The 144,179-nt window shown below is 43.7% G+C and overlaps 1 protein-coding gene and 1 pseudogene across 5 annotated transcripts; both read left to right on the top strand.

The window, feature by feature from the left end:
• The first annotated feature begins 27,392 nt into the window (after positions 1-27,392).
• Positions 27,393-127,372, top strand: OWL1 (DNAJ heat shock N-terminal domain-containing protein). 5 transcript variants are annotated; one of them, XM_086528247.1, is made up of 15 exons: positions 27,477-27,613; positions 28,564-28,661; positions 29,277-29,554; positions 29,659-29,856; positions 29,932-30,046; positions 30,896-30,982; positions 31,065-31,153; positions 31,237-31,321; positions 31,393-31,446; positions 91,687-91,767; positions 91,861-91,938; positions 92,405-92,644; positions 92,817-92,924; positions 126,340-126,393; positions 126,514-127,372. In XM_086528247.1, exons 3-15 carry the CDS (start codon positions 29,277-29,279, stop codon positions 126,601-126,603), a joined length of 1,557 nt encoding a protein of 518 aa, XP_086384373.1. In that variant the 5' UTR covers positions 27,477-27,613; positions 28,564-28,661; the 3' UTR covers positions 126,604-127,372. The 5 variants fall into 5 exon arrangements, with proteins under 5 accessions (XP_086384369.1, XP_086384370.1, XP_086384372.1 ...); XM_086528243.1 differs by lacking the exon at positions 28,564-28,661 and having other exon boundaries at positions 27,393-27,613; XM_086528244.1 differs by lacking the exon at positions 28,564-28,661 and having other exon boundaries at positions 27,394-27,613; positions 126,751-127,372.
• LOC147441849 (uncharacterized) lies at positions 50,312-53,263 on the top strand (annotated as a pseudogene).
• Positions 127,373-144,179: the final 16,807 nt, after the last annotated feature.

Genomic DNA, 144,179 nt, shown 5'->3' with positions numbered 1-144,179 from the left:
ATCAACAGGAACATAGCTCTAACAGGTTCATCAAACTTGACACCTTGAGCTGACAACTGACTGTAGATGGTGTTGAATTCATTCAGATGATTGGACACAGGTGTCCCTTCTTTCATCTTCAAGTCAACAAGCTTCTTAAGCCAGTATACTTGTGAAGCTGCACTCTGCTTCTCATAAAGATCACTCAGCTTTAACCATGCTTGATAAGCTGACATCTCGTCTGCTACATTGAAGTAAACGCTTTCTGCCAAAGTCAGCATAATGGTAGAAAGTGCCAATTCATCCATTTCGCTCCATTCATCTTCGTCCATATCTTCTGGTTTTATTCCCTTGAGCTTTATAGGCTTTATCTGCTTCTTTTGTACCAACGCATGCCAAATCTGCTGCTTCCACAATGGGAAATTGGTTCCATCCAGCTTCTTGATATTGTAAAGAGCAGTGTCCTGTGATCCAGCCATACCTACGCTTCACAGTAGTTTACTTTTCTGGGAAAAATTCGGTAGAGTTTCCCTTGTAAACTGACCTCTGAACCAATATCAACCTGTCAAATGAACCAAGAAAGCTTCAGATTTTGTAGAAATTTTGGCAGAGTCTCCTTTGTAAAATGGATCTGGTGTACTAAAAACAGACCAAAAAACAGCTCAAAAAACACTGTCTCTCTGACCCTGTAAGCTACGGGTAAACCTGTCTTGCACCTGTACTGTCTCTCACTATCCTTTCACTGTCCTATAAGCATAGACTGCGACAATGCCTCAACGGCAGTAAAGCAAAGATGCAATCCCAACTATCTAACTCACAGTCAATACATCCTAGCTGCCTATCTAAGGGTGCTCGAGGGATCGCTCCAAGACCTGTATCACCGAAAGGATCTCAACATTCGAGAATCCCCCAGCTCAATAAAACCTCACTCGACCCTCAACAAAGGCTGCAGTAAATCTGACAGTGCATAGACTTCCCACAAAGTCATACATCCACAAATTTCCCACTGTATGGTGTAACCGCTGCGGCGGTTGTTTGCTGCGTGACTCACAGCCAGCAAACCCTCAACAGACATACATCATCTCTGACAATACATCCCATGTGGAAGTACCTGCAATGTCAGGATGAAATCTGGAATATCAAGCAGCAAACACAAGCTACCTGATGAACTAGTGGATGTCGCCTACAGTCTGTGTTTAGATGCGCCCGTGTCGTATGTGACACGCCTCCAAGAACTGTAAGCCGTCCTTCGATGTGTAGAGAGTCACAAATCAACACTTTGGGAGTGTCTATATCCTCAGCACCTGCAGTCGTAGGCCGAAAACCCCAAATTTGCAGAGTCGGATCTGCACCCGCTGAGACCACGTAGTCGAAAATGGCCTACGCAGACCTTTGTCGAAGCCGAACAGTGGCCGAGATGACCTCAGAATGAAATTCTGAGAACACCAAGCCCTTTGGGCTTGCCCACAGGATTTGGGGCCGTGTCTTCGCCTGTCCAATTTCACTCCAATCTGAGTTGGTGACTCTAGCCTCCTACAATGCTGCCCCAAGCCTCGATCTGAGCTCTGATACCAGTTGAAGGAGTACGAGCGGAAGTGCGACGCGAGAGAGAGTGCGAGAAGAAGAGCACGACGATATGGTGAACTCGCTCTACTGTAATGTGTAGAGCATAGTGAGTTCTTATTAGGTTTTTACAAAAGAATATGTGTACATACCTGGCGGCCCGCCCACTTACATGGGCGACCACATTGGGCTTTATACCCCAACAGCCACCACATCCCATCAAAGCTTCATCTTCCAGACTGCAAGTTGCCCGATCTTGGTCGCTTTCAGACTTCAAGCCTGCAAACTCAGGTTGCCGAAACATGGAAAAACCATCTGGCCGTTCATCTCCGCAAATTACACCCGACCTCAACTGCCAATAGCTCGGTCACCACAGCTCCGTTTGACGAGTCGTGAGATCCGTTCAAGCCCACATGATGCACACGACCTCTGGGATCCCTAGCGGGGCTCAAAAACCTCCAGATGGCATGCTTACTGTTGCGATCAAAGTGCCCCATAACTGGCCCCCTTGAAACCTTCAACCATCCATATCTTTCCCATTCGGGCTCCAATTGGCAATCCAAGAAGACTGGCATGCTCCATAGCTTGAGCACTTCAACCCTATCTACTCACTTTAGCTCTAGCCACCTGTGATTGTTTTCCCTATCTATCACAGATCTGCAATACATTCCAAACTGAAACTTTGATATCTTTCACCCTATAGCTCCGTTTGAGTAGCCATGTGGACCGGCTTCTAAAGCAACTTGAACACTAAATTTCAAAGTACCAACTTAACATCCCATATATCTTTACTTGTCAATCCAATTGGCCCTTTTTGGATCCCTTATGGCCCGAAAAACTGCATCAACCATACATTTCAACCACCGCATGCCTGCCCAGGGCCTTTGCACATGCCTTAGCACTTGGTCATGCACCTGTCTACAGTCTCAACAATTCTTGGCACCACTTCTAGGCTCGATCGATTTTGGTTGCACCATCATTGCCCAACCCCATTGTCGAACATTCATGTTCGACCAAAAAGCACACTCATTGAACTTGAAAACTGCCACATCAAACTGATAACCAAAAGCACTCACAAACCACAAACATATGTACAAGATATATACAAAAAGTGTTATCAAAGACAAACTGAGCCACGACATGGGAATTTACCTCCTTAATTGCCTTGGCCTCAACCCACCTAGTGAGATAGTCAATGGCTACCACAATGTATTTCTTAGCACTTGTAGATTTAGGAAGTGGATTGACGGATCCAAACCCCACTTCTCGAAATCATTTTGAGCAATGATGGCCGGCCCCCTATGACTCAACCAATTGTCTTTCACTCATGGTTTGGCACTCGTGGTAGGTTTTGCATCAATAATGTACATCTCGTACTATGGAAGACCACAGAAAACCTACTCTCAAGACTCAAAATAGTACTCGGTCCTTACCCTGATGTCCTCTCTCTTCATGGGATTGCTCCAACACCCCTCCAACACCAAGCTAATCTCTTCCTTGTAGAGTACCCTCTTTAGAACACCATCTCGACCATAGGTCATCATGTCTTTATCTACTAATATAAACTTGCAAGCCTTCTGTAGTATCCTTCTTCTTTGCAATTTGGATAGACCCTCTCAACATTGCCCCATACTCTGAAAATCTTCTATCTCCTTCCATGATTCCCTACCCGTGTAAGCGGTTGGGGCCACATATAAGCTTGCAGCATGTACCTGCACCTTGCTACTTGCTAGATGGTCCGCCTCCTGATTTTGCTCTCTCTTGACATGCTTAAAGTGGACCCCTTCAAAGAACTTCAACAACTTCTTAATGGAATAAAACCAATGCTTTAAAGAATCCCGCTTTACCTGCCATTGACCTAGCAATTGCTCGATGACCAACATTGCATCTCCTTTCACCACCAACCTGGAAATGCCAAACTCCATGCATTGCTTCATACCTAGATGGAGGGTGAGGTATTCTGCTTCATTATTGGTGTGGACGTCCTCTAAATCATAGGACTTTGAGAAGATTACTTTGCCCCATGGATCCAGTATCACTACACCAATACCTGCTTTTTGCCTCACCCTTCTATATGCACTATCAAACCACATGGTAAATGCTCCCTCCAGATCTGGCTCCTCTTTGGATTCATCTCACACCACCCTTGGATAAACCGGCAAATCAACGACCTTGCTAACCAAGATGTCAACTAGGTGAGACGGACTAGTGTGGTTGATCTTAAACTCAAACTCAAATTTTTGCAGCTCCAATACCCTGCATCATGATCCTCTTCCCTGGCTTTAAATGTAGCAGCACTTCAAGCGTCAGATTGTTAGCACGTCAATACATAGAACTCACACCATAAGATACACTTTGAACTTTCTGCAAGCAAAACTAGTGCCATCACCCATTGCTTCTCTTTGGTGTGTGTCGCCTCTCCAGGACTTATCACCCTACTTTTGAAGTGAACAGGCTTATAGCTTCTCCCTACCTTCTACAGTAGTATTGCTCCAATAGCCACGATACCCACCATCATCTAGAAACATAACTTTAACTTGGACAGGTGCTCCACTCTAGATATGTAGAAACCTTTATCATCCATGAATACCCTAATAAACCTACTCAAGTAAGGAACGAACACCCTATTCATCCAATCCTGAAAAATAGCATATGCATTCACCAACCCAAATGGCATCCTACGATAGGCAACACCCCCTTGGAGAGAGAAATTCGTCTTCAGATGGGGTTCCAACACAATCCCTATTTAAAAGTACCCTAAAAACTCGTCCATAATCAAGTATCTTGCATGGTCGGCTACTTGATTTAGAATCTCATCCTGAAATGGCAAGGGATAATGGTTTCTCTTTGTAACCTTGTTCAATGGTTTGTAGTCGGCACACACCCTCCACTTCCCATTCTTTTTAGGGGTGATAACCATTGGAGAAACCCACTCCGACTCTTTTACAAGGTATATAAAACAAGCATCCAATAGCTGATTTATCTCCTTCCAAAGGGCCTCTTTTTGAATCTCTCATGGCCTCCTCAACCTCTGCGCCTTCGGCTTGTACCCCTCCTTGATAACTATCTTGTGCTCAACACCCTTTGCTCCTCGCAAATCCTTGTACTCCATCGCAAACAAATTCAAAAAGGAGGCACACATTGGACATAGCTTTCCTTCTCTTGCTTGGTCAAATCTTCACTTAACATACTGGCTACTTCCTCTGCACATTTGCCATGAACCTACGGTTGCATCTGCTTTTTTGCATGAGAGCCCTCTACGGTGACACCAAACAAGTTGGCATCTATCTTTAACATATCATCCTCGCTTTCCTCCTCCTTGGTATCACTGTAGCCTTCATCATAAGCTGTCTCAGTCTCTTACTCGTAGCTCATTGTGTCATCTTCGTCATCCTACACCACCATAGGATGAAAACGGCTCTCCTTGGTCTTCAAATCCAGTACTACCTATCTCCCTCTCTCTTTGTCAGGTGAGGTAAACACCGTGCTCTCCCAATCTTGTTTAGCACCTATTGCAAGCAGCCACTGCCTACCCAAGATGATAGGGTAAGCATTATCACCTTCTTTCATCACAAAGAAATCAACTAGGCACACAATGCCCATCACCTTCACTCTCACGTCATGAGCGACACCCAAACATCTAGCCTTAGCATGGTTGGCCATCCTCATGCGCACATTTGACTTGGCTAGTGCTTTAGCACCTATTTCTCACATAACAACTTCCATCATAACACAAACTTGTGCCCCACCCTCTATATAGGCATGCACTTGCATCCTCTTCTCAATGATCTTGTCCACAAGAGGAAGGACATTAGCTGGGCTACCCCCCTTTGGGCCATGTTTTGCACCTTATGCACATTGCCCTTAGCTCTTGGCAATCTTGTGCTAACACTCATGGACCACTGCCTCCTCAACTTGGAATTCAATGCCAATAACCGACCAAAAGTTATATAAGCTTTTTGTCTCTGCACATCACTTACCAGGTCATACTCGTGTAATATGCATCCCAACTGGAAGTCTGTCTGCTTGATTTTGCAACACCTTCTCTTTTTGCTAGTTTTCGGCTGCTCTCTGCCTTCGTACACCTTCTGCTTGCCCTTACAAGCTCTAGTCTCTTCCTCTCTCTATTTCCCATTTAGCTCCTACCCTTTTATTGGCCAAAACCTCAACCTCCTGCTTATCTACTCCGATGATATTCACCCTAGGGGCTTTATCACCATCTGGTGAAGCTAGTTGCCCCGAATTCAACTGCCTACTCTCTTTGGCCATTAAATTGTGGTTGGCCTCTCCCTTTACCAAATAGCGGGTACATACTGATAGTCGTTTTTTGGCTCTTCGTAATTGCCATAGTGAGCTACCTCACCCTGTCAAAATCACTCGAACACTATGGTTATCCTCACCCTTTCACAGAACATAGGCGTGTGTGGGTTAAGGAATTTTCCCCATATCTCCTTAAAACCCTCAACTAGCTAGTAATTTGGGCTAGTTGAGCAAAAAAAAATAAATAAATAAAAATTATATATATTTTGGCCCATTTGTGTGTAAATATTGCATTGTATATAGGGCCTAAATATAAGAAATTTTCATAATTATTTTAGTATTTATTTAAATATTTCTACCTAGGTGTGCGTTATTTACTATGTACATTGACTCATCATTACCACAAATTTTCTTTACCATTTTGCATACTCTTAATTCCATATAAATACATTTCTATGCAAGCTTCTCTTATTTTTGGTGTGAATCCACTTCAAGAAAAAACCTCAAAAATTACCTTCCACCATCAGTCATTGCCTTTCACTAAATTCCTATTTCCTACAAGTACTCTTTCTTACCTCATGTAAATAAATATACATCCATAAAACAAATGAGGGCCCTCCTCATTTGATTCTCTATATTTTCATATATTTATTTTTTATATATATAGCCCACACTATTGCAAATTCCATGAATTGTTTATATATACTAGCTTGTTTTTTTCTCCATCATATCCATATACTATATTTACGCATAATCCACAACCATGCATATTTTCAAACCCCTAAGAATCAATTAGGTCATGCTCTAATGCAAGGAGGGGCTCACACTTGGAGCCATATGGAAATTCAACAAAAGGGGGGCCACTGAAGACTTTTTTGTGAAGAAAAAATAAGCATTTTGGTGGGATTTTTTATATCCATCTCCACTCCAAATTTGAAGTGGTGGTTAGAAAACAAAATGTGGACCAAGAGTTGAATAATCACCTCAAACAATTTTATATTTTTTGGAGCTACCATCGGTGAGGTATGATTTTTTGATTGGACCCCAGTACGTCTACCCATTTTTCTCACAAGTAGCCCATAGTTTTCTCTCACCTCTTTCCACACTTCTACACACACACACACACACACACTCATTCCTCTCAATCCCTCACTCAAACTTGTACCTTCCAGGGTTTCTCTCACCCTCTTCACCATTAACCTCCTCTCTTACTTCCTAGCTCTCATATGAGCTCTACATGTACATACACCATCTCTATGCCTCTCTCTGTTACTTCCAAAGTACAATTCCATATTATCCCTTCTCTATATACATAAAATTCAACATGTAAACCATGTTTAATCTCTGTAAATTGAGAGATCTCATCAACCGAGTTGCCATTTTCTTTGCGATAATCAACCTTGGCAGCCGTGGCATAAAGAAGAAGAAGAAGAGGATCGATAGTCATTTTGAAAACCTACACAAGTAAGTTCAAAACTTCTTCAAGCTTCACCATGACAAGGATTTCCTCACTTCATTCAACCATCTTATTTCAACCATCCGCCTCATTCTACCCATTGTAAATATATCATTAACTTTTTAGTAATTACTAACACTAACGACTAACATATTAACACAAAATAGCCATTGACCTAACCATAAAAGACACCTCACCTCAAGACATATGCATAGTAACTTCTCTCTCTCTCTCTCTCTCTCTCTCTCTCTCTCTCTCTCTCTCACCTTATCTACCATCAATAATGCTCTCTTTTGAGCCCACATCCATGACTCAAGCAGACAAGGAAGGCCCGCAATGTTTTGATATTAAAAAAAAATCATAATCCTGATTTGTTAGCTTGTAAATTAAGATTTTCAAATAATATTATTGAGGGTCTCCAACCTATAAATAGGCCCCTCTCTTTCTATAAACAACCGGCAATATCTCACATAGCACCCCAACACTCTTTGCGTGAGGAGAGACTTAGGCGTAGCAACCACTTTGTGAGCTTCACTCTTGGTGTGAGAGAAGCTTTCAAGCTATACATTGCAAGTGAGAGAGCGTGAGTTCAAAATCTCAAAACCACTATTGTATATGTTCCTCCATCATCAATAATTTGAGGTTTGGTGCATCAAAGGCGTGATTCGACATTCAAATCTTCGTCCTTCCATTCGTGCGATATGGTTTAGTGAATTCAAGATGACTTGTGTAATTTGAGTTTCTATCTTTTGATCTTGTTTTAGAATGCGTTTTAGTGTGTTTTCATTGTGCCAATTTTGTGTCCATTGTAAGAGGGTATTGTGGTGAGAGGTCTCCCACACCCTAAGACAGTGTGTGTGTGTGTGTTGGCAATGTTTAGCATTCACTTAGCATTGAGTTCGTTTTGTACAAACTCTGATAGCATCATAACGAACCATCTCCATTTGCAAGTCACAAATAAGGTATTACACAAGATCCATTCCTCTCTCTCTTCCCTTTGCTCTAGATCTCTCTGGTCCATTTTGTGTGTGTCTTGGTGTGAGGTTGCTTGTGTGTGTTTCTTGGTGCATCTTCTTGGTTGTGACAAAATCTCTCTTGCGTCCTAGTTCGCATACCATAACTAGGTGGTGCCCCTATCTTGTTTGGGTTTGGCTGGGGGTTTGTTGTTGTGTTGTGCTTGTGATTGCCCCAGCCCCAATTGAGCAGCACGGGAGCCTTGAGGGTGTTTATAGGTCACCTCTCTTGTTGCCCGTCTCGGACCGCCTCAATTTTGGTGCCCCCACTGAGGATGATCTTGTGTCTATTGTTGTTAAATATTGCATGAATGTTTAGCTTTTAGCATAATCAAGCAAATTGCATGAATCGAGAGAATTTGTATGATCCATTCATTCCCATTGCAAGGCAAAATGTATACATCATTGTTAGTACTAAGTTGCAATTTTAAGGTGTAATTCGTAGAATTGTAGGTACCCTTAGGTTGGCCGAGATAAACGCTTAAGTAAATCCTTTTAGTTTGCCTCTCATTAGGTACGACCTTAGTTTGAACGTCTATATTTTTGTTTTGTTTTAAAACACTAGGTCATGCATAGACCATGGATAATGGCCCAAGAATAGAGGTTTTCCCTTCCATTCCACTCCACACATTAGAATAAACGTTGTAATTAGTAGAAAGATCCATTTTCAACAACGTATGGTGTTCATGTTTGGTGCCCAAAAAGTAGGAGAAATTCTTGCATCACCAAACCCTGTCATCCTGCCTCTTGTTGACTATCATAGGTCATTTGATATGCATATTTTTATTTTGTTGTAGAATAGATTGCAATTTAGAAAACATTATTGTGTAAATCTTTTTCACGTGTTGTGACTTTGAAATTGATTCAATGGAGGCCCAACGCCAAATGTCCGGATATCCTCTTTTCTTTGGAGAGCCTGAGAGGATGCAAAATTATTTTTAGTGAATTTTAAGATGTCTTGCCATATCAAGAGGATAGTAACTGATCAAGAACATGTAGAAATGTTTTGAGGTGGTCCTTAGGAAAGATGCTAGCACTTAGTTTAACTCTTTGCTTGAGGAAGTTAAGGGGAATTACACGAAAGTTGTGAATAATTTCAAGAGATACTTCTTTGATCCCCAAAACACTTAAAACCTATGACAAGACATTGTTTCTCACAAACAAAAAGACTTAGATGACTACTACATGTATAAACAAGAGTTTCTACTTCTTTGGGTTGTATGGGTGAGAAATGTTGCTAACCCTGGTGATGGTGCAGAGTTCCTAAAGAAGGAGAGGTTCATAGCCGGTCTCTTTCCCACACTCAAGATAAAAGTTGAGGCAGATGCACCTGCTATCTTTGATGCAGCTGAAACTAGGGCTGTTGAGAAGTATAGAAAACTCAAGTGCCTAAGGGGAGAGGTTCCGATAGAGAGTCCTATACCAAGAATTAACATCTAGAGAGATTCCTGAGATAATAGCGGAGGTAATTGAAAAGTTAAATGAATCCCTAAAAAACTTGCCAATCCACCTTGCACAAGCTGTAGTTCCCAAGGGACAAACAAAGAAAGCAAAGGAGCGAGAGCCACGACCTAGACGACTTCTGCAATGTTGGAATTGCGAAGAGTCTAGACATGGGATGTATAATTGTCCTTGGCCCAGTGGGGAGAATTACCCAATGATGAATGCAAGTGAAGGAACTAGTCAGCAACCACGGCTTCTACAAAGGCCAAATGGAGCAAGACCACCTCCACGAGGAGTGGAAGGAGTTCCACCTTTGCCAGATCCAAATGTTCATGTGGTAGAGGTGACAAATTCCAATGAGGTGGACATGGAAGAAAATGGCATTAAGTGTGGCCGTGGAAAAGGTAAGGAGAAAGAAGGAGTCACATCACAAAGTGATCATGGACGAGAAAAGAAGGCAAAGGAGACCAAGGAAACCAAGAGGACTCGACGTCTTATCAACCTCCAAGACTTCCCTCTTGGACACGGTATGGCTCCGTACAACTTGTTGGAAGACATGAGAGGTAAGGTCCTGTTATTTCATGGCCTCAATTTCTTGCATTCTGTCCACAGGTTAGGAGGGATTTAACAAGGGCAGTTAGCACTAGGAGAAAGGTAAAAGAGAGCGTGCCTATTGTAAAAATTGCACAAGGTGAAATGAATGAGGATATTACACCTGTGCTAGATTGTTACATCAAATGAAGATTGGTTAGGAAAGGTCTAGTGGATGGATGTGCACAAATTTGCATCATGATAGAAGGACTCATACAAAGACTAGGCATGCACATCCGTGAGACACCTGAAATCAAAGTGAAAATGGCAAACAATAGCAAGGCTAGGTGCGTAGGCATTTGTAAAAATGTATTTGTGGAGGCCTTTGGCACTAAGAAGGCAGTGGATTTTTACGTTATGTCGACCAAGGAAAGTGGCTATCCATTTATCCTAGGAAGACCATGGCTAATGAACATGCGAGCTTTGCAGGATTGGGAAAGTGGAAAGTTGATTTGTAGGAATGACAATCATAAGAAGGTTGTCTTTGACATGAAGGAGCAACGTCAAGAGGAGCTCCATGAAGAATCATCGTAAAGTGAGATGGAGGAAGACTCGACTAATAACGCTTCAAAAGAAGAAGGTAGCGGTAGCACTACGAAGGAGGATTCTTCCATTGAAGTCATGGGGGTAAGGTTTAAGCCAAGCAACCAAGAAAACTCTTACCCAGGCTTGGAGGAGGTAGGTCCTCAAGAGAACCAAAATGTGAAAGATGAAGGAATGTTAGAAGGTATGTTGTCTACCACATTTACAAAGGATGAAAGAGAGGAGTTCAAATGTGTGCTAAGGAAGTTTCCTAAGCTTTTGGCTAAAGACTACACCAACGTGTGTAGAGTAGGTGATGTTCAACACAAGATCGAGCTAAAGCCAGAGGCCACACCTAAAGCTCAAAAGCTACGAAGGCTAGGAGTCATGAAGGAGCAAGTTTTACTTAAGGAGGTAAGAAAGCTTCTAGCAACACGTTTCATTTATCCAGTGGAGAATTCAGAGTGGGTCTCTCCCGTTGTTGTCACTCCCAAGAAAAATGGCAAGTGAAGGGTGTGTGGATTACTGTCCACTGAATGAGGCAACAAAAAGAGATCACTTTCCCCTCCCATTTCAGGATGAGATACTAAATGAGGTAGCTGGTCATGAGAAGTACACTGTGTGTGATGGCTACTCGGGGTACTTTCAAATAGGTATCGCATTGGAATTGAGGCATCACTCCTTGGGGTTGTTATGCTTTCGGAGTCATGCCATTTGGCTTGACAAATGCTCCTGCAACTTTTCAACGCTTCATGAACATGGTGTTTCAAGCATTCTTTGGAAAGTCCATTAGGGTTTTTATTGATGATTTTTGCATTTATAGCTCAAAATTATTACATCTACAAAGGGTGGAAGAAGGTTTGAAGAAACTCTATGACATGGGAGGTCAACTCAACCACGACAAATGCCACAAAGATGAGGATAGAGTGATCTTGCTTGGTCACTAGGTTTCCTACAAAGGCATCAAAGTGGATCCTTCAAAGGCAAAGGCTCTTATTGAGCTACCATCACCCAAGAGTCTTAAGGAGGTCATGTCATTCATTCAAAAGGTGAAGTATATGTCACGCTTCATTCACTTAGCCTCGGAGTTACTTCACCCTTGCAGAAATTGACACAACAAGTCGAGTTTGTTCGGTCTGATGAGCTTGAAGAATGTTTGTGTAACATCAAAATGATTATATCAGAACTGCCAACACTTAAGCCTCCTTGTTGGGAGTCATTCTTTGTTAGCTCTAGTGTTGGGAAAGAAACAATTGGTGTTGTTGTGCTACAACAAGATCCCCACAGTACCAGGATGAGACCCATCTTTTTTGCTAGTGGGTCATGAATGCTTTGGAGAGAGGCTACACGGAGGCAGAACTCATGATGCTTTCTCTCATGTTTGTGGTGAGGAAGTTTAGATCCTACTTGCTACCGAAACCTTTTGTAATTCTCACTGCTGAAAATTTGTTCCCTTGGGTGTCATCTCCAATGAATCTTAGTACTAGGATCTCAAAGTGGATTACGGAGTTGCAAGAGTTCCAATACTCTTTCAAGGTAGAAGATAGTGTGTGTGCACAATTGGCAGGGATTCTCACTTATAAGGTACATGCATGAGAAGGAGATTAAGGTGCCTGAAATAAAGACCCTACCATTGCCACCACCAAAAAGTATTCCTAATGCTTTTACATTGTTCTTTGATGGAGCTTTTCGACAAGTCACGGAAAAAGCAGGGGGAGGGCTAGTGTTGCTCAAACCAAGTGGAGAGGTGGTCATGAAAGAGAAGGTCAATCTACCAGGTTCAACTAGCAACAATAAAGCAGAATACGACACACTACTTCATGGTTTGAAGATGTGCATTAGTCAAGGTATACAATGTCTCATGGTAAAAGGGGATGCACTTCTCATTGTGAAGCAAATCTTAGGCATTTGGGCATGCAAGAATGAAAGCCTAAGGACAAAGGTTCATGCCATTCGTAGGTTGTTTAATCAGTTTGAAGAAGTGCAACTATATCATATTCCTAGGAAACAAAATGAGGATGCTGATTTACTTGCACAACAAGCAGTTACATGTGTTGAGAAAGAAGTGCAGGTCATCATGGTGGCAACAGTTGTCAAGGAACCAAGATACTAGGGATTGGAGTCATTGGCTCCCATTATTGGCTACATTTTGGAGGGCGAGTTTCCACAATACTTCACAAAAGCTCATAAGAGGAGACTCATGAAGAAGACAAGTTTCTATCTCTTTCTAGAAGGATCCCTCTATCAAAGATGGAAGGATCAAGTGTGGCAGAAGAGTACCAACTATCAAGGAAATTCCAACCATTCTAAAAGGTTTGCATGAGGAAGCATGTGGTGGTCATTTTACCCAAGAGTTAACTATGAAGAAGATTTTGCTTGCGGGGTATGTTTGGCCAAGCCTGCATGTGGATGTCCAACATTGGTGTAAAAGCTCTCACAACTGTCAAGTAAATGGAAATAGAAGATTGGTCCATGGTCCCAAGGCAAATAGTGCTTGCAAATGGACCCTTCAAAAAGTGGGGCATTGATGCTATGGGTCCTTTGCCTACAACGAAAAATAGTAAACTCTACATTCTAATGGCTGTAGATTACATGACTAGGTGGGTGGAGGCTCAAAGTGTGGCAAGGCTAAATGGAAAAACAATGAGCAGGTTTGTCTACACTAATATTTGTTGTAGATTTGACACACCTCTAGAGATTGTTTCGGATAATGGTCCAGGGTTCAAGAAGGGTTTACTCACAGAAGTTTGTGAAGAGCTTCACATTCTACATTGTCATAGCACACCCTACTATCCACAATCAAATGGTTTGGTGGAGAAGGCTAATGGTGTCATTGCAGGCATCATTAGGAAGATGGTGCAAAACAAGACGAAGTTATGGGATGACTTCTTGGATGGTGCCTTGTGGGCATATCGAACCACATATAGGGAAGCCACGGAGTTTACACCATTTCACTTGGTCTATGGTCAAGAGGCTTTGCAACCTATCGAACTCAACATCCCAACAATACGGCTTCATGGCAGAGGTGCACAAGATGATCAAGAGGTATGGATGGATCAACTTCTTACACTAGTGGAGCTTGAGTGGAAAAGAGAAGCAGCTTACGAGTGCTACAAAAGAAAAGCTACACAAGCAAAAGGAGAGGCTTGACAAGAAACTCAAGGACAAAGGCATCAAGGAAGGAGAGCTCGTGCTAAGGTATGACAATCGTTTTGATGCTAAGTTTGAAACTAGATGGCAAGGGCCATACATAGTCAAGAAGGCTTTCAATTCAAGTTACTATCAGTTTATGGACTTGATGGTAAAAAGCACTCCGGAAGGTAAACGGGTATCGCCTGAAGTCCTATTTGAGTCGCCTTCTACCAAAGGATCTACCAAAGAACTGTAAAAGAGAAACTTTCTCATGTAACTTTTGTTGCATGAAGCATGAGTGTAACTCGAGCCAAAATGCCAAGGGGCCAAACAATGAAAATCTTGTCAAGGACTCAAAAACACTCTCTTTAGAAATGATGCTTTATGATGGTACATGAATATACCATCATCTTGGGGGGGGGGGGGGGGGGGGGGGGGGGGGGGGGGGGCGCTAATGATAGTCGTTTTTCGGCTCTTTATAATTGCCATAGTGAGCTACCTCACCCTATCAAAATCACTCAAACACTATGGTTATCTTCACCCTTTCACTCTACATAGGTGTGTGTGAGTTAAGGACTTATTCCCATATCTCCTTAAAACCCTCAACTAGCTAGTAATTTGGTCTAGTTGAGCCAAAATAATTAAATAAATTCAAAAAATAAACTATATTATGATCCATTTGCGTGTAAATATTGCATTGTATATAGGGCTTAAATATAAAGAATTTTCATAATTATTTTGGTATTTATTAAAATATTTCTACCTTGGTGTGCGTTATTTGCCTATGTATGCTATGTACATTGACTCACCATTACAACAAATTTTCTTACCATTTTTCATACTTTTAATTCCATATAAATATATTTTCATGCAAGCTTCTTTTATTTTTGGGGGTGAATCCACTCCAAGGAAAAACCTCAAAAATACCTTCCACCATCAGTCATTGCCTTTCATTAAATTCTTATTTCCTACAGGTACTCTTTTTTACCTCATGTAAATAAATATACATCAATAAAACAAATAAGAGCCCTCCTTATTTGATTCTCTATATTTTTATATATTTATTATATATATATATAGCCCACACTATTATAGATTCCATGAATTGTTTATATATACTAGCTTGTTTTTTTTTCCATCATATCCATATACTATATTTATGCATAATCCACAACCATGCATATTTTTAAAATCCCTAAGAATCAATTAGGTCATGCTCTAATGCAAGGAGGGGCTCACCCTTGGAGCCATATGCAAATTCAACAAAAAGGGGGCCACTGAAGACTTTTTTGTGAAGAAAAATAGGCATTTTAGTGGGATTTTTTATATTCATCTCCACTCCGAATTTGAAGCGATGGTTAGAAGACAAAATTTGGACCAAGAGCTGAATAATCACCTCAAAAAAAATCATACTTTTTGGAACTACCCTCGGTGAGGTATGATTTTTTGATTGGACCCCAGTCTGTCCACTTTTCTCACAAGTAGCCCATATTCTTCTCTCACCCCTTCTACACACACACACTCATTCCTCACAATCCTCACTCAAACTTGCACCTTCCATGGTTTCTCTCACATTCTTCACCATTAACCTCCCCTCTTACTTCCATAGCTCTCATATGAGCTCTACATGTACATACACCATCTCTATGCCTCCTCTCTCTATTACTTCCAAAGTACAATTCCATATTACCCCTTCTCTATATACATAAAATTCATCATGTAAACCATGCTTAACCTCTGCAAATTGAGAGATCTCATCAACCGAATTTCCATTTTCTTCGCGATAATCAACCTCGGTGGCGCTGGCATAAAGAAGAGAAGAAGAGGATCGATAGTAATGTTGAGAACATGCACAAGTAAGTCCAAAACTTCTTCAAGCTTCAACATCACAAAGATTTTCTCACTTCATTCAACCATCTTACTTCAACCATCCACCACATTCTACCCATTGTAAATATATCAATAACTTTCTAGTAATTACTAACACTAACCACTAACATATTAACACAAAATAGACATTGACCTAACCATAAAAGACACCTCACCTCAAGACATATGCATAGTAACTCTCTCTCTCTCTCTCTCTCTCTCTCTCTCTCTCTCTCTCCTTCCTTCCTTAAAACTCTACTTTCACCTTATCTACCATCAATAATGCTCTCTTTTGAGCCCACATCCATGACTCAAGCAGACAAAGAAGGCCCGCAATGTTTTGATATGAAAAAAAAAAATCTTGATTTGTTAGCTTATAAATTAATATTTCCAAATAATCTTAATGAGGGTCTCCAACCTATAAATAGGCCCCTCTCCTTCTTGTAAAACAACTGGCAATATCTCACATAGCACCCCAACACTCTATGCGAGAAGAGAGACTTAGGCGTAGCAACCACTTTGTGAGATTCACTCTTGGTGTGAGAGAAGCTTTCAAGCTACACATTGCAAGTGAGAGAGTGTGTGTTCAAAATCTCAAAACCACTATTGTATATATTCCTCCATCATCAATAATGTGAGGTTTGGTGCATCAAAGGCGTGATTCGACATTCAAATCTTCGTCCTTCCACTCATGCGATACGATTTAGTGAATTCAAGGTGACTTGTGTATTTTGAGTTTCTATCGTTTGATATTGTTTTAGAAAGTGTTTTAGCGTGTTTTCATTGCCAATTTTGTGTCCATTGTAAGAGGGTATTGTGGTGAGAGGTCTCCCACATCCTAAGACAGTGTTTGTGTGTTGGCAATGTTTAGCATTCACTAAGCATTGAGTTAGTTTTGTACAAGCTCTCTGATAGCATCATAACGAACCATCTCCATTTGCAAATCACAAATAAGGTATTACGCAAGATCCATTCCTCTCTCTCTTCCCTTTGCTCTAGCTCTCTCTGGTCCATTTTGTGTGTGTCTTGGTGTGAGGTTGCTTGTGTGTTTTATGGTGCATCTTCTTGGTTGTGACAAAATCTCTCTTGCATCCGAGTTCGCATACCATAACTAGGTGGTGCCCCTATTTTGTTTGGGTTTGGTTGTGGGTTTTTTGTTGTGTTGTGCTTGTGGTTGCCCCAGCCCCAATTGAGCAGCACGGGAGCCTTGAGGGGTGTTTAGAGGTCTCCTCTCTTGTTACCCGCCCCGGACCGCCTCAATACCACCTCTTTCTTTCTACGGAGGAGAGCAATCCGGCGCATAATTTTCCTCTTCTTCACAATTGTAACACCTGCCAGGCAACGGCCTCGCCCTGCCTCTTTCTCCTCTTCGTTGTCCTCTATCCATCACACTTAGCCGCAATTCTTGCATCTGCTTGGAAAGTCCTGTACGGTTCACACCCAACTATGTGGCACGACTGCTACACCTTCGTTCCCATGGTTCTCTTCATGGACAACCTCTCTAGGTTCCTGAGGTTGGGTAGGAACCACCGCTTCATAACCTAACATGCCATGCTCGATCTTCTTTTTTAATTTCCAACTCTTTGCCTTTGCAATTGCCTCTACGCCATTGTAATTTTTTGGGCTTTCAAAGTCCACCTTTTCCCTCAATTTAGGATGCAAGCTCGCCATGAATTTATCCAGTTTGAAGTAGTCTCCATTAGCCAACTGCATGGTTGCCACTAACTCTGCCCAACATGCTTCAAAATGATCCAAAAACAAACTCAATTCTTCACTTACATCCTGTTTGAGCACCTTCAGTTTCACATCCATCTTGACTAGGGATGCCTTCTTGCAAAAATCATGTAGAAAATATGTTCGAGCTGGCCAAGCATGCATCGGCTCACCTTCGAATGCTTCGTACCATACCTTAGCTTTACCACACATCATCGACAAAAAAGTGTATATCTTGCTGTCCTCGTTTGGCGTACACATTGACAGCATATACAACTCAAAGTCTACAATCCACTTATCTGGATTCTCTTCACCTATGAAAATTGGCCCATAGCTTTGCATCGCCATGTCCACCAATGCAAAAAATTGTGCATTCTCATCGAATTGGGAGCAATCAGTTTGTTCCTCTATGGGGGGCATTAGAGGATGGAGAGGGGGAATGGGGAACACACCCAAAACACAAATATATGCCTTTCGAGAGCTCAAGGAATTCACATCACCCCTATCCTCTTAGAAACACCTTTAAAAGATACAATTCTCACTAGAAGACCACCAACTACACACCTCTCAACACACACATGCTTACCAAGACCATCACTCAACTTGCACACGCCACCAATGCTCGTTTCATCACTTCCAACACACACCACCACTCCGCCCTTTTTTAGAAACTTGAACCTCATTGGACCCCTTGGATGCTTTATTTGGAAATTTTTACAATGTTTGAAGCCTTCGGACCAGCTTCCCTCTCCCACTATCACACTTTCATCACCCCAAGGGGGGGGGCACTAGCACTGGTGTTAGTGTTCCAAAGCTTGCTCTCATTAAAAAGTCGGGGGCCTGGGGGTCCATGTGAACCCACACGCATACGGCCCTGCCACGTCAGACTAGGATTAGCTAGGTCCATGCGAAATAAGATCAAATATACCAGCTTCCCTACCCTTGATCCCACAGCTTGGACTTCCCTCAAGACCCCACGTCCTTTTGTCGTGAGGACAAGTATAAATGAGCAAGGACAACTCTACGTATACTCGAACCATGACTCGTCGATTTCAACCCACATTCCGATGACCTTTGGGTTGTAGGTTTCATGGCCATCGAGTTGTAGGTTTCATGGTCATCAAGATCCCCATCCTCATTGCAAAAAGGGTGAAGCTTGGTCAGGTAGAACCTAGGACAATCAAGGAAAAACTTAGATAAACAAGGACAACTCTCAGTATACTTGAACCACGGAGTAAGGAAACCCGAGGAGGAGAAATCACCCTATAGTGGGGATACTGGGGAGACCAAGAATGTGGGCTTGTCTTGTGCTGAAGGAGGTGGTTCCTGCGGTGACGTAGATGAATGGGCAGAGGGAGGACCAAAGGGCATGTTGAGAAGAAGCTCCTCAGAGAAGATAAAAGAACGATTGTAGATAAATAATGTGGGTACCTAGATTGATGATCTTGTAAGCTTTTATGCCAATAGGGTCATCATAGCCAACAAAAATGTGGCAGCTACTCTGAGGTGCCAACTTGGAGGGCAGATGTGTGTCAAAGGAAAAAGCAGGGCAATAGAAGATACGTAAGTGACTGAGAGTGGTGGGGTGCCGAACCAACAAGCATAGGGTGTGTCACCTTGAAGTGTAGAGTTGTAACTATGATTTTGACGATAACAAGCTGTAGAAATTGCTTCTTCCCAGTATCCAGGAGACAACTATGCTTGAGCGAGCATGGCGCAAGCGGCATTAAGCAAAGTAAAGATTTTATGCTTAGCTATGCCATTTTGTTGCAAGTGGTTAGGGATGTTGAACTCATGGAGTATGCCACTTGTGTGACAAATATCACGAAAAGCATTTGAAGTATACTCACCACATTGGTTGGAGCAAAATTGTTGAATGAGCCATCCACCAATGTGATTCTCAACTTTAGTTTTATAGTGACAAAAGTGATAGAGTTAGAGGATTTTTCTGGTAGAAAATAAATAAAAGTGTAGAGAGAATAATCATCTATAAAGGTGAGAAAATATCTATGACGTGTGAGAGATTGGACAAGAAGAGGACCATAGAGATCTGAGTGAACAAGAGCAAGGGGATGTGAAGTGCGAGATAAAGACTTAGGGAAGGATTTGTGAGTAGATTTACTAATGAGGCAACCTTCTTAGAGGCTAATGGATGTCAATTGTTGGGAAGACCAAGAGAAAATTACCGATTCTTCATTTGATGGAGAGCGTGTTGAGAAATGTGGCCAAGCCGATAGTGCCACTTAAGGGTTTCCTCTTGCATAGCAGTGTTAGCTATAGTGACAAAAGCATAAGCCGAGGTAGATGAATTGCCAAGAGGGTACTATGATGGGTGGCACCAATTTTAAGAAACCATATATCAGCATAGGTAGAGGGGGCATTTATGAAAGTAGCATATAGTTGCATGGGTGTATGGGGCAGCATGAGAAGAGGTTGGCTAGTGCCATCATTGTGTGAGAGCTTAGTATAATGAGCTTGGGCTCCAGGGTATGGGTTGAAGTTGCCCGCATTGAACCTTTGGTGGACAAAGCTTGGGAGAAGTCCTCTACTCCCTCGTTTTCTGATGATAATATTTCTCTAGATGTCTATATTTGTGAAAAAAGTTGCATTGAAAGTGAGCACGAGGATTTCTCTTACTGCCATGATGTTGTCATCGATAACCACCATGATTGAAGCTTGAATGCTGGTAGGGAGGGTGCTTTGAAGGAGCCTTGGCGGTTGGAGGTATTGCCACGAGACTTGGTTGGCTTTATGGTGGTGGCAAGTGCCATTGGTTGGGCTCCCGTAGATTGACCATAGAGAGCCTCTTCTTGATTGATTTTGGTCACCAAGAGTTGCAAGCTGCAGGTCCACACTCAAGGCTTGTGTGGTAATTAATGCCCGCCAAGAGGATAGAAGGGGTGCCAACAAAATCTGGTTTGTAATGTCTCAGGGACGACCAATCTCAAGATAATGACTTCATAAAGAAGAGCCTTCCAAGCATCCACAAAGTTGGCAATGATTTGTCCTTCTCGCATGTTGGTGTTCGCCAATCTCTTGATCAGGGAGACTTGCTAACTAAGTTAATATGCTCATATATCTTCAGACAGAAAGACCATATAGCTTATGGTGATTTCAGAGACCGCACCATTTGCACTCGTCAATCTCCATAATGGAGGATGATCTCCATGTCGGCACTGCTATCTTTTTTCGTCCACTCTGTTGGCAAAGACTTGGAGTTGGAGTGGAGATAACATCCCATAGTTGAAGCTCCTTGAGGTAGAGCTCCATCTTCAACTTATAGACTCGATAGTGGTTACCATTAAGCTTGTCTATGGTGTGATACCTAGCTTTAAGAGAAGGGGTGGAAGAGCTCACTGCCATCTTGCAAGGTTCCAAATGCCTTGGAAGAGACGAGCGAGCAGCAAGATGAATGTCGCTAAGAGGGACTAAGGATCTAGTTGCTTGCAAGCTTGAGTGAGTTGTTAAGCTAATAGGAGCTCTGATACCATGTATGAAATACTGAAGAAGCACTAGTATTGATCTTAAGTTAATTACTAATGCACACAATAAATAGAAAAGAATACTCATTTGAATGTATTTAAGCTAGATTGCACACTAATATATTGAATTGATACAAGACCTCCTTATATACATGAATGGGAGTTCATTGTGTGTGGTATGACTAGAGCTAACTAGAGCTAAAATGTAGGAGGTAGCTGGCTACTAATTTAGTGGCGATTGATGAAGTTATGCTGAACTCACCAAGGCTAAGTATCAAAAGGTTGCTCGAGGGGAGCTTAAACACAAAGATAGATGATTTGCATTGGACATTGAAAATTCTTTCTTCAAGGTCATGAAAATCATCATTGGCAAGGTTTTAGGCTCCATATGGGTTCGTCTTTGAAAGGGAAAATTGTAAGGGAAAGAGTTATGTGCGAGTGACGTACAAGGAAATACTAGCATTGAGCAGGAGCTCAAATCACAACTTGACTATCATGATTTTGAAACCTTGTGCACATCTTGTGATTACAAAGCCAAGCTTAAGTGCAATTTCTTTGCAATGATTCGACAGGTAGGACATCCCACATTCTTCATTACAATATCGTGTGGAGCAAAGGTGGAAACCTCTACATAAATGTCTCGCAGTGATCAACCCGTAAATAAAACCGAGTGATTTCCAGACTAGTGTTGCTTTCATTCGCTCTTTAGTGTGTCATACAATATAATATCTAACTTTACCAAATGATTCTTATATTAAAGTGATCACTTAATATGGGAAGATAAAAGGGGAACAAGAGTTAGGATATATATATGTGCTTCTAGACCTATCTCAATAGGGGACCAAAAGGAGAAATGATTGCATCTCAATAGGGGTCCCACTCTACCAAAGAGCAATACCTCAACAAGGGACCAAGAGGAGAGATGGTTACATCTCAATAGGGGTCCAAAAGGAGGTAGTCTATCAAAGAGCAATGTGCATCTAACGAAGTTAAAAGACCTTAGGGTTAGCTTCATTAAAGACCTCCAAAAGTTAGTGTTAAAAAGTCCTTTGATCTTATGTAAGCTAGGGCTAACCTCGAGGTGGGAATCGCACCCAAGCATGAGGTGCTAAGATGCTTAAAGTGGTTGTGGAAACCTTGCCCAAAATTTGAGGTGATTTTTATGCTTAAATGACTAAGGTTTTTGAAATGTTAAATTCAAATATAAATTCTCAAGAGGCATGAACGTCCATGCTTGATTGACTAAGGTTTGAAGTATTCAATTCAAAACTAATGACTTAAGAAGCATAAAAGACACATACTTGCGTGATTGATTAAGTCCTTGAAGTATTTAATTTAACCAAATGACTTAATAAGCAAAAGACACGTAATCAAATAATCCTCCACATGTGGCCCTAATGATGTGCTTGAATGCTATTGATTACGTTTTAAAGGGGTCCAATGAAAATTTAGATACATAAAAATAAATAATTAAGTTCTTTCTCTCAAAGAGAAAAAAGACGACACATGTCCATATGAAATAATAAAATAATACGAGAGAGAGAGAGAGAGAGAGAGAGAGAGAGAGAGAGAGAGAGGTATACTGCCCCCCCCCCCCCCAACACACACACACGCGCACATTCTCTCATTGTGTGGAGTGCAAAATGCAAGAGCTCCATCTCCTTCTCCAAGCTTGTTGAGAAGTGGAGAGCCTACACCAACACTCTTGGCTATGGAATGCAAATCCAACCAAGAGCCATGTGCTTAAGCTTGCCATCTTCTTCATCTTCATTGCTATGCTAAGCAAGAAGAGTGATGATAAGTGAGGAACTATTTCTTTCTTGTATGGAATGATTCTTCTTCCTCTTCCCTACCGTCATTCCCCGCTAGCTCTCTCCACCTTCGAAGGTGTTTGAGGCCTTGTGACTGAGGCTTGGGATAGTTAATGCTTTTTGCAAAGTTTATGTTGAGCTGTGATTCATGAAACTTTCCATCTTCATAGCATCACCAAGGTCACAAGGAACACAAAGATTGTATTGTAACAAAGTCTCTCTTGATGGGAGAATCTATAATACAAACGCCTTTTGGAAGGGGGACCGACTCCAAGTAAATCCGGTCCTCATCTATTGTCATGTTCTCTAATACTCTCTCTCTTGCAAAAGTATTGTTCATGCCAAGTTAATTAAGTACTATTTTTATGTTGCTACCATCAATTAAGTTCACCCTCCAAGTTCTCAAAGTAATCTCACAAAAATGCTCACTCTAATTTTCTTAATTCCGCTATTCTCAAAGTTCATAGGCCATTTACATTACATAGTGTGTTTTGACCCTACCACAAAAGCTTGCTACTATGATCATAGGTTCAAAGATTTGAAGAAAGAGCTCAACTCCAAAATACTCGGTGAAATTGTTGACTTCTTTTTTGTGTCTAAATTCCAACATAGAGGAAGCCAACATGACCACGGGTCACTCTGGATCAAGAACGCACCACAATTTGGTGTGGCTGAAGATCGAGATCTCACCTTTGTTGATACGTACATCTCCACTGGCAAATATGAACTACTGGACAAGCTAAAAAATGTTCAAACCCAAGACATGCAAAACCCATAGAAAAGCTTGTCGCTTTGGATTTCCTCATCCACCTGCTAGACAAGCAATTGTACTTCATCCAATTGAGGCAAGTGAGTCAAAAAAGAATATACTTCTTGCAAACAAAAAGAAACTTGATAAAGAACTTGTAAGCCTTGGCCATGAACCAACATTGATATTTGATGAATGGTTGAACTCTTTATCTATGGATGCAAAATCATATCTTGAGACAGTTTCGTAACACTCATAAAACCACACTTTTTTCTTAAATGACATCTAAAGGGCATACAAATATTTTCAATAAATCATTGTGTACCTTATGGGATGGCAATATTGATACCAATATATTTTTGATGCTCATGGAGCTGCAACGTATTGCACATCCTACATGACAAAACATGGCTCAACAACAAGTAAGACAATAAAAAAAGTCATCGACAACTACAAGAAAAATTGTTTGCCCACCTTAGAGCGACTTAGAAATTTGGAAATGCCTTGATCAATGGCCAATAAACCTCATCCCAACAAGAAGTGTATATTGCACTCTCCTTGCCATTGGATAGTGCTAGTAGAGAGTTTGTTTTCATAAATGCAAACTTCCAATCTCAAAGGACATTGCAACTAAAAAGACGGGCCACTTTAGAGACACTTGATCCTAATGACACATAAATTTTCTTTAATGATCTTGTCACTAAATACACCAAAAGACCACCACATTTAGTGTATCTGTGATTGACCGAATTTGCAAGCCAATTTAGCAATTCACATGGTGCACAATGCAAGCGAAAAAAGCCTCGTGTGATTAGATATGCGACATTTAAATTTGCACAAGTAGACAACTTAATCATTATTCATGCTCAAAAAAGTGCCATCACAAATCAATGTCCTCATCAACTTTGAGGAATATAATATTCTTTTTAAATAGAATTTATGAATGCATGCATGATGCATAAGTAATGTAAGACCAGGGAGACAACTACATGCTCTTTACCACCTAACGAGACCCTATATAGGCCCTTGGCCATGCTATTTTGAGGACCCCAATTTAACGCATGTATGTCCTAGCCCCCTTGGTTTGACCAGTCCTACCTTAGGTATGGCATTATGCAACATGGAGAGATAAATTTGAGTTCAACATTTACACAATTATTGAAAATAAGAAAAAGTTCACACAACTAGACCTCACAACGCAATATTGCACCACCATCAAGACTTCTTGGAATCCCAAGCGAAGTGTATCACACACTTGTGATGAGCTTAAACACAAAACAAAGATAACTTCACGACGATATCATGACCAAAAAAAGAATACAATCAGACATTCCTATCCACCTTTTTTGATGGGTGGTGCTGCTACTGGAAATAAATTCACACTACGTGCCATTGTGCAAGGTTTGGTTTGGCACTCTAACACGACACTACATAGGCAAAGCGGCCTATAATGTTGGCGGCATGACCATTCATTCAGCTTTGCAGTTGCCATTGATGCTCAATGACAACATTGCTCTCTCTAATGAGACCCTAATCAATCTCTCACAAATGTATATGAATCTAGTTGTTTTTTACGAGGACTCTTTGACAGGGAATATGTCGCTTCATATTATAGATACACGGCTTTGAGCTATCAAGCATAATCACACCTAACCATTTGGTGGGCTAGATGTAAATTTTTGCAGGGATCTTTGCCAAGCAAGCCCTTCGCGTGATCGCTGGATATTCAATGACCCAGAAAATGCGCTTGATATTCTAACGCCTTCATCTTGGAACTCTCACATAAAACGTTGTGAACTCATGACATCCATGTGCCAATCAAATGAAGTATTCATAGAGACCTTGAATCAAATCAGAGTTGCACGGCAAACTGAACACAACTTGTCATTCATCAACACCACACTCACAAACAAGAGCTTCGACATTGTAACAACTCCCCATCCTTTTTTCACCAACACATTAAAGAACCATCATAACAAAAAGGTTTTTGAGATGCTCCATACAAGTGCATATGTCATCAAACTGCACAAGACATGCTCAAGAAACCTTCTCATTCCAAGCAACTCACAACTAACTGTAGGACTTGCCACAATTCTTGAGCTAAAGCTAAGGATGATAGCTGAAATATGCTATGGGAATATCAACATTTTTGATGGTCTAGTAACCAGGGAAGATAGAATTCTCTAAACAATATACCACAATGGACATTCCCAAGTGGCATGGATAGATTTCTTTGACAAAATAATTGGAGGGAAACAAAGAACTCAAAATAACATCTACTTAATAGCCACATTGGATACCCACAACAAAAGAGTTCCAACTCCAAAAAATCAACTCAACATAGTCTCTAGGAAGCAACTACCAATACAACTTGCCAATGCATGCACAATCCATAGATCGAAGGTTTAACTATGACCTCTCTAGCATTTGTCCCTATTGGCATATGAGCCCACGACCTAGTCTACACTGCATTATTATATATCAAGGATCCTGCAAATTTGCACATTCTAGGCCCGATTCTCAACACCCATATTTGGAATGACGTTATAGTACTCAGGGAGCTCGAATGTCTACGAACGTCTGCAAGATGGGAGCACTTAAATAAGCAACTCAATCTTCTAGAGGATAACCATTACATGATTCAATCATTGAATGCGATCTTTGTCCAAAAACACATCGGCCACATAAAAAATGATATCAACTTCACCTCATCACAACATTCCTTTGTTTGCAAGACACAAAACAACAAAATGAAAGAAACTTGCTTGGACCAAACTTTCAACACATACATCATCACAATGGGTACGGTCTATCAATGAACTTGCATCAAGTTGGACAAGAAATATTTTTTGTCATTGCCAAGGATTGAGATAATAGAAGTCTTCTTCTCCTTGCCCACCAACAATAACATCCACATCGTGACTGTCTACAAATCACCCAAGGCATCGATACAATCATTGCTTGCGCAATTGCAAAACCTTGTAAAGGCCATCGATAGCAACATTCTAAGCATTATCATTGGGGACTTCAACGTTCACATTGACCAAACAAATAACCAATACAAAAAAATTCACGATCTCCTCCTAAAAAATAGCTACACCCAGATAATTCAACACACAACAACTATCTACAATTCAATCCTTAACCATATTTGGGTGAGAAACTCAAAACTGATTGTTATTAGCGCCACAAAAGTTTGCTTTTGGTCAGATCACTCATCAACATACACACTACCTAAAAGGGGTCTCAGGCCCTTCGTCTCCCTCCCCCCCCCCCAAACCACAAAAAGAAAATAAAATCAACACTCGATCCTCCATCCCAACCACCAATAACCCAACCCACCTTACGATGTACGCACAAGAAAGCAGTTTTTAAGCTTCGAACCCTCTTCACACTACTCTTGTAACTCTCTTCTCGACCCAATGACAAAGTCCTGAGATGTTCCCATTCATTCTTAAGGTTTGGATTTGGTTATGTTTCTCTTATGGCTTACAAGTGTGTTTCAATGGGCAAGCCTGTCAACGGGTGCTAGCTCAATCGGTAGAGTCATAGCCTATGTGCCTAAGGTCTTAAGTTCAAACCCCCCTTGGCGACCTGAAGACATGACCTAAGTCCTTAGGGACTCATATGCGGGTGTGTGTGTGTGTGTGTGATGGGATGCCTCTCTCCCTACTTGTGAGACCGATGTGCATAGGGGGTGTGCGTGTTTTTCAAAGTTCTTGTACTCTCTAAAAAAAATAAAATAAAAATGGGCCGGCCTGGTAATTTTTTCACTTCTTGTTGTGGGGCATGCATCAATCACCCCACAAGGTTTCAGCGAGGCATTACTGGGGGGTCTTAGTTTCACGTAAAGAGTTTTACTGCACCCAGGGGTTTTGGCAGCAGGCAAGGTGGCCATGGACGAGGAGAAGCCGGATGGGGAGTTGTACGCTCTGCTACACCTCTCGCCGGAGGCATCAGACGAGGAAATACGCCGCGCTTACCGCCAGTGGGCGCAGGTTTATCACCCCGACAAACACCAGACCCCCCAGGTGCCTGCTCTATTGCAACACGTTGCATTCCCATGTAAACTTAAAGTGTATTACAGGGCTGTGTGCTACTACGGAAAGCAGGTAGCTCACCATACTCGAGTGACATGTTTAGATTATTGTGTCTTTTAAATTGATCGTGCCCATATTGGCTTGCGGAGTTTGGTTGAAGGTTTTGCAGAAGATGACAGTTCAGTTTGTGAATTACGGTAACCATCTTTCTTTGTGCCATTTTGCAACTTGAAAGAGGAAATTAGCTTCTAATAGGTAGAATGCAACTCATAATTACCCGCACCAGTTGGCTGAGGAGGAACACAAGATGAGCTGCAGCTCAACTAGTACCTTCTTCCTTTGTCAATTTATGGATGTCCCTCGAAACTTGAGGGAGGAAAATCTGTGTTGGGAAAAGAACAACTCATAACTGCTGGCAGCAATTGCCAAGGAATACATTCGCTGTCAAATATGAAATGCTTTATAGTATTGTTCAAATATTTATATGCAAGCATTTGGCTGATCACTCCTAAGCTTACCCAGAGTGGCTTGAACAATGTTGCATGTATGGCTTGAACATATTTAATCTATTGTGTACGGTTCACCAAGGAAAGAATGTGGGTAATGTTGCCATTATTTACTAGCCTCGTCTAGCCTAGCAGAGCTTAGAACAGCAGCTGAGTTCTACACAGTAGCAGGATAGACATTGCAGGGTCGAGCCAGTTGTAGAGTTGGAGTAGTTGGCAGAGGCCGAGACAGACAAAGGCAGCCAGGTAGACAGCGAGAGGTGCATCCTGTTCTTGTTTATAGGAGGGTGGCGAATTAGTTTCAGATATGGGAGCAGCCTGCTGACAGACTACTAGATGTGAGTGAGTTAGTAAAGCAGTGAGAGGCTCCACTAGTCAGCCGGCTCAGCAGTTTTGAGGTGCCGAGGTCCCACTCACAATTGGTGTTCTTTTCAGGGGACAGCAGGAGGTAGTGGAGGCACTGGAGTCTACTTTGCAGGAGGGGGCCCTTCTCCGGTCTTCAAAGTGGTGCTACCTTGAAGACATTTTTGGAGGTTTGTAGCAGAGGTTTTAACTTTTGGATTGGTACTAGCGGTAGGTTTTCTGTCTAAGAGGCGGTCTTTGATGCTTTAGACTTTTCTACATCTGCTAGGCCATCTGCCGGAATGTTTGGTTGGAACTTGGCGGCATGTACTAGCCACTGGCTTTTGTTCCCTTTTCTCAGTACAATAGTTCCCTATCTTCATTTCAGCCATCGCTCTATGATTGTATCCTCTATTTTATAAATCCGTATTATTGGTGGTTTCCCCTTATTGCTTGTGATTCTTCAACATCCCAGGTTTTTCCACAGTATCTAATGAATTGGTTGTATTTGGGCTGTCAGTAATATGATGGGTCTGAAGCTCCTTTTCTGTAGAAAGTGTTGCTCGTTACATTGGCGGTTTCCCCTTACTACTTGCGATTCTTGAACATCCCAGGGGTTTTCCACAGTATCTAATGAATTGGTTGTATTTGGGCTGTCAGTAATATGATGGGTCTGAAGCTCCTTTTCTGTAGAAAGGGTTGCTCGTTACATTAGAAAAAGATAAAGCTGTCCACACCTTCTTTGAATGCCTTGTGCTCTCTAATGGATCTTTGGATTTTTGTGCGATGTTGTTTATTGTCTGCAGATGCAAGGGATTGCTACAGAAAGTTTTCAAAAAATTCGAGAGGCATATGAGGTACTAAGTGATGAGAGGAAGCGAAAGATATATGATTTATATGGTACGGAGGGTCTAAATTCTGGAATGGAGCTTGGCCCAAAGGTGAAATCTGTTGATGAGTTTTTGAAAGAGTTTGAGAAGTTGAAGAAGCATAGACAGGAGCACAAGAAGTTAGACCAGGTCCACCAGTCTGGCTCGTTGGTCGTTAACATTGCTCTTGCTGAGAATGGTCCAGTTCTCAGAGGGTAATTAAAAAATAACTTTGTATTTCTTTTGTATATATGCTAATATATATGGCTTGATGTGTAAAGTATCTTTTGATCTGAATGGACTTATTGCTAATGCTTAGGATGACCTCCGCCACAGAGCTCCAAGCCCGTATCTCAAGGAAAAGCAGCTTGGTCCTTGGTGGGAACATCAGCATTGGTCAAGAATTGGGTGGGGGCACACTTTCCGCCTTATTCAGACACCAAATATCTTCTGATGCAGATGTAGAAATTCTTGCAATGGCTGGTTTGCAGTCACTAGTCAGCATCCAAACTTCAAGGTATTTTGTTGATCAGTGCCTGGTATTTGGGCATACCTTGATTCTTGCATCTTAGCTGTTTTGGTTCCTTTACAGGCGGCTATCCTCACATGCAACTGGTGGAATTGGTCTATCGCTGTCTTTGATAAATCGAACAGTCAATCTGACGAATAGTTGGACTCGTCAATTGTCTGACACTACAGAAGGCAGTGTACGATAACTAAGCACATTCTGTCTGAGATTTATGAGAAGTAAAGGAATTTTTAAGCACAGCAATGATAGCAAAGCACTCTTGTTTTCTTTCTGATCTAGCGTGCTTCTAGATAGCTTACTTTACAATGACCTTTGAAAGAAAACAAGAGTGGTTCTGGATGGCTGCTGGCTTTGTACTTTTTTAAAAGTGGCCTGGACTGGCAAGGGAAGCAAGAAACAGTATTCATTGAAGCACTTTGCATGCATAAATTTTTTCCTTGTTTGTAACAGAGCCCTTTTCTATGATATTCGACCTTTTCAAGTCGGATTCAGCAATGCAAACTTCTAGTTAGTGTTTGCCTTGGTTTTGTGGCTTGAATGTGGCTGCATTTAGCTTGCTTTCTTGAGCACTGCGTCTTTTAACAAGGTCTTATTAGCCGCACTATTACTTCATATCAGGCATGCCATAACTGTTGTGAATGTTAAAAAGATTATGCAGTGGTGCTGCTCGCATACTGCTTCGTTCAACGAATCTAAACTACATATTTTACCATGTCCATATTCTTGAATTTAAGTATGAAGATTTGCTACGGTCTTTTTGATAACTTTACAGACAATTTGAGCCGCAGCAAAGAAGATATTGTGCTTTTTGCTTTCTGACTAGCTTTTGCATTACATGATCTTCTGTAGGTTTTGTAATGGGCTTATTGTGTTTGATGTCTGGTCCTTATTCTACAGGGTATAAGCTGGGTGTGAAACATAAGCAATTTTGTTTTTTTTTGTTCTTCCATGATGCTGGACTATTGTGAGTGCTGGAGCTATTTCCGCAAAAGTTGAAGAAGTCAGATGTTGGTTTATGCGTTCACAGATACAACTTGTGATAGGACCGGAGACAGGAGTCTCTGTGGCTTTGCAGAGACATGGTGAAAGAGATCTAGGCTCTACCGAGTTGAAGGTGTGCATTGATTTAATGTGAATACTTCTTATTCATTTAAACTTGATTGTGCTGTCAAGCATGAGACTTTTTCTTGAACAAGGTTGGTCCTTCTGGGTTTGGCATTATGGCCCAGTATCATCACGAATTTTCAGGACATTCCCAAGGACGACTTACTGGAAGGCTAGGAAGGTATGCTGCTCACCATCTGGAAATGTATACGAATCTTTTTGAGCGAATTAGAGTAGAAACACTAAGTGCCTGAGTTTCCTCAGTACTGCAGTTGAGGTGGAGATTGGAGGAGAAAGAAGAATTTCCAGTCAAAGTGCCTTGGCTATGTTTTGTACCATAGGCATTCATGTATGGATCGACTTTCTCTAAGTTTTATTGCAGCTAAATTTAAACAGATTTGACACAATATTACCTTCCAGGGAATCTCCTACAAATTCAGGTTCTCTCGTGGTGGGCAAAAATTCTCAGTGCCGGTAGGTGATCCTCTACATGGCTTGTAACATGGTACAATCTCATCAAGCGTACTGCTCATTTAGAACGACAAATTAATCTAGCCTTTGCTCACTGATTAAATAGTGATTAACCTCTTGGCACTACTTTATGAGGGGGAAGGAGTTTTGTACCCCATCTTTCTTATTGGCAGTTTATGAGGGCGCGTCTATTTTTGCCAGGTCAAGGGTGCAGGGTGTCAGTTGGGCAACGCGGTAGGGTTCCTATGTAGGGATGCCTCTCTCTCTCTCTCTCTCTCTCTCTGGTCTCATAGCTCATTTTGGACTTTCGAAGACGTTAATATAACATTTCATTTCATTTCATTTCTCTCTCCCCCTCCCCTGTCCAGCAGTCTGCGTTCCAATTTTCCGTTCCTGGTAACTATGTCCTTTCCATGTTTCATGTTTCCTCTCTCTCTCTCTCTCTCTCTCTCTCTCTCTCTCTCTCTCATCCAGCCTTCAGACTGTATCTCCCACCCTTCTGCCCTCGTGCTGTTTGTGCCCCCACCCTGCCCAGCCCTGCTGACTGCCCGCCCTTCCCCTGCCTCAGCCCGGTTGCCCAGCAGTTGCCCCAACCTGCTTGCTGACCTTTCAGACACCTATAAAGGTGGCGCGCACGCGCGCGCACACACACACACTCTCACAAACTGATGACGTGGCATGACCAACTAATGGACAACTACCAAGGGGCCAAAGGGGACACCTAATAACTTACATGTAAGAGGCTACCTCAAGCGCTCCTCATTGCATGTGGGCTGATGCTGCTCAAGTCCCCCCCTTAGTTGCTCCCAAGATCGAAGCAAGCTCAACGTTAAGAGGTCCTTCCATCTCCTGCTCAGGCCAACTTTGCGCATCTCTGTGAAAATTCAACGAGTGGAGGGGCTCCAAGGGCCACCTGTCTGTGGAACTCAGCCTCGAATTCGGTGCAGCAAGAGCTCCTTCCAGGGCTCCTCACCTAGAAGACGACCTCTGACAATGAGTTTTCGAAGGAGGGCTCTACTATGTCGTGTAGGATCAATGATCCCCAGCCCTCCCTAAGAGCAAGGTAGGGTGATGACCTACCAGGAGACTTTGGCCCGAGCCGACTGCGTGTCTCCCTGTCCACAAAAAGTTCCTGATCAACCTCTCTAGCTGGATGATGCAAGAACTGGAGAAAATCGAGCAGGAAGTGATGTACCACATGGAGGCCATGAGCAACTGGTTGGCCACAATAGCCCTGCCTGCAAGAGATAACTGTGCCAAGCTCCAATGAAGTAGTTTCCTCCTGATGGCTAGATGGAGGGGAGCAGTCTGTTGCTCTGATGACAAGTCCAGGCCAATCTGGCAGCCTAAGTAGCGAACTGGCATATCTAGAGGTATCCAACGAAAGCCCTCTCGAGGCGACCAATTGGGCATGGGAGCATCACCAATCCAAGAGACCTCCAAGTGGCTGAATTGTGGATTGTCCCTTGGCAGCGGAGCATGGGAGGGACCAGGCGATGGAGCAGAGAGACTAGCGGCCCGGGGGGGGGGGGGGGCTGGCGGGGGTGAAGCTGAGGTGGAAGGGGCTTCCGTCCGCTCATCCTGCTGTAGAGGCCTGAGGGTTTCCTGTACACTGCTGCTTGCTTGGTGCAGGCCGACCACTAGGGGTGCTAGAATGGCGTGCTTGTCCCTGACGACGACAGTCACGAACTTGCTACCAGCCCTCATCTGCATGAGCACGTGTCGGAGTAGAGGTTTCCGCATGTGCTCCCTGCGTCTTTGCTTGCTGAGCTTGGCCAGCCTTGGTAGGCTGGGTTTGTGCTGAGGGTCAGGTCCTCTTGTGTGGACAGGCCTTCACAAGATAGCCCATCTGTCTGCAAATGAAACACTGATTCGATAGCCCTAAACACTCCACGCTCTGGCGGAGCCATCTACCACTCACTTGAGGTAGTAGAACTACCTTCGAGAGGGTGTGGGTGTTTCGAATAAGAACATGTACCTAGATATGTCTGCTGCCCTGGTAGCAATTGAAGCTGCCGTACGAGGTGTCTCCATAATGGTTTCCATCTCATAACCTATCTTGGTCTACTTCCTCGACAAGAACATCGGTAGCCAGATCAAAACCATGGCGCCACTGTCGAAAATGAGCCTTGATTGCTGGGATGTCTCAAACTCGATCTAGTGTCACAAAGTGATGACGTGGCGGACAGCAGAAACCCTAATTTCTGCCAGAAACCCTAAAATTCCTGCAAACCCTAATTTTTGCCAAAAACCCTAAATTCCGGAAATCGCGGAGGCGGATTATTATTATTATTATTTTTTTTTTGGAAAATGATGAGCGACGCGAATTTTGCTTTTGCTTTTTTTTAATAAAAAAAAAGAAAAGACTCTCTAAGAGAGAGAGAGAACTGATGCTTTTGATTTTAAAAGCTTTTGGGGCTCTGCTTTTGGGCATCCCTTGTAACCTTTAAATTAGTGGTGAGGGCCTCACTTCTCAGAGCATCTGGACGCAGAGTCTGAGAGTGAAACCCTAACCGCTCTCTTGTACTTTGATGATTGATTAATACAAAAAGAAATACCGAAAGGGGCGCCAATCTTTGGGGCCAATATCTCTAGGCACGGAACTCTGCCGGGCCAGTGCAAATCTATTGTGATCTGTGAATTGTTTTGAAGTGGTTATTTGGTGCTGTCGCGGTTGATTCTTGACTTGGAGTGTCCCAGTTTGTTACAGTGGTATCAGAGCACGGCCGATTTCTCTTCTACGGGAAATCCGATCCCCGAATTTTTTTCCGCGGCACCTATGGCTTCAGGCAATGATCAGTCGACTCCCTCTGCATCTGGAGATGCGGGCCGGGATCACAACGAAGATTCAGGCAGAGAGTATGGCCCGCCTTGGCCTACTTAGGCGGAGCGGCGAGAGATAGAGCGTCGCGAGTTGATCAGCGATACAACAAAGATGATGCTCAATTTTGCCAAGGACCCGAAGATGGCAAAATATATGAACCAGACCTCTTTGAAAGAGGTACAGATGGAGTGGCAGAGAACCACAACACCACTCCCGAAACCCGCTCTCAAGAAACCTTCTGCCTCCAAGAAATATACGGAGAAGGAACTGGAGAACGTGGTTGATGCACGGATTGCTCAGCTTTTTGACACGCAAAAGAAAGCCAAAAAGCACGGCAAAAAGCAGAAGAAAGGCACTTGACTTCCCGGGATATTTAGGTCGTCGGTCGACATTTGACAAGGCAAAGAAATTGAAGAAGCGCGTCAAGTTTGAAGACCTACCCAGTTCTTCTTCTTCTTCTTCTGACAGTTCTTCTAGGTCCTCGGATTCGAGCGAAGAAGACAGAAAAGGTAAAAAGCGAAGCAAGAAGCAACGCTTTGGAAAGGGCAAGAGAAAGGCAAAGAAGGCTAAATCTCGCCCAGAGACTCACAGTTCTACTGAGGACTCGTCTACAGACAGCTCAGGTTCCGATGACGGAAAGTTTTATGCGAACAAGAAGAATTTTTACAAAGCCAACCAGTATGACTTTCTCGAAGATAAAAGCAAGAAAGTCCGAGAGTTTAAGGAAGGTGGCCACTCGATCAAGTTTGATACTTTTCAGGATACTCAGATGCTTCGAAGGCTTTGTCTTTTATACAACAGTTTGACATCGCTTTCGCGGGAGGACGCTATTCAGAGCACTCCAAGATTCGGAGAGCTGCCTCTTACTATGAGGGGAATGCTCGTACTTGGTGGTCCACGCTTCTATTAAGCAAGACTGTGCCAGTTACATGGCTGAAATTCAAGAGGCTTTTTATTTCTTCTTGGTTGACTCAAGAGTTTGAGCGAGATATACGAGCTGCTTGGAACCATCTCCGGATGACCAAGAGCGATACAGTGAATTCTTATTGTGAAAGATTCTGGAGCTCTTTTCTACCCGCCTCTTCATTCAAGAAGATCTCGTTCAGAGAACAGATTGAGCGGTTTACCTTGGGTCTACCTACAGAGATCCGAGATCACTGCTTGGAACAGAAGTTAGCTTCTATTCAGGAGTTGATGAGTCATGCGAAGCGGGGCTTTGCCATTCACTCTGGCAGTCTGACCTACCCCACAGATGAGGCCATGACACAACGAGCCAAACAGACTTCTGGGAATGAAAGTAGAATGAAAAAGAGCAACCCAGAGAAAAAAAAAGGATGCACGACCCAAGCTTACTCCTGAGGAGACAGCTCGCTTCATCAGAGAGGGGAAGTGCTTTGGATGCGGGGAGCATGGACATATTTCCGCAAAGTGCCCTGATAAGGCACAGAAAGAACATAATGATAAAGACGACGACAGGTCTGAGAGTTCGAGAGCAGCTGAGGAATGTGGCAGAAAAGGCAGATAGAAAAGCAGAACTGGTACCACATGGCGTGGGACTTGCACCGAATCAAATGAATGAAAGTACAAACTTTGCCGCTTTTTTTCGGGGCAAAGCGAAGGATCAGGAAGCTCTTTTGAAGGAGCCAAGGCCAACTTCTTTTCACTTGGAATTGGCGGCTCGATTTGGAACTACGCCCGACAGACTGACGCCACAGGCGGAGGTAGTTCGACTGGCACTCGGATGGGATGTTGCCATTACACCGAGCATTGGCAAACTTCGTTTGCAAAGACAGGGGTGTTCAGGGCATGCGAGTGACGTTCTACTCGGGATCCCTTGGTACCACAAGAACTACGCCGTGGTTGACTACCGGGCCGAGAAAGCGACTTTGATAAATGAAGGGCTTAGAGATTGTACTTGATGAGCTTCAGTTTTCTTACTCATCCTTTTGGGAGAACTGAACGATGGATAAAAATTGAATATGTTTTGACCTGAAGAAAAGAACGCCAAGATTTTTTTTTTCTCCACGCTCATGCTGATTGCTTTTGAGAGGGCCTGACGATCATACCATTGATCTGATATCTGGAAGCACGCCACCGAATCGGCCACCTTATCGTGTGAGCCGAGTACAGAATGAAAAGATTATGAACTCAGTGAAAGACCTCTTGGAAAAGGGTCTTGTCCAGCCTAGTACTTCACCGTATTGCTCTCCAGTGTTGTTGGTTTTGAAGAAAGACGGATCTTGGAGAATGTGTATCGATTATAGCACTCTCAACGAAATTACCATCAAGAACAGATTTCCGATTCCTAGGATCGATGATATACTCGACAGGTTACAGGGATCCTCGTGCTTTAGCAGGATTGACTTGAAGAGTGGATATCATCAGATCAAGATAGCACCAGGAGATGTCTACAAGACAGCTTTTCGGACGGCTTTTGGGTTATTTGAGTTTTTGGTGATGCCTTTTGGCTTAACCAATGCTCCTGCGACATTTAACCGGATGATGGACAGGATTTTTCGAGAGTACAGGCTATTTGTTGGCACTTTCTTTGACGACATCATTGTTTTCTCCAAGAATGAGGCAGAACACAGAGATCATCTGCTTCAAGTCTTTCAGGCATTACGAGATCACACGTTAGTGATTAATGCAAAGAAAAGTGAATTTTTCCTACTAGAGATACACTTTTTGGGACACATTGTGTCAGCAGCAGGAGTGCGAATGGACCCGGCCAAGATAGAGACTATCCGTGATTGGCCCGATTTGAGGAATGTCCATGAAGTTAGAAGCTTCTTGGGACTGTGTTCGTACTACAGGCGGTTCATACGAAAGTTTGCAGAGGTTGCTTCCCCTTTGCATATCTTGACACAAAAAGGAGTACCTTTTTCGTGGGGACCCCCAGAGGTGACTGCCTTTCAGACGTTGAAAGAGAAATTGACTACGGGACCTATTTTGACTTTGCCGGACTTGCAGAAGTCATTAGAAGTATATTGTGATGCTTGTGGTCGTAGTCTGGGTGCGGTCTTGATGTAAGAAGGCCATGTCATAGCTTACGAGAGCCGTTTGTTCTCTAGGCCGCAGATGACAGCACAGATCTATGGGAAAGAGCTTTTGGCGGTTATCCATGCTCTTACTCAGTGGCGGAATTACCTACTCGGAGCGGATTTTACTGTCTTTACAGACCATCAGAGTTTGCGCTTCTTCTTGTCACAGAAGCAGCTTTCGGAAAAGCAGATGCGGTGGGTGAACATCTTGTCACAGTTCCACTTCCAGATTGTCCATGTGCAGGGACAGAAGAATGTGGTGGCAGATGCTTTGTCTCGAAAACCGTTGGTTCTGGCTATTTCCGCGATACATCATAGGAGCTTCGAGGATATGGTCGATCAGTGTGCCACAGATACAGATTTTGCAGATATTTTCACACGGATACGGGATGGGGAGACAATAGCTGGATACTCCCTTCGGGAAGGCTACTTGATGAAAAATACTATGTTGTGCGTTACACAGCCGTTGAGGGAAAAGGTTATGACTGATTGCCATTGTCCACCTTTTACAGGTCACCGCGGCATTGCTACCACCATGAAAGAGATAGAGAGAGATTTCTTTTGGCGGAGACTGAAGAAGGATGTGGAAGAGTTTGTGCGCAGTTGCTTGGTATGCCAGAAGGTCAAGTTTGACAGGCATAAGGCACAGGGATTGTTACAGCCTTTACCCATACCCACCCGCCCCTGGGAAAATATTGAAATGGATTTCATTTTTTTTGATCTCCCGAGAATATAGAATGATCACAATGATTTTCCGATTACATGGCACGTCTGAGACGATTCTCTCCGACATAGACCCCAGATTTATGAGTTGGTTTTGGAAGGCAATTTGGGAGAACATTGGTACGTAGTTGTAGTTCTCGTCATCGTTCCACTTGCAGACTGACGGGCAATCTGAGATTGCCAATTCAGTGATTTTAGATTTATTGAAGTCTTGTATCTCGCATCAGAAGACTCAATGGGAAAAGAACTTACCTTTGGTGGAATTTGCCTACAATAACACGATACACTCTTCGACGGGGAAGATGCCATGTGAGATTGTTGAAACTGCTGCGAAGGTTCCATCCTTCCTGAGCACGAAAGATTAGAAATTTGAAGCGGATGTATATTCGCGAGATTTGGATACAGCTTTTGCCAAGGTTCGCGAGACTTTGCAGGAGTCTCAAGAACGACAGAAAAAGGCAGCGGATCGCCATCGTCGCGACTGGAAACTGAAGGAGGATGATTGGGTGCTCTTACTTTTGAGAAGGCACGCCTAAGAAAGAAACAGGGAAAGGAGAGGCTTTTTCCAAAGCTTAGTATGTGATACTACGGACCTTTCCAGATTACTGACAAGATAAATGATGTCTCCTTCCGATTGAAACTGCCAGATACTTGGAGGATTCACAATGCATTACATGTGAGTCTCTTGAACCCTGTTAAGGGTGATGTGCTTGATGATGGGGAGCCTGATGAGCAACCCGAAGTGGAAGAAAACGAGGAGATCCTTGTTCATGAACAGATTTTGGCACATAACGATACGAAGAAAGGTAAAGTCTGAAGGCGGTTCTTGGTTAAGTTCAAGAACTTTCCTTGATTTGATGCGAAGTGGATGGAGGAGGAGGACCTAGCAGATACTCCTCGGATTGTGAAACTTTACCTCGATGTTTTGGTTTAGCATAGTCTACTCCAAACGGAACCCAAAAACTCAGCTTGGCCGAAGATCTGGTGCAGTGGGATGCACAAGAGGGGAGTTACTCCGCTCCTTTGTCAACAGATGCCTCGATTTTGATACTAAAGTCATTGATGTCTCTTTGAGCTTCAGGGATACTGAGAGCTGACAGTATTCTGCTGGATGACTTTATGAAATGGAATTCCTGATTATGATACTAATTTGTTCTTGACTTCTTGTGAGTGCAGGAACTGATAGACGAAATGACTGCAGCATTTTGGTCTACTTGATCTCGAATAGACATGGTTGCAATAGGGGTTAGTCAATCGGACATCGATGAGGTCCCGATTGGACCTAGATGTGATTGCTAGCTACATTGCCGATAAATCATGGTCTAAGATCCGAATGAATGTTGAATGTCATGTGATGTCGTGTGATGTGACTGTCGATTTTGTACATGTGCTAGATGTGTGTTCCTAGTACGTAGGTACTAATAGTCAGTGTCTGCTAAGACGGTTTATGGCTTTTGTCGGTTTTGCAGGCGTAATCGCGGTCGATTACAATGCTTTCAAGAGGGGGGTATGTCACAAAGTGATGACGTGGCGGACAGTAGAAACCCTAATTTCTGCCAGAAACCCTAAAATTCCTGCAAACCCTAATTTTTGCCAAAAACCCTAAATTCCGGAAATCGCGGAGGCAGATTTTTTTTTTTTGGGAAAATGATGAGCGACGCGAATTTTGCTTTTGCTTTTTTTTTATAAAAAAAAAAGAAAAGACTCTCTAAGAGAGAGAGAGAGAACTGATGCTTTTGATTTTAAAAGCTTTTGGGCATCCCTTGTAACCTTTAAATTAGTGGTGAGGGCCTCACTTCTCAGAGCATCTGGACGCAGAGTCTGTGAGTGAAACCCTAACCGCTCTCTTGTACTTTGATGATTGATTAATACAAAAAGAAATACCGAAAGGGGCGCCAATCTTTGGGGCCAATATCTGTAGGCACGGAACTCCGCCGGGCCAGTGCAAATCTATTGTGATCTGTGAATTGTTTTGAAGTGGTTATTTGGTGCTGTCGCGGTTGATTCTTGACTTGGAGTGTCCAAGTTTGTTACATCTAGTGGTAGCCGTGCCTGAGGAGCTGAACGCCAATGATCTTTCTCACCTTCGATAAAAGGCGAGTCTAGAGGAGGTTGTGCACCTCCCCTCTGCTAGGTCGGGTGCCGATTATCTTGTAGATAATAGTGGTGGTGTGAAGGCGCTCCACCGCTACTTGTAAGCTCGCTTGCTCTGTTGCCGAAAGACGGCATAATGTGGTTCTGCGATGTCGGGCGAAGGGGCTTCAGTTGAGTCCCTCTGGGGCGGAGCAGAGTCTTCCATCTGTGTCTGCTGCTGAAGACGGCGTAATGTGGAGGTGTGGCGAAGGACACTCAAGGATAGGGAAAGGGAGAGGGGCCAAAACAAAGAAAAACCAAAAAACGAATAGGGAAGGGGTGAAAGAGACGGGAGGAGAGGAAGCGTGATGGGATTTTTTTTTTTTTTGGGGGGGGGGGGGGGGGGGGGGGGGGGGCTTGGGAGCAACGGGAGCTAGCTAGGGATGGCACGAAAGGGCAGACTGGGAGGGAGACAATGTGCGGGAGGGGAGGGTGTCACAAACTGCTTACGTGTCAAAGCCCTGAAGAATGGAGTCAACTTGTAGATGTCGGCCGAGGGGCCTAAACCCTAAGAAGAACAAGTAACAGAAGAAGAAGTCCTACCAACTTATGGGGACCCCGTTCGATGGGGCCCCAAATGACAAAGGATAAAAATAAACCAGGACCTGCGCACACACAGAAAATGATGACGTGGCAGAATTCCGAAAATTGCACTGACAGGATGACGTGGCAGGTTGTATGGATTTTCGCGTTTTGCACTGGCTAATGACGTGGCAGACTGTACGGATTTCCGTGATTTAGGCTGGCAGCTTTTTGGCTTTGCTTTTGGACCAGATGCTTTTAAGTTTGAAGGCTTTTTACTGTAAACTGTTTTTTAGGCCAAGGGCCTTTAAATATGAGGTTAGGGCTCATTCTTTGGCATGCTTCCTAGAGAAGGTGCAGAGTCTGGAGTACCGGCTTGTACTGAGTTGATGCAATATAAAGAAATACCGAAAGGGGCGCCAAGGTTTGGGGCCAATACTCTCTGGGGTGGAATTCCGCCACTCTGTGTTGCATGTCGTCTCTCTCTCTCTCTCTCTCTCAGTCGCCTCCGGAGAGTTGCCTCCACGTGGCGGCACTGAGAACTCTCCATTGCCTCTTTGGGATCTTCTAGCGGATGGGTGATACTCAACCCTTGAAGATTTAACCTCCAAGCGGATGAGGTAACTCTTCCCTTGTGGTTTTTGAACGCACTACACCCAAAGGTTATCCTAAGGGTATTAAACGCGTTACGCCCTGTACCCGGGCTAAAGGTAGGGATCTTCCACCGGATGGGGTGATTCCCAACCCGTGAAGATCCAGCTTCCAGGCAGATGAGGTAACTCACCCCTTGTGGCTTTTGAATGCACTACACCCGATGTTTGTCCTATGGGTATTGAACGCATTACGCCTTGTGCCTGGGCTAAAGGTAAGTCTCTTGAGGACTTCAGAAGGGTGGGGTAACTCACCTTTTGGAAGTTGGCGAAGAGGTCCGTAGGGGGGGGAGGGGGGTTTCGACATCTCGGGCCCACCCCACGGGGTGCTTGGGAGAGAGGTGTAAAAGCCTTTATGCCCCCAGACCTGGGTTAGAGGCGCTCCCCCTTAGGGCCACAAGGAGGGGGGGGGGGGGGGGGGGGGGGGGGGAGACAGGAGTGGTGGCTCTTGTCACATAAAATATGGAAGCGTAAACTGACGTTTAATTGCACTTCAAATACTCAAGAGAATTAGAGGGAGCGAGAAAACTTGACACTTCATTGGGGACGAGAAGATGGGCTGGCCTCCCCCCCCATAAAGAGAATATCTTTATTACTAAGGGAGAATCTTTACAAGCACAGGAACGGGGCATACGCCCGTCCTCTATTCTTTCTTCTGTTCTGTTCTGACTACTGACTGAGAAAGTGTTTCCACTTTCTTACTGCTTAGGGGATTTCCCCTCTTCTGCGAGACTGGTTGGAAGCTCTCGAAAAGAGAGTCTATCTTTTGAAATAGCTCATCGGAAGCTCTCACAGAGGAGAGTCCATCTTCCGTTATGTGTTGCCTTCATGCTCATTCCTTCATGCATAGAACACAAAAGAGAAACAAGCAAAATGCACACGCACATGCTTGCTGTAATTTTCTGCACATAACCTGAAATTCTTACCTGTGCGCACCCCTACGCCGAAACAGAGGTCTTCTTCGCGATGGAATCGCGCCAAACTTGATGTAGACTTAGGATAAGGAGAGAGAAGAGGATTTCTATGGCTGATCTGCTGAAAACAGCCCTAATCGAGGTGATTAGGGGCTGAAAACAGAGAATTACAGCAGCGGCACTCTGCTAAGAGAGCGTCTACGGCAGCTTCTCGCGATGAAACTTCACCAGAAGGTGTCTATGACTGTGAGATCCCTTGTTCTTGACAATGGGAGCACAAGGCTGCCACATATGTCGCAAGGGGCTGCTCTCAAGCTTCAATGGAGGGCTCCACCGCGTAGAGCACGCTCACATTAGGGGGGGTAGGTGCACTGCCAGCCCTGAAAATGGGGGAGGGGGGGCTCCTAAATAGCCATCAGGGAGAGGGGGCGCTAGGAAGAGAGAGAGGGTGAGAGAGAGTTAGTTTGCATTGGTAAGTGTGCCACTTGGCACACTTACTTTAAAAACTTAAAAACCTTTCAACTTTTGACTTTAAAAACTTCTAGCTCATTAATTAAAAATGTGCAACTAACTAACAACTGCTACCAATGATTCTTTGATGAGAACACCAAAGGTCTGTCGGCGCAATGCCGCACCGGCACTGCACCGCCTTTACCTGTTCACACTTGTCCGGCCGCCCGCCCGGGCACGGACCGTTAAATTTAATTTCATGAAATTTACCCTAAGGCTTTATTAGCTTTATTAGCCTTAGGGTCACTGTTCTAAGGACCCCATCTCATTCATGTGCTTGTACTGACGCGCGTATTTTTCTGAGCCTAAAATCTGAGGCTACTGCTTACCCCTTTCTGAAGACCCGATTTCCCAATCACTAGGGCTTCAGGGTAATTTCTGCTAAGGTCCCTCTGAGGTGTTCTAGCCCGCATTTAGGCTCACCTGAGGCCTTAGAACTGCTAGGTCTATTCTGGTGTGCACACAACTAATTAGATAATTCTTTTCTCGTAAATAAATTAATTATTTACAAAGTCTGACTGAGTTACATCCCTCTTGGTTCTAAACAGTTGACCTCAACTGTAGAGCGTCAACATAACTGTGCAAGATGTCAGGGTAGTCCTTGAGATCGGACTCAGTCATCCACTTTGCATCTAAAGGAGTGTAATTCTTGAACTTGACTAAATACTTTCGATGTAGACTCCCCGACTTGAGTTGTCTCTCCGAGTGGTGTATTATCTGTTCAGGTTGAAGGATTTCCTCAGTCTCTTCGACTTCTGGAGGATCTTCTTGTACTGGCGCCACTGGAGGAGGTCCAACATATGGTCGGAGGAGACTGACATGAAAAGCATTGTGGATGCGCCAGTGAGAAGGCAAATCCAATCTGAAAGTCACATCATTGACTTTATCTGTAATTTTGAAAGGGCCGTAGAATCTATGGGAAAGTTTGACAACTTTCCCTTTGCCGACCCGCTTTTTCAATCTAGCTTTCTCAAACCGAAGCAGGACATATTGTCCTTTTTCAAGATTGAGATTCCTTCTGTGCTTGTCTGCTTTTCTCTTCTGTTGCTCTTGAGTACGAAGAATCGCTTGCTTTACTTTGATGGGCAATATCAATATTGCGCACAAATTCATCTGCGGCGAAGATGTTTTCTTTGGTCACCATAATAGGAAGTAAGAGTGGCTTCCCGTAAATAATTTCGAAGGGGGCTTTACCAGTTGAGGAATGTATGGTATTATTATACGCAAACTCAATTATTGGTAAGTACTGTTCCCATTCGGATTGTCGTTCCGAAACATAGCACTTGAGGAGATCTAAAACAGTGGCATTAGCGATTTCGCTTTGACCATCTGTTTGAGGGTGATAAGCTGATGAAAAATCAAGCTTAGTTCCCAAGTTTTCAAACAATGCCTACCAAAATAGACTAGTCATGCGGGGATCTCTGTCGCTCACAATAGTCTTTGGCAATCCATGGTGTTTAAAAATCTGAGCTAGAAATATTCTAGCCATGTGATCAGCTTTGATCGTCTTCTTTACTGGAAGGAAATGTGCTTGCTTACTGAACCTGTCTACTATAGTCCAGATTGCATCATTTCCATTCTTGGATCTAGGAAGATCCGTAATAAAATCCATAGCAATACTTTCCCATGGCGTGTTAGGCACAGGGAGCGGCTGAAGTTTGCCATAAACTTTATGTCTGTCATATTTCACTTTTTGGCATACTAAACACTCACGTACATGTTTTTCAATGTCCGCACGGAGTGTTGGCCAAAAGAAATACCTTTCGAGGGCACTAGTGGTGGAAGCAATTCCCCGATGCCCGGCATAAGGAGAATTATGTGCTTCATCCATCACCTTTTGTCGTAAAGGCTGAGCTATGCATATTGCTTGTTGACGATAGAGTGTATTATCCCTGATAGAATAAGGTGGCTTTGAGTGACCAGCTTGAAGATCTGCCCAAATTGTGGTGAAGTCTGGATCTTGAGGATACATCTCGCTGAGAGATTCTAGTTCCTCATGATAAATTGTTGTGAGTGCATTGATCTTTGGACGCCTGGAGAGAGCATCTGCAACTGCATTCTTTGTTCCAGAAGTGTGTAAAATCTGAAAATGAAACATTGAAAGAAAGTTGGCCCATCTCATCTGCTTTTCTGATAACGTTCTCCGTGTGAGAAAGTAGCGAAGACTTTGATGATCTGTCTTGATAATAAAATCAGCTCCTAATAGATAGTGTTTCCAAATGGAAAGAGCATGAATTATTGCCAGTAGCTCTTTTTCGTATATGGAGGCATGCAACTCTGCATCTTTAAGGCGCCGACTTTCATAGGCTATCGCGTGACCCTCTTGGTTCAAAACTGCTCCTACACAATCTCCAGATGCATCGCAGTATACCTCGAAAGGTTTGCGAAGATCAGGGACGGTGAGAACAGGTCCGTGACTGAGTAGATTCTTAAGCTTTTCGAAAGCTTGTTTTTGTCCAGACCCCCAATGGAATGGAATCCGCTTCTTTGTCAGGTCATGGAGGGGACCTGCTATCGCGACAAAAGCTCGAATGAAACGCCGATAATAAGAACAGAGGCCAAGGAAACTTCGTACATCATGTACTGTAGTTGGCGTAGGCCATTCTACAACTGCTTGAATCTTTTCACGGTCCATTCTCACCTGGTTGTGAGATACTATATGGCCCAAATAGTGGATTTCTTTTAAAAAGAACTCACTCTTCTTAGCATTCACAAATAATTTGTGTTTGCGTAATTCTTCAAACACTAAGGCGAGATGCTTACAGTGTTCGTCTTCCGTTTCTGAGAAGATTAAGACGTCATCAAAGAAAACGCCAGTAAAACTTCTATATGAGTGGAAGATTCTATCCATCATTCTGTTGAATGTAGCTGGTGCATTAGTGAGTCCAAAAGGCATCACTAAGAATTCATACAACCCGAAGGTTGTTCTAAATGAAGTCTTATGCACATCCTGAGGAGCTATGCGGATTTGATGATAACCGCTCTTCAAGTCTATACGACTAAAGTCTCTTGCTCCTTGTAACTTATCAAGAATGTCGTCAATCCGAGGGATTGGAAATCGATTCTTGATTGTGATCTTGTTTAGAGATCTATAGTCTATGCACATGCGGAATGTGCCATCCTTTTTCTGTACTAGCAAGACAGGTGAACAATATGGAGAAGTACTAGGCCTTATTAAGCCCTTCTCCAAAAGTTCGTTAACCTGCTTGAGAATTTCCTCTTGCTGCATTAGACTAACTTGATAAGGGGGCTGATTTGGAGGAGAACTTCCTGGGATCAAATCAATGGTATGATCCTCAGGTCGCGAAGGTGGGAGTTCATTTGGAAGTTCATCTGCAAAACAATCTTTATATCTTTCTATTAACTTAAGTCTTTTTTGCTCTAAAGAGGAAGAAAGTTGTGAAACAGACACATCTCTCTCTCTTGCAAAAATCAAGTACGCTGAAACACACTTTTTCATTTCTTTCTTGATGGCAATGTGGTTGGCGATAGGAATACGCCAATCACCTGCATCTGCAAGTACAAGATACTCCTTTCCTTTGTGAGCAAAAGATAAGGTTTTCTGAACATAGTCAGGAATGGGATGCATCTTGTAGTGCCAAGGCATTCCCAAGATAACATCGCATCCTTCAAGTGAAGCTAGTAAGAAAGACTCTTGATCCTTGTAGTCGTCGACCTTTAGATTCAACTTCCCTATGATTGGAGTAGAGTTTGAGTTCTGCCCTTTGAAAGCTGATTGCGCTTGAATAGAGACTCCAAAACGATTGGGCTGCAAGTTCAGGTCGTCAGCTAGCTGAGTAGAGATGAAGTTGTCTGTACTACCAGGGTCAAACAAAATAAGAGCCCGCTGGTTGTTGATACTACCCCATGCTTTGAGAAGAGCTCTTTCTTTTCCATCCTTGGTTGTATTTCCCTGTACATCTGGGACTGCATTGGAGGAGGGTGGTTGTGAAGGTTTGGTTGGACAATCATCCTTCATATGACCAACTTGTCCGCATTTGAAGCATCTTCCTTCACTAATGTAGGTTCGCAACTCAGCAGGAGAGAGATATCTCCCTTTCTTGGGCTGATTTGGCTTTGCTTCTGCTTCGGAGGCGGTTCTTTTCTTCTTTTGAGAAGAAGTAGAAGAGGTAGGCTGCTCATGGAGAGCCTTCTGCTTGGCATGGTAAGTGCTTTGCTCCATCTTCCTTGGAGTACCCTTGTCATGTATTCCATCAGCTATGCGGGCTGATTCCATAAGTATCTGCAAGTTACCTCGAGGGTAAAGCTTCATAGCCTTTTGCAAGGCTTCATGCAAACCTGCTTCAAACTTGCGCATCTTCTCCGAATCATCAATCTTCTTGAAAGGAGTGACTTTCAAGAGAACGTCCCAAAACCTATCCACATAGCGTGGAACAGTTTCGTTCTCTGACTGTGAAAGTCGATCCCATTCTTTGTTTACCTCTTCCTCATAGTCTGGAGGAAGGAACTGTGCGTAGAATTCCTTCTTGAAAGCGGTCCAATCTTGGGGTTTGCGATCTTCCAGGATAAGGGTTAACCACCAATTGCTGGCGGTGCCTTTCAGGTACAAACTAACATGGCGAAGCTTGGATCTTTCTTTAAAATTCCCTTCAGCACATGCAACTTCAAATTGGCGGATGAAAGCCAAAGCTTTGTCATTATCACGCCGTCCATTGTAGGTGTCGAATTTCACATCTTTATCTCCCGACTTGAATGTTTTCTGCCTATGGTGCTTCTTCTTATGGTGCTCCTTCTTTCTATGCTTAGACTCCTTGGGGACAGGAGTCCTTTCCCTTGAATGTACTTCTTGCTGCGACGGATCGTCGAAAAACATGTCTTCTGGAGAAACTATGTCTTCCAGATCCTTCATGAAAGAGAACTGAGGGGAATCAGGGGGATCCTGCTCTTGAACTTTTGGGATTAAACCGCACATGACGTTCTGGAGATTTCTTCTGCCTCTCGTGCATGCGGGAAGTTCCAATCAAAGGATCTTTTCTTGGTTGTGGCGCCTTTGGGTTCTGCGGAATTTCTCCCGACCCCATCGGCATTTTCTCCTTCCCTTTTTCAAGAGTATGGAGAATCTTTTGGACTTCTGGATGGGAGAGAGCTTTCTGCAACTCTTCCACCTGCTGTTGAAGGAGAGATAACTCTATCTCGCGTCCTCCCATTTCTGCAGTCTGCCAAGAGTCGTCAATCCCTTCAGGAAGAGAGAGAAGACCTTGCTCTGATACCACTGTCACATAAAATACGGAAGCGTAAACTGACGTTTAATTGCACTTCAAATACTCAAGAGAATTAGAGGGAGCGAGAAAACTTGACACTTCATTGGGGACCAGAAGATGGGCTGGCCCCCCCCCCCCCATAAAGAGAATATCTTTATTACTAAGGGAGAATCTTTACAAGCACAGGAACGGGGCATACGCCCGTCCTCTATTCTTTCTTCTGTTCTGTTCTGACTACTGACTGAGAAAGTGTTTCCACTTTCTTACTGCTTAGGGGATTTCCCCTCTTCTGCGAGACTGGTTGGAAGCTCTCGAAAAGAGAGTCTATCTTCCGAAACAGCTCATCGGAAGCTCTCACAGAGGAGAGTCCATCTTCCGTTATGTGTTGCCTTCATGCTCATTCCTTCATGCATAGAACACAAAAGAGAAACAAGCAAAATGCACACGCACATGCTTGCTGTAATTTTCTGCACATAACCTGAAATTCTTACCTGTGCGCACCCCTACGCCGAAACAGAGGTATTCTTCGCGATGGAATCGCGCCAAACTTGATGTAGACTCAGGATAAGGAGAGAGAAGAGGATTTCTATGTCTGATCTGCTGAAAACAGCCCTAATCGAGGTGATTAGGGGCTGAAAACAGAGAATTACAGCAGCCGCACTCTGCTAAGAGAGCGTCTACGGCAGCTTCTCGCGATGAAACTTCACCAGAAGGTGTCTATGACTGTGAGATCCCTTGTTCTTGACAATGGGAGCACAAGGCTGCCACATATGTCGCAAGGGGCTGCTCTCAAGCTTCAATGGAGGGCTCCACCGCGTAGAGCACGCTCACATTAGGGGGGGTAGGTGCACTGCCAGCCCTGAAAATGGGGGAGGGGGGGCTCCTAAATAGCCATCAGGGAGAGGGGGCGCTAGGAAGAGAGAGAGGGTGAGAGAGAGTTAGTTTGCATTGGTAAGTGTGCCACTTGGCACACTTACTTTAAAAACTTAAAAACCCTTAAACTTTTGACTTTAAAAACTTCTAGCTCATTAATTAAAAATGTGCAACTAACTAACAACTGCTACCAATGATTCTTTTATGAGAACACAAAAGGTCTGTCGGCGCAATGCCGCACCGGCACTGCACCGCCTTTACCTGTTCACACTTGTCCGGCCGCCCGCCCGGGCACGGACCGTTAAATTTAATTTCACGAAATTTACCCTAAGGCTTTATTAGCTTTATTAGCCTTAGGGTCACTGTTCTAAGGACCCCATCTCATTCATGTGCTTGTACTGATGCGCGTATTTTTCTGAGCCTAAAATCTGAGGCTACTGCTTACCCCTTTCTGAAGACCCGATTTCCCAATCACTAGGGCTTCAGGGTAATTTCTGCTAAGGTCCCTCTGAGGTGTTCTAGCCCGCATTTAGGCTCACCTGAGGCCTTAGAACTGCTAGGTCTATTCTGGTGTGCACACAACTAATTAGATAATTCTTTTCTCGTAAATAAATTAATTATTTACAAAGTCTGACTTAGTTACAGCTCTCCTCGACATGCGAAGGGATGAGTCTCGAGCAGTACCCCCAATCGAGTGCGAAAGGGGGGTGTGTCGTGAATCATAAAAATTAAAAGGACTCACTTCATGGTGAGATCCAAACTCCACTTTTCGAAGTGCGGAAGTGGGGTATGTTGTGTAAACCTCCCCTTTGCCGGCCATACAAGGGGATGAGGGGAAATAATTGGCGCCCACCTTGCACCACGAGGGGATGGGAAGCAAGTGGTCTCTCTCCCAGCCCCCGCAAGAGAGAGTATTCAGGGGCCCTTAATGAAAAGTACAACCATATATATAAACGCTCTTGCTTTCTAGCGCTCATTCTTTCAAATTCTCCAAATTTCTCAACTATTCTCAAAGCTATCTATACTCTCAAAGCTTACTATACTCTCAAAGCGATGACAAACTTGTGTTCAGTGAGTGCTATGAGCACACTGCACACCTCTACTGAAAGGAACGAACTCCAGCGGCAAACACGAACATTGCCTATTGGGAGGAACGAACCTCAGAGGCAATCAGGTGGGGTACCTGGGAGGCACGAACCCTGGGAACAATCAGGTGAGTCAGCTATTACCTTGCGAAGCACCTCGAGCAGAGGGATTGGACCCTCTACGCCTGGGGTGGATAGACCACCCCGCAGGGTGGGGGATTTTACCTTGCGAAGCACCTCAAGCAGGGGGATCGAATCACTGCATTGGGTGGGGGAATTTACCTTAGCCTCCGTTGAGGCTGCCTCGAGTGGGGGGATTGGACCCCCCACGCTTGCCACCCCGCGAGGCCCGAGCCAGTGACATCAGGCGAATGGAAACAGTGTGCATGACACATCTGACACTGGCATCGTTGAAACGTGGAGTAGCCTTTGGTGAATTCGGGTTAGCATGTGTATGGGGAGTGGACAATCATAGCGTCCGCAACTTTTGGAGGCAGTTGGAGATTGCGAGAGTGGGAGCTAGTGTGATCAAAGTTAGAAAAGTTACTAGCTTGCAATGCAGGAGTGTACGCTTTGATCTCTATACCCACTCTCTTAGCGCAGCTGAAGCGCTCGTAGGTAAGCTAGATGTAGAACAGCGCTTCAACAGATGGAGATGCAGACTGTCGAGACCGTACGGAGACCTGGCCCGTAGACCAAGTTCCACCTCTGCCACCGGGGAGCAGTCCGTCAACCACGTTAAGGTAACCACCTTCAACGTTAACGGACTCGGAAACAAAAGGAGCGAGCTTGGATCATTGATGGGAACCGAGAAATGGAACATTGTCGGGTTGCAAGAAACCCGAATGTTCCAAGGATGTTGCCCCCGGGGACGTGGTCTTCAATGCCCTAGGCATCGCAAAACCAAGAGAACGTGGAATGGCGTCTCTAGTCGCAATTGAGCTCAGGCCCTTTGAGCTCAACTTCTCTTCCCCAAATCAAATTTTCATACAATTTTTTCCCAAAGGTTCAGGGGCTTGGATTCATGGAAATGTGTACATTCCGCAGCGCCAGTTGGGCGAAGCCAGGACAGTCGCTTTGAAGACCCTCGCCCAAACGTTGGGGGCCATCTCGAACAAAAACCTACCGGTAATCGTTGGAGGTGACTTCAACATGAAGACCGGGGCACTGAAGAAGTGGCTACTGAGATGCGGAAGAGGATTCGAGAGCTCAAATGTTCGATGCTCCAATCTCACGTACCATTCCAGGTGAAAGTCGGACATCGATCACTTTATCGTGAACAAGTCCGCCGCGAGACAACTTCTCAACAATACAGTACAAAGGGGGATAGACTTGTCAGACCATTGGCCACTAGTGTGCCACCTACATTCTGTGGATTCGGGAGTAGCAGCCAAAGCTACTTTGCCGTCCGTACCCAAATTGGACGCATGTAAGATGGATGTGAATTGCAGGTTGTTCCTCGATGACAATCGATGGAGTACTCTGCTGCACCTCGAGCATGAGGATGGACGTGCGACCCAACAATGCTATGACAAGTTTGTTTCTGTTGCTACATCAATTGCCAAAGAGGCAGGAGCTCTTTCCACGAAGCCCCTGCCGAGGCCAAGGTCAGGTTGTCGACTCGAACCTCGGGCTTGGAGACTCATTAATGTGCGCTGGAAAGCCTGGAATATGGTGAGGAACTAGTCTGCGAACACTAGGGCTGGCCGACAAGCGGTTAGGGAGTACAAGGCAATAGGGATCCTTTGAGCGCTTTGTGGAAAAAGGGAATGAGCTCCTGAGAGAGGGTCAAATGAAGAAATTCTTTACCCACCTCAAGAAAATAGTTGGGAAGGGGCAAGGAACTATTGCCAATCAACCTTTGAACGCAAATGGGGAGCTAGTAATGGAACTAGAGAGGCAATTACAAGTATGGGAGGGTCACTACTCCAAGGTATTTGCCGATACGGACGGTACCAACAAGGATCCGCTTGCATGGTATGACAAATATGTGCGCATCTGGCATGGTATGCCTGAAGTATGTGACCCGTTGAACTGGTATGAAGTACGGGAGGCCTGTCGGCGGTTGAAGAGGCACAAGGGGGCGGGTGGCGATGGTTTACCACCCGAATTCTTTAAGCTGCTCGTGAAAGATAAGGAGCTTAGGTTAGATCCGCGTAAGCCACAATCGGAGATGGGCAAGGCATACTTGCACATGATTGAGGGCATTTACGACACCGGAGACATCCTGGCCGGCGCTAGCGACGCAGTGATTGTGTCAATCCCCAAGAAGGGCGATTTGACCAACATTGATAACTATCGCGGGATCGCGTTAATCTCCGTTGCCATAAAAGTCGTCCTCATTACGGTCGTGATTAGGCGGATCACTAAGATACTTGAACAGAGAAACTTCTTCAATCCCGGCCAAGCAGGATTTCGTATTAATGAGGAATGCATAGGGCAAGTCACATGTATGAAGGAGATCGTGAAACTCCGTCATAAGGATGGGAAACCAACCTATGCGACCTACATTGATTTCAAGAAGGTGTATGACACAGTACCGCACGAGGCGTTGTTCCTAAAGCTCGCTGCGGCTGGCCTGCAAGGTCGAGCACTTAGATTTCTCCAAGCGCTACTACAGGTCCACCTTCGTTAAAGTCCGACACATGGAACAACTATCGGATTCGATTCCGGTGCAGCGGGGAGTCCGCCAAGGATGCTCGGGATCGCCCTGTCTATTCAATATATACATTAACGATATTTTAGACGCAGATGGGGAAACATGGGGCCTGGAAGTACCTAACCTCAAGAGAATTAAAGGACTCCTTTTTGCTGACGACCTGGTTCTACTTGCTGACTCTCCTGAAAGCCTACAAACGAGCCTTGACAAGGTAAGTGAATGGGCAAAGACCTGGGGCATGCCCTTTGGAATTGACAAATGCATGGTCACGGTGTTCCACGGAGACTTGCAAGATCTCTCTATGAGGATCTTTATTCTAGGTGGTGAGATGGTTGCAGTGGGTGAAACGTACAAGTACCTTGTCATCAACGTAGGCTCGACCTTTTTAATTGAACGCATCGTCAAGCAACGAGCGGACAAGGGGAGGAAAAGTCTATTCGCATGTCAGCACCTACTAGCGAACCGAGCCATCCCTATATGGTCTCGACTAACTGTTTTTAAGGCGTGCGTATATCCAGTGATTTGTTATGGCGCAGAAATTATGGGGGACCCACGATCAACGTGTCCTTCACTCTCTGCAGCGCCTCGTCGCCACCGGGATGCGAATGTTACTCGGAAAGGGAGCAAGGTCAACCTTTGTAGGGACGGCAACACTCTATCATAAGTTTAACATACCACCCGTACCTGCCTTTTGTGGGGGACAACGAGCAAGGGCTTTTGACAAGTACCTCTCGGTTTCATCTACCTAGATAGGCTCCTTGGTAATCGAGAAGCCTAAGAACCAACTGTTTCAGAAGTGGACTTGGACGACAAGAACCCAGAACTGGATGAATAAGTATATCCCAGCGGCTGACTTTAGCTCAGTTCGCTACCACGCATGGGACAAGTGGGACGAGAGGCATTCGTGCCTTGCGTTGGAGCCAGACTTTTCATGGGGGAAGAGCCAGAGGACAAGGAACCAGAGTAGCAACGAGAGGTAGAAGAAATTGAAAAGATTCTGATACTTGAGCAAGTCCTAGCACACAAGGAAAGGGAAGGGTAAGCTAGTCTAGAAATACTTGGTCAAGCTTTCTCTCGATGTGTAGTAAATGCAGGTGGACAACTTGGGCAGATATTGCTTAGATATTAGAGCTCTACCTTGAGCAAGGTGGTTCAGAACGTACTGTAGGTGGCGAATATGTACGTGTTGTACGTTGTTCAGTACAAGAAAATTTTTATGTACGTAAAAGTACTTACAAGAAAAATTTTTGTACGTAAAAACACTTATTCTTGTAAAAAAACCTCAATTTACTAAACTTTCTAGGAGATTTCCAATGAAAACAAGAGAGAAGGTAACAACTTTTAGAAACATTTAAAGACATGTTTTACAAGACAAACCACTTACTGCGTAACTACTGCAAGTGACTTCAAAGATAAGACGACATTGATGATTGAACAGGAATATCCAAGCTCAAATGAGATCTGAAATATGAGTGAACACACCAATGCTAAAAACATCACAGTACCATAGGTGATAGCCTACATGGCCCAGGCTATAACAAAAGTGTAACAAACTTGGACACTCAAAGTCAAGATTCTACCGCAACACAGCAGAGATTCACTTCAAAACAGTTCACAGTTCACAATTGATTCGACACGGCCCGGCGGAGTTCCGTGCCTAGAGGTATTGGCCCCAAAGACTGGCACCCCTTTCGGTATTTCTTTAATTTGTGCTCAAAGTACAAGGGAGTGGGAGGGTCTCACTCTCAGACTCTGCGTCCAGATGCTCTGTAGAGTGGGAGCCCTGCCGACACTTATAAAGGTCTACAAGGGATGCTAAAAGCAGAGCCCCAAAAGCTGCCATATTTTTAAAAGCATTAAAAATTAAGCAAGCTTCAAAAGCTTTTACATTGCGTAGGTCTTTTCCTTGCTTTTTTTTTCCATGCACATCAGCTAGCGTAAGATCCGTACAGTTGCCGCTTTTTCTGCGCAATTTGCGGAGACTGCCGTACAGTCCTGCCATGTCAGCAGCTTGCGAGAAGTTCGAAATACTGCCATGTCATTGCCCCTTTCACGGTGTCACAAAGTGATGACGTGGCGACGGGCAGCTGAACCCTAATTTCAGGCTGAAACCCTAAAATCCCTGCAAACCCTAATTTGCAGGAAACCCTAATTTCTGGCTGAAACCCTAATTTCAGCAAACCCTAAAAACTGCCGGGATGCTGACGTCGCAGCTGGTACGGAATTCCGGAATTTGCGCCGCAAATTGCGCTGACAGCTTTTGGGCGTTGCTTTTTACTCTACGCAAGAGAAAAAGAAGAGAATGCTTTTTTTTAATAAAAAAAGAGAGCTTGAGAGAGAAGAGCTTTTGAGCTCTTATGCTTTTAACTGGAAAGCTTTTGGGGCTCTGCTTTTGGGCATCCCTTGTACTTTTAAATATGTGGAGAGGCTTCACTTCTCAGAGCATCTGGACGTAGAGTCCGAGAGTGAAACCCTAGCCACTGTCTTGTACTTTGATCTGATTAATATAAAAAGAAATACCGAAAGGGGCGCTAGTCTTTGGGGCCAATATCTCTAGGCACGGAACTCCGCCGGGCCAGTGCAAATCTATTGTGATCTGTGAATTGTTTGAAGTGGTTATTTGGTGCTATCGCGGTTGATTCTTGACTTGGGACTGTCCAAGTCTGTTACAGTGGTATTAGAGCACGACCGATTTCTCTTCTATGGGAAATCCAATCCTCTAATTTTTTTTCCGCGGCACCTATGGCTTCATGCAATGATCAGTCGACTCCCTCTGCATCTGGAGATGTGGGCAGGGATCACAACGAAGATTCCGGCACGGAGTATGGCCCGCCTAGGCCTACTCCAGCGGAGCAGCGAGAGATGGAGCGTCGAAAATTGATTGATGATGCAACAAGATGATGCTCAATTTTGCCAAGGACCCGAAGATGGCAAAATATATGAACCAGACCTCTTTGGAAGAGGTACAGACGGAGTGGTAGAGAACCACAACACCACTCTCGAAACCCGCTCTCAAGAAACCTTCTGCCTCTAAGAAATATACGGAGAAATATACGGAGAAGGAACTGGAGAACGTGGTTGATGCATGGACTGCTAAGCTTTTCGACGTGCAAAAGAAGGACAAAAAGCACGGAAAAAGCAGAAGAAAGGCACTGACTTCCCGGGATATTTTGGTCGTCTGTCGACATTCGACAAGGCAAAGAAACCGAAGAAGCGCGTCAAGTTTGAAGGCGTACCCAGTTCTGCTTCTACTTCTTCTTACAGTTCTTCTAGCTCTTCAGACTCGAGCGAAGAAGACAAGAAAAGCAAAAAGTGAAGCAAGAAACAACGCTTCGGAAAGGGCAAGAAAAAGGCAAGGAAGTCTAAGTCTTGCCCAGTGAGTGACACTTCTACAGAGGACTCGTCTACGGACAATTCAGACTCTGACAACGGAAACTTTTATGCGAACAAGAAGAATTTTTACGAAGCCAACCAGTATGACTTTCTCGAAGATAAAAGCAAGAAAGTCCGAGAGTTTCAGGAAGGTGGCCAAGCACTTAAGTTTGATACTTTTTCGGGATACTCCGATGCTTCGAAGGCTTTGTCTTTTATACAACAGTTTGACATCGCTTTCGCGGGAGGACGCTATTCAGAGCACTCCAAGATTTGGAGAGCTGCCTCTTATTTTAAGGGGAATGCTCGCACTTGGTGGTCCACGCTTCTATTAAGCAAGATTGTGCCAGTTACATGGCTGAAATTCAAGAGGCTTTTATTCCTTCTTGGTTGACTCAAGAGTTTGAGCGAGATATACGAGCTGCTTGGAACCATCTCCGGATGACCAAGAGCGATACAGTGAATTCTTACTGTGAAAGATTCTGGAGCTCTTTTCCACCCGCCTCTTCATTCAAGAAGATCTCGTTCAGAGAACAGATTGAGCGGTTTACCTTGGGTCTACCTACAGAGACCCGAGACCACTGCTTGGTACAGAAGTCAGCTTCTATTCAGGAGTTGATGAGTCATGCGAAGCGGGGCTTTGCAATTCACTCTGGCAGTCTAACCTACCCCACAGATGAGGTCACGACACAACGAATGGGATAGACTTCTGGGAATGAAAGTAGAAAAAGAAAGAGCAACCCAGAGCAAAAGGATGCACGACCCAGGCTTACTCCTCAGGAGCGGACTCGCTTCATCAGGGAGGGGAAGTGCTTTGGATGCGGGGAAACTGGACATATCTCCGCGAAGTGCCCTAAAAAGGCACAGAAAGAACAAAATGACAAGGACGACGAAAGGCCTGAGAGTTCGAGAGCAGCTGAGGACCGTGTACGAAAAGGCAAGATGAAAACAGGAATGGTTCCAGATTGTGTGGGTACTAATCCCGACACCAAGGATGAGAGTACAGAACTTTGCCGAGCTTGGGGCAAAGCGAGAGACCAAGAGGCCTTGATTGTCTTTGATGGAGGAGCCAAGGCCAACTTCATTTCACAAGAATTGGCGGCGCGGCTCTAGATTACTCCCGATCGGATGGGACCACTTGCAGAGGTAGTTCTAGCGGCACCCGGTAGGGACGTAGCCATTACACCTGTCATTGGCAAACTTCTGTTGCATTGTCAGGGGTATTTGGGACATGAGGACTTCTTCATAATGCCTTTGGAGGGTTGTGATGTTCTCTTAGGGATTCCCTGGTATCACAAGAAGAACGCCGTTGTCGATTATCGGGCGAGAAAAGCAACTTTGACTATAGAAAAGGGCAGAACAATTGTACTTGATATTAAACTGAAGGGCGAGTCTGTCCCTATTGTATCAACTTCGGCCATTTCAAAATTAATGAAATCCAGTCTGTTTGTTTACTCGATCTTTATGAAAGAGTTGAGTGATGATTATAGGACAAATATGTCTAAACTTGATAAAGAACGCCAAGATTTTCTACACTCTTACGCCGATTGCTTCTCAGAAGGCCTGCCAGGAGAGTTACCACCTGCTTGTGCTGAAGATCATACCATCGATGTGATACCTGGTAGTACACCACCGAACCGGCCACCCTACCGTGTGAGCCGAGCACAAAATGAAGAGATTATGAACCAAGTGAAAGACCTCTTGGAAAAGGGTCTTGTCCAGCCTAGTACTTCACCGTATTGCTCTCCAGTGTTGTTGGTTTTGAAGAAAGACAGATCTTGGAGAATGTGCATCGATTATAGAGCTCTCAACTAAATCACCTTCAAGAACAGATTTCCGATTCCTAGGATCGATGATATACTCGACAGGTTACAGGGATCCTCGTGCTTTAGCAGGATCGACTTGAAGAGTGGATATCATTAGATTAGGATAGCGCCAGGAGACGTCTACAAGACATCTTTTCGAACGACTTTTGGGTTATTTGAGTTTTTGGTGATGCCTTTTGGCTTAACCAATGCTCCTGCGACATTTAACCTGATGATGGATTGGATTTTTCGAGAGTACAGGCTATTTGTTGGCACTTTCTTTGACGACATCATTGTTTTCTCTAAGAATGAGGCAGAACACAGAGATCATTTGCTTCAGGTCTTTCAGGCATTACGAGATCACAAGTTAGTGATTAATGCAAAGAAAAGTGAATTTTTCCTACCAGAGATACACTTTTTGGGACACATTCTGTCAGTAGAGCAGGAGTGCAAATGGATCCAGCCAAGATAGAGACTATCTGTGATTGGCCCGACTTGAGGAATGTCCATGAAGTTAGAAGCTTCTTGGGACTGTGTTCGTACTACAGGCGGTTCATACGAAAGTTTGCAGAGGTTGCTTCCCCTTTGCATATCTTGACACAGAAAGGAGTACCTTTTTCGTGGGGACCCACAAAGGTGACTGCCTTTCAGACATTGAAAGAGAAATTGACTACGGGACCAATTTTGACTTTGCCGGACTTTCAAAAGTCATTTGAAGTATATTGTGATGCTTGTGGTCGTAGTCTGGGTGCGGTCTTGATGCAAGAAGGCCACGTCATAGCTTACGAGAGCCGTTTGTTCTCTAGGCCGGAGATGACAGCACAGATCTATGAGAAAGAGCTCTTGGCGGTTATCCATGCTCTTACTCAGTGGCGGCATTACCTACTCGGAGCGGATTTTACTGTCTTTACAGACCATCAGAGTTTGCGCTACTTCTTGTCACAGAAGCAGCTTTCGGAAAAGCAGATGCGGTGGGCGAACATCTTGTCACAGTTCCACTTCCAGATTGTCCATGTGCAGGGACGGAAGAATGTGGTGGCAGATGTTTTGTCTCGAAAACCGTTGGTTTTGGCTATTTCCGCGATACATCATAGGAGCTTCGAGGATATGGTCGATCAGTATCCACAGATACAGATTTTGCAGATATTTTCACACGGATACGGGATGGGGAGACAATAGCTATATACTCCCTTCGGGAAGGCTACTTGATGAAAAAGACTATGTTGTGCGTTACACAGCCGTTGAGGGAAAAGGTTATGACTGAATGCCACTGTCCACCTTTTACGGGTCACCGCGGCATTGCTACCACCATGAAAGGGGTAGAGAGATACTTCTCTTGGCCGAGACTCAAGAAGGATGTGGAAGAGTTTGTGCGAAGTTGCTTGGTATGCCAAAAGGTCAAGTTTGGCATTCATAAGGCACAGGGATTTTTAGAGCCTTTACCCATACCCACCCGCCCCTGGGAAAGTATAGCGATGGATTTCATTTTTGATCTCCCGAGAACACAGAGTGGTCACGATGGTATCTGGACTGTTATTGACAGATTTAGCAAACAGGCTCATTTCATTCCAGTGAAGAAAACAGTCAAGCCGGATCATTTAGCGAGACTGTTTGTGGCCCAGATTTTCAGATTACATGGCATGCCTGAGACGATTGTCTCCGACAGAGACCCCAGATTTACGAGTTTGTTTTGGAAGGCAATTTGGGAGAACATTGGCACGCGGTTGCAGTTCTCGTCATCGTTCCACCCGCAGACTGACGGGCAATCCGAGATTGCCAATTCAGTGGTTCTAGATTTATTGAAGTCTTATATCTCAGATCAGAAGACTCAATGGGAAAGATATTTACCTTTGGTGGAATTTGTCTACAATAACATGATACATTCTTCGACGAGAAGGCGCCATTTGAGATTGTTGAAGGTGTTGCGAAGGTTCCACCCTTCCTGAGCACGAAAGATAAGATCTTTGAAGCGGATGAATATACGCGAGATCTGGATACGGTTTTGCCAAGGTTAGCGAGAGTTTGCAGAAGTCTCAAGAACGACAGAAAAAGGCAGCGGATCACTATCGTCGCGACATGAAATTGAAGGAGGATGATTGGGTGCTCTTACGTTTTGAGAAGGCACGCCTACGAAAGGAAAAGGGAAAGGAGAGGCTTTTTCCAAAGCTTAGTATGCGATACTACGGCCCTTTCCAGATTACTGAAAAGATAAATGATGTCTCCTTCCGATTGAAACTGCCAGATACTTGGAGGATTCACAATGCATTTCATGTGAGTCTCTTGAAACCTTTTAAAGGTGATGTGCCTGATGATGGGGAGCCTGATGAGCAACCCGAAGTGGAAGAAAACGAGGAGATCCTTGCACTGTAACAGGGAACGGGGGAAACACAGCCCAAACGTTCCGAAACGGCGTTCCGGACGAGTCCCGTTCCCGAAACGGAGATGGGAACGGAACGTCGTTCCGGAACGGGGTGTAACCGGAACGGTGTTCCGGAATGGGCGGAACATTAGGCGGAATGGCGAAACGCAGGGTGGAACGGGCAAACGTAGGCATTTGGGGAAAAAAAGTGGGCTTTTGGGGGCAGATTTGGGGTTGTTCGGGGAACATATTTGGTGCAGTTTGAGGGCAGGTTAGGGGGCAGATTTGGGGGCAGTTTTGGGGTTGTTTAGGAGTTTATCTGGGACTAAGCTAAATGGAGGTACTTCAATCCTTTCTCTAGGTGGACCGTTCCAGCCCCGGTCCGTTCAAGCTCCCCCTCCTCCTCCCCATTCCCGTCCGTTCCAGACCCTCCCGTTCCCATTCCTTGTTCCCGTTCCGGGTAACTATGGATCCTTGTTCCTGAACAGATTTTGGCACATAAGGATATGAAGAATAAGGGTAAAGTTCGAAGGCGGTTCTTGGTTAAGTTCAAGAATTATCTTGCACTTGATGCGAAGTGGATAGAGGAGGAGGACCTAGCAGATACTCCTCAGATTGTGAAACTTTACCTCGATGCTTTTGGTTTAGCATAGTCTACTCCAAATGGAACCCAGAATTCAGCTTGGCCGGAGATCTGGTGCAGTGGGATGCACAAGAGGGGAGTCACTCCACTCCTTTGTCAACAGATACCTTGATTTAGATACTAGAGTCACTGATGTCTCTTTGAGCTTCAGGGATATTGAGACCTAACAGTATTCTGCTGTATGACTTTATAAAATGGAATTCCTGATTATGATACTGATTTGTTCATGACTTCTTGTGAGCCAGCCTCCAGGAACTGATAGCCGAAATGACTGCAGCATTTTGGTCTGATTGATCTCGAATAGACATGGTTACAATAGGGGTTAGTCAATCGGACATTGATGAGGTCCCGATTGGACCTAGATGTGATTGCTAGCTACATTGCCGATAAATCATGGTCTAAGATCCGAATGAATGTTGAATGGCCTCTGATGTCGTGTGATGTGACTGTCGATTTTGTACATGTGCTAGATGTGTTGTCCTAGTACGTAGGTACTAACAGTCAGTGTCTGCTAAGACAGTTTATGGCTTTTGTCGGTTTTGCAGGCGTAATCGTGGTCGATTACAATGCTTTCAAGAGGGGGGTATGTCACAAAGTGATGACGTGGCGACGGGCAGCTGAACCCTAATTTCAGGCTGAAACCCTAAAATCCCTGCAAACCCTAAAATCTGCCAGAAACCCTAATTTGCAGGAAACCCTAATTTCTGGCTGAAACCCTTATTTCAGCAAACCCTAAAAATTGCCGGGATGCTGATGTGGTAGCTAGTACGGAATTCCGGAATTTGCGCCGCAAATTGCGCTGACAGCTTTTGGGCGTTGCTTTTTACTCTACGCAAGAGAAAAAGAAGAGAATGCTTTTTTTTAATAAAAAAAGAGAGCTTGAGAGAGGAGCTTTTGAGCTCTTATGCTTTTAATTGGAAAGCTTTTGGGGCTCTGCTTTTGGGCATCCCTTGTACTTTTAAATATGTGGAGAGGGCTTCACTTCTCAGAGCATCTGGACGCAGAGTCTGAGAGTGAAACCCTAGCCACTCTCTTGTACTTTGATCTGATTAATATAAAAAGAAATACCGAAAGGGGCGCCAGTCTTTGGGGCCAATATCTCTAGGCACGGAACTCCGCCGGGCGAGTGCAAATCTATTGTGATCTGTGAATTGTTTGAAGTGGTTATTTGGTGTTGTCGCAGTTGATTCTTGACTTGGAGTGTTCAAGTCTGTTACACACGGGGCTGCAAGAGAGTGTGTGTGTCACCATGCCACGTCACCAGTTTGTGAGAAAAGGCTCATCATAGAGCGTACAAATGTCATTAATGAAACCATCCTACTGTAAAAGTAAGTCTATATAGTAGTAGAGAGTACTCAATAGCTAGCTAGCCCATGTGATGGCCCCATTCTAAAAAATCATCATGAGGTGCAAATGAAGACTCCGTTGAAGAGAGCGAGTCCCCATCCGTTAGGACATTGCCCTCTTCGTCGTACTCTGGCTGGCATCACGGACACCTTTGCCTGATGTAGATCATCCTGTCTCTGACCAACATCATCCTCTATTGCATTTGTTGAAGCCTCAATGAGACGAACAACCTCGTTTGCTCTTTCCAAGAAGAACGAACAGGAAGCTTCCTTTTTGCAAATGCTCTTCCTTCGAGCACTCTCTGGGTCTGGAGCATGCTCACACAGAGGAATATCCAAAGCCGGTGCGTGTGACCTTGTCAACACCGATCAACACTCTCCAACTCCCTGTGAAGTGCTCATTTTTGATCTGCAGCTCCACCTCCTCCATAGCACTTGGATCTGCCACCATCTTCACGTGTGTTGGGTCTGCCTGTTGAAAATCGAGGAAACATTATTGCGTATTTACTAAGGACTCAAAGGTTGAGTGTATCATGATTCAATCATTCATATGAAAAGTAAAAGTGGACCTGCTTGGGTGTTCCCAAAGCGTGGTAGGCTCGCACAAGCCTCATATTTACTCGGCAATAGACTACTAACTTCTCTAGTTGAGAAGTGCCGAGACGATTGCGGATCTTTGTATGTATCATGGAATAAGCGCTCTAGTTGCACTCGCATGCACCAAGCGAGCAATCCTATAGCAATGAGAATTGAGATTTCACACTTGGTTCAATATATGACAATAGTAAGTACAAATACTACAAGTCTCAAGATTTTCAATTGCTTGTGAAAGTACTCGTAGAGCCAGATGTGTAAGCATTGGAAGACCTTGTCCTCTATAATTTTGCCACCAGGTAAGAGGAAACTTGGTAGCCTCTGGCCTTAACACCACAACTCTAGCAAAGTGATTGTTCATGAAACTGATCATCTCTGCATCGATCTCCAGTTGCTCGTCAATGTCGTACATCATCCTTGAGCTTCAAGAGACTCCTCTCATGGAAAAGCTTTGGCGTCTTCTAGAAAGGATGAAGCCATCGCATGAATTGGACAACTCATAAAGGTCCATCGCCTTTGTACAATGGCCAAGATGTCATTCCGATTGAAAATTTCAGCAATGAAACAAAGTTCAATTGGGTCAAGCCGCAAATTGAAATGACAACAAAAGACTTGCAATGAAATCAATAATCAATTTCAAAGGACAAGTACTTACTAGTTTTGTGTCAAAGACTTGCACTGTGTGATGTGTTTCTTCATCTCCATGTAGAGATGATAGACTAAGCCCAATGTAGAGCCCTCCATGTGTGTAGCACATACACTGGTTGCAATGCCACTGTCAAACTCTGAACCTGTGTCCAAAAGGACTCATCAAGCACCTGTCGCTGTATGTATTTAGTGGGCTCCGTCTTCGAGTGGTGCATCAGTCTCCACTTCGGGTCCACGACTGTCTGAAGAAGAGGATCCTCAATTTGAAGTCTTTGTAACACTAAATACATACAAGCAAACCTGGTCTTCGAGGGCTGCACCATGTCGAGTGTACTGTGGCTCCTGAAGATATCTAAAGACCGATGTTTTTTGCGGAAAAAGGTGGTCATGTTAGTGGCATCCATAACAATAGGAAATACCCAAAGGAACTTGTTTATATCCTCCATGAGTAAGTGAAGACAATGCGCAAGGCATGGAGTCCAAGAAATCTGAGGGTAAGCTGCCTCGACCATTTCACCCATAAGCTTACAATTTGAGGCATTGTCAGTCACAAATTGTACGAGATTCTCTGGTGCAATCTCCTGAATAGCTTTCTTGATGTGCCCAAAGATAAACTCACGTGTGACGCCTTCCCTGCATCCTCTGTGCGTAAGAAGTATGTGCCAAGACAAGACGACACAAGAATATTAATGATGTGCCACCTACGAACATCACTCTAGCCATGTTATATGATGTACCACCCAAACTGCTCCCAACCTCCCTTGACCAGGACCAAGGCCTTATCTATTAAAGCCTTGTGCTAAATAAGCAGTGTAGTACGCATCTTGCCATACTCCACCCCTGACCATGAATCTGTGCCGACATCAGCTATAGCCCTAACCATCTTTTTCCATCGTTCAGTCCTGAAAACATTGAAGGAGATGTTGCAGTTAATGAGAGTGCGAGCAATGTCCACGTTAGCAACCTTTTGACGCTCCTTGACCCAAGAAAGAGAGTTCACACGTGAAGGCAAGGTGCTTTGCCTACGTGCATGCATATCGGTTTCATCCTCCTCCTCCTGCACAACTTGAGCCCTCTTCCTACTAGAACCAGCAGTGGGTTGCTCCTCTTGAACCTCGGAAGATAACCTCCAAAGTCCCCAATAAGAGCATGATGAAGAGCATTTTGTGTGTGCTGTCCACCTTTTTTTTTTTTTTTTTTTTGGTGTTGTTACTTTTGGATAGTTTTGTGCAATCAGCTTGTCCCCAATATCTTGTGGTACCTTTTTGCACCCTCCACAATTATTGGTCGGGCCAATGCTTGTCAAGTGCTTGACGACACGAGAAATTGTACTCGTGAGCTGAAAATTGCAGTACTTGCATTGCCATTGTCAAGTGCCGAAACGCGCTTGGCTTTGAGTGTTGATATTGTAGATGACATTGGTGTGCTCCTTCGAGTACGGGTTGCATGGCTTAGGCATGATGACTTTGTTGCAAGCAATGTGAGAGAGAGAGAGAGAGAGAGAGAGAGAGAGAGAGAGAGAGAGAGAGAGAGAGAGAGAGAACTCGGAGAAGAGACAGAGAGAAGATAGAGAGAGAGAGAGAATTCACATGCGTAAGGAGTTTTGCTATTTCTCTACAGTCTCATGTTCAACACTTAATGATAATTGGCAAAAAATTGCTCGCCGAACTTGTGCGAAAGCCCTAAGCCACACCGAGTAAAAAAACTGCCTCATACGGATTCATCCGACCGTTTGGATCTGTATTGAATAGCCGTACGGTATGGAATGGATTCGTACGTACGTTTTAAAAGAACCTTAATCTTGAGGCTTTTGGTATAGTTGCGACTATTTCAAAAGTGCGCATCGAATGAAGGGGTTCAATCTGGTAGTGTATGTTGGACAAGAGTGGAGACACGCCATTTCTCTGTCACAAATTTGCCAAGATGAGATATAGTCAACCAATTTGTCTTCTACATTTTGGGGGTGTTGGTTGGCTGATAGTAGTTTGCCAAGTGACTTAATATGAGGTGTGCATAGATTGTTTATCATGATATGTGATGTTATGGTTGGAATTCCTAAAAAATGTTTGAGTCATGTACTCCTACAATGTGTAAGTGTTTGAATATATGTGTGAGATAAAATGTCTGCAACATTTTATCTCGATTCACCGATGAGGTGTTACTCATGAAGATACAAGATTTAGTACATCAAGATATTTGTTAGAGATCAACGAGATTTGGATGTGATGGTTGAATGAGTCAGAGTGATCACGATTCATATATGAGATCTTGACGAGGATAATGATGTGAATTTGATTGTGATTGTTCAGTGACTAGTCTTCTTTGTGCTAGTGCATGAGTTTGCATAAGAGTGAGTGTCTACTCAGCTGGTTTGTTGTTTACTGTTTGTTTTGTAGGCATAATCGAGGGCCATTACTCCTCTCTTATTGGGGAGAGAGGCGCACTGTCACAGGCTTGGACACTCCAAGCGAGAAATCAAAAGCAACACAGGAACAAAAACTGCAAAATCAATGGACGTTACGAGAGAGAGAGAGAGAGAGAGAGAGAGAGAGAGAGAGAGAGAGAGAGAGAGAGAGAGAGAGAGAGAGAGAGAGAGAGAGAGAGAGAGAGAGAGGACACGACACGATGGAGTTTCGCACCCAGAAGCACTGGCCCAAAGACTGGCGCCCCTTTCGGTATTTCTTTATTATTGCTCACAACAAAAGTACAACTCCAGAGGGTCCTCTGCTCTCAGACTCTGCGCCGAGATGCTTTGCAGAGCTCATGAGGGCCAAGGGCTCTTTTAAACTTACGAGGGTTACCCAATAGCAAAGGGTTACTCTCTGCTCTCAGACTCTGCACCGAGATGCTTTGCAGAGTGAGGGCCAAGGGCTCTTTTAAACTTACGATGTCTTCTACAAAGACATCAGTCATTGATTGTGATGTGCAGTGGAAGTGAATGATGGTGTAAGCTTAGGATGAGTGAATAGTGAGTGCTCTAGGTTCCTTTTACTTTAGAGGAAGGGAGAGCCTTCCTTGCTTAGAGAGAGAATGTGCAATGACCAAAACAAGGAGTGGAAAACTGTGAGTGCAAAGTGCTAGAGAGATAGAGAGAAGAGACGACACCAGATGGGGTCCCAAACCCCCCTCCAAGGGCCCCCCTCTGTATTGCTCGAGGGGTATTTGCTTTAGATTGCACAAGTCTGGTACAATGCTTCTAGATGCTGTGGAACTTGACGACGATGGGGACGATCATGTCGACGAGAACGACGACAAAGACTGAGGGCTGAAAATGAAAAACTCTAGGCTGAAGGCTGGTTGAAAACTGAGTGCTGTCCAAGGGCTGAATTCTGCAATTATGCCGGCGACGATGAGGCTCTGCAAAACGCAGGTGGCTGAAATCTGAAAAGGCTGGCTAAATCTGATGGCGACGGTAGATTCCGGCGAGGATTTGGTACGGGCAAGGTGCTACACCCCGAAGCTAAGGGCTGATCTGCTGAAGGAAAGCGCTAGGGGCTGAAACTGGAAACACTAAGGATCTTGCTAGCAAAAACGCTAGATCTGCTGGTTGCTTGAGAAAACGCCAGGGATGCTGGGTCTTGAGGGGCACTTCTTGTCTGTGCTCCTTGGTCTTCTTCACGCCGATCTTTTCACGAATGTCTTGATCTACTAAATCTTGTTACCATCAAGTTCATATCTTTCATTCCACATTTTAATCAAGCAAACCATGCCCATGACCATCCCCACGATACAATACATCCACATAGCATGCAGTTCACAAAATCACTCCCGTAGTTCACACTGAACACCTTGTTTTCAATCATTCAATCTAGCCATCTCATTCCGTCCAAAAGTCTTGATGCACTTAGATCATTGTGCTGCCATGTCATCCTTCCGAAACTCTTGATGCACTCACACCAGCATCAGTCATCTCATCCAGATAGACATCTTGATGCACTAGAATCTCATTCAGTTCACATTCATTTCTCATTCACTTAGCCATCACATCTAGATCTCACCAATCTCTAATAGATGTCTAGATGTACTAAGTTCAAATCATTCATCAGACAAAATGCTACAGACATTTCATCTTTCTCTACATGTCTCTAACAATACACACATGAAAGAGCACATGTTTTCAATTCATTCAAAGAAATTTCCAATTCAGTGCACACAGTTCATAAAGTTATTCCGCAAAATACTGTCAGCCGTCAATACCCTGAAATCTCAAAGAGAAATTAGTGACTTTATTCAATCTAGGCAATCTGTGACAAAGGAGTGGAGTGGCTCCCTCTTGTGCAGTCCGCACCGCACCAAATTCAACCTGCTGATTCATCGATAGATTTTGGCATAGACACTGCTAATAGCCCAAAAGCTTCAAGGTATAACTCTCTTTGAAGAGAATTTGTGAGGTTCTCCTCCTCCATTCACTTTGCATTGTGTCACGAGGAGGGGCACCACGTGCCAACGGAAAAGAACAGACTGAACAACTTTAAGCAGTTCAAATAACAACTGAACTGAAAGAGATGCACGACCCACGAGACACGGAGCGGCGGAGTACCACCGCAAGAGAGCACTCGCCCCAAACCTTGGGGCCCCTTTCGGTATTTCTTTATATTGCTTCAACTCAGTACAAGCCGGTACTTCACGCTCTGCACCTTCACCCAGAAGCGTGCCAAAGTATTAGCCCTTTGCACATATTTAAAGGCCCTTGGCCTATGAAAAGCAGTTACATGAAGCTTCGAACACAAAAGCATCTAGTCCAGAAAGCTGGTGTTGAAAAGCTGCCCAACGCAAAACACGAAAATCCGTACACTTGCCACGTCAGCAAGTGTCACTGCAAAACACGGAAGTCCGTACGGTTTGCTATGTCAGCAGCCATCGCAAAATTTGGGCGTCCATACAGTTTGCCACATCTTTAGCTATTACACTAGTCTTTTTGCGCGCGTGCATGTGTGTGTGTGGGTCTTGTTTTATCTTTAGTATCCTTGGCTGGCCCCCATCGGAAGGGGTCCCGTAAGTTGGTGTGAACTCTTCTTTAAAAGTAGGCCACTCAGGAATACTTTGCACGTTGGTAAAACTTCTTGTGCTGCTTGTGTTTCTCCTACTGCTTCTCCTTAGCGTTTAGGTCTCGATCGGGATTGGCAGGTTGGCTCCATTCTTCAGTGGCTTGACACAACTGTAGTTTGTGACACATCGAGGGCTAAAAAATACCCAATACCCTTCACCAAATTATCCGGTGTACCTAGCTTACCTTTCTTTTCTTTTTTCGTGCTGTGCCCTGGGACCTATTGGAAGCCCTGCTGGCATGCCTGTCCTTGGCACCTCAATCTTGTTAGATTTACACCACTTTGCTACTTCACCTAGGTCTAGGGCACTTCCTTGTATGGCTAGTGTTTCCGGGCTGGCCATCCATAGCATAGGTTGTACCTTGTCTGGCTGCCCACTTGAGTTGGGCACTCATATATATGGGGCCAAGGGGGTACACATTTCATTATCATTTGATCATTGTACGGGTCTTCTGCTTTGGTAGTCATGGGGGGCTGATCGCCCCCTCTTCCACACATATCGTTTTGTGTTTTCTCTCTCTCTCTCTCTCTCTCTCTCTCTCTCTCTCTTCCGCACACGCACACTCACATGGTATCAGAGCTCAGGCTTTTCATGTTCATGGGCGCACCTTCCGCATCAGGTTCTCCTCCTCCCAAGATCAGCGTTTTTGCAACCAGCCAGCGATCTGTACAGGAGGGGGTGGCGCCATCTTCTGGACATCATTTCTCGCGACGGAATGCACATGAACCCTGCAGATCTGCTGTTTTCTCCACTAGCGCTAGGGTCTGGGACCGGTTTCCTCGCCGGAAAACCCTCCTCTACCACCTGCGTTTTCAGGACAGCAGGGCAGTGTTTTTGCAAGAGAGGGGAAGCGCTAGCCACACCCATCTGGATCTTGCCTCCTACCGGGCTTGGCATCCGATGCCATGCCGGCGAGATTCCTCTTCATTTCCCTCAGATTTCAGCCATATACACCTGCTGTTTTTTTCTCCGTTTTCAGCCCACGTGGGGTTGTGACATTGATTCCCCACCCTCCCAGGTCTGCACCGCTCCGAACCACGCCGGGAGCGTACGAGCATGCTGAAAATTGCTGGACAGCAGCGCTTTCATCACCTCTCAGTTGCGTTTTTGGGTGCACAACAGCAGGCACATGGTTTGAGTTTTTCATAGAGGATGAAGTTACCCCTTGCTAGGACACCATCCGGTGGTGGTCCATGCGGTCTCTCTGTGACTGCTGCAGTACACGGTATCTTTGACATCGGCTTGATCATCTACGGGCGTACGATCCTTGAGAGATCCATTTATTCCAGCCATCATTCGGCGGTTGTGCACTCCAAAGGGGGTGGTGACTTGTGATTTGCTATGAACACACCTATGCACTCATGGGAGGAGTTCACACAAGATATGGACATGCTCATGGCATATGGGATTCCGACATTCCCAGAGAAGACACCACCATCTTGGGTGGACAGACACTTACCACTTGACCTCGATACGTCTGATCACTTGCTTACGCAGGAGCATCTACATGGACTTAGGAAGAGTATCTTGGATCTCTTCTTGGATAGGTTCATTGCTTGGATCTACAACATGGAGTGGGACTTCAGCGCTTTGGACTCTCTTGGAGAGTTTACCCACGAGATGTGGGAGATCAAGCATCATTACGCGACTACATCCAGAGTCACCTGGAGCTTGGCTTGGATGGTAGTGTAGTTGCTCTTCTACACTCCTGATCATTTGGATTGCTACCTTCAGAGTTTCTTACACGTGCCGACAGCTTGGTCTGACCACACCTCTTCTCAGAGGCCCTTCACAGCGCAGACTGTTGAGTCTAGCTTTCCCCTCATCTTGGATTACCCTACCTACTGACAGGACACCATCCGGTGGTGGTCCGTGTGGTCTCCCCGCGATTGCTGCAGCTTACGATAGCTTCTACAATGCAGACTGTTTAGTTTGGCTTTCCTTGTTTCGGAGGACGTTTACGGTGCAAATTGCTACATCTGGCCTTCCTGGAGTTTTACACAACCTAGCCACTTGGCCACACTGGGTTACAGGTTCATGCATTGGCAGGCTTCTGATCATTCTCATGACGGATCCTAGGCTTCTCCATTTTCTCTAGACGGTTTGACTACAGACATGAGAGATCCTATTGGGCAGGACACTTGCAGGCCTATTGGCACTTCTTTTACGACAAGGAGTTGTTTTCACACTCTGTTCGGGACCTTCACGCAACATCTTCACCGTGCATCGGCGGAGCACAGCAGTTTGCTACCCTGTTGGTGACGACACTTTACGACAAGGAGTTGTTTTCACACTCTGTTCGGGACCTTCACGCAATATCTTCACCCTGTATCAGCGGAGTACAGCAGTTTGCTACACTGCTGGTGACGACACTTGACCATGGAGATCTCTCGGAGGTTGGGACACCCCAGACTGTTTCTACACTCATGGAGTATCTGTCATTGGACATTGGAGCAGACATCTTCATCATTTGCCTCACATCTCCGGCTTTACGCGGTTTCATTGGACATTGCAGCAGACATCTTCATCATTTGCCTCACATCTTCGGCTTCACCCTACATCGGCGGAGTACAACAATTTGCTACATTGTTGGTGCCGACACTTTACCATGGAGATCTCTCGGAGGTTGGGACACCCCAGATTGTTTCTACACTCATGGAGTATCTTTCATTGGACATTGCAGCAGACATCTTCATCATTTGCCTCACATCTTCGGCTTCACGTGGTTTGTTCAGCATCAGGTGCTCAGAGGGGGTGTTAGATTTACACCACCTGCTGCTTCACATAGGTCTAGGGCACTTCCTTGTACTGCTAGTGTCTCTAGGCTAGCCACCCATAGCATAGGTTGTACCTTGTCCAGCTGCCCGAGTTTGGGCCGGCCGTCCACTTGAGTTGGGACGTCCACCTTGGACACTCATATATATGGGGCGAGGGGGGTACACATTTCATTATCATCTGATCATTGTACGGGTCTTCTACTCTGATATTCATGGGGGACTGATCACCCCCTCTTCCACACATAGCGTTTTGTGTTGTCTTCTCTCTCTCTCTCTCTCTCTCTCTCTCTCTCTCTCTCTCTCTCTCTCGCTTCCCCACACGCGCACTCTCACAAATCTCGATCTATGGAATTCTCTGATCTACCAATTGATTCTCTTTCCTTTCTTTCCTTGTGCCCTAGGACCTGTGGGTAGCCTCGCTAGCCTCCTCTGTCCATTGGCACGTCAGTCTCAATCGTTGGAACCCTGAGGAGACACACTATCATCTGATCCCTGCTCTTCTCCGACTTGCATATGGTTCTCTTATTTCGTAAGAACCCTCGGATGCGCTACCATTTGATTTTCTTATTTCCCCGGAATCCTCTGATGAGCTATCATCCGGTTCCCTTGATTCATTCTCTTCATTTGAAGACTCTTGCCCTGTTGAGGTGGATACTATCTTGTTTGTAGGATAAGTCAATGAGCCGGTATGCATTTCAATCTTTGCTTAGCATGTCCCATAAGTCTCTGAATAGAGTTAGACTTCTGTTCTAGAAAATACTCTCGAATTTCTTTTGGCAATCCACAACAAAACTGCTCAATCTGGTCCCTCAAGGTAATCTTCCGAAACGAAGACACTGGCAAATAAGTATCCCAAAATCTTTTACAGTAGTCATCCAATGTATTTTTCTTAGTCATTTGCAAATGATGCCAAGCCGTGATGACATCTCTTTCATATTCGTCTCATATCCAAGTCAACATGAAAATCTTCTTGAATTTCACCAAGTTTGTGCAATTCCTTTCAAGTAAGATGCCGCACTTCGCACCTTGGAGTGTTCCATGAACCAACCTCCCAAGAAGGTGACGTCAAACTGTTGTTTAAACTCAAGGGCTCGATGGGTGTCCTGGTAGCCTAAAAACATCTCAAACCAAACGGCCTCACCCCTTCCTTGAATTCCTTGGTCTTCTTGCTCATCTGTTCACTGTCGGAAGAGGACGAGCTCTCCTCCTCTGAAGTGCTAGATGGCCTCCCATGCTTGCTAGACTTTTTCAGAAATCTACTTTTCTTACTTTTCTTGTTTTTCTCTGCTTCTTCCGCCTTTCCTCATCCTCACTAGAACTAGAGGACGACGAATTGTTGGAATTCTCTGAAAACGAAGAAAAATATCAGTCATCCTCGAAACGAGCACACTTCTTGGATCTGCTTGCCACCTCAAAACTCAATTTCTTGACCAAATAAGTAGGGAAAATCCACTGATTTTCTCTTCTTCTGAGACTGCTTCAAGCCTTTCATTATCTGGCTCATCTTTTTTTCAAGAGCTTTGTCCAGCTCTTTTTGCGAGTACAGCTTCTACTTTCCAACATTCGCCTGCCCTTTCAACTTTCTTCCCGACCTGAGAGGAGAATCAATGGCCTCACACCATCTCGACTGAATCCCATCAATCAAGTAACTGTTCAGGTGTTTCACAAATTTCGGGTCTCTGGAGTGCTTGATAATTTTTTTCACACACGTGTCAACCTACACTTGACATTTGTACTTCGCTCTGGCAAACTACCTTGGCGAAAATTTACCCAATTCATTATTCTTTTATTCAGTTCCCGCGCTGGGTTTAAACTTTTCTCCGCCTTCCCATTGAGGGGTGTTATCTCTGTCAGATTCTACGCGAGAACCTGTCACAAATTGGTGATGTGTCAAATGTGGGGCAGCAGAGGACACACCCATGTCACCAGCGTGTGACTACTATCTATCCTTTTTGTTGATTTCTTTTTTATTATTTATTTCCTTTCAATTTTTGGAAACACCCCTCGGGAAATCTAACTGCCGTGCATTGCATAGCTAGTGTGGAACTGTTTAGAGGGAGTCCAGGCCTGAGGGCAAGAGAGCACTAAGGTTGGACAAGGACTATGGTTAGCCAAAGTGGGGTCATTGACTAGCCAAAGTGGAATCCTTTGCTACAGAGGCTACATTCCAGTTCTTGGTGCGGCTGTAGTGTCCAAAGAGGGTTGGATGACCTAGAAAGATACAATGGTAGCATCTCCTAAAATTTAGGGAACTGCTATTTTGGGACCTGAAAATGTGTTCGCGTCATTACCTCGGGAATGACAAGGGGAGCATTTTATTACTCTGTTGTGAAGTCAACTGGGTAACTGGTCGGGAGATTTTTAGGTGGCAACCCCGAAACGGGAAATGGCTTGTAAATGTGCCAAGTGGCACATTTCTGTGCACTTTCCTCATGCATGAAGAGGGGGCGCTGATTTTAGAGAGGGGAGGGGCTCATTTTCAGGCTGTCATAGGTTGAGAGCTTCAATGGAGTGCTTCCTTTCCCTCTTATGTACAGTGCGGTGCCAAAAGTGATGCCCTGCACGCTACGCACTGCCCTCTCTCTCCCCTATGGCAGTATGTTATGCCCGTCTAGTGGGCTTTTCAATTGACCAATGTACAATTGTGTGGGTTCATGCACGATTGCCGAGGCAAGAGCCTCTTGCACAGGTACTGGATTAGCTAGCGGCTAATCCCCCGCAGGTACAGGTGATTCGAAGAGGTTTCACGTGCGAAATCTCGTCCGATTCAAAGGGCAAGTAGCCCTACAGGTGCGGGAGGTCAAGGACTTGCTACGGATGCTACCGGCACGCAAAACGGAGCCCGAAACAGTGAATTACAGCCTGCTGGGTATTTTTTGCAGGTTTAGGGTTTTGGCCCTAAACGGACCCTAATACCCCTAGGAGGTTCGGGGACGCAAGGGGACCGTTGTACAAGTGATGTGGCGCATTTTCGGGGCAGAAAACAGAGAATTCAGTGTGCTGCAGATTCTCGCTAGGTTTTGCAAAGTGTCTGTATGCGTCGGGAAAGTCATCCAATGCGTAGGAATACTGACTGTGAAGGGTCCTAGTACAGTTATGTTGCCGAAATCAAGCAAGAACAGTTGAAATTCAGCCAAGATTGTGCGGGGCAGCTTGTAGGGAACCACAACTTTTATTCCTTCTGTTAAAGAATAAAGAAATACCGAAAGGGGCGCCTAATTTAGGGGCCAGTCGGGTGTCGGTCTTCTCATACAGGTGCAATCTAGCAGCCTGTATCCCTTTCCCCTTTGTTGTGTCTTGAAAGTACAGGTAAAGTGGGCGACAAATTAAATGGGTGAAAGCAAATAAGGTTGAAGTCTAAGGTGTACCGCCCTTTTTGGATTGAACAGGCCGGTTTCATGGTTCCATCGTTGGGATTAAATCACTTTTTCCCATAGAAGTGAGCCTTGGTCAGTTTGGCCTTGAAGACACAGGGGATCATAGACCAGACACAGGAAATTGCAATTATGGCTGACAGACTAGATGATGGACTGAAGAGGTTTCCTCTTCGCAGGGTCAACAGACACATGAAGTAGGATAGTCTTCAAGACCACCATAGACGGATGATGATATATTCAGGACCCAGTTGGCTACTGCTGTGGCTATGTTCACACAAGTAATGCAGAACCCGAGGTTTTTAGCCTTTCTGCAACCTCCTCTTTCGTCTCAACAAGTTGGGTCATTGGATCATATTCAAAAGCCTGTTAAGGCTCAAGCACAGGTGATTCATAGTGTAGAGTCAATGGAAACACCTGTACACTTGTCGGAGAACATGCAGTCTCCACAACCTGTGCCTAAGGTGCAAGAACAGGTGGATGAAATGCCAGTCTTTCAAGCTGTACCAGTTCAGCCAGCCACCTTTCAGCAGCCTATAGCTGGTTCTAATGGCCATGGAAGCAACCTACAGGCTATGCAACAAGTCTTCCCACCACCTTCAGTACACCCTGGCTATTTGGAGGTGGATCGGTATTCCAGAGCATGGCTGGTCATGCATCTGGAAATCAGTTTTACACGCCAGGAACAGTGTTCGGGGGTGCTCAAACAATGATGCCTAACCCCATGTATGGTGCCACGGGCATGCTACTAGGGTTTCAAAGCACTCAGGGTCAATTTGGGATGCCACAGGCAAATTTTGGTATGGCTGGAATAATAAATCAACAGCCAAATATGGCATTTCCAGGTGGTCAAGGAACATAGATGAACCCTAACAGTGTTCCCATGTTTCAGTCGCTTCCATATGACAACTTAACGCCGCTGGAGAGGCCAACTCCGTACAAAGAAGGTGGCAAAGGTGTGACATTTACGACCTTTACAGGTTTGATGACAGGAAGAAGGCTCTCTCATTCCTCCAGCAGTTTGACAAGGCCTATGCAGGGGGAACTTTACAGAGGCTTGAAAGGTCCGCAAGGCAGCCACTTTCTTGACAGGGAATGCGAGACAATGGTGGACAACTTTATTGCTTCAAGGGCAAGCTCCGTCCACATGGATTTACTTCAAGTAGATTTTTGCAGCAACATGGTTATCTGATGACTTTGAAGCAGATGTCATGACAGAATGGCACCAGCTTAATGCTGCCACTTGCAAGAATCTGGATGACTACAATCGGAAGTTTTTGGAAAGCTCTACTTCCAGTAACTTCCTATAGGTTTGTGCCATTGACAGAACAGATTGAAAAATACTGTTGTGGCCTACGCAAAGGTGGCCTATCCAAAGGATTGAGAAAGTACTCCACGAAGACCAAAGTCACTACTTTGATGCAGCTCATCGAGGTAGCAAACACTGGCAATGGTTTGCTCAAGGGAGAAGATTGTGAATTTAATACTGGCGTCAAGGAAGGATCAGCCAAGAAAAATTCAGCGAAGAAGTACGTTCCCAATGAGGTTTCTAAAGGGACTCAGGAGCCAGCCAACGCAGGGAAAGGCAAAGCTACGACTGAATCAGAAAAGGAACCAGCAAAGAAATGGAAAAGATGTTTTCCTCGCAAGTCGAAGGAGCAAAAGAAGATCCTGAGGTTAGAGAACAAATGCTTTATCTGTGAGCAGCCTGGCCACATTGCTTACAATTGTCCTCAAAAGAAAAGGCCAGCTGAGGAGGACAGGAAAGGAAAGAGGCCCATGGCTGGTCTAGTGCCTGATTTGGTGGGCGACAAACCAAATTCAGATGCAAGTGAGCTTTGCAGAGCATGGGGAAAGGTCAGGGATCAAACAGTCCTTATCTTCTTTGATCCAGGTGCCAAAGCCAACTTCATTTCCCCATAATTGGCTTCAAAGTTGGGAATCAGATCTGAAGAGATGGGATATACAGCAGAGGCATGTGTGGCATGTCCTGGCCATACAGAGGCTGTGACACCCATCATCGTAAAGTTGCGCCTACATATCCAATCCTATGTAGATGCTGAAGAATTTTATATCATGCCACTGGACGGATGTGATGTGTTGCTAGGTATTCCTTGGTTGTTTTGTCTACAGGGAATCATGGATGCCTACAACAAAAAGATCAATGTACAGAGCAGGGGAAAGACTCACATTTTGGATGTAAAGCTTAAAGGGGAGTCTATTCCCATTGTATCAGCTTCTGCTATTACTTCTGTAATGAAAAAGCATCTTTCTGCGTACTTGGTTTTTGCACGTGAAGTGTCAGATTGTGATGAATCAAATTTATCTGTGTTAGATAAAGAAAGGTCAATGTTTTTACAACAGTATAGTGACTGTTTTTCCGATTCATTACCGTCTCAATTACCGCCAGAGAGACCCGAGGACCATGCGATAGATTTGATGCCAGGCAGTAGCCCACCAAATAAGCCTCCGTATAGGGTTAGTGCGGCTCAACAGAAAGAGAGAATGAGCCAAGTACAGGAGCTGTTAGCAGAAGGGGCTGATTCAGCCCAGTTCATCTCCATTCTGTTCTCCAGTGTTGTTGGTGCAAAATTAGGATGGCTCATGGCGTATGTGCATCGACTACCGTGCACTGAACAAGAATACCATCAAGAATAGGTTCCCTATACCTAGAATTGATGATATTCTAGACAAATTAGAAGGAGGAGCTATGTTTAGCAAGAGAGATCTAAAGAGTGGGTACCATCAGATCCGCATTAGATCAGAGGATGTGCACAAGACTGCTTTTAGAACAACGTTTGGTCTTTACGAATTCCTAGTGATGCCCTTTGGTCTTACAAATGCTCCTGCTACGTTCAATAGGATGATGGACACAATTTTCCGTCCACACCAGCAGTTTGTTGGTACATTCTTTGATGACATGATAGTCTACTCAAAGAACGAAGAGGAGCATAGGCATCACTTGGCCATTGTGTTCAAAGAGCTACACAGCCATAGGTTGCTCATCAATGCAAAGAATAGTGAATTTTTTCTGGAAGAGATTCACTTTCTGGGACACATTGTCTCAAAGGATGGTGAATGGATCTTGCAAAAGTTGAAGCGATCAAGTCATGGCCAGATTTGAAGACGGTGCACGATTTTCGAAGCTTCTTGGGACTATGCTCCTATTACAGAAGGTTTATCCGAAATTTCGCTGAGATTGCTTCACCTTTACATGCTCTTCAAAAGAAGGCAGTCACCTTTAGATGGACACAGAAAGAGATTTCAACTTTTAATCTCTTAAAGGAAAAGATGACTTCAGATCCAGTCATTGTGTTGCCAGATCTTAGGAAGTAATTTGTGGGCCAGTGTGACGCCTGTGGTAGTAGCATTTGTGCAGTCCTAATGCAAGATGGCAGGGTAGTAGCCTATGAGAGTAGAATCTTGCAAGGGTTAGAAAAGACTATGCAAGTCTATGAAAAAGAACTGCAGGCCGTGATTCATGCGCTCTTTAAGTTGGAAACACTACTTGCTAGGTGCAGATTTCGTTGTCCAAACGGATCATCGGACCTTGCGATACTTCTTGACATAGGCAAAGTTATTAGAAAAGCATATGCGATGGGCAAATATTTTGTCCATGTTCCATTTTCAGATTGTGCATGCGGAAGGCAAGAAGAACGTTGTGGCTAATGCCTTGTCAAGGAAGCCACAAATTTCAGCTGTGTCAATTCCTTACCATCATGAACTTGATGATAGGAGGGAACAATATGCAAATGATGAAGATTTTGAAAGGGTATTTTTGCAGGTTTAGGGTTTTGGCCCTAAACGGACCCTTATACCCCCAGGAGGTTCGGGGACGCAAGGGGACCGCTGTACAGGTGATCTGGAGCATTTTCGGGGCAGAAAACAGAGAATTCAGTGTGCTGCAGATTCTCGCCAGGTTTTGCAAAGTGTCTGTATCCGTCGGGATAGTCATCCAATGCGTGGGAATATTGACTGTGAAGGGTCCTAGTACAGTTATGCTGCTGAAATCAAGCCAGAACAGTTGAAATTCAGCCACGATTGTGCGGGGCAGCTTGTAGGGAATCACAACTTTTATTCCCTCTGTTAAAGAATAAAGAAATACCGAAAGAAGCGCCTAATTTAGGGGCCAGTCTGGTGTCGGTCTCCTCATACAGGTGCAATCTAGGAGCCTGTATCCCTTGCCCCTTTGTTGTGTCTTGAAAGTACAGGTAAAGTGGGCGACAAATTAAATGGGTGAAAGCAAATAAGGTTTAAGTCTAAGGTCTACCGCCCTTTTTGGATTGAACAAGCCGGTTTCACCCACACACCTCGGCTCGCAGCAAACCTGCGAAGACAAGGCCGACGTGGCAGTGTTCGGTCCTCCGTGATTTAAGGCGGAAAATGCACTGACAGGGCTGACGTGGCTGGCTGTACGGAACCCGCTTTTCACGTTGCAGATAGTACGGAATTCCAGCTTTTCTCTACGCAATTCCTACGCAAGGCTTTGGAGAGAGAGAGAGAGAGAGAGAGAGACCTTTTTGTTTTGATAATTGCTTTATTTTAATCTTATGTGTAAAGATGGCAGCTTTTGGGGCTCTTCTTTTGGCATCCCTTATAAACCTTTAAATAAGTGGTTGGGCTCCCACTCTGCAAAGCATCTGGAGGTAGAGTCTGAGAGTGAGAACCCTCCCACTCCCTTGTACTATGAGCACAGATTAATACAAAAGGAAATACTGAAAGGGGCGCCAGTCTTTGGGGCCAATATCTCTAGGCACGGAACTCTGTCGGGCCATGTGGAATCAATTGTGAACTGTGAAATGTTTTGACGTGAATCTCTGCTGTGTCGCAGTAGAATCTTGACTTGGAGTGTCCAAGTTTGTTACAGTAGTATTAGAGCTTGTCACAAATTGGTAACGTGTCAAATGTGGGACAGTAGAAGACACACCAAGACACCCCGACTGGCAGCAAACTCGCGGAGACAAGGCTTACGTGGCAGTGTTTGGTCCTCCGTGATTTGCGGCAGAAAATCTGTTGAGAGGGTTGACGTGGCTAGCTGTATGGATCCCGCTTTTCACACTGATGACAATACGGAATTCCAGCTTTTCTCTACGCAATTCCTACGCAAGGCTTGGAGAGACTTTTTTTTTTTTGATAATTGCTTTATTTTAAGCTTTGTGTAAAGATGGCAGCTTTTGGGGCTCTGCTTTTGGCATCCCTTTTAAACCTTTAAATAAGTGGTTAGGCTCTTACTCTGCAGAGCATTTGGACGCAGAATCTGAGAGTGAGAACCCTCCCACTCCCTTGTACTTTGAGCACAGATTAATACAAAAAGAAATACCAAAAGGCGCGCCAATCTTTGGGGCCAATATCTCTAGGCACGGAACTCTGCCTGGCCGTGTCGAATCAATTGTGAACTGTGAACTGTTTTGAAGTGAATCTCAGCTGTGTCGCGGTAGAATCTTGACTTGGAGTGTCCAAGTTTGTTACAGTGGTATCAGAGCGCGGCTGATTTCTCTTCTACCGGAAAATTCGATTCTTTTCTCGTGACACTTATGGATTCAAACAGAGATCAGTCGACTTCCTCTGCATCTGGGGATGTGGGAAGAGATCACAAAGAAGATTCTCACGAGGAGTACGGCCCGCATCGGCCTACTCAGGCGGAGATTGAAGAGATGGAGCATCGACAATTGGTTGACGATTCGACAAAGATGATGATCAATCTTGCGAAGGATCCCAAATTTGCAAAATTTTTGACTCAAACATCCTTTGACGAAGTGCACTCTCAGTGGCGAAAGGCCACATAACCACCATTTAAACCGGCACTCAAGAAACCTCCTACTCCGAGGATGTTTATAGAGCCAGAATTGGAAGAGGTGGTTGATACACAAATTACCCAGCTTTTTGACGCGAACAACAAAGCCAAAAAGCACGACAAAAAGCAGAAGAAAAGAACTGACTTCGCGGGTTATTTGGGCCGTCAATCTACTTTTGCCTCGGCAAGAAAGCAGAAGAAGCATGTCAGATTTGAAGGAGTATCCAGTTCTTCTTCTTCTTCTTCTTCTTCTTACAGTTCTTCTAGCTCTTTTGACTCGAGCGAAGCAGTTAGGAAAGGGAAAAAGCGAAGCAAAAAGCAAAGCTTCGGAAAGGGCAAGAAAAAGGCAAAGAAGCCTAAGTTTCGCCCAGTTTGTGACTGTTCTACAGAGGACTCGTCTTCGGATAGTTCGGACTTAGATGATCATAGATTTTATGCAAAGAAGAAGAATTTCTATAAAGCCAACCAGTATGACTTTCTGGAGGATAAAAGCAAGAAAGTTCGAGAATTTAAAGAAGGTGGACAGTCAATTCAATTTGACACTTTTTTTGGATTTCGAGATGCTTCGAGGGATTTGGCCTTCATACAATAGTTTGATATAGCTTTCTTTGGAAGGCATTACTCAGAGCGCTCCGAGATTCGGAGGGCTACCTCTTACTGCAAGGGAAATGCTCGAGCATGGTGGTCCACTCTTCTATTGAACAAGAAAGCGCCTGTTAAATGGCTGAAATTCAAAAGGCTTTTTATTTCTTCTTGGTTGACTGGGGAGTACGAACGCGACATACGAACTGCTTGGGACCATCTCCGGATAACCAAGAAAGATACTTGGGACGCATATTTCGAGAGATTTTGGAGCTCTTTTCTACCCGCTTCTTCATTTAAGAAGATCTCGTCTAAAGAACAGATTGAGCGGTTTAGCTACGGACTTCCTACAGAGGTCCGAGATCACTAATGAGAGCAAAAGTCAGATTCTATTTTAAAACTGATGAGTCATGCGAAGCGGGGCTTTGCCATACACTCGGGCAGTTTGACTTACCCCCACATATGAGATCATGATGCAAGAAACCGAATAGACTTCTAAAAATGAAAGTAGAAAGAAGAAGAGCCCCCAAGATAAGAAAGATAAGGATGCACGACCCTGGCTCACTCCTTGGGAGAGAGCCAACTACATCAAAGAGGGGAAGTGTTTTGGATGCGGGGAACAAGGACACATCTCCACGAAGTTCCCTAAAAAGGCACAGAAAGAACAAGATGAAGAAAGGCCAGAGAGTTCGAAAGCAACTGAGAAACGTGGACGAAAAGGCAAGATGAAAGCAGGACTGGTTCCAGATTGCATGGGTACTGACCCCATAGTCACATGGGGACAGGGACAGGTCTCGGGGACGTGACGGGTCCTGGGGATGGGGATGTGGCAAAACAGGGGACGGTTCAGGGGAAGCGTGTTAAAAAACACTTGGTCTATACTAGACAACACTAAGATCACAAGATTGCAAAGAACAAGTAGGGTTTGCACTCATAAATACCAAAATATAACATGCGGTAAGAATGCGGCGAGCACGCGCCGCACATGTTTACGTGATGATCAATCATCATACTCAAAGGGAAAAAAGTAACAATGTACAAGTGAAGAGTGGATGAGTAGAGTCTAGTGGGAAACATTGGCATACAACTCAAGACTCTGAAAAGCTTTAAAAAAAGGTTTGGGGTCCCCTGTCCGCGTCCCGCTTGCATGTGTCACCCGGGACTCGCATCCCGGGAGGCTACCCCTCTGCGTCCCATGTGAGGGACCCGTCTGCATCGCGTCCCCATGTCCCATCCCGCGTCTCCGCGTCCCCCGTTCTGTCCCTACCAAAAAGGGCCACATCCTCGGGTCCCTTGTTTCTACGACTCACCCAAGTATGATTTATGAGAGTACAGAGCTTGGGGCAAAGTGAAAGATCAAGAAGCCCTGATTTTCTTTGATAGAGGAGCGAAGGCCAACTTCATTTCACCTAAATTTGCGGCTCGGATAGGACCACAAGCAGAGGTAGTTCTAGCGACACCCGGCAGGGACGTGGCCATTACACCCGTCATTGGCAAACTTCAGTTGCATTGTCAGGGGTATTTGGGGCACGAGGACTTCTACATAATGCCCTTGGAAGGTTGTGATGTTCTCTTGGGAGTCCCTTGGTACCATAAGAACAACGTCGTGGTCGATTATTGGGCGAAGAAAGCGACACTAACTACTGAAAAGGGCCGAACCATTGTACTTGATGTGAAACTTAAGGGTGAGTTTGTCCCTATTGTATCGGCTTCGGCCATTTCAAAAGATCATCATACTTTACGCTACTTCTTGTCACAGAAGCACCTATTGGAAAAGCAAATGCAGTGGGCAAACATCTTGTCACAGTTTCACTTCCAGATTGTCCATGTGCAGGGACATAAGAATTTGGTGGCAGATGCTTTGTCCCGGAAGCCGTTGGTTCTGGCTATTTCCTCGATACATCATAGGAGCTTCGAGGTTATGGTCGACCAATATGCCACAGATACAGATTTTATAGCTATTTTCACTTGGATATGGAATGGGGAAGTAGTAGCGGGATATTCCATTCGGGATGGCTACTTGATGAAGAAATCGATGTTGTGCGTTACACAGCCGTTGAGGGAAAAGGTTTTAACTGAATGCCACTGTCCACCATTTACGGGTCACCGCGGCATTGCTACCACCTTGAAAGGTGTGGAGAGATACTTATTTTGGCCAAGACTCAAGAAGGACGTGGACGATTTTGTACGCAGTTGCTTGGTATGCCAGAAGGTCAAGTTTGAAAGGCGTAAAGCACAGGGATTGTTACAGCCTTTACCCATACCCACCCGCCCCTGGGAAAGTATTGCAATGGATTTCATTTTTGATCTCTCGAGAACACAGAGTGAGCACGATGGTATCTGGACTGTTATTGACAGATTTAGCAAGCAAGCTCATTTCATTCCAGTGAAGAAAACAGTGAAACCGGATCACTTAGCAAGGCTGTTTGTTGCCCAAATCTTCAGATTACATGGCATGCTTGAGACAATTGTCTCCGAAAGAGACCCCAGATTCACGAGTTTGTTTTGGAAGGCGACTTGCGAGAACATTGGCACGCGGTTGCAGTTCTCGTCATCTTCCACCTGCAGACAGATGGGCGATTGGAGAGTGCAAATTCAGTCGTATTGGATTTATTGAAGTCTTACATCTCGGATCAGAAGACTCAATGGGAAAAGTATTTGCCTTTGGTGGAATTTGCCTACTCTAACATGATTCACTCTTCGACGGGGAAGGCGCCATTTGAGATTATGGAAGGTGCTACGAAGGTTTCACCCTTCCTAAGCACGAAAGATAAGATTTTTGAAGCTGACCAGTACACACGGGACTTGGACACTGCTTTTGCCAAGGTCCGGGAGGCTTTGCAGAAATCGCAATAAAGACAGAAAAAGGTAGCAGATCGACATCGACGCGATTTGAAATTAAAGGAGAACGATTGGGTGCTCTTACGTCTTGAGAAGGCACGCCTAAGAAAGAAAAAGGGAAAGGAGCGGCTTTTTATAAAGCTTAGCATGAGATACTATGGACCTTTCTAGATTTTCGAAAAGATAAACTTTAGACTGAAGTTGCTCGATACTTGGAGGATTCACAATGCTTTTTATGTGAGTCTCCTGAAGCCTTTTAAAGGCGATGCGCCCGATGATGGGGAGCCAGATGAGCAACCCGAAGTGAAGGAAAACGAGGAGATACTCGTTCCAGAACAGATATTAGCACATAAAGATAGAAAGATAAAAGGTAAAGTGATAAGGCGGTTCTTGGTTAAATTCAAGAACTATCCCGTATTGGATGCGAAGTGGATGGAGGAGGAGGACCTGGCAGATACTCCTCAGCTTGTGAACCTTTACCTTGAAGCATTTGGTTTAGCATAGTCTATTCCGATAGAACCCCGAACTCAGCTTGGGCGGAATTGGGTGCAGTGGGTATGTACAAGAGGGGAGTCACCCCACTCCTTTGTCAACACCTCAAATAGACATGGTTGCAATAAGGATTAGTTAATCGGGCATCTATGAGGTCCCGAGTGGATCTAGATGCGATGCTAAATACGTTACCGATTAATCATGGTCTGAGATCCGAATAAATTTTGAATATGATTTGTCTTGTGATGTCCTGTGATGTGACTGTCGATTGTACATGTGCTAAATGTGTTTTCCTAGTGCGTCGGTACTAACAGTCAGTGTCTGCTAAGACAATTTATGGCCTCTGTCTGTTTTGCAGGCATAATCGAGGGCGATTACAATGCTTTCAAGAGGAGGGTAATATAAAGCTTTTTCTCTCATAAGACCTGAAATATTACCTGGAGATGTTGCTTGTGTCGTCTAGTGAATTACAATAGATGATTATATCATCAAAGAACACTCCAGTAAAGGTTCGGTGAGGCCTGAATAGCTTCTCCATCAAGCGGTTAAATGTGGTTGGTGCATTGCTCAAGCCAAAAGGCATGACAATGTATTCCTAAAAACCAAACGTAGTGTGAAATGCGGTCTTTACAATGTCTTGATCAACTATCCTTATATTTGATGGTAGCCACTTTTTAGGTCAATCCTACTGAAGTAGGTTGACCCTTGTAGCTCATCAAATAGGTCTTCTACCCATGGAACGGGAAACCTATTCTTGATAGTGATCCTATTTAGTGCTTTATAGTCGACACACATACGATATGTGTCGTCTTTATTTTGCACTAGTAGGATCATTTGATGCCACCTTCCTTTTTTGAGTCTGTAGATGATCACTATGCAAATCATGTAATCTCCATCTCCATCTCAAAATCTAATGTCACAAATTGGTGACGTGTCAAATGTGGGGCAGCAGAGGACACACCCACACACCTCGGGTGGCAGTAAACCCGGGAAGACAGGGCTGACGTGGCAGTGTACGGTCCTCTGGGATTTGCGGCGGAAAATCCGCTGACAGGACTGACGTGGCTGGCTGTACGGATCTCGCTTTTCACGTTGCAGACAATACGGAACTCAAGCTTTTCTCTACGCAGTTCCTAGTACCTACACAAGGCTTGGAGAGAGAGAGAGAGAGAGAGAGAGAGAGAGAGAGAGAGAGAGAGAGAGAGAGAGAGAGAGAGAGAGAGAGAGAGAGAGAGAGCTTTTTTTATTATAAAATTGCTTTATTTTAAGCTTATGTGTAAAGATGGCAGCTTTTGGGGCTTTGCTTTTGGCATCCCTTGTAAACCTTTAAATAAGTTGTTGGGCTCTCACTCTGCAGAGCATCTGGACGTAGAGTCTGAGAGTGAGAACCCTCCCACTCCCTTGTACTTTGAGCATAGATTAATACAAAAAGAAACACCGAAAGGGGCGCCAGTCTTTGGGGCCAGTATCTCTAGGCACGGAACTCCGCCTGGCCGTGTCGTATCAATTGTGAACTATGAACTGTTTTGAAGTGAATCTCTGCTGTGTCGCGATAGAATCTTGACTTGGACTCGTAAGGTAGGATCAACACGTACGTCCGAATCCATACCGTACCGTACGGGTGATCTGTACGGATCCGTACCGTACGGATCGATTTGTACGGTGCTGTTTAAAATAAAATAAAAATTCTGCCCCTTTTCCAGCGTGAGGGTTTCGCTAGGCCCAAGCGACCAATTTTTGGGGCTTATTTTTAAGGCGCTTGCATTGAGCAGTAACAAATTGCAGAGAACTAGTAACCAGTCACACTGCAAAGAAATTTGCAGAGAAATAGTGTGCACGTAAAGCCTCTCTCTCTCTCTCTCTCTCTCTCTCTTCTCCAAGTTCTTGCAGGCTCCGGGGCTCCCTCTCTCTCTCTCTCTCTCTATCTCTTTCTCTCACTCGTGTCACGTGTCTGTCTAATTGTTTGCGACAGATTCATCATGCCTAAGCAATGCAACCCGTACTGGAAGGAGCATACCAATGTCATCCGCATTATCAACACTCCAGGCCAAGCGGGTTCCGGCACTCGACAATGGCAATGCAAGTACTGTAATTTTGAGCTCACGAGTACAATTTCTCATGTCGTCAAGCATCTGACAGGCATTGGCACGACCAACAATTGTGTTGGGTGCAAAAAGGTTCCACAGGATATTAGGGACAAGCTGATTGCGGAGAATTTTCTGGAAGTACCAACACCAAAAAAAAAATACAGGTAGCCAACGCACACAGGATGCTCTTCATGATACTCTTATTGGGGATTTTGGTGGTTCATCTTCCGAGGTTCAAGAGGATCATCCCATTGCTGGTTCTAGTTGAAAGAGGGCTCGAGTTGTTCAGGAGGAGGAAGATCGAGGTGATATGGATGCACGTAGGCAAAGCACCTTGCCTTCGTGTGTGAACTCTCTTTCTTGGGTGAAGGAGCGTCAAAAGGTGGCTGAGATGGAGATTGCGCGTACTCTCATTGAGTGCAACATCTCCTTCAATGTTTTGAGGACTGAGCAATGGAAGAGGATGGTCCGGGCTATAGCTGATGTTGGTCACATAGATTCATGGTCAGGGGTGGAGTATAAGAAGATGCGCACTACAATGCTTGATGAGCAGAAGGCTTTGATAGATAAGGCTTTTGTCCCGGTCAAGGCCGGTTGGCAGCAGTTTGGGTGCACCATCATATCAGATGGCTGGAGTGACGTTCGTAGGCGGCACATCATTAATGTTCTTGTGTCGTCTTGTCTTGGCACATACTTCTTGCGTGTTGTGGATGCAGGGAAGGCCGGAGAGCGCATCAGTGGTGAGTTTATCTTTGGGCACATCAAGAAAGCTATAGATGAGGTTGGGAAGGATAATGTGGTACAGGTTGTGACTGACAATGCCTCAAATTGTAAACTTATGGGTGAAATGGTCGAGGCAGCTTACCCTCGGATTTCTTGGACTCCATGTGCTGCGCATTGTCTTGACTTACTTATGGAGGATATAGGCAAGTTGCCTTGGGTATTGCCTATTGTTACAAATGCCACTAAGATGACCACCTTTTTCCGCAAGAAACATCAAGCTTTAGCTATCTTCATGAGCCACAATACACTTGATATGGTGCGACCCTCAAAGACCAGATTTGCTTATATGTATTTAGTGCTACAGAGACTCTTCAAATTGAGGGATCCACTTCTCTAGACAGTCGTGGACCCGAAGTGGAGATTGATGCATCACTCGCAGACAGAGCCCACTAAATACATACAGGGACGGGTGCTCAATGAGTCCTTTTGGACACAGGTTCAGAGTTTGACAGTGGCATTGCAGCCAATGTATGTGCTTCTTCGAGTCACCACAGACATGGAGGGCTCTACATTGGGCCTAGTCTATCATCTCTTCATGGAGATGAAGAGACACCTTACAGAGTGCGTGTCTCTGACACAGAGCTGGTAAGTGCTTGTCTTTTGAAATCTTCTAGTAGACTTGTTGTCATTTGAATTTGCCAATTCAACTTTGTTTTATTGCTGAAAATTTCAGCCGAGATGACATCGTGGCCATTGTAGAAAGGAGATGGACTTTCATGAGTCGTCCCATTCACGGGATGGATGCATTGCTTTATCCTTTCTACAAGACGCCTGAGCTTTTCCATGAGAGGACTCTCTTAAAGCTCAAGGATGATTACATCAATATGATGTACGACATTGACAATCAGCTAGAGATTGATGCAGAGATGATCAGCTTCATGAACAATCTAGGACCATCCTTTGCTAGAGCTGTGGTGTTGAGGCCAGAGGCTACCAAGTTTCCTCTTACATGGTGGCAGAATTATGGGAGACAAGGTCTTCCAACGCTTACACATCTGGCTTTACGAGTACTTTCACAGGTAATTGAGAATCTTGAGACTTACAGTTTTTGTACAATGTACTTAGTACTTACTATTGCCATATATTAAATCTCAATGCTCATTCTTGTAGGATTGCACGGCTGGTGTATGCGAGCGCAACTGGAGCGCTTATTCTTTGATACATACGAAGATCGGCAATCGTCTCAACACTTCTCAACTAGAGAAGTTAGTCTATTGCCGAGCAAATATGAGGCTTGTGTGAGCCTACCGCGCTTTGGGAACACCCAAGCAGGTCTACTATTAATTTTCACATGAATGATTGAGTCATGAATCATGATACACTCGGCCATTGAGTACTTAGTACATACTAAATAATATTTCCTCTGTTTTCATTTTTCAACAGGCAGACCCAACCAAGGTGAAGATGGTGCGGATCCTTGTGCTATAGAGGAGGTGGAGGTGTAGATTAGAAATGAGCAGGAGATTATTCGGCTGCTTCACAGGGAGTTGGAGAGTGTTGATCGGCGTGTGACGAGGTCACGTGCACGAGCTTTGGCTATTCCTCTATGTGAGCATGATCCAGACCCAGATAGTGCTCGAAGAGAGAGCATTCGTAAAGGGAAGCTACCTATTCGTTCTTCTCGGAAACGGGCAAACGAGGCTGTTCGTCTCATTGAGGCTTCGACAAAGGCAGTAGAGGATGATCTACATGCGGCACAGATGTCCATGATGGCAGAGCTAGAGTACGATGAAGAGGTCAATGTCTTGACGGATGGGGACTTGGTCTCTTCAACAGAGTCTTCATCTGCATCTGATGATGACTTTTGAGAATGGGGCCATCACATGGATGATGGGCTAGCTTTGAGCTAGCTATTTAGTGCTTTCTACTACTATATAGACAGACTTTTTGAGTAGGATGCTTTCATTTATGATGGCTGATGAGCCTTTTGTTATGGAGTGGGCCTTGTAGGCTATCACCTGTGGTACTTTGTCATTTGATGTTTTCAGCATTGGTGTGTTCATTTTTATTTCAGATCTCATTTGACTCTTGAGCCTTGATGTTCTTGTTCAATTATCAATGTCGTCTTAACTTTTAAGTCTCTTGCAGTAGTTACACAGTATGTGGTTGTTTTGGAAAACATGTCTTTGAATGTCTCTATAAGTTGTTGGCTTCTCTCTTGATTTATATTAGAAAAGTCCTAGAAAATGTAGTATTCTGTGGTTTTTTTACAAGAGTACGTATTTTTACGTACATAAAATTTTTTCCTGTACGGAACAACGTACAGTACGTACATATACGCTACGTATAGTACGTTTGGTACCACGTGTCCAAGCTTGTTGCAGTGGTATCAGAGCGCGGCTAATTTCTCTTCTACTGGGAAATACGATCCTTTTCTCGCGACACTTATGGATTCAAACAGAGATCAGTCGACTTCCTCTGCATTTGGGTATCACCTGCCACGTCAGCATGTCAGCGCGATTTACGGAAATCTCTTTCGGAGCTCAAGCTTCTGTCTTTTAGGGTTTTGGGCCCCATGGTGGGTGCGTCATAATTTCTTTCAGTTGGTCGGTTCAGTCTCTCGTCTGCTCGACCATTTCTCTTCCAGTTGGGCATGCCATGTCATCACTTTGTGATACGCGCAGGGGGAAGGGGGGGGGGGGGGGGGGGGAGCGATGACATGGCATGACTTTACCAACCGGATGGGCAGAGCTTTGGCCTAGTACAGGCCCAGGAGGGACAAAGGACCCATCTCAAAAACCGATTGCCCATGCATCGGGGCAGGAATTGTGCTGTACAGCGTGCCTCGTTTTCTAATTGATGATGTGGTAGGGTCGTATGGAAGCTGGGATTGCTTTTTCAGACAATTATGAAAGCAATTGACTTATGGGCATTTGATTTTAGCTAGCAAAGCTTTTTGGTGCGTGTTAGAGCTTTTGCTTTTGAGTTTCAATGCCTTTGTAAGTGAGCCTTGGGAGCCCACTCTTGCAGATCCCCGGAAGTTGTACTCCACGACTTATTTATAAAAAGTACCAAAAGGGGCCCCTAACTTGGGGGCTAATGCATCTGGGCAGTGGGTAGAGAACTATGCTCTACTGTGTCTTGACTGCAGTTGTTTAGATATCTAAGTGTTGTCAGTTTTCAAGTTCCCACGCGTGTTTGCTGTTGGTTCACCGCCTTGCCAGTGGATTGTTGGTTACACTAGATCCATCCCCTGTCTACATCTGTATAGGGAACAAAAGGATCTGCCAAAATCAAGGGGATTCCGTGCAAGAGCTAAGCTAGCTTTGACCCTGTGACAACTTTTTGCCAAGGGAAAGACAGTCACAATTCTGGGAATAGTCATCATCTTGGTAGTGCAAAAGATGTGCAACTGACATTATGTATCCCACCACCTTGCATGCCAAATAGGAGACCTTCAATGTGACCACTGGACTGTGAATGGAGCTAAGAGTATCCATTGAGTGGTTGTCCCATCTGAATTTATAACGAAGAGGGAAGTCACCTCCAGTGAGCAATATCGAAAATGCTCTGAATGCAGATGCTGGTGACCAAGCGGATTTTCCCGCAAAAGGAGTAGCTTATCAGAGTCTCGAATCTAGACGGCTGAGTATCACCAGCCCCGTGATGCCACCGATACGGTCCACCAATAATGTGTTTCCTCCCTGTAACAAGCAGATGCTCACACTTATCCTATACATATGTTGAGCAAAGAGTTTGGCAATCCTTCACCAGGTGACCCATCGTATCACATTTAAGGTACTGGTTTGATCTGCCCATAACCACGATTCTCTGAGAGTGTAACTCAAAGGTAACACTCTCCGGAAACTCCATGACAGGGGTAATAGCATCCTTGATAGATGGCACAGATGTCTCAAGCTACACTGAACACATGAAAGGTATGCCAAAGATCACTGCCATCTGCCTCGTTTGTTTTCCATTGTTACCTAATGAATATATCACCTTCTTCAAGCCTTTTGCAGATGTTAATGATACAAGTCAACCCCCTCCCGCGCTTGCCACGCCCACACACACACACACACACACACACACGCGCACACGCCCACATGCACACACACACACACATTTTTTTTTTGTAAATCTGCTTTGATTAATTTACAAGTGGGAAACCTCACACACACACACACACTTTTTTTTTTGTTAAATCTGCTTTGATTAATTTACAAGTGGGAAACCTCAAAGCGAGGAAAACCCATGAAAAGAAGGGATACAAAACAAACAAAAACACACACACACACACACACACACACACACACACACACACACACACACACACACACACACACACACACACACACCCGCACGCACGCACGCACGAAATGAAGCCACCACAAAACAAAACAGCTTCCTGTGCATTTGCATTTGACATGCTTGTTTTTAAGTGTACATTTGATCATGGACGCTGATGAGAATGCTTTTCTTTGAGGACTATGGATAGTTTTTGTTTAATAACATCAGTTTTGTTTCTGGCTAAAGTCACCAAACAAAGATTTTTGATTAATTTCTATCCAGAGAGTAAACATTTTGAAGATGTCGCACAGATACTGTTAACACCGGCTCTCAACCCGTTGATTGCTACCGGCGCATTGCTCCTTCCAACCTCAATTTACGTCTTACTGAAAGTATGTTTCCTTGCCAAAAAGTTTATAAAATCTGTTCCTCACTTCTCAGATATAACAACTTCTAAGGTGTCTCATTGGTGGTTGCTGAAACAGAGCTATGTAATAAAGCCTTACTTTTTGCGAAGAAAAGAGGTGAAAAGAAGGGAGAGAAGAAGCTCATCTGCTGCTCAGGTTTGTTCTTAAATGGAAATATTTAGTGTTTTTAGTGTGGTTGTAGTTTACTTGACATACTATGTTTTCAAAGCGCTAATTGATACATACGTCTGTATAATTTTCTCGAAACTAGGTTGCATAGTTGGCTTCATTGTATGTTCTAGTGGCAATGTTGAATTTGCATTTCCAATTGGCACTTGAAATTTGGATTTTAGCATGGCATGCCATCAAAGTGCAGAGCGCCATGCTCATTAGCACTGATGGCATGGTGATGTTGTGTCTTAAGGTCTGTTTGGTTTAGCTTATGCCTGCCTTTTGATTCTCGTGCTCTGTACTGGGATTGAAGGATCTGTCTAAAGAGATTCTCTTTGTCCCTCTAAAATGTGTGATTTTAAAGTGCAGCTACTTTGGTTAATGGATGTTTCAACCCTTAGGTGCCACTGGGAGCTTAATTTGCAACAGCTAATCAGTGTCACTGCTGCAGATTCGTGAAGCAAGAGCAAAGGCCAGTAAAGCTCAGCTGCTTTTGAAAAATGTGGCAGACAGGAAACGGGACAGGCAGCTTAAAAACGGAGGATTGGTTATAAAACAGGCAATCTATGGAAGTGCGCATGATTTAGAAAGCAATTTTGATGTGTCACTTGAGGAAGAGGATAATGTCCCACCACCAGTACTTGATGTCACAACTACTTTGAATTTTCTTGTGGAAAATGAACAGCTTCAGGTTCATCATAACTTTGTTATCTTTCTCTTGGAGAAATGACTTAGGATTATTTCTCAATGTACTTTGCACTTGTTTTCATTTAACCGCACTTTTACTAGCCTGGTCAATATGCTTAGTAGCTTTTGCTCTTTGACATTGTCATTTTGTTGATGATATGGTTTCATCCTTGCAGCTGCATGATGGTGTGAAGAAGTCAGGTCTTATCGGTTTTTGTGACCCATGCCCTGGTGAAAGAAAAAAGTTGAAGGTGATCTATACATTTCGAAACCAACAATTTGAGGTCTCTCTCTCTCTCTCTCTCTCTCTCTCTGACGTTAAAATTCTCTTCTTCTCGGGTGTGTGTGTGTGGGTGTGCTAATAAGAAGAGGAAAATGGTATAACCTTTCTATCACCCAAGTGTGGTAGATTGGTTATGCCATTTCCCTCTTGAATAACAGGTCTCGAGTTCAATTCTCCTCGTCGGATAGATCTTTAAGGTCTCTTGGGATAGTTTCCTACGACGTTAAAATTCTCTTCTTCTTCTTCTTCTCTCTCTCTCTCTCTCTCTCTCTAAGGAAAAGGACAAAAAAAAGAGACTGGTATTACGTGAAGGCAAAATGTCAATTACAAAATATGGCTGAAGTGAGATTTCAAGGTACAGCCAAAGGTGAAAAAACCACTGGAAAACAAAAACCATGGAACAGGACGAGGGTAAAAGATACGTGTAAATGAGGCTGAGATAGAAAGCGATCTGGGGAGCTTCTGACTAACCAATGGCCAAACCACCTGGACAACATAAAGCTGAATCCACCATCCACACCATGAAGAGCAGCTTGTAACAAAGATCTTGTGGAGCATAGAGATGAGAAGCCTTGAACCATCCCAACAGGACTCTGGGGACCTGCAAAAACACAGCATTCGGCAGGACAAGCTGAAGCCGAGGAAACCTGCCAGCCACCAGGCACCATCAACATCATAAGGGTATGTCGCCACCAAGCTGTGAAACCACCAACCCAAAAAACAGGGGAAGACAAAAAACAGGCACACAAACAAGCAAACATTGTCTCCATATTGATTAAGTTTGATTAGCATTGTGTCATGGTTAATACTCATGAATGCTACTAACATCAATCCACCCTAGCCTAATCCTGTTGTATCAGAGCCTCATGATCGCTAATTCCATTTTTTAGTCTTATTAATCCTAGGCACTTTTCATCTCTCTGCTAGATCAAGTGGTGCTCCCTTCTCTCGCCAGTTGATTGGAATCATACCATCTATGCATTTGCATTTAGTTTAATGAGACTCTCTTAAGTGAGCTTGGTGATTGGGCATGTACTCCTGTGGTGCCACTACCCTTCATTATGGCTTGATTGATGAGATTCTAAAATCATGGTGAACAGTTCCGTATTCTAGGCAGAGGGTGAGCATCAAATCAGTTCGCACTTCAAGGGACGTGCACTCATTCATGTTTGAAATTGAAGACTCCTAGCCAATTTTGGTAATGGGCAAATTTTAAGGTCAACTTGCCAAACTAGGCACCACCAACTTGGCTACCCATCCCTCTCAGAGTGCCTGTGGCAGACAACACGAGCTTCATCTTGATTCGAGCTCAACGCAAGAGTCCTTCAGTAGCTCAAGGCGAATAATGCCATAGCTCCAGCTCTGCAGGACAACCTCACACCAGCCCGATTCAGCCAAAACAAAGGCGCTGCAATCTCGCTCAGAACCGTGTGCCCTTCTGAAGCTCACACACACTGCACAATGCAAATCTTAGCTTGTCATCAACATTGAACTTCATCCTTGCCCCTAGTCGAACCCCAGCAGCCTGCAAATCAATTCGATTAAGCCTTTCAGCACCTGATTTCTGTGCATTTTCAAAACAGGCCGAATCTGCCTTAGAGGGCAGCTCTGTCTTGTGCGCTTCACTATCAAGCGTCATACTCAGAGAGTATGCTGGCCTAGGGCTGAGCAAGAGCCACACAAGAAGGGGCTCTGTTTGGAGCTACACATCAAGCACATCGAACCTGTTTGCAATTGGCATTTTTTCTTCTACAGTTAGAGCCATTAATAAGTCGATTTACCATAATTGATTTATTTAAGGCCTGGAGTTCTTCTAATTCAGATTATAATTTTTCAGAGAAGGGACTCAACTTTGTAATCTGTCATAGACTGTTGACGTGTCAAGCCACTGAAGAATGGAGCCAACCTGCAGATCCGGTCGAGGAGCCTGAACTCTAAGAAGAAGCAATAGAGCCCAAGTCACTAGAAGTAAAGCTGGCACATATACACACTCAAACTCCCTTGCGTAAAAAAGATGATGGCAGCTGTATGGACGTCTCACAATTTGTGTTGGCATGCTGACGTGGCACTGTACAACGCTCGTAATTTGCGCTGACATGCTGGGAGCTCTACGGATTTTCGCAAAACGTGCTGGTAGCTTTTGGCGCTAGTGATTTTGGGACCAGATGCTTCTGAGTTTGAAGCTTTTCATGTAATTGCTTTTCATAGGCCAAGGGCCTTTAAATATGTGCCATGGGCTCATTTGTTGGCACGCTTCCAGGTGAAGGTGCAGAGCATGGAGTACCGGCTTGTATTGAGTTGAAGCAATATAAAGAAATACCGAAAGGGGCGCCAAGGTTTGGGGCAAGTGCTCTCTTGGGGTGGAACTCTGCCACTCCGCGTCTCGTGTATCGTGCATTTCTTTCAATTCAGTTATTATTTAGAGCGCTTAAAGTTGTTTAGTTTGTTCTTTTCCGTTGGCACGTGGTGCCCGTCCCGTTACAATGGTATCAGAGCTTCAGGGGTGTGCTTTTCTGAAAGCGTACCGGTCCTACCAAAGAGCAGACATGACAAGATAGCGCTTCCAAGTTTTACAGGATATTCTATGAAAGAACCTTTGTGTCCTGACCTCGGACTTATTAGTCACTCCCACCCTTCATCGCGCATTGGGCGCGCTCCCGTCTTCATCGCTCTGTCTTACAGGGCATAAGGCGTAAGGAATTCAAGATCACTTGCACGAGAAGGATCATTTTTTTTTATAAAGCCATCGTTTTTCTCAGAGGCAGTGTCAAGAAGTGGTGGATGTCTATAGCTTCCAATTTGCTCACTCCAAGGACTTTGCAAGCTTTCAACAAAATTTTTGTCTGAAGTCACATGCCTTCAGACATCTTTCTTTGGAGTGCAGCTTCTGGCAGAGTGGGTTATCCTGAAATGCTTGCCACACAAAACCTAGCAGATTACAATTTGAAATTTTTGGACATCTCGTAACATGTGTCTCTTCTCCAGTTGATAACCTTGGAGGTCCAGTGTGATTGCTATGTCTTGGGACTACCATCACCGCCGCAGGAACACTGCTTATCAAGGCATGTTTTGACTATTCAAGAGCTTATGGACTATGCTGCGGTCGGCTACAATCTTATGGAAGAAATTTAACCCTAATTTTGATGCAAGTTTTAAGACGTAAGCCCTGTCGACTTTCGAGCTCGATGGATGTCGAGAATGCTTGAATTAGGAGTTTTTTGAATTTTGTTTGAGAACTTGTTTGGTGATCTTGTTTGGAACTTGTTTGAAATGGAAGGTTTCTGTTTTGAACCTGCCTTGGTGCCGATTTGAACTGTTTGACTCTGGTTTTGATATTGGTTTCAATGCTTGGTTATTTACTCCCGGGTGTAGTAGTGAGAAATGCTGTTTTGGTATTGTCTGAACCTCGAAATGGCGCAGATGAGATGTGTGGGGAGCGTTTCAATGTATGCTGAAAAACCTCCGAACGACGTAGACGAGATGTTGGGGAGCGTTTGGTTGTATGCTTGAACCTCCAAACGACGCAGGCTGCGGTCTTGGGGGGGGGGGGGGCTGGTTGTAAAAGGCCTCTATATCTCCCGGCCCGGACCTTTTTAGGTTATTTGCGGGAGAAGTGAGGGAGTCGTTGAACAACTAATGGCCCGGACCAGGAGTGCGGGGGGAGTGTTCATCGCAAGGCAGTTTAGAACGTATTGTACGTGGCGTATATGTACGTACTGTACGTTGTTTCGTACATAAAAAAACTTTATGTACGTAAAAATACATACTCTTGTAAAAAAACCCGCAATTTACTAAATTTTCTAGGAAATTTCCAATAAAAAACAAGAAAGAAGGCAACAAGTTATAGAGACATTCAAAGACATGTTTTACAAGACAACCACATACTGAGTAACTACTGCAAGGGACTTCAAAGTTAAGACGACATTGATGAAGCCTACAAGGCCCAGGCTATAACAAAAGGCTCATCATAGAGCGTACAAATGTCATTAATGAAACCATCCTACTTAAAAAGTAAGTCTATATAGTAGCAGAGAGCACTCAATAGCTAGCTAGCCCATGGAATGGCCCCATCCTCAAAAATCATCATCAGATGCAGATGAAGACTCCGTTAGTAGCAGAGAGTACTCAATAGCTAGCTAGCCCATGGAATGGCCCCATCCTCAAAAATCATCATCAGATGCAGATGAAGACTCCGTTGAAGAGAGCAAGTCCCCATCTGTTAGGACATTGCCCTCTTCATCGTACTGTGGCTCTGCCATCATGGACACCTCTGCCTGATGTAGATCATCCTGTCTCTGACCAACATCATCCTCTACTGCATCTGTCAAAGCCTCAATGAGATAAACAACCTCGTTTGCCCGTTTCCGAGAAGAACAAAGAGGAAGCTTCCCTTTATGAATGCTCTTCCTTCGAGCACTCTCTGGGTTTGGAGCATGCTTACGTAGAGAAATAGCCAAAGCCTGTGCGCGTGACCTCATCACACACTGATCAACACTCTCGAACTTCCTATGAAGCAACCGAATAATCTCCACCTGCTCATTTTTTATCTGTAGCTCCACCTCGTCCATAGCACTTGGATTTGCCACCATCTTCACGCGTGGTGGGTCTGCTTGTTGAAAACCGAGAAAACATTATTTAGTATTTACTAAGTACTCAAGGGTTGAGTGTATCATGATTCAATCATTCATGTGAAAAGTAAAAGTGGACCTGCTTGGGTGTTTCCAAAGTGTGTTAGGCTCGCACAAGCCTCATATTTGCTCTGTAATAGACTACTAAGTTCTCTAGTTGAGAAGTGCTGAGACGATTGCGGATCTTTGTATGTATCAAGGATTAAGCGCTCCAATTGCCCTCGCATGCACCAACCGAGCAATCCTATAGCCATGAGCATTGAGATTTCACACTTGGTTCAATATATGGCAATGGTAAGTACAAATACTACAAGTCTCAAGATTTTCAATTGCTTGTGAAAGTACTCGTAAAGCCAGATGTGTAAGTGTTGGAAGACCTAGTCCTCCATAATTCTGCCACCATGAAAGAGGAAACTTGGTAGCCTCTGGTCTCAACACCACAGCTCTAGCAAAGGGTGGTCCTAGATTGTTCTCTAGCTGCTTGTCAATGTCATACATCATATTGATCAAATCATCCTTGAGCTTCAAGAGACTCCTCTCATGGAAAAGCTCTGGCGTCTTGTAGAAAGGATGAAGCAATGCAGCTGTTATGAACGTGTTTAGAGCTAGAAGAGAGCAAGAGAAGGCGCTCACAGTGTACAAGAACTTGGGACTTGATTATAAGCTTAATCTACAAGACCTAATACTTGATTAAGAGAACATGATACAAGACTTGGATTACATGACTCGAGTACAAGACAAGGCTTGATTGCAAGGACAAGACTTGAACATAATACAAGAGCTAGAAGTGGGGTTTCCTCATAGGAGCCTGACAACTAGTGTTGGCAAGACTGAAGGGCTTGTACCCCAAGACCCCTATTTATACTAATGTTTGAGGAGGTTACTAGAGGAGGTTAGAACTTTCTAGGTTCTTCTTGAGGAGGTGAGAATCTTCTAGACTAGAAACTTCTAGATTCTTCCGAAATCTTCTCCAAGCTTCTAGAAACTTGTAGGAGCTTCTAGATTCTTCCAAAATCTTCTCCAAGCTTCTAGAAACTTCTAGAAGCTTCCCAAATGGGCTAGATTCTTGTGTCCATGACATTAACCCCCCCTCTAGCGAAGAGTTCCACGAGGAGCAATGGTATCACCGCAAATTTGAAATGACCACAAAAGATTTGCAATGAAATCAATAATCAATTCCAAAAGACAAGTTCTTACTAGTCCTGTATCAAAGACTTGCACTCTGTAATATGTCTCTTCATCAGCATCCTCTCTCACCGGTTCTCATCCAAAATTCTCACCGCAAAAGCATCAGCACAATATATTGCGGATATGGTGAGCCACATGGCATCAAGGCATATCGCCTCTTATGGTTCGACAACAATAACGAAAACTGCCGAAAATCAATAGCATGCTCCATCTATCAGAGAACGCCCACACACACACTCGCCAACGCTTGCCTTGGATTCCCATCACCTAGCGCCACCAGTTTGCATGGCCACACACTCTCCTCAGCACTCCCAAACACTATCTAAAGGCCACACACACTCAACATTTTCAGCCCACAATCTCAGCCCACTCTATGCTTCACGAGCGCCCAGATCCACGACTGTCTGAAGAAGTGGATCCCAATTTGAAGAGTCTCCGTAACACTAAATACATATAAGCAAACCTGGTCTTCGAGGGCCGCACCATGTCAAGTGTACTATGGCTCTTGAAGATAGCTAAAGCCTGATGTTTAAGGTGGTCATCTTAGTGGCATCTGTAACAATAGGCAATACTCATGGCAACTTGCCTATATTCTCTATGAGTAAGTCAAGACAATGCACAAGACATGCAGTCCAAGAAATCCGAGGGTAAGCTGTCACAAACTAGTGACGTGGCTGCCTTGTATGCAGGGAAAGATTGCATTGCTGACGTTGCAGGCAGCAGGGAAAATAGCCGGAAAATGTGCAGACATGAGAACGCGGCGCGTTTCACGCTGGATTGCACGGCAGATTTTTTCGCTTTTTTGCGCTGGGAAAAGCAATATGAAGCTCTACGTAATTTTTGGGGCAGCTTTTGAACTTTGCTTTAATTTTCAAGTAAGTCTTATGAGACAAATTGCTTTATTTTTAAAAAGTTGGCAGCTTTTGGGGCTCTGCTTTTGGCATCCCTTGTAAACAAATAAATAAGTGGTTTCGGCTCCCACTCTGAAGAGCATCTGGACACAGAGTTTGAGAGTGAGACCCAACCACTCTTGTACTTTGAACTCAGATTAATACAAAAAGAAATACCGAAAGGGGCGCGAGTCTTTGGGGCCAATATCTCTAGGCACAGAACTCCGTCGGCGAGTGTAAATCAATTGTGAACTGTGAATTGTTTTGAAGTGGTTATTTGGTGCTGTCACAGTTGATTCTTGACTTGGAGTGTCCAAGTCTGTTACAGTGGTATCAGAGCACGGTCGATTTCTCTTCTAGGGAAAATCCGATCCCAGTTTTTTTTTTTTGCGCGGCACCTATCGCTTCACGCAAGGATCAGTCGACTCCCTCTCCATCCGGAGATGCGGGAAGGGATCACAACGAAGATTCAGACAAGGAGTATGGCCCGCCTCAGCCTACTTAGGCAGAGCGACGAGAGATGGAGCGTTGTCAATTGATCGGCGATGCAATAAAGATGATGCTCAATTTTGCGAAGGACCCAAAATTTGCAAAATATATGAGCGAGACTTCTTTTCAGGAAGTGCACGAGCAGTGACAGAAAACCACAACACCACCCCCGAAACTTGCTCTTAAGAAACCTTTTGCTCACAAGAAATACTCAGAGAAGGAATTAGAAGAGGTGAGTGATGCATGGATTGCTCAGCTTTTTGACGCGCAAAACAAAGCTAAAAAGCACGGCAAAAAGTAGAAGAAAGGCACTGACTTCCTGGGTTATTTGGGTCATCATTCGACATTTGAAAAGGCAAAGAAACAGAAGAAGCGTGTTCGATTTGAAGAAGTACCCAGTTCTTCTTCTTCTTCTTCTTTTGACAGTTCTTCTAGCTCATTTGACTCGAGCGAAGAAGACCTCAAAGGCAAAAAATGAAGCAAGAAACAACGCTTCGGAAAGGGCAAGAAAAGGGCAAAGAAGTCTAAATCTCGCCCAGTGAGTGACAGTTCTACAGAGGACTTGTCTATAGACCGTTCAGACTCTGACGACGGCAACTTTTATGCAAAGAAGAAGAATTTTTATAAAGCCAACCAATATGACTTTCTGGAAGATAAAAGCAAGAAAGTTTGAGAGTTTAAGGAAGGTGGACAGTCAATTAAATTTGACACGTTTTCAGGATATAGAGATGCTTCGAAGGTTTTGTCTTTTGTATAGCAGTTTGTCATCGCTTTCGCGGGAGGATGCTACTCAGAGCACTCTAAGATTCGGAGAGCTGCCTCTTATTTTAAGGGGAATGCTCGAACTTGGTGGTCCACGCTTCTTTTAAACAAAACTGCGCCAGTTAAATGACTGAAATTTAAGAAGCTTTTTATTTCTTCTTGGTTGATTCGAGAGTATGAATGTGATATAAGAGCTGCTCGGAACCATCTTCGGATGACCAAGAAAGATACAGTGGACGCTTATTGCGAGAGATTCTAGAGCTCTTTTCTACCCGCCTCTTCATTCAAGAAGATCTCATTTAGAGAACAGATTGAGCGGTTTACCTTGGGTCTACCTACAGAGATTCGACATCACTGCTTGGAGCAGAAGTCAGCTTCTATTCAGGAGTTGACGAGTCATGCGAAACGGGGTTTTTCCATTCACTCTGGCAGTCTAACCTACCCCACCGATGAGGTCATGACATAACGAGCCGAAGAGACTTCAGCAAATGAAAGTAGAAAGAGAAAGAGCAACCCAGAAAAGAAGGATGCACGACCCAAGCTTACTCCTCAGGAGAGAGCTCTCTTCATCAGGGTGGGGAAGTGCTTTGGATGCGAGGAAATTGGACATATCTCCGTGAAGTGCCCTAAGAAGGCACAGAGAGAACAGAATGACAAGGACGACGAAAGGCCTCACAGTTCGAGAGCAGCTAAGGAACGTGGAAGAAAAGGCAAGATGAAAACAGGACTGGTTCCAGATTGTGTGGGTACCGATCCCAACACAATGGACGAGAGTACAACACTTTGCCGAGCTTGGGGCAAAGTGAAAGACCAAGAAGCCCTGATCTTCTTTGATGGAGGAGCCAAGGCCAACTTCATTTCACTGGAATTGGCGGTGCGGCTCGAGATCACTTCCGATCGGATGGGACCACTTGTAGAGGTAGTTCTAGCGGCACCTGGCAGGGATGTAGCCGTTACACCTGTCATTGGCAAACTTCGGTTGCATTGTCAGGGGTATTTGGGGCATGAGGACTTTTACATAATGCCTTTGGAAGGTTGTGATGTTCTCTTGGGAATTCCGTGGTACCACAAGAACAACGCCGTGGTCGACTATCGGGCGAGGAAAGCGACATTGACTACAGAGAAGGGCAGAACCATTGTACTTCACATTAAACTGAAGGGCGAGTCTGTCCCTATTGTATCGGGCTTCGACCATTTCTAAATTAATGAAATCGAGTTTGTTTGTTTACTCGATCTTTATGAAAGAATTGAGTAATGAGGATAGGACAAATATGTCTAAACTTGATAAAGAACTCCAAGATTTTCTCCACTCTCACGTCGATTGCTTCTCAGAGGGACTACCAGGCGAGTTACCACCTGCTCGTCCTGAAGATCATACCATCGATGTGATACCTGGTAGTACACCACCGAACCGGCCACCCTACCGTGTGAGCCGAGCACAGAATGAAGAGATTATGAACCAAGTGAAAGACCTCTTGGAAAAGGGTCTTGTCCAGCCTAGTACTTCACCGTATTGCTCTCCAGTGTTGTTGGTTTTGAAGAAAGACAGATCTTGGAGAATGTGCATCGATTATAGAGCTCTCAACTAAATCACCTTCAAGAACAGATTTCCGATTCCTAGGATCGATGATATACTCGACAGGTTACAGGGATCCTCGTGCTTTAGCAGGATCGACTTGAAGAGTGGATATCATTAGATTAGGATAGCGCCGAGAGACGTCTACAAGACATCATTTCGAACGACTTTTGGGTTATTTGAGTTTTTGGTGATGCCTTTTGGCTTAACCAATGCTCCTGCGACATTTAACCGGATGATGGACATGATTTTTCGAGAGTACAGGCTATTTGTTGGCACTTTCTTTGATGATATCATTGTTTTCTCCAAGGATGAGGCAGAACACTGAGATCATTTGCTTCAGGTCTTTCAGGCATTACGAGATCACAAGTTAGTGATTAATGCAAAGAAAAGTGAATTTTTCCTACCGGAGATACGTTTTTTGGGACACATTGTCTCAGCAGCGGGAGTGCAAATGGATCGGCCAAGATAGAGAGTATCCGTGATTGGCCCGATTTGAAGAATATCCATGAAGTTAGAAGCTTCCTGGGACTTTGTTCGTACTACAGGCGGTTCACTCGAAAGTTTGCAGAGGTTTCTTCCTCTTTGCATATCTTGACACAAAAAGGAGTCACTTTCTCTTGGGGACCCATAGAGGTGACTGCCTTTCAGACTTTGAAAGAGAAATTGACTACGGGACCAGTTTTGACTGAGTCAGACTTGCAGAAGTCTTTTGAAGTATATTGTGATGCTTGTGGTCGTAGTTTGGGTGGAGTCTTAATGCAAGAAGGCAATGTCATTTGTAATAGACTTGGACACTCCAAGTCAAGAATCTACCGCGACAGCACCAAATAACCACTTCAAAATAGTTCACAGTACACAATTGAATTCGACATTGGCTCGACAGAGTTCCGTGCCTAGAGATATTGGCTCAAAGACTCGCGCCCCTTTCGGTATTTCTTTTTATATTATCCGAGTTCAAAGTACAAGAGTGCGGGCAGGCGCTCACACTCAGACTCTGTGTCCAGATGCTCTGAGTTGTGAGAGGCCTGCTCACATATTTAAAGTTACAAGGGTTGCTAAAAGCAGAGCCCCAAAAGCTAAAATCAAAAGCTTCAAGTAAAAGCTTTGAAAATAAAGCAAAAGTTCTTCCTCTCTCTTTCTTTTAATAAATAAAGCAGAGAGGCTTTCTCTTTCTCTTGCTCTTGCTAAAATAAAGCAAAGAGGGTTCTCTCTCTCTTTCTTAGCAATTTGCATAGAAAAAGCAACGCCAAAAAGTTGCCCAGCTTTCCGTAAATCACGCTTATGTCCGTACAACAGGCCACGTGTCAGCCCGCCACGTCAACAAAGCAGGGTTAGGGTTAGGGTTAGGACATAATTAGGGTTTTTGATTTTAGGGTTAGGGTTTCAATAGAATTAGGGTTTCGGGCAGCCACGTCATCACTTTCTGACATACCCCCCTCTTGAAAGCATTGTAATCGCCTTCGATTATGCCTGCAAAACAGACAGAGGCCATAAACCGTCTTAGCAGACACTGACTGTTAGTACCTACGCACTAGGAACACACATCTAGCACATGTACCAATCGATAGTCACATCACACGACATCACATGACATTCAACATTCATTCGGATCTTAGACCATGATTTATCGGCAATGTAGCTAGCAATCGCATCTAGATCCAGTTGGGACCTCATAGATGCCCAATTGACTAACCCCTATTGCAACCATGTCTATTTGAGATCGTTTAGACCGAAATGCTGCAGTCATTTCGTCTATCAGTTCCTGCACTTAAAAACAAGTCAAGAACAAGTCAGTTTCATATTTTCCGGAATTCCATTTCATAAAGTCATCCAGCAGAATACTGTCAGCTCTCAGTATCTCTGAAGCTCAAAGAGACATCAGTGACTCTAGTATTCAAAAATTCGAGGCATCTGTTGACAAAGGAGCGGAGTAACTCCCCTCTTGTGCATCCCACTGCACCAGATCTTCGGCCAAGCTGAATTCGGGGTTCCATTTGGAGTAGACTATGCTAAACCAAAAGCTTCAAGGTAAAGTTCCAATTCGGGTTGTTCATCAACATGCACATCGCCTTCAAAAGGCTTCAAGAGACTCACATTTAAAAAAAATTGTGAATCCTCTAAGTATTCTGGCAGCTTCAATCCAAAGGAGATATCATTTATCTTTTCGGAAAACCTGGAAAGGTCCACACTATGTCATGCTAAGCTTACAAAGAAGTCGCTCCTTTCCCTTTTGTTTTCTTCCTTGGTTGTGTCTTCCCATAATGTAAGAGGACCCGATTCTTCTCCTTCAATTTCAAATCGCGACAATGGCGATCTGCTGCCTTTTTCTGTCTTTCCTGAAATTGCTGCAAAGCCTTCCGGACCAAGTCCCTCGTGAACTGGTCGGCTTCAAAGAAAAATCTTATCTTTCGCGCTAAGGAAGGGTAGAACCTTCATAGCAAATTCAAAAATCTCAAATGGCATCTTCCCCATCAAAGATTTAAACGTGTTTCTGTAGGCATATTCCACCAAAGGTAAAAACCTTTCCCAAGTAGTCTTTTAATCCAACCAAGAAGACTTCAACAAAGCCAGTACCACTGAATTGGTGGAACGAGAACTGCAACCGCGTGCCTATGTTCTCCCAAATAGCCGTCCAAAACAAACTCATGAACCTGGGGTCCTGTCGGAGACAATCGTCTCAGGCATGCCATGTAATCTAAAGACGCGGGCAATAAACAATCGTGTCCACGCTGTGTTCTCGGGAGATGAAATCCATTGCAATACTTTCCCAGGGCGGGTGGGTATGGGTAAAAATGCTGTAACAATCCATGTGCTTTATGCCTGTCAAACTTGACCTTCGGTAGAACCTTTTCCCTTCAACGACTGTGTAACGCACAACATGGTTTTCTTCATCAAGTAGCCATCCCGAATGGAATAATCCGCTACTATCTCCCCTTTCTGTATTCAATTGAATACATCTACAAAATTTGTTCTGTGGCGTACTAACCGACCATATCCTTGAAGTTTCTATGATGTATCGCGGAAATAGCCAGAACCAACGGCTTTTGGGACAAAGTATTTGCCACCAATTTCTTCTGTCCCTGCACATGGACAATCCGGAAGTAAATCGTGACAAGATGTTTGCCCAACGCATCTGCTTTTTCCGATAGTTGCTTCTGTGACAAGAAGGAGCGTAAACTCGCATCATCTGTGAAAACCGTAAAATTGGCTCCGAGTAGGTAATGTCGCCACTGAATAAGAGCATGGATAGCCGCCAAAAGCTCTTTCTCACAAATCTGTGCTGTCAATTCTGGCCTTGAGAACAATCGGCTCTCGTAGGCAATGACATTGGCCTTCTTGCATTAAGAACGCATCCAGACTACGACCACAAGTATCACAATATACTATAAACAACTTCTGCAAGTCCGACAAAGTCAAAACGGGTCCTGTAGTCAATTTCTCTTTCAAAGTCTGAAAGGCAGTCACCTCTGTGGGTCCCCACGAGAAAGGGACTCCTATCTGTGTGAAGATATGCAAAGGGGAAGCAACCTCTGCAAACTTTCGAATGAACCGCCTATAGTACGAACACAATCCCAAGAAGCTTTTAACTTCATGGACATTCTTAAAATTGGGCCAATCACGGATAGTCTCTATCTTGGCTGGATCCATCTGCACTCTTTCTGCTGACACAATGTGTCCTAAAAAGTGTATCTCTGGTAGGAAAAATCCACTTTTCTTTGCATTAATCACTAACTTGTGATCTCGTAATGCCTGAAAGACTTGAAGCAGATGATCTGAGTGTTCTGCCTCATCCTTGGAGAAAACAATGATATCGTCAAAGAAAGTGCCAACAAATAGCCTGTATTCTCAAAGAATCTTGTCCATCATCCGGTTAAATGTTGCAAGAGCATTGGTTAATCCAAAAGGCATCACCAAAATATCAAATAACTTAAAAGTCATCCGAAAGACTGTCTTGTAGACGGCTTCCGGCGCGATTCGGATCTGATGATATCCACTCTTCAAATCAATCCTGCTGAAACACGAGGATCCCTGTAATCTGTCGAGTATATCATCGATCCTAGGAATCAAAATCTGTTCTTGATGGTGATTTTGTTGAGAGCTCTATAATCGATGCACATTCGCCAAGATCCGTCTTTCTTCAAAACCAACAACACTTGAGAGCAAAACGGTCAAGTACTACGCTGGAAAAGACCCTTTTCCAAAAGTCTTTCACTTGGTTCATAATCTCTTCGTTCTGGGCTCGGCTCACACGGTAAGGTGGCCGGTTTGGTGGTGTGCTTCCTGGCATCAGTATAATCCTCAGGATGAGCGGGTGGTAACTCGCCTGACAGGCCCTCTGAAAAGCAATCAGCATGAGTGTGGAAAAAATCTTGGCGTTTTTTTGTTCAGGTCCAAAACATATTCGACCTTTATCCATTGTTCAGTTCTCTCCCAAAAAAAATGAGTAAAGAAATTGAAGTTCATCAAGTACAATCTCTGAGCCCTTCATTTTTCAAAGTCACTTTCTCGGCCCGGTAGTCACCCACGGCGTTGTTGTTATGGTACCAAGGGATTTCGAGTAGAACATCACTACCTCTGAAGGCGACGAAGTTTGCCAATGCTCGGTGTAATGGCAACATCCCATCCGGGTGCCACTCGAACTACCTCCGCCTGTGGCCTCAGCCTATCAGGCGTAATTCCAAATCGAGCCGCCAATTCAAGAAGTTGGCCTTGGCTCCTTCAAAAGAGCTTTTTGATCTTTCACTTTGCCCCAAAAGCAGCAAAGTTTGTACTTTCATTCATTTGATTCGGTTCAGGCCCCACGCGATGTGGTACTAGTTCTGCTTTTTATCTGCCTTTTCTGCCACGTCTCTCAGCTGCTTTAGAACTTTCTGGCCTTTCTTCATCCTGTTCATTAGGTGCCTTGCGAGGGCACTTCGCGAAGATATGCCCAGTTTCCCCGCATTCAAAGCACTTCCCCTCCTTTATGTAGCGAGTCCCCTCCTAAGGCGTAAGCTTGGGTCGTGCATCCTTCTTTTCTGGGCTGCTCTTTCTCTTTCTACTTTCATTTGTCGAAGTCTGTTCAGCTCTTTGTGTCATGATCTCATCGGTGGGGTAAGTCAGGCTGCCAAAGTGGATGGCAAAACCCTGTTTCACATGACTCATCAACTCTTGAATAGAAGCTGACTTCTGTTCCAAGCAATGATCTTGGATCTTTGTAGGTAGACCCAAGGTATACCGCTCAATCTGTTCCTTGAACGAGATCTTCTTAAATGAAGAGGCCGGTAGCAAAGAGCTCCAGAATCTCTCGCAATAAGCGTCCATTGTATCTTTCTTGGTCATCCGAAGATGGTTCCAAGGAGTTCGTATATCACGTTCATACTCTCGAGTCAACCAAGAAGAAATAAAAAGATTCTTAAATTTCAACCATTTAACTTGCGCAGTCTTGTTTAAAAGAAGCGTGAACCACCAAGTTCAAGCATTCCCCTTAAAGTAAGAGGCAGCTCTCCGAATCTTAGCGTGCTCTGAGTAGCGTCCTCTTGTGAAAGCGATGTCAAACTGCTGTACAAAAGACAAAGCCTTCGAAGCATCTCTATATTCCGAAAATGTGTCAAATTTAATTAACTGTCCACCTTCCTTAAACTCTCGGACTTTCTTGCTTTTATCTTCCACAAAGTCATATTGGTTGGCTTTATAAAAATTCTTCTTCTTTGCATAAAAGTTGTTGTCGTCAGAGTCTAAACTGTCTGTAGACGAGTCCTCTGTAGAACTCTCTCATTGGGCAAGATTTAGACTTCTTTGCCTTTTTCTTGCCCTTTCCGAAGCGTTTCTTGCCTCGCTTTTAACCTTTTTGGTCTTCTTCGCTCGAGTCAGATGAGCTAGAAGAACTGTAAGAAGAAGAAGAAGAAGAAGAAGAAGAAGAAGAAGAAGAAGAAGAACTGACGACCCAAATAACCCAAGATGTCAGTGCCTTTCTTGTGCTTTTTGCTATGCTTTTTAGCTTTGTTTTGCGCATCAAAAAGCTGAGCACTTCGTGCATCAACCACCTCTCCTAATTCCTTCTCTGTATATTTCTTGGGAGCAAGAGGTTTCTTGAGAGCGGGTTTTCGGGGCGGTTCTGTGGTTTTCTGCCACTGCTCCTGCACTTCCTGGAAAGAAGTCTTGCTCATATATTTTGCAAATTTTGGGTCCTTCGCAAAATTGAGCATCATCTTTGCTGCATTGTCGATCAATTGACGACGCTCCATCTCTCGATGCTCCGCCTGAGTAGGCCGAGGCTGGCCATACTCCTTGCCAGAATCTTCGTTGTGATCCCTTCTCGCATCTCCGGATGCCGAGGGAGTCAACTGATCCTTGCCATGCGGCACCTATGGGAGTCAAAAGCCATAGGTGCCGCGGAAAAAAAATTGGGATCGGATTTCCTGTAGAAGAGAAATTGGCCGTGCTCTGATACCACTGTAACAGACTTGGACACTCAAGAATCTACTGCGACAACACCAAATAATCACTTCAAAACAATTCACAGTATACAATTTAATTCGACACTGGCCGGACAGAGTTCTGTGCCTAGAGATATTGGCCCCATAGACTGGCGTCTCTTTCGGTATTTCTTTTTATATTAATCCAAGTTCAAAGTACAAGAGTGCGGGCATGTGCTCACACTCAGACTCTGCGTTCAGATGCTCTGAGTTGTGAGAAGCCTGCTCACATATTTAAAGTTACAAGGGTTGCTAAAAGCAGAGTCCCAAAAGCTGAAATCAAAAGCTTCAAGTAAAAGCTTTGAAAATAAAGCAAAAGTTCTTCCTCTCTCCTTCTTTTAATAAATAAGGCGGAGAGGCTTTCTCTTTCTCTCTCTCTTGCTAAAATAAAGCAAAGAGGGTTCTCTCTCTCTTTCTCAGCAATTTGCATATAAAAAGCAACGCTAAAAAGCTGCCCAACTTTCCGTAAATCAGGCTGATGTCCGTACAGCAAGCCATGTGTCAGCCCGCCACGTCAGCAAATCAGGGTCAGGGTTAGGATTAGGACAGAATTAGGGTTTTTGATTTTAGGGTTAGGGTTTCAATAGAATCAGGGTTTTTGATTTTAGGGTTAGGGTTTCAGCAGAATGAGGGTTTCGGGCCGCCATATCATCACCTTGTGGCATCATTGCTTATGAGAGCCGACTGCTCTCGAGGTCGGAAATGACAGCATAGATTTATGAGAAAGAGCTTTTGGGCGGTTATCCATGCTCTTACTCAATGGCGGCACTATCTACTCGGAGCGGATTTTACTGTCTTTACAGACCATCAAAGTTTGCTCTACTTCTTGTCATAGAAGCAGCTATCGGAAAAGCAGATGTGGTGGGCAAACATCTTGTCACAGTTTCACTTCCAGATTGTCCATGTGCAGGGATAGAAGAATGTGGTGGCAGATGCTTTGTCTCGGAAGCCGTTGGTTCTGGCTATTTCCGCGATACATCATAGGAGCTTCGAGGATATGGTCGACCAGTATGCCACAGATACAGATTTTGCAAATGTTGAGCGTTACATAGCCGTTGAGGGAAAAGGTTATGACTGAATGTCATTGTCCACCTTTTACGAGTCACCGCGGAATCGCGACCACCATGAAAGGGGTATACTTCTTTTGGTCGAGACTCAAGAAGGATGTGGAAGAGTTTGTGCGCAGTTGCTTGGTATGCCAGAAGGTCAAGTTTGACAGGCACAAAGCACAGGGATTGTTACAGCCTTTGCCCATACCCACCCGTCCCTGGGAAAGTATTGCAATGGATTTCATTTTTGATCTCCCGAGAATACAGAGCGGTCACGATGGTATCTGGACTGTTATTGACAGATTTAGCAAGCACGCTCATTTCATTCCAGTGAAGAAAACAATCAAGCCGGATCACTTAGCGAGACTGTTTGTGACCCAGATATTTAGATTACATAACATGCCTGAGACGATTGTCTCCGGCAGGGACCCCAGATTTATAAGTTTGTTTTGGAAGGCAATTTGGGAGAACATTGGCATGCGGTTGTAGTTCTCGTCATCGTTCCACCCGCAGACTGACGGGCAATCTGAGATTGCCAATTCAGTGGTTTTAGATTTATTGAAGTTTTATATCTTGGATCAAAAGACTCAATGGGAAAAGTATCTACCTTTGGTGGAATTCCGAATTTGCCTACAATAACACGATACATGTACTCTTCGACGGGGAATCCGCCATTTGAGATTGTTGAAGGTGCTGCGAAGGTTCGACCCTTCCTAAGCACGAAAGATAAGATTTTTGAAGCGGATGAGTATACGCGCGACTTAGACACGGCTTTTGCCAAGGTCCGCGAGGCTTTGCAGAAATCTCAAGAATGACAGAAGAAGGCAGCGGATCGCCATCGTTGCGATTTGAAATTGAAGGAGGATGATTGGGTGCTCGTACGTTTTGAGAAGGCACGCCTGAGAAGAAGAAGGGAAAGGAGAGGCTTTTTCGAAAGCTTAGTATGTATACTACATACCTTTCCACGACTGAAACTGCCTGACACTTGGAGGATTCACAATGCATTCCATGTGAGTCTCTTGAAACCTTTTAAAGGTGATAGGGAGCCTGATGATCAACCTGAAGTGGAATAAAATGAGGAGATCCTTGTTCCTAAACATATTTTGGCACATAAGGATACGAAGAATAAAGGTAAAGTCCGAAGGCGGTTCTTGGTTAAGTTCAAGAACTATCCTGCATTGGATGCGAAGTGGATGGAGGAGGAGGATCTAGCAGATACTCCTCAGATTGTGAAACTTTACCTCGAATCTTTTGGTTTAGCATAGTCTACTTTAAAGCTTGGTCGTAGATCTGGTGCAATGGGATGCACAAGAGGGGAGTTACTCCGCTCCTTTGTCAACAGATTCCTCGATTTTTGATACTAGAGTCATTGATGTCTCTTTGAGCTTCAGGGATATTGAGAGCTGACAGTATTCTGTTGTATGACTTTATGAAATGGAATTCCTGAATATGAAACTGATTTGTTCTTGACTTGTTTTTAAGTGCAAGAACTGATAGACTAAATAACTTCAGCATTTTGGTCTACTTGATCTCGAATAGACATGGTTGCAATAGGGGTTAGTCAATCGAACATCGATGAGGTTCCGAATGGATCTAGATGCGATTACTAGCTACATTGCCGATAAAATCATGGTCTAAGATCCGAATGAATGTTGAATGTCATGTGATGTCTTGTGATGTCGAGTAATGTCACGTGATGTCGTGTGATGTGACTGTTGATTAGTACATGTGCTAGATGTGTGTTCCTAGTGCATAGGTACTAACAGTCAGTGTCTGCTTAGATGGTTTATGGCCTTTGTTTGTTTTGCAGGCGTAATCGAGGGCGATTACAATGCTTTCAAGAGGGGGGTATGTCACAAACTGGTGACGTGCCTGCCCTGTATGCAGGAAAAGACTGCATTGCTGACGTGGCAGGCAGCAGGGAAACAACCAAAAAATGCACAGACATGATGACATGGCATCGTACGATAGAATCCGGAAAACGCGGCGCGTTTAACGCTGGACTGTATGGTAGATTTTTTGCTTTTCGCGCTGGGAAAAGCAATATGAAGCTCTACGTAATTTTTTTGGGCAGCTTTTGAACTTTGCTTTAATTTTCAAGCAAGGCTTATGAGACAAATTGTTTAATTTTTAAAAAGATGGCAGCTTTTGGGGCTCTACTTTTGGCATCCCTTGTAAACAAACAAATAAGTGATTTCGGCTCCCACTCTGAAGAGCATCTGGACGTAGAGTCTGAGAGTGAGACCCAACCACTCTTGTACTTTGAACTCAGATTAATACAAAAAGAAATACCGAAAGGGGCGCCAATCTTTGGGGCCAATATCTCTAGGCACGGAACTCCGCCGGGCCAGTGTAAATCAATTGTGAACTGTGAACTGTTTTGAAGTGGTTATTTGGTGCTGTCACGGTCGATTCTTGACTTGGAGTGTCCAAGTCTGTTACATAAGCTACCTCGACCATTTCACCCATAAGCTTACAATTTGAGGCATTGTCAGTCACAACCTATAGCACATTCTCTGGTCCAATCTCCTCAATAGTTTCTTGATGTGCCCAAAGATAAACTCACGTCTGATGCCTTCCCTGCATCCACTGCGCGTAAGAAGTATGTGCCAAGGCAAGACGACACAAGAATATTAATGATGTGCCGGCTACGAACATCACTCCAGCCTGATGGTGCACCCAAACTGCCTTGACTGGGGCCTTATTTGTCACGAAGACGTGGCAACTGCTAACCTTAGTTGTTGGTTTCTTTCCAATGATTTTTGTTTAATTTTTGAGACCCTCTTTTTGAAGTTGCAAATGGTCGGACATTGTATGGCCAATGTGAACGGTAGTTTCACCCGCAGACGGGAAGTTGGTCGGCATTGGAATCCGTATGGTAAGAGGATGTCTAGGCTCAGAGCAAGATCATACAGGTCCCCCCCATCGCAGTTAGCAAGTTGGTGGATACTAGGAAGTGAACTCAATAAAGGCATAAAGTCAAGGTGGGATCACCAACAGAAAGTATCCGACAGTTGGGCCACATTGCACTTTTGGATGCGGTCCCAATGAGGATAGATGGTCAGAAGACCAGCGGGAGCCCAACGGAAGTATCTCCTAAAAATTAGGGAACTGCTATTCTGGGCCGTGAAATGTGTTCGCGTCATTACCTTCGGTATGACCAAGGGAACATTTTAGTACTCTGCTGCAAAGTCAACTGATGCACAAGTTGAGAGATTTTTAAGCAGGAAACCCAATGCGGGGAAATTGCATGCATGAGTGCCAAGTGGCACTTTTTGGTCAATTTACCAAGTTTGGGAGAAGAGAACTCGTAACTGACTTTGGAGAGCAGTTTTGGAGGCTGTTAACTTGGATTTTCAGCCATTTCTCTCCATTTTTGAGCTTCCCATGACTTTGCCTAGGTCTAAGGAGCTCATTTTCAGCATTGGAAGGCATCAAATGCGTGTTTACAAGGCTTTTTTGCTGCGTTTTCAGCGATACGCAGGTTTTGGCAGCCATGGAAATCTTCTCCTTTTTGCATCTATTTGTTCACAGATGCATTACAGGTTAAGGGCAGAAGAGGGGGCGCTCGATTTATGCTGGGAGGATGCTTCATTGAGAACCTATCACAGGTTAAGAGCTATGGAGTGCATGCTTTCCTCTCTATGTACAGTGTGGTGCTAGGAGTGATGACCTGCACACTACACACTGCTCTCTTTCTCCCCTACGTGCAGTTATGTGATGCCCCACAAGAGGGCTACTCATTTGACTGATGTACAGTTGTGTGGGTTCATGCTTTTGTGCTGAGGCAAGAGCCTCCTTGAGCAGGAACAGGGGTAGCTAACTGCTGCTCCAAAGCAGGCACTGGTGAGGGTCATAACCTCACCGTACAGGTGCAAAATCAGCGTTGTGTATGCGCTGTAAATTCACTGTTTTTCAGCCGTACGGACGCCAGGACCATTGGGAATCGTGCCCCACTGGCAGAGGACAGTTAGGGGACTGTTTGGGGCTGAAAACAGGGCAAAAACCAGTAAATACAGTGTGCTGAATTTACTGTTTTTGGACAGGAATCAGAGGGTATACGACAATGCAAGCGAGTTCCAGCAGGGGAATTGGTTTCGCGCAAGTTTTGGGGTTGTTATGCTGTCGAAATTTGGCCAAATCAAATGGTATCTAGGTGGATACACGTGAAAGATTCCCAGGACCTTACCTTGTAATTTACCCTCCTAAAGAATAAAGAAATACCGAAAGGGGCGCCAATTTTGGGGCCTACAGGTTGTCGGCGTCTGCTCGGAGCATTCTAGCTGCCGAGCCGTGTGTGTATTCAAGTGTTAACTCCCGTCGCAGGTTCTCTTTGCAAAGTGCTCTGTGTGTGTGTATAAAGTAAAGAATTTCGGGTGAAAGCCAACGCCTACCGCCCTACGGGCCGGTTTCATTATCTATCAAAGCCTTCTGCTCATCAAGCAATGTAGTGCGCATCTTGCCATACTTCATCCCTGACCATGAATCTGTGTGGCCAACATGAGCTATAGCCCTGACCATCCTCTTCCACTGCTTAGTCCTCAAAACATTGAAGGAGATGTTGCACTCAATGAGAGTGCGAGCAATCTCCATCTCAGCAACTTTTTGACGCTCCTTCACCCAAGAAAGAGAGTTCACATGCGAAGGCAAGGTGCTTTGCCTACGTGCATGCATATTGCCTTCATCCTGCTCCTCCTGCACAACTCGAGCCCTCTTCCTACCAAAACTAGCAGTGGGTTGCTCCTCTTGAACCTCGGAGGATGAACCACAAAAATTCCCAATAAGAGCATCATGAAGAGCTTCCTGTGCGTGCTGTCTAGCTTTTTTTTTGGGGTGCTAGTACTTCCTGATAATTCTGTGCAATCTGCTTGTCCCTAATATCTTGATGTACCTTTTTGCACCCTTCACAATTATTGGTCGGGCCAATGCCTGTAAAGTGCTTGACGACACGAGAAATTGTACACTTGAGCTGAAAATTGCAGTACTTGCATTGCCATTGTTGAGTGCCGAAACGCGCTTCGCTTGGAGTATTGATAATACAGATGACATTTGTGTGCTCCTTCCAGTACGGGTTGCCTGGCTTAGGCTTGATGACTTTGCTGCAAGCAACAAGACAGGAGAGAGAGAGAGAGAGAGAGAGAGAGAGAGAGAGAGAGAGAGAGAGAGAGAGAGAGAGAGAGAGAGAGAGAGAGAGAGAGAGAGAGAGAGAGAGAGAGAGAGAGAGAGAGAGAGAGAGAATGTCATATTAACGTCTTCAAAAGGCCAAAATGACCTATGAGACCAAACTGTTACAAAATTGTGAATCTGATACCATGTCTGGGTACAAAAAGAAAATACTACTACTACTACTAGAATCCATCCTCGTGCACTCTTGATGTCGAGAGAAATGAAATGAAATGAAATGTTATATTAACGTCTTCAACAGGCCAAAGTGACCTATGAGACCAGAAAGTTACAATGCAGTGTGTTTGATACAAAGTCAGATTAACAAAATAACTTAAACTAGGATAACAAAATATAAATACCGCGGAATCCTAAACTAAGCTGATAGGTGTGAAAGGTGAAAGGCGTGAAATGTGTGAACTAAGCAGCACAATGTGTAGACAATATGGGAGGGAAGTAGAGATCCATCTTCATCTGCACTCTGGACGACGAAAAAGTATGGCTCGAATCCTTTGCTGTAGCCTCCTTCGAAACTGTGGAGCTCCTCGTCTCCATCGAGGTCGTCTAGATCTCCCTAGCTCCAATGCTCAGGCTATGAGAATACCAGTAGTGCGGGCAAACCTCTCCACTGTTGGCTGCTCCTCTGTCTGTTCTTCTGGATGTACAATATCTAGTGTAAAGAAATCTGTGATCTGTCTCTGGGGTCGTCTCTCTTCAACTCTCCTCAGTAAAGTTTCTATGTGCCTGTGTAATTGTAACAAACTACTGATGTGTCAAAGCCTAAAGAATGGAGTCAACTTACAGATGTGGCCGAGGGGCCTAAACCCTAATGTCTGCCAGAAACCCTAATTGCTGAAACCCTAATTCTGGAAACCCTAACCCTAAAACTGCAAAAACCCTAACTCTAACCCTAACCCTAACCCTAAGGGTAGCAGGCAGATTTCCGCGTTTTGCGTTGGCAAATGACGTGGCAATTGTACGGATTTCCGTGATTTACGTTGGCAGCTGTTTGGCTTTACTTTTGGACCAGATGCTTTAAAGTTTGAAGGCTTTTCACTGTAATTGCTTTTTAGGCCAAGGGCCTTTAAATATGAGGTTAGGGCTCATTCTCTTGCATGCTTCCTAGCGAAGATGCAGAGTCTGGAGTACCGGCTTGTACTGTGTTGATGCAATATAAAGAAATACCGAAAGGGGCGCCAAGGTTTGGGGCCAATACTCTCTGGGGTGGAATTCCGCCACTCCGTGTCGTCGCGTGTTCTCTCTCTCTCTCTCTCTCAGTTCAGTTGTTATTGAAGTGCTTAAAGTTGTTCAGTCTGTTCTTTTCTATTGGCACGTGGTGCCCGCCTTGTGACAGTGGTATCAGAGCATCAGACGTGTGCTTTTCTGAAAGCATACCGGTCCTACCAAAGAGCAGAGAGAGCTATTGTAATTTTTTTTGAGGTATTTTCGTGCTCCAACCCGGACTTATTAGACACTCCCACCCTTACTTCATCGCGCATCGGGCGCGCTCCCATCTTCACCGCAGTGTCTTGCAGGGCATAAGCCAATTAAGAACCCAATACTTGAAATTCATGGATTCAGTAGAATTTTTGCAGTTTTTGCTCAACGAGCTTCACGACATTCTTTCGTGGCATCCTCAGGAGAATCTTTCGATGCTGCAAAGTTTTCAACAATTTTTGAACTACATGTTACCCCCTCCGATGCCCCAGGTGGTATCTCCTCCTCTGACACCAGAAAGTACGAGAGCTTCCAACCGGCAACTTTCTCAGCCATCTGTTCTGATCGGGGGAGTCTTTAGGAATATGGTGCAGCCATCTGACCCTAATCCAGTGCAACCGCCTTGGCCACCACCATTGCCCCCACCTCCACCACCACCGCCACCAGGCTACAATGTTTCGAGCCCATATGGATACCCTTATTATCCATACTCGGGGCATGCGCCTAACCAACCCAAAGATTTCAAAGATGGTGGCACGACAGTCAAATTTTTCACTTTTTCCGGGGTAAAAGACCGCAAGAAAGCATTGTAGTTCCTGCAGCAATTCGACAATATCTATGCTTTAGGGAACTATATAGAAGAATCCAAGATTTCTCGAGCAGCGGGATTTCTTAAAGATAATGCTATACAATGGTGGAGTTCAATCGCGACACAACCGCATGCATGCTCCAAGGACTTGGCAAGCTTTCAAGACAGTTTTTGCACGTAGTTACATGACTTTGGCAGAGTCGGGCAACTTGAAAATGCTTGCCACCGAAACCATGCACGACTATAACCAAAGGTTTCTCGACGTGTACCTTCCGGTGTCCTTCTTCAAGTTCATTCCCTTGGAGGACCAGTGCGAGCGCTACACCATTGGACTACCATCACCATTGCAGAAATATTGTCTCTCCAAGGAAGTCTCTACCATGCAAGAGATTATGGACCATGCCGTGGTCGGCTACAAGCTCATGAAAGGAAAGTCGGAGTTTACCACAGAAGAACCTCCGGCCACTAACCAGAACTCCCGGGAACAACGAACAAATTCTTGGGAATCTTGTGAAAACCAACCTCAATAGCCTCGTATGACACAACGTCAACGAGACGGCCGATGCTTCGAATGTTTCCAAACAGGGCATACGTTCAATACATGTTTTGAGCGAGCCTCGACGTCCTCAGTGCAACCTTCTGCTCCCACAACAGACAGATCCCCGCAGCCACCTCCGGCCAAGATGGCTAGACCTGCTATTGGACTAGTATTCGATATTTATGGTATACACCTCGAGAGTTTTAATGAATTATGCAGAGCTTATGGAAAAGTCAACGGCTTGAAAGCCCTTATTTTCTTTGACCTCGGAGCTATGGAGAACTTCATCTTTCCAGAATTCTTGAAGCAGATGCACTTTGATTATGATGCAGAGGGTGGAGAAATTGAAGTTGAGCTAGACACGGGGCAGACTCAGAAAGTGGTACCGCTCATTGGTGCACTTCCAATGACTATACAAGATTATCATGGAAAAGCTGATTTCCACATTATGAAGTTTGGCAATTGCGACGTTCTCTTGGGCATGCCCTGACACGACAAGAATGATGCAACTCTCCAGGTCCGGAACCGAACCATCACCGTGATGTAGAAGGGCAAGCCCGTTGTCCTCAAAGTTCGATTGTCCGAACAAAACCCTGAATGACCTCTCTAGTTGTTTTTTAGTTAGATACTTTTGAACATTGTTTGAGAAAGTATTGTTTGAACTTTGTTTGAAATGGATGCTATCTGTTTTAAACCTGTCTTGGTGCCAATTTAAAATGTTTGACTTTGGTTTCAATACTGGTTTCATTGATTGGTGATTTTTACTTCTGGGTGGAGAAGTGAGAAATACTGTTTTGGTATTGTTTGAACCTCGGAACGACGCATGCCGGTGCTTGGGGAGCGTTTCGTTGTATGCTAGAAAACCTCCGAACGACGCAAACCGATGCCTAGGGAGCGTTTGGTTGTACAGTCCTCCGAGCTCACGGCCCGGACCTTTTTAGGTTATTTGTGGGGCGAGTGACGAGGTAGTCGTTGAGTAGCTTCATACCGCAGACCATTTGTCTCGGGGGAGTGCTCAGCGGTGCTGTTTGTTGTGTCTTGTAACATGCATATGTGAGCATTTGTGTTGCATTGTGATGTGTCAATTACTGAATACTGCTAATTGGATGAGATTGCCTGGGTATGTAATTTTAGTGCATCAAGACACCCGTGGAAGATCAGTACGGTTTGGGTGTGATGGCTAATTTTACTACGTCGGAATATCAAGAGTTCCGATCTGGACGAAAGGAGAAGCTAACTCCTTGATCAAAACAGCCGAAAGGAGAAGCTACTTGCTTAATAAAAAGAGCAAATTGATTGTCCCTCGGAATTACCCTCGTAATTTTTTTGAGCTAACATGAATTGTTTTGCAGATATGCTGTAAATCACGGACGATTACACTCTTTCAAGAAGGGGAGATGTAACAAACTGTTGACGTGTCAAAGCCTAAAGAATGGAGTCAACTTACAGATGTGGCCAAGGGGCCTAAACCCTAATTTCTACCAGAAACTCTTAACTACTAAAACCCTAATTCTGCAAACCCTAACCCTAAAACATGTAAACCCTAATTCTAAAAACCCTAACCCTAAAATTGCAGAAACCCTAACCCTAACCCTAAGGGCAACAGACAGATTTTCGCGTTTTGCATTGGCTGATGACGTACAGCCGTACAGATTTCCGTGATTTACGTTGGCAACTTTTTGGCTTTGCTTTTGGACCAGATTGTTTTAAGTTTGAAGGCTTTTCCCTGTAATTGCTTTCTAGGCCAAGGGCCTTCAAATATGAGGTTAGGGCTCATTCTCTGGCATGCTTCCTAGCGAAGGTGCAGAATCTGGAGTACCGGCTTGTACTGTGTTGATGCAATATAAAGAAATACCGAAAGGGGCGCCAAGGTTTGGGGCCAATACTCTCTGGGGTGGAATTCCGCCACTCCGTGTCGCGTGTTCTCTCTCTCTCTCTCTCTCTCTCTCAGTTTAGTTGTTATTTGAAGTGCTTAAAGTTGAGTCTGTTCTTTTCTATTGGCACGTGGTACCCAGCTTGTGACAGTAACTCAAGTAGATATAGCCCAAGACATCTTTGATTCTCATAACTCATGACCCTAGATAGAGGCCCAAAACCTTCTCTGAATAGACAATGAAAACGGCCTCGTATCTCATAGTACACTATGCAATGACATGTAATGTACCTCTGTCTCTGGCTCTAGATGGCATAAGCAGCATAGCCTACTATCTGTTGGTGTCCCTCTGAATCTGCCAGTCTGAATCTTGAGCTGATGTGAGGATGTGCGTATCTGGCCAATGACACAACGTAAACCATGAGAAAGATGCGTGAGAGAGAGAGAGAGAGAGAGAGAGAGAGAGAGAGAGAGAGAGAGAGAGAGAGAGAGAGAGAGAGAGAGAGAGAGAGAGAGAAATGAAATGAAATGAAATGATATATTAACGTCTACAAAAGGCCAAAATGACCTATGAGACCAATTGATTACAATGATGAGTCTAGTACCAAGTTTGGGTACAAAACAAAGAAAACTACAAACAAAAAACTGAAATGAAATGATATATTAACGTCTACAAAAGGCCAAAATGACCTATGAGACCAATTGATTACAATGATGAGTCTAGTACCAAGTTTGGGTACAAAACAAAGAAAACTACAAACAAAAAACTGATAGGAGTGGTACCGACTCCTATGGGTGGCTGGTAGGCTGAGCAATGGTATCATGCAATAAAGGTACAAAGTGGGGATAAGTGTCACCATGATACAATATAGCAGTAGCATGAAGCCTATCCTGATCGACACTCTGGGTGTCGTGCTAGAATCCTGTGGATCCTCTGCCGCAATCTCCGCCGGTGTTGCGTGGCTCCCCTCCTCAGTCGCGGTCGTCTCGATCTCCCTAACTCTATAGCTCGATCAATGAGAGTACCGTTGGTGTGTGTATGGGTGGAAACCGAGCTCTGTGGTGGTGGTGTCCCCTTTGCCTCTGTGGTACTCAGATTGAAGAAATCTGAGATGCGGGGGGGGGGGGGGGGGGGGGGGGGGGGGGGGGGAGGGAGAGAGAGAGAGAGAGAGAACACGAGAAAATTGATTGTCCCTCGGAAATTTTTGAGCTAACTTGAGTTGTTTTGCAGGCATGCTGTAATCGCGGACGATTACTTTCTTCCAATAAGGGGGGGATGTCACAAATTGCTGACATGTCAAACCATTGAAGAACGGAGCCAACCTGCAGATCCCGCCTGAACCCTAAGAAGAAGCAACAAAAGAAACCTTTACAACTTATGGGACCCCGTCCGATGGGGGCCCAAGTCACTAGAAGTAAAGATGGCACACATACACACTCAAACTCCCCTGCGTAAAAAAGATGACGATGTGGCAGTTATACGGATGTCCCGCAATTTGCGTTGGCATGCTGACGTGGCACTGTACGGACACCCACAGTTTGCGTTGGCATGCTAGTGATTTTGGGACTAGATGCTTTTGAGTTTGAAGCTTTTCAGGTAACTGCTTTTGTAGGCCAAGGGCCTCTAAATATGTGCCATGGGCTCATTCTCCGGCACGCTTCCGGGTGAAGGTGTAGAACGTGGAGTACCGGCTTGGAGTGAGTTGAAGCAATATAAAGAAATACCGAAAGGGGCGCCAAGGTTTGGGGCCAGTGCTCTCTTGAGGTGGAACTCCGCCACTCCCCGTCTCGTGTGTCGTCATCTCTTTCAGTTCAGTTGTTATTTGAAGTACTTAAAGTTGTTCAGTCTGTTCTTTTCCGTTGGCATGTGGTGTCGATCTCGTTACATAATCTCCTTCATTTTGTAACTGTAATCTTCCACCGAGCATTGTTCAAAGGGGAGCATTACTTTCTACCTATCATAGGCCATTGCATCTGTGACACAAGGACACACTCACCATATTTGACTGTAATGGGTTCCACACATGGCACACTAGAGTTAAGGGCTACCTAATGTGTGAAAACCTATGGTCAGTTGTGTGAGAAGGAGAGGATAGAAACTAGGGCTAGTGAAGGAAAATTTCAGGAGAAAGATGAACAATTCTCGTCCTCCTTACCTCATTAGATGATAATCATATACATTATATGGTGGATGAGAGTAAGACCTCAGACAAGGCATGGCTTACCCTAGAGAGGCTCTTTGGTGCCAAGGCCACAAGGTCTAAGATAGTTCTAAAAATGTAAGTGTATGGCCTTACTATGAAGGCAAGTGAAGATGTAGCATCCTTAGTCAATAGGATGAAATACTCAGTTTACCTACATCAAGTGCCCTATCGACGACGAAGATAAGGTGGCTATTTTGTTCAAAGTTGTGCCCGAAGACACCTACGACCAAATTGGTACCATCCTTATGGAGAAGGACCCGACATCGAGCTTGGAGGACACCATCAACTCATTCCAAGATCATGAGAAAGGAAGGATCTCAAGGAAGAATCAAGAGCGCTTATGTGACTTCATCAAGTAATTCAAAGTGCAAGAAGTGTGGTAGATCAAACCATGCTACGAAGGACTGCTACATGATCAATCCATGTAGCATATGCCACCAGATAGGACACCCTTTATTGAGATGCTTCAAGGACGACCAAGGAGGACATTCAAGACCAAGGGACTACAACAACAGAGGAAAAGGAGTTCCTATGACCGCTGCTCAAGACAACTATGGAGAAGGACATGACGCACCATCTACTTCTCTAGGATCATGCAATTAAATTTGCGTATATACTGATTTACTTTAGTCTTTTGACCCTAGGTATGATAAGTGAACACCTTGTGAACCATAGTAATGAATCATGTTGATCCACTATGATGTATTAGTGTATCACAATATCCTAGATGTATCACTTATGCTAGAACATCGCCATGACTTAAGTTTACGGGGGGGCTTGTTGGGATAACCCTAGCCATGGGTATCACCTCTACTCTCTCAAGGACATGACACATGAGCCATAGGGCATGGGGCTCATTGAATAAGGGCTGCACGCACTACTCTTCTCTTTATCCAAATACATGTACCATCTCCCCTAGGCGCCCTGCATTGAATAAGGGCTGCACGCCTTCTCTCATCTCTTGGCTATATAAGCTACCACCGTGTACCAAGTTCATTTCTCCTGTGCATTTTCTACTTCCTTCACACATATTGATTAAGTTTGAATAGCTAAGTACAAGGATGCCCGCTGCAGGTAGGAAAGATGGAAGCAGGGCTTGCTGCAGATTTCATTGGGATGCCCAAAGACTTGGAAGATGAGAGTATGGAACTCTGCAAAGCATGGGGCAAGGTACAAATCAAGAAACCTTGATCTTCTCCAACAAGGGAGCCAAGGCCATTTTTTTAAAACAAAAATCATGCCACTTGAGGGGTGTGCTGTGCTTTTGGGGATGGCTTTGCACCACAAGAACATGGAAATAGGACCCAAGAAAAGAAAATTCATACCATAGACTCCCACCACCAGGATGCGAATGGGGGTCCACGACTAGCGTGTCCTTCACTCTTTGCAGTGCCTCGTCGCCACCGGGGTGCGAATGTTACTCGGAAAGGGAGTAAGGTCAACCTCTGTAGGGACGGCAACTCTCCATCACGAGTTTAACATACCGCCCGTACCTGCCTTTTGTTGGGGACAACGAGCAAGGGCTTTTGACGAGTATCGCTCGGTTTCATCTACTTGGATAGGCTCCTTGGTAAACAAGAAGCCTAAGAACCAACCGTTCAAGAAGTGGACTTGGACGACAAGAACTGAGAACTGGATGAATAAGTATATCCCAACGGCTGACTTTAGCTCAGTTCGCTACCACGCATGGGACAAGTGGGACGAGAGGCATGCGTGCCTGGCGTTGGAGCCCTATAAGGAGGCCGGCTTTGAACAAACACGTGGATACCTTTTGCAGCTCAATAGGAGCACTATAGTAAATAGAAAGGAGGAGAGAATGCTGGCTCTCGCGAGTAGGGGGGCTTAAACTGGCTGATAGTTACATGTGTGGACACAGCATTTGCACGCTGTGCTCCCAGTTAGAGGGTCGTTCGCTTTCGCATTTGCTGATGAGTTGTTCGGCGGTAGATGAATCTAGGGGTCGCTGGCTAAACCGATTCAACTCCACCTTCAACGCAATCGACCCTTCGTTGGACCCTGAAGAAAGGACCGTTATCCTCCTTGGTGAGGAAGCTCGCGTCAAGCGGATGCCCTTCTGGGTACGCCGTGATCTGCACTCGAGGGACGGAACCGCAGGGTATGTGCCTGTGGCGAAGTTCCTCGGTGAAGTTGTACCCTGGTATTTGGGTGGCTCTGCATAGGCAGATGGGGAGATAATGCTCCCCTTCCTATGCTGTTATTTTGAATCCGATCCCTTTCAGAGGAAATGACGTAATTCTCCCCAAGCGAAGCCAGATGAGCTACAAGAGCGCCCAAGTGCCATTCCCCCCCGGGGGGGTCAACTTCACCTAAAAGGGGTTGGGAGGTGCAAAAGGAAGACATCACCAACCTCAGCGGATGCCACTTGTGAGCCGACGCCCTTCCAAGCGGGTATCTCATTTCCTAGGGGAAAATCGTCGGGTTTCAAAGGCAGTTTAGTGAGGTGAGCGATAAGTTACCTAGAGGAGGCAACTCCAAAGGGAAGACCAAAGCAAGTCCCACAGTACCTGGGCCTCTGAACAGAGGTACTTGGTCGCTGTCGCGCCCAAATCCAAGTTTCGAAGTGGGTCTCTCAAGGGATTAGTCATGGCCCTAAGAGTGTAGATAATTATGAACTCTCGGAGTCCAGAGGAAACTAGTGACAAAAGCGGAAACTAGTGACAAAAGCGTCGCCTTCGGTTTCTGGGTGCATAGTCCTGGTCGTTCTTCTTTTATACTTTTTTGGTGTATGAGGGGAGCAGCCGGGCGTGCCCTACCCAACTCCGAAAACAAAACTCCCACCACCGGCTGGCATGCGTGTGCAAATTTCTTGAGGCAGCATTTGATGCCAGTTAAACATCTGCAGTCCCTCTTAATGAGAAGGATGGATCAGTGAAGGTTACCTTTAATATGTAAAGGATCAACATACGGTACCTGTAGAAACCATGTGTAAACTACGGTGTCAATCTCCTCCTTGATTGAGGTGAGGTGTTGAACTCCATAACCAAAGTTAACTGGAAAACCATTATCATGTGAGCATGAGTGTAATGTATCAAGATGTCTCTGCATGCCCTGGGGGGAGTCAGCTATGAACACAATATTATCCATATGTAAGAAAAGAGGGATCCATATTCTGCCCATATTTGCTTCTATGTCTCCTCTGCCAATATAGTCTGTGAACTCAAGGATGTTTAGGCCAAAGAGAGTAGGCAATAATGTACATCCCTGATTGTCTCCCCTATAGACAAAGGCTCAGAAGTCCTCACTGTGCCAATCACATTCTCATACAATGCAGTTATTCTTCAAAGAATTTCTTAGGTATGTACAAGTCATACATCCTCTGTAATGGCCTCTCCTTGGGGAATGTCTGAAAAGCCTTACGGATGCTTCCCTGAGAATCAATCCACCCTCCTCAATAATTACTCTCAGAGTAACTATCCAGAATGGAGTATCCTCTCCAGAAATTCGCCTCTACCTGAGGACGGATCTGCATCTTCTTGGCCCATCTTTGTACCTCATGCTCAAGAATGGAGGCTTATAGCGTTGCCAATGTACGGCCAATCGTGTTGGTACGGTAATTTGTGGGAAGGATAGATCTCCTGATTTATGTATTGGTGGTATCATATATGTGTTCCAGCTCTCAAGAATCCCTGGATACATAGCTCTGCCGATATATCTCTGGAGTGTATGCAATGATCAGCCACTAAATCGTCATGATCCTAGGCCTTGTCTATAGCATCTCGCACCGTTCTCCCTATGGAAAAGGTAGAACTTGGAGGATAAGGCTCAGGCAGGACTGGAAGAAGGGGGGAGTGTAGGTGGTTGGGGTCGCTACTGGCTACTTTGATTCTCTCATATAAGTGGTTATTAACAACTAAGTTCAATTTGGCAGTGTATATGCTTGTTTCTCTTACTTTAGGGAGACACATGGGTCCTGTTACAGTGGTGTTTCCTGAAGCTAAGTCTACCAAAAGGAAATGATCAATACATCCATGAAGATATCCTGGAGCTTTCTGATACTTTTGAGAGCTTGAATTTTTGGGTATGAATATTAGCAGTTATGGCAGCAGTTTTTGGATATCGATGATAGGATTGTTTCCTGATATATCGACATTAGATCAAGGGAAGGCCTTATTGAATGGAATTCTTTGATATGTCCTTGTTTTGTACCTCCAACTCTCAACACTAAACAGAAAACTTTGGATGGTCTTTATCATTTATTATCCGTTATCTTGCTTGGAAATGGTCTTTATCTTTTACCATCAGCTATCTTGCTTGAAAATGTTCATGAAACGGTGTCCACATTCATTCTCCATCCTTGTGATAATGTAGGGACCTTACGTAATGTCCCAGAAATTAGTTACCAAAAAATTCCAAGGAAACCTGGGAGCATTCTGTAGGTTTGACAGATTGCAACAGAGAATTGGGGATTCAAATTCTTAGGGGGCATCAAACAGGCACAGCGCTGTTTTAGCCATCTGGGGCTTAAAGACGTTTCCCAAGTTAATAAACTTAAGCCACTTCGTCAGTTTGAGAGGGCAGGCTTTGACATCAGTGATGTTTTTATGGCAGGTGGTGGTGGGAGATTTTGATGAGCTGACTATTCCAGATGCAGCACACCTGCAGGTTTATTGAAGTCCTTTTGTTCATAAAGGCAACACAAAAGGTTTTACTGAGCATGTTGTCGATTGCTAAGCATTTTGTACAGCTTATTTGTTGCCTCAGCATATGGGCTATTTTTTTCAGTCCATCTTCGGCTTTGTGATTTATGCATGCATACCAACAGTCAAGCAGAAAGTTCATGGAGGGGATCGTTTCTATCCCGTTACTGAGTAAAAACATTGATGATGGAGGTGATGCTGGGGAATCAAAATTGCCTGTGATAAACATGTGAAAGATAGTCAAATTAATGAAGCAAGAGAGTGGGTATCACAAAGAGTGCGAGTCTGTATTTATGCCTCTTTACGTATGTTATTTTTGTAGGCAAAGAATGGCAGTTATGGATAAATACTCTGTTGCTAGAGTTCGTCCAAGCAATCACTGAATGTTAGGAGTTGATTTGGCTGTGGAATGCCCCCTCGTTTAGCCATCAATTGCTATAAAATTTTGTCAATTCACGTTCGAATGACTCATTCAACAGCTACAACTAACTATTCAGAGTGTGGGCTGGTCGTGACATATCCATCTGGAGTTCGATTATCGACAAAATAGAATGTGTGTATATTCACCATACAGTATATGCAATGCAATCCTTTCCAAACCTAAACTACGGGCTTTGTAGCGTAAGGCCAAGCAATTTACTAGGGCACAACAACTTATGCCGTGGTGGTTTGCTTTCAACTTTTTGTGCAATGACACTATGGCAACTTCATTTTATGGTATAACAAGGCATTGGTCATAGTCTGAATATTTAGCAAGTTCTATAGAGAACAACAAAAGGCTCTCTTGAAGACTGAAGAGATGACGACCCTCACCCATATGTACTGATTCTCTTATTTTTCCCAGGAATGCTGTAATCTGACACTGTTTTGAGAGCCAATTTATCTCAAAATTGCCATAAGTGTAATGTACTTTGAAGCTAACAAAACAATTGGAACTTATTTTATTTCACTTTTAATTAAGTCTCATCATTCTCAATTTTTAAACGGCACAATTTTATGCTTTATTGCAAGAATATATATTTTTATCTTAATTGCTAAATCTCCTTCCTCACGTAGCTAGGGCCGGTGTTTCCTTCATGTTGCTACGTTTACTAAACTAAGGCATCTGCCTCTGCACACACATTGGATAAGTCGCCACTCTCAACACACACAAGCGCCTGCACCATAGACTTGCAAGCAAATAGAAAGGAATCGGATTGTGATTGCGACCATTGCACAATTATGCTAGTCATAGTCATATATTGATGTAGAAAACTCCTTTGATGAAACTTATTGGGACTCTTGTGAATTTAATGGAACTTTTATCACAACAATTGGCTTGCACTAGGAAGGAATTAACACAATAATGAGGTGTGACATCTCTATATTGCCTTATAACTACTATCCCTCATACTCTCTATACTTCTCTCATACCCTTTTCCATGTGTTATTGTTGCAAGCAATAAAATTTCTGCAACCAGATGCTCCTTTATAGCCTCCACTCTATACATGGTCCCAACATTAACCACTTCAACAAGTAACCATGTGCATGGCCTCAACCTATACAAGGAGTCCCATGTCTCCTTGGGGATAAATTACATCCTTCATATCCCAATCATGGTCTTGTATACTAGTAGAAAGCTAATGCATGACCTTTCATGATCCTTTTTTGTTCATGCCTATGTATCCTCTTCTCGCAACTCCCATTCATATTTGTAGTTACCTTGAATGTGCTCTAAACAATATTTATGGCAAACTTTAACAAAGAAGAGGAGAACTTTTAGCATTCTAGGAACAATCCAAGAGACCTCAATGATCTATTAAACATGTATTTGATCTTGAGGTATGTTGCTATACTTTCTTGTAGGGGAGGTTCCCTCTATTGAAAGAAAGTTCTAAAATAGCCTTAAATTAAAAACTGCACATGTTGAATCCTCCACACAATTCTTATAAGCATCTAGATACATTCCATTAAACAAATAGTATCATCAAAACTAAGATCATGCACAATACATTTGATCTGAAAAAATTGACCAATAGACCAAGTTTAGCAAGTGTAGATACACACGAAAGGTTCTTCCCAATCCCAAGTAGATACAAATCTTCAAGTATGAAAGAAATACTACGTACAATAGTAAGCACAACCTTTTCAACTCCCTTAGTTGGATAAGAGGCATTGTACATGTGGCAAGATTTTTGTTAGGGAAAGTCGCAAGAGCAATGGACAAAACACAATGATAGGTAATGTGCTTAGTTGCATTTCAATAGTGGCAGTGAACATTAAAAGCACATTGTGGTCCTACATAACATGTTCCAAATATGCATGTGAAGAAGCATGTGCAGTGGCAACATTTGCCTCCTTCTTGAGAGCTTCTTTAGCCTTAAGCTTAGGAAATTTCTTATGAGACGATTATTTGCGTATAATGATGGCATTTGCTCTTCTCCTTAAGCTTATTGCAAGACCTCTCATACCTATTACTATTGAAGACAAGGGAGCTATTGGGGGCAGCCTTGTTAGTCGAAGAATCATTCGAGGCGGCACCACTAGTGTTCTTTGTTTGTTGTGAAACCACAAATTACCACTCAACAACACACTAATTAGCTTTTATTTTTCTAAACTGGGACTCTTGTTGCAATACTAAGATAAGACCATGAAACTTCATATCATCAAGTTTTTTCTCTATCACAAGTCTCTAGTGGAGGCAAAGTTTGATAAGAATGTAGCAAAGCATCAAGAGCTATTTGTAAAAGACCCTTGTCAGGAAAAATGACCTCATCAATGCAAATTAGTTGCTCATTAAGAATAACCTTTGACTCTAACTCCTTATATAGATAATAATTTTTTTTGTCAAATATGGTCTTACATACAAAGAAGCTATTCAATTCCATGTGTGTTTTATTGTTTGCGTTGAGTAATGGAATGCTTGATAGAAAGTGCAATCATCACCTCTACATGTGCACCTTTTGCATCTCAATGTGCCTACTCATCAATAGGCAAAACAAGCGAAGGTGTTGATTACACAAGTGCAATCAATGCCATTATCCATAGACCCTGGTCTTACATCATAACTCCATGCAATGTTCCAAATGCCTTTCCCAACAAGGAGATATTGCATCATGTACACCTAGATGTGATAGTTGTCCTTGTCTACTTTGTGCTCTACAAACAACATTTCAAAAACATGTTTTGTAGAAATTTACATTGTCTAGCAACATGCACAAAAGGAAAAAAATTGCATTTACAGTACTGTCACTAGTGGAAACGAGGTTGAAGTGAGCCCGAATTAAAATTTGACATTTTGAAGCTCTATAAGCTCACTCAATAGTTATTTCATCATGCAAACACACAAGAATTCATCACAATTTGAGAGAGTGAGCCAAGAGGGTGCAAGCAATGCTGCTTGGAATATTAAAGCCTACTTTGATACTAATTGTTGGAACATGCTTGAAGATGGGTAAGATGAAGAATAAGCTCAAGAGCACACCCCTTAAAAAGAAATATTTTTAACTATTGTAATACAAAGTTAATGCTTGTCCTAGAATTCTTGGTGTATTTACAACTCGTGGAACCTCCCAGGGAGGGAAAATAAGTAACCCAATAATCCTTAGTTTCTTCAGACACATCACTTATGGTAACATATAATGTTGTGAACAAATCTACAAGATGGCACTATAAATATCATCTACACACTTCCACCTACTCAAAATGTTAAAAGAAACACAAAAATTATAACATATCAGCTAAAGAAGCAAGAGGGAAAGGAGTATGAAATTAGATTTAACTTTTTAAGAAGCAAATACAATGAAAGAGGTAGGATCAAGATTGCATAGATGTAATGCAAGTATAATGTTGATGAAGAAGCTCCACAATTGTAGTATATCGCAGTATATTGTAGTAAAAACCCCTTATCTCTTCTAAAAATTGAGGCAATGTTTTAACTAAGGATTCTTATTGCTAACTCTAGGGACAATAGTCAACTCAGGAGTTATCAAAACAAAATTCTACTAAGTCTAGAACTCAATTTTTGCTTGGATTGACCCCATAAATCCCATTGGGAAAAACTAAGATATGAAAATAGTTGCGACTTCCATGTACATTTTATGAGAAAATTGAGCAAATTTTACAAAAATGTTGTGTTGTTTGAAGCTTGATGTTATCTAATGGAGTCTTTCAACAACCTCACCTCCTACATGAGTTTCTAGTGCACAATTTTGCTCCACTCCAATGTTTAATTTCTCATGTCGCATATTTGTGCACCAAACCTATAGCGTACAAATTCAAGGAATTCTTTGTTTGAATCCTCTTAAAGAGTGATATAAGGTGCGCCCTTATCAAGAGCAGTTTTAAGATGCATGGGCGAAGCAATCATTAATTATAAAGTGAGATGAAGTGGGGGAGAGAGTATGTGAGTATTGACAAATGGACTAGAGCACTTTGAATACAAGCTTGCCTCTCACATGGGAACAAGAAAGGATGACATCATGGGGTACATCATCAAGGATTGCATCATGGTATACATCACAGGTCCTAGGTGGACTTTATCACATGGTATTGCATGACCCTTGGTGACATGGAAGAGGACAGGGATACTTATGTGGCTAGAGGGGCCCCATACACACTCAAAGGGCAAGATCTGGCGGCTTATGCAAATTTTCCTCCCCTTAAGCCTAAGCTTTTGGCCAATAGGCAAATGTCAAAGGCAAAAATCAAATGGTAGTTGCAATTTAAAAATAAAATTTAGTGGTAATTTAAAAAAGGAGAATTACCAATAATAACTAGGTTTCCTTCTCTTAAATTGGGTGTAGGGAAAACAGGGCACCCAAACAAATCCTCACCTTGATGGTCGATGTACACCAAAAAAATGAATAAAAGCCAAATATGGTGTTTTGCAACATAGTAGGTGAAAATTGTAGACCTATATACAAATAAAATGATAGAAGGAAAAATTAACTAGAAAAATTTTCTATTAAGTACATCTTTCCTCTTATATAGGCACAAGAAAGTACAAATCATGGGGCTCATCATTAAGGATTACATTATGTTATACATCACGTACCCTAGATGGACTCTACCACATGGTCTCACATGACTCTTGGGGTGACTTGGAAGATGAGAGGGATACCTGTGTAGCTAGAGGGGATACACACTCAAAGGCAAAAGGTTACCGTATCCCAATCTATACCATGCACAGGAAGCCAGATACAATCTCCTTTGGTAGTTTCATGACAAATCCCTTGTATACCTTATCCCAATCTATACCATGCATGAGGAAGCTACCTTATCCTAATGTATACCTAGCATTTTCTTGTACTTTTTTCATTTTGTCCTTAAGGGTAGAGAACATATATATCTCTATTTCTCTCTCCTCTAATTGGATATGGAAAATATGGGTAGTTCAACTAGCTAGGGTGTCTTGGCTCATTTGTGCCAATTAAAGAAATCCCAACTCCTTCATTTGACAACAGTAAAAGTGAAAGTAAGATCCATTTCTAGAAATGTAGGAGCATTTTAAAAATTGGACCCTCAACATCTTAATATTTTCACCTCCACTTTGGCTATTTTGACTACATTGCTCAAGATCTAAAAACTTGCAAATTCTAATAAGCTATTGCTTAGGTTTCCCATTTTTTGCTTAAGTTCTTCATTTTGGGGCATGCATACTTTTCTTTGTGTCCCTTTGAATCATTTCATAGAAACCTCTTATTGCAAATATCCTTTCTTGGCTTTTAGAACACTATATGCTTCATCTCATGTGCTTGGTAGCATTGCAATTAGGTCCTTGAGGGAAACAAGTAAGCTTGCCATTGTTTCATAAGCCATGGTATTCTTGAGCATTTTATCTATGTGCTTTTGCATGCCACATGCTTGCCCTGTAAAACTTATTGTCAATGTATATCATAAGAAAAATATTATTATTTTTAAGTGGCTAGATTTGGTTCATCATTTTTTAAATAATGAGAAATGTGTATTTATGGTACAAAAAGGTAAGATTTTGAGGCATATAGTGTCCAAAAATGGGATTTCAACATATCTTGAAAAGATCAAGGCCATCAAATCGGCAAGACCTACAACAAATCAATAAGTATAGGTATTCATGGGACATTGTGGATAATATAGAAAATTTATCCACATATATGCCATAGTAGCAAAGCCTCTCTATGCTTTGATTACTAACCTCAATCGGACCGATGAATATGAGTCGCTTCAAACGTTGGACACATTAGTAACTACACCAATCTTAAAGACACTAGATTTGAATGACTTTCCATTTGCATGTAGATACATCAAATTTTGATATTGGTTGTCTATTAGCTCAACCAGATGAGGGCACAATGGATTTTCTAATATGTTATGTTTGTATAGAATTGAATATTGCAAAGAAAAACTATACCACCACCACTACGAGAGAAGGGTTGGGGATAATGTATGTTGTAAAGACATTTTGGCATTATGTTTTTGCCAAAAAGGTGGCTCATAATATTGTTAGATTTGGACTTTACTATCAAGAAAAACAAAGGTACAACACATACTAGGGTTGATCACCTTTCTAGGGTTACAGTAGGAGAAGCACGCACTAAAAGGGGTAGATGATAATCCACCATATGCTTACCTTTTCTCTGTAGAAATGGTACCAAATGGCCCGAAGTTACTGTGATTCTCATGATCATAGCACAATTTGACATGGACATTTATATCATGCTAAACCCTAAGATAATTGAATAATTACAATGTTAGCGGTTAGTAACAAGAAGATTATATAGGAAGAATCATGATGATGGAATTAAAAATTTATGACTAGGGCCTTATGAACATTACTTCTATTTGAGCCAAGCTCATGAGTTCATAACAAGTTTTCATTTTCCAAGGGATCGGAATATTAAGAGGCTTAAATGGTTAGGGGATCAGTGGTCAATAATGAAAATGGATGTCCATAGACATATTGAGAATTACGAATAATGGCATGAGGTATCTCCCATAGATTTTTCCACATTATTCAAGATTATGGTCAAACCCAAATGGGGAAAAGGTAAAATATCGTTCAAGAAAAATATTTCCAAAAACCATGAGTAAATGGACACAAAAAGACCAACAATCACTTATGTGCAAGTGAAAATGAATTGTGAATATTTGCATCCATTTCAATGGTTGGAATAAATACTTAGGAAGTGGCTTAAAAAGTAATGCTTCATCCCCTACATATTTATTTAAGATGCAATCTTCCTGTTACAAACTACCATTCTCTAGAGCTTCGCACATCCAAATATGTGTTTTTGCAATCAACCATGAAGGTAGCTTAGTGTTTATTATAGATACTGTCATAAAATCTAATATATAACCAACCCAAATGATTTTCTCATATTAAACTGATCATTTAATGTGGGATGATAAACGGGAACAAGGGTTAGAATATAGACATGTGCTTACAGATCTATTTCAACATGGGGCCAATGGTAAAGGGGTCAAAATGAGAGATGGTTTGTCAAAGAGCAATGCTACCTAATGGAGCTTAAAAGACCTTAGGGTTAGCTTCATTAAAGACCTCCAAAAGTTAGAGTTAAAAAGTCCTTTGACCTTACGCAACCTAGGGCTAACCTCGAGGTGGGAATCGTACCCAAGCATGAGGTGCTAAGACGCTTAAAGTGATTGTGGGAACCTTGCCCAAAGCTTGAGGTGATTTTTATGCTTAAATGACTAAGGTTTTTGAAATGTTAAACTCAAAGATAAATTCTCAAGAGGCATGAACGTCCATGCTTGATTGACTAAGGTTTGAAGTATTCAATTCAAAACAAATGACTTAAGAAGCATAAAAGACACATGCTTGCTTGATTGAATAAGTCCTTGAAGTATTCCATTCAACCAAATGATTTAATAAGCATAAAAGACACATGTTCAAATGATCCTCCACATGTGGCCCTCATAATGTATTTGAATGCTATTGGATAGGTTCTAAAGGGGTCCAATGACAATTTAGATACATACAAATAAATAATTAAGTTCTTTCTCTCAAAGAGGGAAAAAGATGACACATGTCCAAAGAAAATAATAAATAAATAAGACAGAGAGAGAGGTGTGGACCAAGAATGGGGGGGGGGGGGGGGGGGGTTATACTCTCACACACACACACACACACACACACACACACACACACACATTCTCTCATTGTGTGGAGTGAAAAATGCAAGAGCACCATCTCCTTCTCCAAGTTTGTTGAGAAGTGGAGAGCCTACACCAACACACTTGGCTATGGAATGCAAATCCAACCAAGAGCCATGCTTCAATGCTTAAGCTTGCCATCTTCTTCATCTTCATTACTATCCTATTATGCTATGCTAAGCAAGAAGACTGATGATAAGTGAGGAACTATTTCTTTCTCCTATGGAATGTTTCTTCTTTCCCTTCCCTACCCTCATTCCCTGTTAGCTCTCTCCACCTTCGAAGGTGTTTGAGGCCTTGGAATAGTTAATGCTTTTTGCAAAGTTTATGTTTAGCTTGTGATGCATGAAGCTTTCCATCTTCATAGCATCACTAAGGCCACAAGGAATACAAAGATTGTATTGTAACAAAGTCTTTCTTGATGGGAGAATCTATAATACAAATGCCTTTTGGAGGGGGGACCGGCTCCAAGTAAATCTGGTCCTCATTTATTATCATGTTCTCTAATACTCTCTCTCTTGGAAAAGTATTGTTCATGCCAAGTTAATTAAGTACTATGTTTATGTCGCTACCATCAATTAAGTTCACCCTCCAACTTATCGAAGTAATCTTACAAAAATGCTCACTCTAATTCTCTTAATTTCGCTATTCTCGAAGTTCATAGGCCATTTACATTACATTGGTATCAAAGCATTTGGTTTCTCTTTTCTTGCTTAAGAAGAGAGGTCTTGGGTTGATTTTGTTTATTATATTAGGGTAAGTGGGACTGGGATCTATTATCATATTTTTTTAACGGAGTCTTATTATACTTGCCTATGGCTTTGCCATTATTGAGCTATAAGAAGTCCGAAAGGAGCTATCCCTCGATAACTTCGCTATGTTAAGCCCACTCCACTATTCTCTATAATTAACCAATTCGAGCCGTGGATGTAGATACTTAAGTGCCTGTTTTCAAAGGCTAAGAGGAGGAGCAACTAAGGGTTTGAACTGCCAAAGCATACACTAAGTAAACACATAAGTTTAATTAACATGGTTGACAATAAACAAGAGAGTAGAATGAACATTGATAACTTTGATTTTTCACATGAAGGTGCTAAGGATGATCCCCCCATGTTTGTTAATTATCTTGTTACTAGGTTGCAACAAGCTATGGGCAACCCCGCTTTGCAAGCCGAAGTTACTCAACAACTTCGTGCTTATGGGATTTCCTTTCCTCTCCAAGAGGAGAGAGAGCTTAGGAGGCCTCTTGATGAGACCCCCAAAAGAAGACTCTCTCCCCTACGAGAGGAGGAATCCAAAGATCAAGAAAGTAATGAATCCCTAAGTTCCTCCGAAGATGTGGTTCCAAGAAGAAGGCGGACTAAACGATCGCCAACTCCTCCCAAGAGGAAACGGTTACCCCTAGTCCTTCTCCTCGTCACTCCAAAAGGGAAAAGAGGAAACAAAGGAAGAAAAGGGCAAGAAAGAGGTCACCCTCTTCTCCTTCTTCTTCACCTTCCTCCTCTACAGATGAAATCTATGGCTATTCTCCTAGAGAATACAAGAGGGGAGGGCATCGCAAATCTTGCCCTGCATGGCGAAGGTCACAGAAGCTAATGGATGTGATACTTAAGTCCTGTTTTCAAAGGCTAAGAGGAGAGCACTAAGGTTTGAACCGCTAAACGCAACACTAAGTAAACACTTAAGTTTAATTACATGGTTGACAATAAACAAGAATTAGTATGAAATATTTTGATAACTTTGATTTTCACATGAAGGTGCTAAGGATGATCCCCCCATGTTTGTTATTATCTTGTTACTAGGGTTGCAACAAGCTATGGGCAACCCCGCTTTGCAAGCCGAAGTTACTCAACAACTTCGTGCTTATGGGTTTCCTTTCCTCTCCAAGAGAGAGAGAGCTTAGGAGGCCTCTTGGTGATGAGACCCCCAAAAGAAGACTCTTTTAGAGAGCCTACGAAGGAGAATCCAAAAGATCAAGAAAGTAATGAATCCCTAAGTTCCTCCGAAGATGTGGTTCCAAGAAGAAGGCGGACTAAACGATCGCCAACTCCTCCCAAGAGGAAACGGTTACCCCTATCCTTCTCCTCGTCACTCCAAAAGGGAAAAGAGGAAACAAAGGAAGAAAAGGGCAAGAAAGAGGTCACCCTCTTCTCCTTCTTCTTCACCTTCCTCCTCTACAGATGAAATCTATGGCTATTCTCCTAGAGAATACAAGAGGGGAGGGCATCGCAAATCTTGCCCTGCATGGCGAAGGTCACAGAAGCTAAATAAGTTCAAAGAGGGAGGAAAGAGTATCTCTTTTCTCACCTATGATGGCACCTTTGGTGCTACCACAAATTATTGGCCTTTATCCAATAATTTGGTGCGGCCTTTGGAGACGAGGGATTCATAGAGTTCTCCAAGCTACACCATGTAGCTATGCACTTCCAAAAAATTGCTCGTCAATGCTAGGCTAGTCTTCGTGGCAACGGCGAAGCCCCAAAGCCATGGAAAACTCTGAGTTTCCATCATGAAGCAATTCCTTGCAAGTGATGCAAAGGACAAAGTGCTCACTAAATGGTGGAGTTTGAGGCTTCTCTCTCATGAGTCTATCCACAAATATGTGGACAAGTTTTGGGATTTACATCTCAAGGCTACTGTCTTTCAAAAGATAGACTTTGCCAAGCAAAAGCAACAATTCTATGTGGGATTACCTGAAGAGATGGGTGCATATGTCAACTCTCAACAGCCTAGTTCTATCAGCGAAGTAATCCACCATACCATGGTTGCGTCGTGCATCAATTTCCAACAAGGGGCTAAACAGAATGTCAAGCCCATGGAAAATAAAGACAAAAGTGATGCCAAGGGAAAAATTAATGCCCAAAATTCTTCCCAAGGCCATTCCAACAACAACAACAACAATCGGTCCAAGGAGAAAGGAGTTTACAAAGGTAAAAATAACTCTCCCCTGAAGATCTTGAAACTTTTTTCAAGGATCACATATGTTTTAAGTGTGGGGAGCAAGGACATGGTTATCGTTATTGCCCCAAAAGAAATGTTCGCAATGAGATTCCTAGAGCTTCCACTATTGAAGCTCCAAAAGAGGATGCTCATTGCAAAGGATCACCTCTCTCCTATGCTTGGGGAAAGGTAAGGGAGCATGATGCCTTCATCTTGTTTGACCCTAGCTCTACTCAGAACTTCAAATCAATGGATTTGGCCACCAAGTTGGGCATTCAAGCCTTTGACATGGGAGATATTGTAACGGCTGACACAACTTTCAAGGGACAACAAGCTTTCGTTACTCCCTTGATTGGGAAGTTGAGGCTTCATGTGTAAAGCTATGACGACAAAGAAAACTTTTTCATCTCTCCTCTCCAGCATGAGGATGCTATCCTAGGGGTGCCTTGGTTTGATCGCATGGCTGCCAACATGAACTTGTAAATCCTCTTGCCCTTGATAGATGTGTGAAGAGCTCAGTTTCTGCGTACATGATATTTGTCAAAGAGTCCCTAAAAGGTCCTAATGTTTCATCAAAGGTGAATGATAGGAATCGAGAAGAGCTGGACTTGTCTAACTTTCTAAAAGGATTCCAAGATGTGTTCATTGATGATATCCCTATGGACTTACCTCCAATACGATGGGATGATGACCATCCAACTGAGCTCCTATTAGGAAGCTCGCCGCCTAACAAACCTCCTTATCGAGTTTCCCAAGCTCAACAAGAGGAGATCATGAGGCAAGTACAAGAATTGGTACCATCAAAAATTGAGCTCCTATCAGGAAGCTCGCAGCCTAACAAACCTCCTTATCGAGTTTCCCAAGCTCAACAAGAGGAGATCATGAGGCAAGTACAAGAATTGGTGGATGGTGAGGCTTAGATCCTCTCCCTTTTGCTCTCCAGTCCTTTTAGTGCAAAAGAAAGATGAAACATACCGCATGTGTGTGGAGTATCGCGCACTAAACGGTATCACTATCAAAAACAGATTTCCCGTACCTTGGGTAGAAGATCTATTTGATAAGCTACAAGGCTCTACCTACTTCAATAGAATTGACCTTAAAAGTGGCTATCATCAAATAAGGATAGTGGAGGAGGATATCCTAAAGACCGCATTTCGTACAACTTTTGGTCTTTATGAATATCTAGTCATGTCACATTCAATCGTTTGATGGAGAAAATATTTAGACTCTATCGCAAGTTCACTGGAGTGTTCTTTGATGATATCATCATCTACTCTAAGTCCTTGGAGGAACACAAGCAACATCTCCAAGTGATTTTTCAAGCATTGAGGGAGAACAAGCTTTTTCTCAACCAAAAGAAAAGCGAATTTTTCCTTCAAGAGATTCAATACTTAGGTTATCTCATCTCTCAAGACGATATCTGTATGGATCCATCGAAGTTAGAGGTAATAAAAGCATGGCCTAATCCAAGGAATCTACATGAGCTAAGAAGCTTTATTGGTATATGTGCATACTATAGACGCTTCATAGAAAAATTTTCTCAAATAGCAGGACCATTACATGACTTAACAAAGAAGAACGTTAAGTATTCATGGACTGCTAAGGATCAAAAAGCTTTTGACAAGCTCAAAGAGAAGCTTACCTCTCAACCAGTCGTCATGCTTCCGGATATCTCAAATCCATTTGAGGTCCATTGTGATGCTTATGGTGATTGCCTTGGAGAAGTCTTGCTTCAAGAAGGGCATGCCATAGCATATGAAAGCTGAAGGCTCAATACGGATGAACAAGTCTTGGGCATTTATGAGAAAGAGCTTTTAGTTGTTCTACATGCCCTAGACACATGGAAGCACTATCTATTGGGGACTCCATTCATTTTACGAACATACCATCAAAGTCTCAAGTACTTCATGACGCAAACAAAGCTTTCCGACAAACAAATGAGGTGGGAAAATTTTCTTTCGCAATTTAATTTCCACATTGCTCGCATTGCTGGTAAGCACAATCAAGTGGCTGATGCACTTTCACGACAACCAAAAGTTAATCTTCTGTCTATAGCAACTCACAATGATCTATCTTCTATGATAGATGAGTATGCTATTGACCCTGACTTTAAAGACATAATGTCAGCCCTTGCTTTAGGGAAGAAAGAGGAACCATTCACCTTGCAGGGTGGTTATCTTCTCCATGGCAATAGGCTATGTGTTACCCACTCCCTTTGTGAGAAAGTCATGTATGAATCCCATGGTCCTCCCTATGTGGGGCATAGAGGCATTCAACCTACTCTTCGACGAGTGGAGAGGTACTTTTATTAACCTACCATGAAAGTGAATATACAAGAGTATGTTTCAAAATGTGTGGTATGCCAAAAGACCAAGTATGATAGAGGGAAGCAACCTAGATTACTCCAGCCATTGCCAATCCCTAATTCACCCTTTAAGTTTCTCTAAGGTCGATTAGGGACAAACGACGGGCAAAAAATATTTACGCCGTCCAATGTATATGCTAAACTACAAAAAAGATAACTATGGACCGTTTCAAATTTTAAAACCAATCAGTGAGGTGGCTTATCAACTCAACCAACTAACCTTTCGGTCATTACACAATGCTTTCCATTTGAGCCTACTTAAGCCCTACAAAGGAGAGCCTCCAAATGAACCATTATTGAAGACCCTCCCGAAATCGAAGACATAAAATAGTGCAACAACAACCCAAAGCTAATCCTTCTGGCCATGAAAGACAAGGTACTATGACATGGTAAGATTATCCGATGATATCTTATTAAGTTTAAAAATTATCCTTTTGAAGATGCTAGATGGATGCAAGAAATCCAGCTTAAGGATACTATGAACCTTGTCAACGCTTGCAATGCTACATTAGAGTAAGCAAATATACATGTTTCTTTTAAATGATCAATGTTTTTGTCTTAAAAGACTAATTCTTTCTTTATTGCACACAATTTATGTAGTATGCATACTAAGAATCATGTTTGTGATGACGACGTCTCTCAAGCACCATGTGGAATTTGTCACTCTACTTGGGAGGTTGAAATGGACTAAAGAGCAGACATGCTTGTGGCAGCTATGTCTCCCAAGCACCAAATGGATTAGTCATCCATCTTGGAATGATGTCGTAGGGTAAAAAGAGATCCTCCACCCGCTACGAAAAATTGACTAATGACGATGGCTTTATCTCTTTTACCTCATAGTCGAGGACGACTATGATTTCAAGAGAGACGTAATGTCATAAAATCTAATATCTAACCAACCCAAATGATTTTCTTATATTAAACTGGTCATTCGATGTGGGATAATGAACGGGAACAAGGGTCAGAATATAGACATGTGCTTACAGATCTATCTCAACATGGGCCAATGGTAAAGGGATCCAAATGAGAGATGGTATGTCAATGAACAATGCTACCTAATGGAGCTTAAAAGACCTTAGGGTTAGCTTCATTAAAGAGCTCCAAAAGTTAGTGTTGAGAAATCCTTTGACCTTACGCAACGTAGGGCTAACCTTGAGGTGGGATTCGTACCCAAGCATGAAGGTGCTAAGACGGTTAAAGTGGTGGGAACCTTGCCCAAAGCTTGATATGATTTTTATGCTTAAATGACTAAGGTTTTTGAAATGTTAAACTCAAAGATAAATTCTCAATAGGCATGAGAGTCCATAGTTGATTGACTAAGGCTTGAAGTATTCAATTCAAAACAAATGACTTAATAAGCATAAAAGACAGAGGTTCAAATGATCCTCCACATGTGGCCCTCATGATGTGTTTGAATGTTATTGGATAGGTTTTAAAGGGGTCCAATGAGAATTTAGAGAGAGAGAGAGAGAGAGAGGGAGAGAGGTGGACCAAGCATGAGAGGGGGGGAATACTCTCCTCCCCCCCCCCCCCCCCCCCCCCCACACACACACACACACACGCACACATTCTCTCATTGTGTGGAGTGCAAAATGCAAGAGCTCCATCTCCTTCTCCAAGTTTGTTGAGAAGTGGACAGCCTACACCAACGCTGTTGGCTATGGAATACAAATCCAACCAAGAGCCATGCTTCAATGCTTAAGCTTTCCATCTTCTTCGTCTTCATTACTATGCTATTATGATATTCTAAGCAAGAAGAGTGAGGATAAATGAGGAACTATTTCTTTCTCCTATGGAATTTTTCTTCTTCCTCTTCCCTACCCTCATTCCCCGCTAGCTCTCTCCACCTTCGAAGGTGTTTGAGGCCTTGGGACTGAGGCTTGGGATAGTTAATGCTTTTTGTAAAGTTTATATTCAGCTTGTGATGCATGAAGCTTTCCATCTTCATAGAATTAGCAAGGTCACAAGGAACACAAAGATTGTATTGTAGCAAAGTCTCTCTTGATGGGAGAATCTATAATACAAACGTCTTTTGGAGGGGAGACCGGCTCCAAGTAAATCTGGTCCTCATCTATTGTCATGTTCTTTAATACTCTCTCTCTCTCTCTCTTGAAAATGTGTTGTTCATGCCAAGTTAATCAAGTACTATGTTTATGTTGCTACCATAAATTAAGTTCACCCTCCAACTTCTCAAAGTAATCTTACAAAAATGCTCACTCTAATTCTCTTAATTCCACTATTCTCAAAGTTCATAGGCCATTTACATTACAGATACTGAGTAAATTCTTCTTTGGGGGTCTTTGAGAGTCCCTATATGAATGGACTTCCAAGGTAATCTGCATAATTGACCCTGACTTGCCTAAGATATATGTAGTTATTTTGAATCATTTGCAATTTTTCCTAAATGGTATCCTCAATATCTTGTAGTCCAAAATCCACTACCACAAAGGCATGTTGGTAGTCAATACCACAAGAATTGACAAAAAGTCCTTTAAATAGTCCTCTATGTCTTGCAACATGCCCATGAGCAATTTTGAGTTTCATCCTCATCTTTTGATTGTTGGTTTTTCCCAAGATTCCCATACCCTTTTTGTGGCAATTTTGATTTGTGCTCCACTATCTAGTATATCCCTAGATTTGATTCCATTGTACTCTACAAGTATATTTGTATTACCTTTTTCACCCTTACAATAGTTTCCTACCTTGTTCACTGAAACATGTTCGATAGTTGTGTCCAAATACTACTCTTATCTCATTCCTTGTATGTGCCCTTGCTTTAGACCCTTAATTTCCATTATCTCTATGCTCTTATATAGATCTATCCATATATTAATTCTAAGCCTTAGCAACTCTCCAAGTGTTAACATGCATCTAATTGGCATAAACATTACAGAGTGCAAGTCTCCAACATCTAAAATGTTCTTTGGCTTTAAGTACCTTTGTGGTCTTTGCAAACTCACGATTCTTCTCCGTATTCACCCAAATGTGAAATTAGGATTTTGAAGGTATTTTCTTTTTAATCCGCTGATTTTTGTGACCCCCAATCTCCATATAATGATCTCATATCAACCTCCATGGTGGATGATCAAAGCACAACTTTTGAAGTGAAGCAAAAACTAAGGTTTGGATTCCATTATTAGCCTCTCTTCGAGCATCCCAAAGATGATATGATCGAAACCATCTTCCATATATGGCACAACAAGAGTTGGTTGGCTTGTTGGTTCTAAGGCTTTTTCAACTTTTTCAATAATTTTTTGTTCTTCCTTTGTTTGTCTCTAGCTAAGGTCTACCTAATGTTTCCATTTATTCTTTAGGTTTTTCCCAACTTGTAACCCCACTCGGTATGCTTCCAAAGCAGCATTTATGGTGCAAGCAGTTTAAACATCCACCAAGACTCCACCAAATTTAAAGGGCAATTCTTCCATTTTGAGAGAAATAGATTTGGCTCCCTTTTTTGATAGTCCTTTTGCTTTTTCCTCAATTTGTGCTATTTGTTTTTGCTTTTCCCATGAGTTTCTATGACTTTGGGTTGTCCTTGATTGAGATGACTTCTTGCTTCTATCAAAAACCTCATCATAAATCTTATCACAACTTTGCTAGTTTGGTTTACTATCATATGGAGTTGAGGGAGTTACTTCCACTATGTTGTTAGCAATTTTATCATTGTTTGGATTTTTAGGAAAATCATCAAGAAAATGTCCACCCTTTCTATATCAATTATTTTTCAATACACAATGGTACCGAGTTCTTGTGTCTGGAAGAGGGCATGCATTCCTCCAATGATCATCTGCTCCGCACTTATGGCATCCTCTTGGACTTTGTTTCAATTGATGTTGTTGTTGTTGTTGTTGTTGTTGTTTGACAATGGGAGGTCTAGCTCCACGATTTTCAATGAAATATACTTGAGGAGACTCTACTGGTGCATAATACGTTGGTACTACCATGGGCATAGATTGAGTTAAGTACCACCCTTCTTTTAAAGATAGAGTCTAGTTGCTTTGCTTATAGGTAGTTACAGGAACCAAAGCTTGCTCATCCATTAGCACTTTGGGTTGCATGAGTTTGAGAGGAACTACATTGTTGTTAGGTAATGGAGGTCTCTCCAATCCCATTATCGGCTTTACCATTTGAGCCATGTTAGGCACATACTTGTCAATAGGTTGCCATTGTGGTCTTAAGATACTAAAAGAATCACCCTATAACTCAATGCAATCGCTTCAAGTAGGCTATTCCACTCACAAATAGAAAGAGTGGCATACTAGCACCAATTACTTTTCCTATGAAGTGTGAAAATATTCTCTAACACAACCAT

This window comes from Adiantum capillus-veneris, chromosome 14 (genome assembly GCF_014529385.1).
Source record: "Adiantum capillus-veneris isolate H3 chromosome 14, ASM1452938v2, whole genome shotgun sequence".
Taxonomy (NCBI): domain Eukaryota; kingdom Viridiplantae; phylum Streptophyta; class Polypodiopsida; order Polypodiales; family Pteridaceae; genus Adiantum; species Adiantum capillus-veneris.
The sequence above is the reverse complement of the archived record's forward strand: the minus strand, read 5'-3'. Positions and strand labels throughout refer to the sequence as shown.

Coding starts and splice junctions, on each gene's coding strand:
- OWL1 (XM_086528243.1), top strand. CDS start 27,479: ATGGACGAGGAGAAGCCGGATGGGGAGTTGTACGCTCTGCTACACCTC. Junction 27,614..29,276: donor ACAAACACCAGACCCCCCAG/GTGCCTGCTCTA, acceptor TATTGTCTGCAG/ATGCAAGGGATTGCTACAGA. Junction 92,645..92,816: donor TGGAAAATGAACAGCTTCAG/GTTCATCATAAC, acceptor TCATCCTTGCAG/CTGCATGATGGTGTGAAGAA.